General features: G+C 41.9%; 3 protein-coding genes across 5 annotated transcripts in view; 1 reads left to right on the top strand and 2 right to left on the bottom strand.

Annotated features, from left to right (window-relative positions):
* The window catches only part of PKD2L1 (polycystin 2 like 1, transient receptor potential cation channel), a 42,119-nt gene extending 27,461 nt beyond the window's left edge, over positions 1-14,658 (bottom strand). Inside the window, exons 1-3 of the mRNA XM_075841432.1 lie at positions 14,585-14,658; positions 6,222-6,335; positions 3,012-3,139 (exon numbers count right to left, since the gene is read on the bottom strand). Coding sequence (XP_075697547.1) covers positions 3,012-3,139; positions 6,222-6,335; positions 14,585-14,624 — 282 coding nt within the window. The 5' untranslated portion in view covers positions 14,625-14,658. The remainder of the gene's footprint in view (positions 1-3,011; positions 3,140-6,221; positions 6,336-14,584) is intronic.
* Positions 14,659-49,538: 34,880 nt separating this feature from the next.
* ATOH7 (atonal bHLH transcription factor 7) lies at positions 49,539-80,518 on the top strand. Of its 3 annotated transcripts, none has more exons than XM_075842693.1 (3): positions 49,539-49,616; positions 54,934-55,046; positions 79,632-80,518. In XM_075842693.1, the coding sequence occupies exons 2-3, from the start codon at positions 54,995-54,997 to the stop codon at positions 80,063-80,065; spliced, it is 486 nt and encodes a 161-aa protein (XP_075698808.1). In that variant the 5' UTR covers positions 49,539-49,616; positions 54,934-54,994; the 3' UTR covers positions 80,066-80,518. The 3 variants fall into 3 exon arrangements, with proteins under 3 accessions (XP_075698808.1, XP_075698807.1, XP_075698809.1); XM_075842692.1 differs by lacking the exon at positions 49,539-49,616 and adding an exon at positions 53,884-54,142; XM_075842694.1 differs by lacking the exon at positions 49,539-49,616 and adding an exon at positions 53,884-54,142 and having other exon boundaries at positions 79,606-80,518.
* A 2,094-nt stretch (positions 80,519-82,612) lies between these two features.
* Positions 82,613-142,986, bottom strand: MYPN (myopalladin). Its single transcript, XM_075842691.1, has 19 exons — positions 142,046-142,986; positions 126,687-126,862; positions 126,161-126,212; positions 122,130-122,238; positions 120,966-121,031; positions 120,674-120,815; positions 118,949-118,972; positions 116,849-116,965; positions 115,424-115,775; positions 109,808-110,317; positions 103,628-103,772; positions 102,933-103,154; positions 102,344-102,493; positions 93,218-93,300; positions 89,411-89,537; positions 88,524-88,731; positions 88,198-88,363; positions 85,224-85,357; positions 82,613-83,255 (listed from the first exon to the last, which is right to left on the bottom strand). Exons 1-19 carry the CDS (start codon positions 142,984-142,986, stop codon positions 83,089-83,091), a joined length of 3,891 nt encoding a protein of 1,296 aa, XP_075698806.1. The 3' UTR covers positions 82,613-83,088.
* Between the last annotated feature and the right edge of the window lie 1,193 nt (positions 142,987-144,179).

Genomic DNA, 144,179 nt, shown 5'->3' with positions numbered 1-144,179 from the left:
GCTTTGCGTTGTGGAGGATGGCTGGATCCAGTCCTGTTGGGCTTTGCACTCCTATACGTGTTCTTCTGGTACTGTGAACTTTTGTTTTGTAAGTGGACAATCTGTCTGAACCTTTTGCCTGACATCATAATCATTCCTAGGATTGCAGGGTGTGAACAGTGATCTCAAAGACAACTCCATTGTGGAGTGTAGTTCTACGGCAGTGCTTGTATAACCATAGAGTAGACCAATGGTGGGAAACTGGGGGCTGGGGCTGCATGCGGCCCTCAGGTGCTCACCCTGTTGACTTTGGCTCTCTTCTTCGATCCTTGTACCGGGCAGTGTGCACAGTACATAGCTCCATTCATGCTTTTGGCAGTTTGCATACACTACTCTTTGCTTTGTGCCATTAATGTTTGATCTGTTGGAGTGCAACTGCAGAGACACTCAATGACTCCTAAAATAGGGGTCCTGTGCCCCTTACAAATGCATGGCCCCACTCCATTATACAAGATATTTAAACACCTGAGCTCGTTCACTGCTTTTTCACTATATCCCAGAGGTTGTAGTATAGAGCACTGCCGTACCTATTATGCGATTTTAGAAACTTGCATAAAGCCTTGCAAATATTTCTGGTTTTTATGTGTATATATACAGTGAAGGAAATAAGTATTTGATCCCTTGCTGATTTTGTAAGTTTGCCCACTGTCAAAGACATGAACAGTCTAGAATTTTTAGGCTAGGTTAATTTTACCAGTGAGAGATAGATTATATAAAAAAAAAAAAAAGAAAATCACATTGTCAAAATTATATATATTTATTTGCATTGTGCACAGAGAAATAAGTATTTGATCCCCTACCAACCATTAAGAGTTCAGCCTCCTCCAGACCAGTTACACGCTCCAAATCAACTTGGTGCCTGCATTAAAGACAGCTGTCTTACATGGTCACCTGTATAAAAGACTCCTGTCCACAGACTCAATTAATCAGTCTGACTCTAACCTCTACAACATGGGCAAGACCAAAGAGCTTTCTAAGGATGTCAGGGACAAGATCATAGACCTGCACAAGGCTGGAATGGGCTACAAAACCATAAGTAAGACGCTGGGTGAGAAGGAGACAACTGTTGGTGCAATAGTAAGAAAATGGAAGACATACAAAATGACTGTCAATCGACATCGATCTGGGGCTCCATGAAAAATCTCACCTCGTGGGGTATCCTTGATACTGAGGAAGGTGAGAGCTCAGCCGAAAACTACACGGGAGGAACTTGTTAATGATCTCAAGGCAGCTGGGACCACAGTCACCAAGAAAACCATTGGTAACACATTACGCCGTAATGGATTAAAATCCTGCAGTGCCCGCAAGGTCCCCCTACTCAAGAAGGCACATGTACAGGCCCGTCTGAAGTTTGCAAATGAACATCTGGATGATTCTGAGAGTGATTGGGAGAAGGTGCTGTGGTCAGATGAGACTAAAATTGAGCTCTTTGGCATTAACTCAACTCGCCGTGTTTGGAGGAAGAGAAATGCTGCCTATGACCCAAAGAACACCGTCCCCACTGTCAAGCATGGAGGTGGAAACATTGTTTTGGGGGTGTTTCTCTGCTAAGGGCACAGGACTACTTCACCGCATCAATGGGAGAATGGATGGAGCCATGTACCGTCAAATCCTGAGTGACAACCTCCTTCCCTCCACCAGGACATTAAAAATGGCTCGTGGCTGGGTCTTCCAGCACGACAATGACCCGAAACATACAACCAAGGCAACAAAGGAGTAGCTCAAAAAGAAGCACATTAAGGTCATGGAGCGGCCTAGCCAGTCTCCAGACCTTAATCCCATCGAAAACTTATGGAGGGAGCTGAAGATCCGAGTTGCCAAGCGACAGCCTCGAAATCTTAATGATTTACAGATGATCTGCAAAGAGGAGTGGGCCAAAATTCCATCTAACATGTGTGCAAACCTCATCATCAACTACAAAAAACGTCTGACTGCTGTGCTTGCCAACAAGGGTTTTGCCACCAAGTATTAAGTCTTGTTTGCCAAAGGGATCAAATACTTATTTCTCTGTGCACAATGCAAATACATATATATAATTTTGACAATGTGATTTTCAGTTTTTTTTTAAATATAATCTATCTCTCACTGGTAAAATTAACCTAGCCTACAAATTCTAGACTGTTCATGTCTTTGACAGTGGGCAAACTTACAAAATCAGCAAGGGATCAAATACTTATTTCCTTCACTGTATATATTTATATTTTCCCATAAGAACCCTTTGATTTCATATGGCTATCCTATATGACATTTCTAATATATAAATACTCTATAGAAAGTAGTTATTTTTCCAAGTCTATAGGAAACATTAGGAATTCCCTTTTTATCTATGTTGACTATACCTAAGGTGACCACATACATAATGGTATGAACATTCAGCATTGTGTGTATATTACTAACACAATAGTTTCCTAGTTTCCAACCTATGGAAATTTGTTTTATCATAACAGGTAGAGGACTGAAATCTATAATTTTCCTGCTTGTTACTGAATAAACATTATCAGAATAGTTACTTAGTTATTGTACAGTAAAATACATTCCTCAATGCACATAATCGATATTTACAATGGCAATCCTTCCGATTGTTACAGATATCTTGCAATGTGTGCCCCTTTAACAACCAGCCTCCTGAAATTACCAGAAAGCAGGTCGGATTGGGGTGAAATTGACGTGTGTGTATGGCCAGCTTTATTTTATGTACAGTATTTGAGCCCTTAGAACAAATTATACGTTTAAAAAGCTCTTATAATTATTTATTTTTCCCCAAAAATGGTGGACTTATTTAGATTATAGTTCACATTTTCCAAGAAAAAGTTAGACCAGAGTGTGGCATGATTAAGTCCGTGCATGTGACCATAGGAGATTTTGCGCAGGAACTTCAAGTATGCGGAGAAATAAGTGTGCTATCCCCATATGTATAACTCTGGTAGCAAATGCTGAAAATATATGGGCAACGTAGAAATACTTGTACTCACCGACCAAAAATCAGTCATGCTGCCAATACTCTGAAATGTAACTCCATTATCGGATGCCGTGCTCAGGAAAAGTTTAGACATGACATTGGTGTAATAATAGGTGCTAGAGCTGGTCATCCCATATGTCACTAAAAAGACAATATATTTTGAAGATTATCGCACTGTCTAATATAAACACAAGAGATGATAGGACTCCAAGTCATATAATATAACTGATTGCTGCTAATTCATTTGAATGAATAACTTCCATAATACCCTCCGTTTGGTACTTATACTTAGACAACTGTCTATGATGGGCTACCAAACCTTTCCACCAATAATGTAATACAGGGTAGAAGCCTCTGTGATATGCAAAATATTTAAGCTTTTCTAATTGCTGGGTAATATATTAAAACAACATAACGAGAAAAACAATGTAAATACAAATAAGCCTAAAATAATCCCAAGTGTCATTCACTCCCCCTCTTATTTACTTCCTATCTGTTTCAAGGAAAGCTCGGAGGCGTGCAACATGGCCACCATTAGGCTGGATTCACACACAATGTTTTGGTCAGATTTTTGTGGTGGTTTTTTCCAGCATTTCATTTTGGGCAAAAATGCAACGGCCAGATGATTGCTGTGACTGAATAGAAAAACTGCAGTATTTGGTCATCAGGTGCCAGACAGCAGAACATCCAAGATTCTTTGGAGACTTTTTATACTCTTATATGTGGTTGCCCAGTATTTAGTAAAAAAATTATAGCATGGCTTCACTTGAGTTTTATGACAACCATAAAGCTACATAAAATTATATTTATTATCTTCATTATTTATGAAATAGCTATTCTATTTTGTTCTGAAAGTGTCCTCCTCTAATTAAAATCAAGAAATGGTAATGTCTTATAAATATGTATATAAGTACATGAAAATAAATAATCAAATAATAGCAACTCAACAATACAGAGGAAAAGAAACAGGTGCGAGGTTTATACCACACAGCTATGTTTAGAATGAAATGTTTGTATAGAATACAGCAGACAGAGTACAATGACAGAGTAAACCCAGTTATGTAATTGTACCCCCAGCCGTCACTGGTTACTAAACCACGACAGCAGATTATCTCCGCAGGATGAAACACAGAGAGACTAGAGAACATGATTGAGATATGTCAATTGAAGCTTCACTTCTTGAGGCACTAACATATAACATATTATATAATAACTGCAATAGCAATTCCTAAACCCCTAATATGTTCTTATTTTAAATATCCTCAATGCTGTGAAAGCATTGTGATATAAACCTGAAGAGCTTTTCATATTCCCTTCATGCCTAGCAAAAGATGCAGGAGTCTACTCATTAGACTGCAGGCTGCTGTACAAAGCAGTCTGCAGTCTGCTGCTGGGTCTGATGGGCAGCTGAAAAGAGAAAAGGGTACTTGTAAGTAATGGCATATGGTTAGGATATTCCATCACTATCTGCTTATTTGAGTCTGACCACTGAGACTCCACTGATACCCAGCACAAAGTCATAGCGCTATGAAGTCACAGTGCGAGAAGCGTAGAGAAAAATCTGAAGTGTATCAATCCCCTTAATTCTAGGAAGCTGTGGAGGTCCCAGCAATTCGATATTGATGGTATATCCTAGCAATGTCACCACTTGATATGGGGTTAAAACAAGAAAACCATGTCTTTCCACGAGAGCCCTACTTTTTTCTTGCCATAACCACTGTAATAAAATAAAGAAAAGTACAACCTTTAAAGGGGTTGTCCGAGATTTTTTTTTTAAGTACAGTTAGAAATACATTACACATATTAAAAATTGCATAATATACTTACCTGTGCAATCTTGCTTCTGTTCTCCGCTCTGGCTGCTTCTTCCTTCAGGTCACTTGAGCGCTGACGTCACCTTTTCTGCCGCCTCCACTGTCGTGTCGTATCCCGATCACATGGTCTCGCACCAGAGAGACCTCGGATGGTATACGACACGTCACTTGTCACGTGGTGTAGATCGGCTTCTTCTGCTTCACATGCAGTAACGCGCATGCGCTGTCACTGCTGTTCTCGCAGTCCCTGCTGTTCTCGAGATAACAGCAGGGGCCGCGCATGCGCGTTACAACAGAACAAGCCGATACACACCACGTCACAAGTGACGTGTCGTGTACCCGGCAAGAATTCAAGATCAACAATGCGGCAGAGCCGGAGCAGAGAGAGACGTCAACAATCAAGTTCCCGACGACAGGATCTGGAAACTGGGCCACTTTCGAAAACGTAAGTATATTACAAATGTATTTATTTTTTTAACTTAAATGATTTAATGGTGTTATTAAAAATATTATGTTATCTCGGACAACCCCTTTAAGGTCACGTACGCCTTTTGTAAGCAATTTTCTTTATTAAATGAATGTATTTAATGTTTTTAAGCAACTTTCAAAATCACTTTTATCAAATATATATATTTTTTTTACTTTTTAAGATACAGCTTCTATGTATTATGTATAAAGATAAGCTGTATCGTTCTGTCTCAGCATGTATCTGTATAGTTCTATACACTATACCAGATATGCTGTACGGAAAATCTGCACCGTTTACAGTAGTAGTAAAGTAGATCAGATTTAACAAATCTAAACTGCACGCTGCAGAAAAAACCTGCAGAGAATACATGTGGATATTTACCTGCTGTACAGAATTTCAGCCTGCAGCATGTCAATGTATGTTGCAAATACGCCACATGTGGCCTTACCCTAACAGAAACTGCAACTGCAGCAAAAAACATATATTAACTTGTGCATGCACCTTTATTGAAACCATAAGCATTTATTATTCTCAAAGACTGTTTCCATAAACCAGTGTCCTCAGGTGTTATCCATAGATCACAATTATTATAAAAAAAAAAAAGATATTAAAAGTCAATACATATTGAAGATGTTCCTCTACTGTATATTATGACTATTATAAGGCCGGGGCCTCCCTTCCCTTTCTCAAAAAAACAGTTCTGTAGCAGTTAGCATGCCCTAGAACATTTACTATACTGCATTGATTTGTATGGACAACATCCTTAAAATCACTTTTACTCGTACGGAATTATCTTTGGCTGACACCATAAAAACACAACAATGGCCAAAATGATGAAAACAAAAATGTGTGAGCAAAGACCCTATAGTCAGGATTTATCATGAGCCGCCTTGCAGCTAAATAAAAAAACATCCACATTCGTGTGAATTACCAAACTTACAGAGACACATGTCCACCAAGAAGATAATGTAGACCAGTAATTCCCTCAGTGTGGTTTTTACGAACAGCTCTCGGTTTTCTGCTGTGTCTTCAGTTAAGGTTGTTCCCCAAAGCCCTGTCGACAAGCAGAGAATTAATAAAAATAAAAGAATTCCATTAATTTTCTTGTTATAAATTTTATAAAGATTTTACAAATTATGAGTGTTTTCTTTTGGGAGGGTATGTTGAGCTTATTAAAACAATATATTATTATAAGGGTACATTCACAGTTCATGCAATAAAATGTATATGTTTTATAGTAATGGTGTGGTATTGACTCTTTTTGTAGGTCATCATTATTATTATTTGAATGAGCCATCACCGGTGATTTAGCATCGGGCTTACATATGTCCTTCCCCCCATATATGATTCATGATACATGACACATTGACTAGATTATGACCTAGAGGGGGTTTGTGTTTGTCCTCCATATTGGTTTAGTGTATTTATCTAGGGGTGTAGTGAGTATTTTTACCCCATACTTTTTTGCTGAATTTAATGCAAATAGTAGTAAAAATTATTAAATTTTTTTGACAAATGTGTCATCTTAAAGACAGGATTTCTTGTAAAAATGAAAATGAAGAAATGCACCCCACAATGTATCACTCTGTTTCTTCTTTGTCCAGAAATATTCGCATTGTGGTCCTAATGCACTCCCTGGCTACACAGCGGGGCTCAAGAGGAGAGGAGCACTCAGTGGCTTTCAGGACACTAATTTGAACTCATAAGAAACATGTCCTGAACATTGCATTTGCCTGTACTTATGACTATGTCGTGCTAACAAAGCAGATGACCAACAAATGTGTCCGTCTGTAGCCGTTAAGAACAGCGACCCACTCTGGTTTATAGTTAGAGTGGGAAAATTTACATTGAAGTGAAGGGCATTTCCTTTTGAAAAATGGAGGAAAAAAAAGGATTGAGCATGTTCAAAAGATAGAACAGCTAAAGAGCTATTTTATGAAACATTTTTTTTAAAGGGACTGATTGTACAACGTCTCTTTAGCCCAATCCATCCCTATATAAGGGACGGACGTGGTCAGTGACCCTGGCACACCATAACAGATCCCTGCCCAGCAAAGTAGCAACCGAAATGTGCGCTAAACAATCACCTGCAGAATATATAAAGGGGCAGTGTCCAATACCGTATATATAGATTCAGTAAAGGATCACTAATCCCCAAAATATTGTCAGCTTTACTAAGGGTATTACTGGGTAAAGCGGGTTTCACAAAAAAACTGCACAAAAGCATAAGAAAGCCCATACTGCATTGATCAGGAACAGCTCATGCACTAGACACCCTCCAAATCTAAAGAATTATAGCCATAGCTCTTAATAGCACTAAGAATGAAAATAGCTGCTTTATATGGCATGACATAGTCCTAATAAGAGACAAAAATGCTACATTTTAGAAGATAAAATACATTAAGGGAAAATACAAAATGATGCAATCAATTATAAAAAAAAATGCAGTTTGTGATGCAAAATTAAGGCAGAACACACAACAGGGTTTAGAAGGGTAGGAGTTTCATTTTGCAGAGGCCCTAAGTTGTCAGAGAAACTTAAACTCCCAAGAAGTGACACTACTTTGGAAACTACACCCTCAAGGTATTCATCTAGAGCAGGGGTCTCAAACTCGGCCGGGTAAGTGGGCCGCATATGGAAAAAATGGGAAGTTGACGGGTCGCATTACTTTCAAATTTGATACAATACAAAATTATTGTTAATCAATTAGTTATTTGAACTACAATAACACTATATTACTATAATAATAATAATACTACATTACTATAATAATAGCGTTAGGTTTAAAATTTGAGCTATTTCTCCACGTGCTTATTTCAACAATCCAGCATTTTAGTTTAAGTGTCGCCAAATGCAGTCCGGTGGCTCAGTTAGCACACATGTCAAGATTGGGCAGCCCCTTTTTAGATAGTGCCGCAGTGCCCTCTGTGGATGCTGCCGCAGTGCCCTCTGTGGATGCTGCCGCAGTGCCCTCTGTGGATAATGCAACACACCCCTAGATAAGGCCACAGTGCCCTCTGTAGATAAGGCCACAGTGCCCTCTGTAGAGAAGGCCACAGTGCCCTCTGTAGATAAGGCCACAGTGCCCTCTGTAGCTAAGGCCACAGTGCTCTCTGTAGCTAAGGCCACAGTGCCCTCTGTAGCTAAGGCCACAGTGCCCTCTGTAGCTAAGGCCACAGTGCCCTCTGTAGATAAGGCCACAGTGCCCTCTGTAGCTAAGGCCACAGTGCCCTCTGTAGCTAAGGCCACAGTGCCCTCTGTAGCTAAGGCCACAGTGCCCTCTGTAGCTAAGGCCACAGTGCCCTCTGTAGCTAAGGCCACAGTGCCCTCTGTAGCTAAGGCCACAGTGCCCTCTGTAGCTAAGGCCACAGTGCCCTCTGTAGCTAAGGCCACAGTGCCCTCTGTAGCTAAGGCCACAGTGCCCTCTGTAGCTAAGGCCACAGTGCCCTCTGTAGCTAAGGCCACAGTGCCCTCTGTAGCTAAGGCCACAGTGCCCTCTGTAGCTAAGGCCACAGTGCCCTCTGTAGCTAAGGCCACAGTGCCCTCTGTAGCTAAGGCCACAGTGCCCTCTGTAGCTAAGGCCACAGTGCCCTCTGTAGCTAAGGCCACAGTGCCCTCTGTAGCTAAGGCCACAGTGCCCTCTGTAGCTAAGGCCACAGTGCCCTCTGTAGCTAAGGCCACAGTGCCCTCTGTAGCTAAGGCCACAGTGCCCTCTGTAGCTAAGGCCACAGTGCCCTCTTCAGATACTTTCACACACCCACTTGTAGATAACGCCACAGTGCCCTCTGTAGAGGATGCCACAGTGCCCTCTGTAGAGGCTGCCACAGTGCCCTCTGTAGAGGCTGCCAAAGTGCCCTCTGTAGAGGCTGCCACAGTGCCCTCTGTAGAGGCTGCCCCAGTGCCCTCTGTAGAGGCTGCCCCAGTGATGTCAGGGGCTTGCCCAGAGCTGGAGTCCCAGGCAGAGCGCTAGTAGGCTCTTCCTGGGACTCCAGCTGTGCTCCTGACATCACTGGGACTCCTGCTCTGGGGAAGCCCCTGACATCATTGTCGATGTATGGACAGCGATGTCAGAGGCTTCCACAGAGACCCGGAGCAGAGCCGATAATAGCGCTCTGCCCGGGACTCCGCTCTGGGGAAGACCCTGACACACTGTCCATATATGGGCAGATATGTCAGGGAATTCCGCAGGGTCCCGGAGCAGAGCCTATACTAGCGCTCTGCCTGGGACTCCGCTATGGGGAAGACCCTGACACACTGTCCATATATGGGCAGATATGTCAGGGAATTCCGCAGGGTCCCGGAGCAGAGCCTGTACTAGCGCTCTGCCCGGGACTCCGGCTCTGGGGAAGCCCCAGACATCGCTGGTCTCATGTGGACAGCGATGTCAGGGAATTCCACAGAGTCCAGGAGCAGAGCCGACACCAGCGCTCTCCTCGGGACTCCGGCTCTGGGGAAGCCCAAGACATCGCTGTTCATATGTGGACAGCGATGTCAGGGAATTCCACAGAGTCCAGGAGCAGAGCCGACACCAGCGCTCTCCTCGGGACTCCGGCTCTGGGGAAGCCCAAGACATCGCTGTTCATATGTGGACAGCGATGTCAGGGAATTCCACAGAGAGTCCAGGAGCAGAGCCGACACCAGCGCTCTGCTCGGGACTCCGGCTCTGGGGAAGCCCCAGACATCGCTGTTCATATGTGGACAGCGATGTCAGGGAATTCCACAGAGTCCAGGAGCAGAGCCGACACCAGCGCTCTGCTCCGCTCTGGGCAAGACCCTGACACACTGTCCATATATGGGCAGCGATGTCAGGGAATTCCACAGAGTCCCGGAGCAGAGCCGACACCAGCGCTCTGCTCGGGACTCCAGCTCTGGGGAAGCCCCAGACATCGCTGTTCATATGTGGACAGCGATGTCAGGGAATTCCACAGAGTCCAGGAGCAGGGCCGACACCAGCGCTCTGCTCCGCTCTGGGCAAGACCCTGACACACTGTCCATATATGGGCAGCGATGTCAGGGAATTCCACAGAGTCCCGGAGCAGAGCCGACACCAGCGCTCTGCTCGGGACTCCGGCTCTGGGGAAGCCCCAGACGTCGCTGTTCATATGTGGACAGCGATGTCAGGGAATTCCACAGAGTCCCGGAGCAGAGCCGACACCAGTGCTCTGCTCGGGACTACTGCTCTGGGGAAGCCCCAGACATCGCTGTTCATATGTGGACAGCGATGTCAGGGAATTCCACAGAGTCCAGGAACAGAGCTGACACCAGCGCTCTGCTCCGCTCTGGGCAAGACCCTGACACACTGTCCATATATGGGCAGCGATGTCAGGGAATTCCACAGAGTCCCGGAGCAGAGCCGACACCAGCGCTCTGCTCGGGACTCCGGCTCTGGGGAAGCCCCAGACATCGCTGTTCATATGTGGACAGCGATGTCAGGGAATTCCAGAGTCTCGGAGCAGAGCCGATACTAGCCGCTCTGTGTCCCGCGGGCTGCAGATGACAGCCCCAGGGGCCGCGTGCTTGAGACCCCTGATCTAGAGGTATAGTGATAATTTTTAGTTTTGTTTAAGTGTTTTTACAGATAATCCCCCTTTGTGTGACCAATTGTAAAGCTGTTCATCATAGGGACAATATTGTATAGAGTTGTACAACACCATTTGAATCAGATGTACAACTATTTATTTGTACCATGTATGGGACTTTCTCATCGCATCATATGGCTTTATCATCTGATCCAATACATCGACCTCCCCATATGTTTATTGTATGCCTGGATACATACAGGCTTTGGTGTTTCTTCTGCTCTGCCACGCACAGGTACAAGAGTGTTCTCTTCATCGTGGATAGTTGTAAGCATAAGGATGTCTTTTTTGTCCTTCTACTTTAGGACCAGCACCCCGTCATTACACATCGCCCTGCTCTCACCTCGCTTACATTTTTGGGTTATGAGTGTCATTGGAAGGCCTCGCTGGTTCTCACGGACTGTTCCTCAGGCCACTATATGCTTTTGGGCAAAGACTTTTAAAAAGCGGGACACTTGTGTAAAAGTAATCTAGGTACAAGTCGTAGCCCTTTTCAAGGAGGGGGTGCATGAGGTCCCCCACAATTTTTCCACTTGCACCTAGATAGGTGGGGGGGGGGACGTGTAGGGGATTTCTTTTTGTGTCCTTGCCCTCATATATTCTGAAGGTATGTGTGTACCCGGATTCTGATTAACACAGTTTATACTTTTTAATGCCATATCTAACCCTTTTATTTGGAAGGCACTGCCTAAATTTTAATCTTCCCTTAAAGTGAACATGGGACTCATCGACTGAGATGTGCTTCTGAGGGAGGTATAATTCTTTAAAAAATTTTGTAATGTGGGCAATGACTGCTCGAGTTTTAAAGAGGCGATCAGCGTGTGGGTCTTCCCTGGGTGGGCACTGGGTATTGTCATTATAGTGTAAAAATGTAAGAATGGCCTCAAACCTTCCTCTGGGCATTGTATTGCAATATATTGGTGTATGATGTAACACATCTGTTCACCAATATAATCGTATTTTTGGCTTCTTTGTCAGGCCCATATTCATAAGCGACCCCCAGAATTTTAACATTTGGGTTGCATCAGTGGGATGCCACCTGTTTTGACTGGAAAAAAAGGATTGCGGGTTTGCAATAATAAATTGTTGTGCGTAGAGATTAGTCTGCACAATCACTGAATTAATAAAATCATCAGTTATATAATGTTTGAAAAATTAAAACTCATTTAGCCCTGTTGTATCCACTGTGATTCCTGAGGAACCAATAAATTCAGGAACTTGAAGGTTAAAATTACATGGGGGTGCCCAATCCTCTTCACTTGTGCCAGGCAAAGCTTGATGGCTGCTCATGGGTTTCCCCATCGTCACTGGAGGAAGTTGAAAGGCGAAATACGGATCCCCCCTCACTGGCAGAATCGGTATCCAAATAGAGCATTTGAAATGCCTCTTCTGTGGTATACAGTCGCTTTGCCATAATGATTTTTATAATATATTAACTGGTTCCCGACCGCTGGCTGTGTTTTTACGGCCAGCGGTCAGGGTCCTTAAAACCCGAGCCATAGACTTTTTACGGCTCGGGTTTTAACTTGCTGCCCGCGCGATCGGGCAGCTTAATGTCGGGTCTCCGGCTGTCAGTGACTGCCGGGGACCCTGAGGAGAGGATAGGAGCAGCTTTCGCTGCTTCTGTCTTCTCCGATATATTTTTACACAGCGCTCAATGAACGCTGTGTATAGGAATAGAGACAGCAGCAGCGGCGCTGTCTCTATTCCTCCCGGTGTTCATGTGACTGGTCACATGATCGCCGGGTGCCGTTACTGACAGACTGCTGCTGGGTCTTACTAGACCCAGCACAGCCCTATTAGTGACAATCGTCACTATGAGAGGGCTGATTTCCCCTGTAACTGGGGCTGCTGTGCAGCCCCAGTTACAGTGGAAAAACATGGTGTAAAAGAAAGAAAAAAAAAAATATAACGTTCCCCAAAGGTCTTTTTTGACCTTTGAGGGACAGACCATAGTAATAAAAAAAAATAGTAAAGTGCAAAAAAAAATGTAATAATAAATACACATAAAATACCCACCCCAAAAAAAAACGTTGCCCCGCCCGCCAATCATTATTGTAACGCTAGCGCTGACCCAATTACCCTAATATAGACATGTAATATATTAAAATTTACGGTAGACAATGACAATCACAAATAAAAGGTCTATTTTAGGGTAAAACTATGTTATTACCAAAAAAAAATAGCTGAAACGTAAAAAAGCTTATGTTTTTACTATTATTTTCAAACTTTATGAATAAAAATTCTAAAATAGCAAAAAAGGTGTGTATAAAAACGATAAAAAAAAAGAAACCTGCATTGTCTACAGAAAAAACGTCGCAAAAATCACGTCGTTAGCCCAACAAATAAAAAAGTTATAGCCATTTAACTAACACGTGCTAAAAATGGCTAAACGGTGTCCGGTCCTGAAGGTGCAAAATAGCCCGGTCCTGAACTGGTTAACTTGAAATCTAATACAGTAAGCTGTTCTCTAATAGTGATCTAAATGAACGTACCTATCTAAACGAATATCTAATCTGTTACAGTAAACTGTACTGTTACAGTTATATAATGAACAAAATATATTTTTTAAATGTTTATTTTTTTTTTTAAATGTCCTTAACAAACGTACAACTATACCTAACAGACAATGGCAGGTGATGGTGATTCACAGTACAGGGCACGTCATTCTGGGAATTTCACTCTGGGCACTTTACTGGGTGGAGCAGGGAAGAGGCACTTGTCTGTAACACTTGCAAGGAATTTATATAATTTATTTTCTTCTTTCTGTTTCTCACACATGTCTGATCTCCTCACTCTCTCTCACAAAAGGAGATCAGATGCTGTGAGCAAAAGTTGATGCCCAGAAACTGGCATCAATAAGCTGTGATTGGTCAGTCACCACAGACTGATCAATCCTAGTGATCAACAACTGGGGACTGCTGTGATTGGTCCCCCACAACATACGAGTGACAATCAGCTGTCTTTGACAGCAGTTGTCACATTTTGATGTCCTCCCCTGGCTCTTTCTGCCAGGTAACCATTAGACTCTGCTGTGATTGGTCAGCCACTACTAACTGACCAATCCCAGTGATTGCAAAAGAGAGACAACTCTCACTGGTTCCCCACATCTTGCCAGTGACAATCTGCTTTCTTGGACAGCAGTTGTGACGTTTAAATTCCCTAGCCCGGCTCTTTCTGGCGGGTTACTATACTAAAACACTGTGATTGTTCAATCACTACTGACTGACCAATCACAGCGATCGCGGGCAGCGCCACGCTCTGGTCCCCTGCCACATCAGAGTGACTATCGGCTGTCTGTGACAGCCGACATCACTCTTCTGTCACCATGTCTTTTTAAGCCATGACGTAACTGTATCTCATGGTGCCTTAATGCATGGCAAACCATAACGTACAGTTGTGTCAAGGTGCGTTAAGGGGTTAAACTTAACCGGCTGGATCTCCAGGTTGCAGTCCTCAATTACCGGTTGGCAGCGATGACGGAACTGGAGAGTCGTCAGATGGCGCTTTCTGAAGATCAATTGGGTGCGACACGATGTGTGCAGGATTTTCAGGGCAGATGCTTTAAAAGAGCAGTACAATGCATCAGCCCTACTTTTTTTCTCCGCTAATCTGCACGTGAAGACGAATCATGCAGAACAGAGACCAGCGAGTTTGTCAAGGATTTAGTTACTGGGTAACTTGAAGGTACTCCAGGTTTTTAGGTCTGTATAAGATATTTTACCCCTTCCAGAAGATGTCGTCATTCCTCCAGACTTCACCATCAGCAGTTCACTGTCTCCAATGGAAGAACTCTGTTCTGCTGAAGAGAACTCTTTTAGAAAAGAAGGCACATGGGTGGAGTCTCCCATTTTTTCAAAGAAGACTCCGCCTACAGCCACTGAAGAAGCATCAACTTTAACAAAGAAAGGCCTGAGAATGTCCGGGTGAGAGAGGACTTGGAGCAGACGCAAAGCAAACTTTGAGTTGATCAAAGGCGCTAGCTGACGCTCCAGACCGTGTGACATTTTGCCCATTTACGTAGAGAAATGCAAGAGTTGACGTCCGCATATCTTCAAGCCTTCTTTATTAAATACCCCATACAACACAAATGCAACGTTTCAGGATAAAACATAAGCCTTTTTCAAGCCCCTTTACGTGTCAGAGCGGTGTAAGGATTACCAGAGCAGAGAAGTTGTGATTGAACTGCTGGCAGTAGTTAGCAAATTACAGAAAATGCGGCAGTGCTTTCAAACCTGTAGGATGAGGCCAGTGAAGGATGTCAGACACCTTATCTGAATCCATCTTTAAACCTTGAGCAGAAATGATGTACTCAAGAAAGCGAAGCCCAGCTCTTTCAAAATAGAATTTTTCAAGCTTTGTATAAAGCAAATTCTAAAGGTGGTGCTGTAAGATGGGAAAAAAAGATATTTGGAGAAGACGAGGATATCATCCAGGTACACCAAGATGCTGTGATTGAAAAGGTCATGGAAAACCTCATTGACGGAATGTTGGAAGACAGCTGGAGCATTCGAAATTCCAAAGGGTATTAAAGTCTATCACTGATGTTGAAGGCCTTCTAATCGTTCCCTTCCTTGATGAGTACCAAGTTAAAGCTCCACGAAAATACAACTTTGTAAAAATGATTTCTCACCTTAACTGGTCAAACAGTCTGGAGGGAGAGGATAACCATGTGATCTTGTTTAGCCCTCTATAGTCTATGCAAAAAAGACCCATCATTTTTTATAACAAAGAAACAGTCTGCTCCGGCTGGGGTCTAAGATTTACAAACAAATAGCCCCTCTGTAGATTTTCCTGAATATACAGTGGTGGACATGGCCTCTGTCTCTAGTAATGAGAATGGATTAAATAGACCCTGTGGAGTTTCGTGTTCTGGCAGACGATTGATTGCACAGTCGCACATGTGCGATGATCTAGGATAGTCTGTGCTATCTGTTGAGAAAACACATTGGCAAAATTAAGAGTACTGTGAAGAAAGTCCAAGTTGAGCCCCTAGCGGCATAAGTGACAGTGGTACAGGAGGAGAAACAAATTGAAGGCATATCTGGAAACAGAAGGCTCCCCAGCAATTATATTGTCCAGTATTCTAATGGGAATTAGGATTAGGTAAACAGAGCCAACACAAGTCCTACAAGACTGGATGGGTGGCATCGATATAACAGGCCAACCTGCAACTGAAAAGGTGAGGTGCAATACTGTACCAGACCTCCTTGAATGGGGGAGCTGTTCACATACATTAGACAAAGTGGTCGATCCAGAGGTAACAGGGAGAGCTGTAACTTTTGGGTCAAAATCCTTTCCTGTGAGGACAGAATGGTGTGGCCCTTTTTGCATAGGTTCATCAGTAGCAGGCGTCATTGTGGATGCAGAAGGCATTGGATTATTAACTACAGGAGCCAGTGCTCTGCAAATTCAGTATCAGTTAAGAGAAAGATCTATCTCCAATTTTCCTCTCATTGGGATTTTCAAATCCCAAGGACCTAGGGGCCTGATCTCAGAAATGTATTCCTTCCTTATCCAGGCCAGACTGGGGGCGGCACCCCTCGTAGTAGAAACGAGGTGGAAAGGGTTGATACCTGATATTGAAACTTGGAGTGATATGCTGAATTCTCACACATTGCTGTCTCCGGCAGCCAATAATAGGATGACACAATTATTTATAATTCACCAGAGTTATTGCACTCCAGTTCGACTTAAAAAAATGAATAGGTGTCCGACTATGAATGTCATAGAACCCCTAGAACAGATTTTTGGCCTATGATTTGGGCATGTCCGTAGATATATTGATTTTGGGAAAAAGTAATAGCACTGGTCTCTGGTGTCTTGAAGCTCCGATACCTATTACACCCTTGTTGTGCCTCTTTGGTGTTGATGCAGAAGATCTATAGTCACATCATAACAGGGTATTCTTGAGGGAGGTACTATACTTGGCCCATAAGGCCATCGCGATTAAATGGATGGGCCCGGGACCACTTACAATCTCACAATAGAGAGCATTGGTAAACTCTACCTTACCTTATGTAAAAATAGTATCTAAAAAGAGAGGATGTGAAGTGAAATTCTCTAAAGTATGGGGCTCCTGGTGTGAATCATCAGACACCTTGTTTCCTACACGAAGGTTCATTGACCTTAGAAATGCGATGCTAGTGCAAGATGTTGCATAAATATAATTGAGTTCCTAAGAATGTGTACTATTCTACGTATATTATATAGTATGCTACTTTATTACTGCCTGTGTCTATCTCCAGAATCGGTTGCATGTTTTTGCTTCCCTATTTCCCATACCTATCTATGTTTCCAAAGATGTCTATTTGGATTCCCCGTGACATTTGTAATGTATGTTTTATATATGAACTTGTGCACTTGTATTTCATCTGTGCATGGAGTTATTTTTCAATAAAACGAGTTTTAAAAAAAAAGACAGGAGCCCGACGTGGAAGTCGATGGGAACACTACTTCTCCTGAGGCCTCTCCTTGAATTGGATATCCACCCAAGGGGTTTGGAGTGATGATGTCTTCCAGGTAAGAGGGAATAACTTGCCTAGCCATAAAGCAGCCACCAAAGCTTTACTGTTCCAGGTTAAGGCTTTTTATTTAGGATATCACAGTAGAAGTGATGGATGCATGTGCAGGTTCCTCAAAGACAGTACAGAAGGTCACCAATAAAAGTTGTAGTGAGGAGATGGGATGTTCATCACGTTCCTAGAGGGGTGACAGAGCAGAGAAATAATACAGGCAAATTTTGCCCAGTTGGGGGGAATTTGTGCAGCACTGGCGCAGTTACTTGAGCAATGTCGGTTGGCCCTGTCTGCATCTGGCTGACCATAGGACAATTGCAGGTCCTCTCGACCAACTTCTATGACTATTCTGGCCAACCAATAGGAACCTGCCATTCCTAAGATGGGTGACCCTGTTATACCACATTGTGGTCCACCCTTTCTGGCCTCCTGAGATTATCTCCATGTGGCTAGAGTGTAGCAATCTGTACTTTACACAACTTACCCTTTAATAAACATGGTGGGAGGTATAACGCGCAGTGACTAAAGTCAGGTAAAAGAACTCTCCTGGCCGCAACTTGCGCTTTTTTCTTCCTTTAACCCCTCGCTTACTGCAATCCTATCTCTCAAATATTCCCACCATTCCGTCCCCACCATTGTTCAACCCGAACCCCCTCCAGGCATCCTGGAGCAGCTTGCCATGTGGTCAGTGTATTTTTACTTGGTCTTCTGGTCACCACATTATCACATACTGCTCTGTCCTGACTCCCTTAATTCTCCCTAAGGGTACCCTCAAATCCCCTTATCGCCCATTGTACTCACTTTCATTCTCAAGCATGTACACATGCTAAGGGCAGTAGCATACCGGTATGTTTTTGGAATGTATGAGGAAACACGTGAATACAAGCAGAACATGCAATCTCCATATGTATTTTGTCCTGGGCAGGTTTGTAGCAGCAAAGCTATACTTTTCTACAGGATTTACTAGGAACTATATTAATGGAGAAATCAATTGCTTCTTGTGATCAGTTCTTCTATTCTGCCTTCCGATTTATTATGGAAGTCAGTGAGTTTGATTAAACAATGAAAACCGAGATTAGAGGTCGTTCTGCCCTTCACCCAGTCTCTTCTCTCCCATCATCCTCCCTTTTATAGATATTTCTTAATCTATTAACATCCAGAAGATAGTACTTAGTTTTCTTATCCGGCATCTCATTAAAGGGAAAGAGGATATAAGGGATAACAAGACACTTCTAAACCTCTTATGGATGGCCGCTGTGTAACTTTTTATCTTTATGTAAATCAGTAAATGTCTGATATATTGAGTTTCTTTTCCTTTACACAGATAGGGCGGAGAAATGTCGTATGATTGGTGTCTTTAGCAGTTATGAAACATTATAATTCACTTGGACAGATCATGTAATTAAGATATTGTGATCCTATAAACAGACGTCTCCCTTTTTGTTAAAGACGTGATTTAAAATATCCATGCTTATATTTGCTTATGAGGATTTGCCACATGACTAGAAAGTATGAGTGGAGTCTGACAGGCGGGCAGCTTGGATGTCCTGGGTCCCAGTTACAAGAGCTAAAACTGGGTACTATACCTAGACCCCAGTGACTTTGTTACACAGAGTGATTGCTTAGTCTAGCATGATTACATTATTTTACACTCCGATGTCATAATTCCGCTTTCTTATGTAGCAAAGTCATCTCTGGGTTTTCAAGGTATTGTGGTTGCAACCTTTATAGTTACTCTTTATCCTAAGCACATATCCCTAATCTAAAAGTGCCCATACACATCGGGCCGAACCCGCCGATTTCGGTGGGATCGCTCAACTACCTAATGTATGATTTTAACATGCCTATAGGAGTTGAATCCCCAGCCAGAACGTTGCCGACACTCTGGCTGGGGACTACTCTTCTAGAGCCCATGATGTTACTGTCAATATATGGATAGTGACATCAGGGGCTTCTCCAGCAGCGGAACCTGCTGTCACTGTCCATATATGGATAGTAACATAAGGGGCTCCTCCAGGAGCGGAATCCCCGTGCAGATTGTTGCCAATGCTCTGGCTGGGGATTCCGGTCCCGCAGGAGAACCTGATGTCACTGTCCATATATGGACAGGGACGTCAGGGGCTCCCTCTAGGAGCAGAATCTCCGGCCAGAGCGTTCAGAACACTCTGGGGGGATTCTGCTCCTAGACGGGCTCCATCTAGGAGCGGAATCCCTGGCAAGAGTGTCGGCAATGCTCTGGCCAGGGATTCCGCTCCTGGACGAAACATGACGGCAGCTGACGCCGGCCATAGAAGGAAACCATAAAAATGTAGAGATAGTGCTGGCTAAATAGACGTTATTAGACTTGGAACAGTGTGTGGGAGTTCTTTTATATGCAGCACTGTGTACACTATCATTGGAGAATAATCCACCTCACGGTCACTGGGTCTACCAGCATTCGTCTACCGTGCTAAAATAAAGCAGTAACAACATATCCCACATTATTACTACATTGAAATAAACCAAACAGTAGTTGACATAAAAACAGACCCACCCTAGACTACTCTTTTAAATACTGTCAAGAAATAGTACTCAGATGTTAAAGAGAATCTTCAGGACCCACTTACCAAGTCTCCTTCCCCTCAGTCTATTACATAATAATCATTTTTATTTTTTTTAGTAAGCTGTCATTTATAATTATTCATCTTTTTTTTTTTTTTATATAGAAGTCAACTCTCCATGCATTGACTTCTTGGTGAGCCTGTGATAGACTTGTGTTTATACACAGCAGCCAATCTGAGGAGGGAGAGCAGCAGCGGCGTGCGCCAACGATTTGAGAGGAGGTGGATTTCCGACTACTTGAGACTCCCTGTAGTCATTGTGCTAACCTGCAGTCACAGATCCCAGCTCTGTCCTAAAGGAACTAAGTTTAAAGAGCAGCCAAGCAGTGAAGAAAATAAAAGCAGGTATCACCTATAGATACTAATTTACATATACTTTATTTACGCTTACGACTAGACATCTGCTTTAAGCTGTCAAATGTATGTCAAAAGGATACTTTTGCGGCTTTGCCATACATTTGGCCAGCAGAAACCTATGTATACATGACAGGATATGTTTAAATAATTTTAATCCTAAGAAAGCAATAATTTTTTTTACCTATTGACAAGATCTGGACAGAGCTTTTACATCTTCCTGTGAGACTGAAGCAAACACATCATTACATTTACCATGTTCCTTTGACTTTACTGCAATGTACCTTTTTATGACTTCCTCTCTACGCGGCTTTCACAAGGATTTTCTCAATTATAATTTACATACATGTTTCCTGAACTGGTAAATGATCTCTCTGGAACAAGCAAATGCAGATTATTGGAGTGCGCATACTAAAGGACTCATGATTTGTAATTTATTTTATATAGAGGTTTGTTTCCCAAGAGCTGATCTCAGGGATTACACCTCTAGGCACTTACTGTATGTTTCTGTTTACATTGAGCTTGTCCATACATTCCTCATCCATTAAATACCACTTGATCAAACTCAACTTCTTCCATTAAATATCTACAACTTGAGTGGATGATTAGATTGCAAAAAAGCAATTCTTGAGACTATTGTCTTTAACCACTTCCCGACCACAGATTTGCAATTTCATTTTTTCCTCCCCACCTTGCAAAAGCCATAACTTTTTGAGGGCTTGATTTTTGCAGGATCAGATGTAGTTTTTCATGGCACTATTTATAGTTCCGTATAATGTACTAGGAAATGAGATCAACTTCTTTGGGGGGTGGAAAATGAAAAGAAAATCAGTGATTCCGCCATTGATTTTTTGCGTGTTGTTTTTACGGCATTCACCCTGCAATTAAAATGACTAAATAAAAAGTTTTTGGTGTCGCCAAATTCTGAGAGCCATAACTTTTTTTACTTTTCCGTCGATTGAGCAGCATATTTTTTGTGGGACCAACAGTAGTCTTTAATGGTACCATTTTAGGCTGCACACAAGTTTTCGATCACTTTTTACTCCCTTTTTTGTAGGAGATGAGGTGACCAAAAAACAGCGATTCTGGCGGGTTTTATTTTTTATGGCGTTCACCGTGCGCGTTAAATAATGTTATACTGTAATAGTTCTGACTTTTACGGATGCTGCGATACCAATTATGTTTATTTTATTTTTTTTTCAATGGTTTAGGGGAAAATGGGAAAAGGGGTTTTGTTTTGACTTTTAATATTTTTTTTCTTTTACATTAAAAAAAACTTTATTTAAAGGCTATGTAAATCTTTGAAAGGGATTTTTAAATAAAAAGGTCAATCAGTGTGTTTGTTGCAACTTTATAATTAGTTTTTATTAATTATTTATACTTTTTGAGATACAGCTGCTTTGTATCCTGTTTACAGAACAGCTATATCTTACGCTGAATCCTGTACCCATCAGGTCTACAGGACTGACGTGTTCAGTGTCAGCAGGTCCTGCCTGTCTCTGACACGCAGGATTGAGTTGTTATCCATCACATCTAAGTTCATAACTTAGATGTTATAGATAATAGGTGGATCCTGTGTGTCAGAGACACACAGGACCCGCTGACACTGAACCTGTCAGTGCCGCTGACCTGACGGATTTAGGTCTCAGCGCGCGATACAGTTGCTCTATAAACAGGATACAAAGCAGCTGTATTTCAAAAAGTTACAATTATTTTTAATAAAAGGTATTTAGAAAGTTGACGCTAGGAGTCCCTGCCTCTCCGTGGAACTACTGGAACTACTGTCCCGTACTGAAAACATGATTACAATACGGGACAGTTGTATCGCAGCAAGGCAGGGACTCCTAGCGTCGTACATAACTATGATGCTAGGAGCCCGGCTCCCTGCAGTGTGTTCGGTCCGGGACTTGCGGCCAAAATACGTTCCGTCCTTTACGGACCGAACATGCACGTGTGAATCCAGCCTTACAGAATTTAACTCGCACCAGTAAAAAAAAAAGAAAATTAAAAATGCAAGAATTACGGTCACCTCATCTCCCACAAAAAATTGAATAAAAAGTAAGTCTTATGTACTCCAAAATGGTACCACTAGAAACTTCAGCCCCGCAAAAAATAAGCCCTCAATAGGCCAAGAAATAAAAAAGTTATGACTCTGGCGACACCATACAAATTCTGTTTTTAATTAGTTTTTTCCTTGTAAAAGTAATAAAACATAAAAAACGTATAAAAAATTGGTATCGCCATAATCGTATTTACCCACAGAATAAAGTTAACATGCCGTTTTTACCACACAGTGAATGCCGAAAAACGAAACACAAAAAACAATGGAGGAATCACTATTTTTTTTTCTGGTTTCCCAGTACGTTATATGGCACAATAAACGAGGGCTTGTTTTGGGCAGGACGAGTTGTAGCTTTTTACAGCACCATATGGCTATATTGACGAAAAAAATAAAAAAATGATGGCCTTTGGAAGGTGAGGAGGATCAAGCAAAAAGGAAAATCCGTAAAATGGCTGCGGAGGGAAGGGGTTAAAAGTCAAGTAAAAGTGACCTTGGGCATTACAGTAACAGTAGAAAAAAGTACAGCTATGACTATTTAGTTATATATTAAGCAATGAAATATGAAAACCATTAACTTCTTTAGTTACAGGTGCCGACTCATCCACTACTTTGTTTTTCCTTTTCATAATAGCCTTCTAATGTGAATATGTGGTGCCATACTGCTGCACCGGGGAACATTTACTTGTTTACGCTCTTTTAAGGACAAACTCTTCCCTGTTTCTGTAACTAAAGCTTTTATTATAGGATTAAATCATTTTAATATTCGTTTGAGTGAGAAGCTCAGGACCATTAGGCTGTGTTCACACGGAGTATTTTGCAGGCGGAATTTCTGCCTCAAAATTCTGTTTGGAAGTTTGAGGCAGATTTACTCTCCCTGCACGCCGATTTTCGCTGCGTTTTTCGCCCGCGGCCATTGAGCGCCGCGGGCATAAAGCGCCGCAAAATACGCTTTCTCTGCCTCCCATTAAAGTCAATGGGAGGTCAGAGGCGGAAACGCCCGAAGATAGGGCATGTAGCTTCTTTCTCCCGCAAGGCGGTTTTACCGCTCGCGGGAGAAAACCGCCCCCGCCTCCCATTGAATTTTTGTAGTGGGAAAGTATTACAAGATTAGCCAACTTTACAAAGAAAATATGGCTCTTACAGGGTTGGCTCATGAAAAAGGGGATGATCTATATAGAATAATTATTCATAATCTGAATTATGCCTTCTAATTATGGGAAGGGCCAGGTTCTTTAAAGAGAACTACCATATGTGTAGCCTACACATCGCATTCCTGTAAATATTTCTGTAACTTTGCGTAAAACCCTAATACTGTGAGAAAACGTATTCTACTTCTTGAACTCACACAGGGCTTTGACGCGCTTTCAGTGGTGGTTTTTTCGTGGGTTTATTTTGCAAACTATTTTTTCTTTTGATCCGGAAATATGCAGTCAGGTATTAGTTTAAAGTCCATAGTAAAATATGAGAATGCCTATATACATAGTGTTTTTTGTGGCATCTATAGGTCAGTTGCGTTTTTAGCAAAATGCAGCACGCTTTAGGTATAGCGATTTTGTTCTACCATTTTTCTCCATCTGTTTCTTAAATAAAACGCCAGGAAAAACATATGTACAAAATAACACAAAATAAAAAACACCATTAAAAAAAGCTTGGCATGCATGACGATTTTTGTGTTTTTGTGCAGAAATTGTGTGTGTGAAGGAGGCCTTAAAAATGTATTTAATCCACTTTTGTACTTACTATTTTACTATTCTTTAGTCACTACAATCATTAATATCATTGATTATATATACGAAATTATTTCCAATTTGTAATTTTAAAATCATTCAGATCTTAACCCGCTTATAGTTTTAGGGTAGGAACACACTAGGCGGTAACTGCGGATTTTCCGCAATGGATTTCGTTGTGGAAAATTTGCAGCGTAATACAGTAGCAGCAGAGTGGGTGAGATTTGAACAAATATCCACCAAAACAAACGTTCATAAATTGACCTGCAGTGCGGTTTTTGTAGCCGCAGCATGTCAATTTATGCTGGAGAATCACTGCTTTTCTGTTGCGGGTTTCACCCATTGAATTCGACTTTTGCAGCGGAAACGCTGCGATTCCACTGCAAAAATCGCAAATGAAAACAAAACAAAAAAAAAGGTATTTTTTAATTTGAAATTAATAAAAAGCTCATACTTACCCCCCTGCCGCAGGCCCAGCGATGTGATTCTCTCTTCTGAGCGCAGCCCGGCCTCCTGGGATGATGTTTCTTCCCATGTGGCTGCTGCAGCGGTCACGCGGACAAGAGCGTCATCCCAGGAGGCGGGGCTATGCTCCGAAGAGAGGGACGTGTCGCCATGATTAATGGCCGGGTAAGTATAAACTGTTTTGTTTTTTTATTACTGCAGGATTTCCGCAGAGAACAAGCCGCCCAAAACACTGCACCACAATTTGGCTACCTAGATGGATACGCTGTGTACAGTAGTTTTACGCAGGTTATCCGACTTGTGTGTTCCTACCCTCAAGGTAAATGCTCTGATATTGCCTGATTGAGGCCTAATCTTATTATCTATGGTCAGTTTAACATTCTCCCAGTCATATTCCTGGAATATCTTACATAAATGTGCCAAAATAAGACAAAATATTTCCCAACGTTTAGGCCAGGATCACACACACAGTTTTGGTGCCCTTTTTTTGAGCTGTCGAAGAAACCCCTTCCAGGTAGCACCTTTTGGGATGGGTGCTCTAATGGGCTCCCTCTGCTTTGTCAGGTGGTATTCAAATATGGTAATTGAAGTATCAACAGTGCACCGGGAGATCAATAAAGACAATAGCAATCTGTCGTCTCAATCAATATTCTCATTTATTATCAAGATACATAGGTTAATATACCCTCAGGGCGTCCCCTCTGACCAGGGTGTTACCTCTCATGGAACAACCAATCATAACATTTTACACGTAGACTGAAAATACGTCATAGGGTACCTTCCCACTGAGGTCACGTGATCTTTCTAACATCTGCAAATCCTGGCCTACAAACAATAAAAAATGTAGGAGGTCTCCACAAGGCCATACGATGATTTCACATATGTGTATGAAATACTGAGATAAAGAATTAATTGGAAATATAATGATTATTTTAGGTCTAGGCGTTTTGCCAGACTCCTATCTACCAGTATTGAAGGCCATGAAGAAGAACACAAAGTAATAACTTATTCCCTTGTGATTCAAGCAGTAACAGAAAGAGATCATAACTGAATGGAGAATACATATCTTCATAATCCGGCATCCTGCTTGATAATTCATAGTGTAATTTAATACAGAGAACATAAGCAATTTGACCATCCATCACAAACCCCCCTTTTTCTCATATTAAAATACAGAGATTAAGAATTATCTGATTATAAACTTCAAACAAAATAGTGAATAGGGCCACTACCAATAATATAATGCGATCACCGAGTTCAGGTTTGGGTAAAGGGTCCCGTCAGTGCGTTGACAAGTCCCGTAGTTGCTTGTCTGCACGGCTGCTTGGATTTGTTGGACTCTACCTTTGTCAATATTTTTTATGGTGATAACAATAACAACATGCCCTGTATAAAAGTCCTAACATGTATATAAGATATAAATGGCAAAGCTTTAATAAATGAACACACACTTAGTGTTACATGGTGGGGTGTTCACCCATTCACCAGGTTCTGGCCTTGTGCATAAAATCCCTGTGACATAGGGTATTGTTGATTTAAAGGTTTCGGCTTATGATAGACAATTTTCTTAGCCTTCTTACATAGCATAGGTATCAGACATGCTACTAATTTAACAAAAACGTATATAATCAATATTATGAGTAATATATGTAAAGCGCCTTGCATGAGTCCTGCAGCCCATCCTCCAATGCCTTTGAACCATGAGGCCGGGTTCAGCCATGACAACCAGTCTGGCCAATCTAGGTTCCAATCCTCTTCAGAATTGGCTTTCCTAAATTCCTCCTTTAATTGCTTTGCTTGTTCAATATCATGTTTAATCTGTACTGTCCCTTGGGGATCTATATAATGACAGCATGCAGGACCCACTATCTGGCACATACCCCCTTGACTTGCAGTTAAGTAATCTAGTACAAGTGTATGTTGGTTAGTAACAGTAATAAGCTGTCGGGTAAGTACTGAAGATACATTTAAAGCATCAAATATTAATTCGGTAATATTGTCAAACAACTCTGCTAGTTTTTCTATGTTATGTGCATTTCTAATTGGTCCTCCAAAGATGGATAGAGCATATCCTAACTTGGTGTGCCAAGGTAAGTGTACCAATGGGTGGGCTTTTTGCTTTCCCTCCCTTTTGTACAGCATATGTTTTGGTACTTTATCATAAGGAAGTGCATCCTTGTCCCATGTCCAGGTAGCAGACTGTAACCTAGCTAGGGTACAGGTACCTGTGGTAGTCTGCGGGATCCATTTATATGCATTGTGTCCGCACACTATATATATATCATGGGGAAGGTCAAACCATTGCATACTTCCTAGGGTTAACATGTGAGCAAAATGAACTAGGGGAAAAGACTGTTGTAATACACACCAAGGACAATTTGTTCCCAAAGACCCATGGTATACTCCTGTGCATCCACAATACATGGTTTCATTCCCTTGTAAGTCTGTTTCTTGCATATACCCTGGATAACGTTTACAATCAGTCTTACTTCCTGAAGGGAAGAAATGGCCGTATTCCCAACTACCATTATGTATGTACCGTTCTACCAGACTTGGTTTAAATACATCTGAGGTCTGTTGGGTTTTATTGAAGCTTATCTTTATACCTTTTATGGGGATCTCACCTAGTGTCAGTGTTTTAGTGACATTTTTAGAGACCCATTTTCCATTTGTGTGAGAATCAGTGCCTTACCAGGTATCAGGGTTAGATTTACCTGCCACCAGGGATCCTCCATCCATCCTGCTATGGGTAAGGGCACACTGGTATTAGACCATGTATACCTTTTTGTGTTATCCTTTACCTTTGAGGGATCCCAACATGTAGTGTTAAGAAGTTCTTTCTCACTAAGGGGCACAGCCATGTATGGCATGGATTTTGAGCTTATGGGACTGTGTGTACATATCCAACAATCAGATAAGTTTGTTAATGCTGTTATAATTTGATGATGTTTTATGAATTTATTGTCCACTTCCTCCTTGAGAACTTGAGTCATCGTCCCCACGAGGGGCAACATCAACACCAACCCTGCCAAGGGCAACATCATCGATCGAGGCGACGTCATCTGGGCTGATAACCTTTTTGCAATGGCTTGCATGTATCCAATTGGCTCGTCCTTGGAGCTTCACTGATGTGGCGGTGACCAGCTGTACTTCTACTGGTTGGCTGTACCTTGGCTCCAGACTGCTCCTGTTGTGTATCTTTGTTACCACCCAGTCTCCAGGTTGTAGTGAGTGGGTACCTGAAAGAAAGTTTGGATCTGGAATAGAAGAAAGGATTAGTTTGTGTGTCCTCTCCAGTTGTTTGTGTAGGGCAGCCAAGTACGTGGTCATATTGTCATAATGCTTTTGTAACTGCTGAGGAAAATACAGTCCTGTCTTTGGCATATTTCCAAACAATATTTCATAGGGAGAAAGTTTATCCTTCCCTCTTGGTGTGGTTCTTACAGAGTATAAAGCCAGGGGTAGACATTGTGTCCACGGTAAAGAAGTTTCATTCATGGCCTTCTGGATTTTTAATTTCAAAGTTCCATTTAGTCTTTCTACCTTACCACTGCTTTGTGGGTGATAGGGAGTGTGAAATGCTTGTTCTATCCCAAGGCTTTTTAATATGTTCCTCAATAGTTCTTGGGTAAAGTGAGTACCTCTGTCACTTGTCTCTGGTACTCCATAGCGGCACACTACCTCCGCTATCAGTTTCTTTGCTGTGGTATCTGCATTTGCTTTAGCCACTGGAAAAGCTTCTGGCCATCCTGAAAATAAATCTGTGCAAACAAGTACATATTGATAAATTCCCACCTTAGGTAGTTGTATGTAGTCCACCTGTAATCGCTGAAAGGGGTAGTAGGACTTAGGAGTGTGTTTAGCTGGTGTTTTGGTGGTTTTACCAGGGTTGTGTTGTGCACATGTCATGCAGCCCTCTGTATATTTGGCTGCTGCATTTTGAAAACCAGGAGCATGCCATGTCTGTAACACTAGCTGGCTCATAGCTCCCTTTGAACAGTGTGTTTTCCCATGGGCTAGGGCACACATCATTGGATACAGTGCTCTTGGTAGGCAAACCTTAGAATTAAGATGCCTCAACTGTCCTAGACCTATTGCTGCACCTCTCTCCTCCCATTCTGCTTGCTCTTGAGGGGGTGCTTGGTCCTGGAAAGCACGCAACAGGGTCTCTGTGATGGGTTGTAAAACAGGCTTCACAATCATCAGAGGGAGAGCAGCAGCGTCCTTTGCCGCTGCATCCGCAGCCTCATTCCCTTTTGATAGGAGATCACTGTTATTAGTGTGTGCCTGTACTTTGACTATAGCTGCTTGGTCTGGCATGTGCAGTGATTCTAAAAGTTCTTCTACTGCTTTTGCATTCTTTATAGGTTTACCTGCCGAGGTCAAGAACCCTCTGGCTCTCCATATTGTCCCAAAGTCATGTGCAACTCCAAAGGCATATCTGGAGTCAGTGTATATGTTGACACGCTGTCCCTTACCCAATTTACACGCCTCAGCGAGTGCTTTTAGTTCTGCCTCCTGAGCTGAGCTGCTGGAGGGTAGGGACTGTTGTATGACGGCCTTACCATTGTGGACCACTGCATACCCGGTGAGGAAATGTCCTTTGTCTTCGCTCCAATATCGAGATCCATCTACAAAATACTCAGCATCAGGGTTAATCAGAGCAACATCAAATATACTGTTTATGCCGTTTGATTCCATATCCACTAGGCTTTGACAGTCATGTTCATGTTCAAAATTAAATAGTTCATCATCAGTGGATAGTTGAAAAATAAGGGGGTGTCCATGTCCCTGTCCCCCCACTCCTCCCTCCTTTTGTTCAGAATCTAGGGGCAGGAGTGTAGCTGGATTCAGAACAACACAACGTTTGATAGTCACATTAGGGGACAGAAGGGTAAGTTCAATTTTAGTAAGTCTTGCAACTGATAAGTGTTTTGTCTTGACTGTGTTCATCATTTCTTGCACTGCGTGTGGGACTTGCACAATAATGTCATGTTGGAGTACAATGTCTGTTGCTTTATCAACTAAAGCTGCTGCTGCTGAGACAGCGCGTATGCAGGTCGGGGATCCTAGTACAATGGGATCCAGAGCAAGGGAGTAATAGGCAAGTGGTCGCATCTTGCCTCCATGATCTTGGGCTAATACTCCAGAGGCATGGCCTGCCTGTTCATGGCAGAACAGAGTAAATGGCTTATTGTAGTCAGGAAGTCCCAGTGCTGGCCTTGTAGTCAGTGACAGTTTCAGGGAGTGAAAATTGTCAATTGCCTCAGGTGACAGTACAAATGGGTCAGAGGTGAGACAGTCATATAATGGTTGCATCATAGCAGAGGCATCCCTGATCCAGGCTCTGCAGTACCCTATTAAACCCAGGAAAGTCCTCAATTGTTTAGGGTTTCTAGGGACTGGGTGTTTCTGTATGATTTCCAGCCTGTCAGGGGTTAAGTGTTTCATACCTTGGGAAATACAGTGGCCAAGGAAAACAACTGTTTTGGCACATAATTGCAGCTTGTGCTTGCTCGCTTTACAGCCAACTTCTTCTAGGAACATTAATAGTGATTTAGAATCTGTTTCACTGTTCTCCAGACTCTCACTACAAAGTAACAAATCATCTACATATTGTAGTAGAACTGAGGACTGATTGGGGGGCTGCCAGGTGTCCAGAATATCTTTCATGGTACGTGAGAAGATATCAGGGGAGTTTGCGGCACCCTGTGGCAGCACTACCCAAGCATACTGTCTTCCCCTATGTGTAAATGCAAAATACTGCTGGCACTCTTTATCCAGCGGGATGGAGAAGAAAGCATTGGCTAAGTCTATAACGGTGAAATAGACTGCAGTGCCGGGGACCTGGTTGAGCAATGTATGTGGGTTAGGCACTTGTGGTGTATTAATTATTGTCACAGCATTCACAGCCCGTAGGTCATGTACCATCCGGTACTGTACAGGTTGACCGGGCAGTGTCTTTTTCTTTACTGGGTAAAGAGGAGTGTTGAAAGGCGAGATTATGGGCACTATAAGATTGTTTTCCAGTAAGGAGTTAATATCCTTTTCTATAGCAGCGTCTTGCTGTGGACTCAGAGGATATTGCTTTATACATACAGGACGGTTCTGCATGTCTGGTTTTAAATTTACTTGTACAGGCGGCACATTTAAAACTCCTACATCCATCTTATCTTGTGCCCATAGTTTTTCTGGGATGTCTGCCAACCAAAGGGGAGGGGTACTGGGGGCTTTTTCAGTGTCCGGCATACTTGCCATACTAAGGAGTTTGCATAGCAGGGACTCTGGAATGGCAGAGGTTAATGTAGGTGTGCCAGAAGAAAAGTCCAATGCTGCTCCCAGGGCACTGAGTACATCTGTCCCCAATAAATTGTAGGGAGTGTGTGGTGACACTAACACACGGGAGACAATTGATTGTGTGTCATGTATATTCAGTCGCATTGGTTTTGTTAACTGTAACTGAAATGATGTTCCCTCCACCCCTTCACAATCTATATAGTCTGGTGATAACAACTCTGCCGGTACATATTTGGTTTGTAATACAGTTCTGGCTGCCCCTGTGTCTACTAGAAAAGAGGTATTTTCCCCTGTGGGTAAAGTAACAGGCACCATCAATGATGGACCTGTCGGGGGGAGCACTGGGCAGAGGGAGACATCAGGGTTGCCAGTTTCCTATGCAGCAATCAAAGAATTGGGAGGCTCAACTGGACGGGAGGGACATCGGGCTGAATAATGACCCTTCTTATCACAGTTCCAGCATGTAATCTGGCTAAGATCCCTTCTCTGGGTTCTCAAAGTGTCTTTTTGTTCCCTGCCTCTTCCTCCATAGCCCCCCTTTTGTTGCATCGGGGCGAGACGAGTTCTTTTAGGAGCTAAATCTAACTCTGCACCTTTTGCAATGCTCACTAAATCATTAAACTGGCATGTACGCCAGTCGGGGCGGGATCTTTTAACAGCTTCTTGTACTGCCGGCTTAAGACCGGACATAAAAGTTATTTTTAGTAGGCGCAAGTCTTTTGCATCACCTTCTTCATACCCGTGATCTAATCACTGCTGCTGTAAAGTTGTGGCATAATCAGGGACTGACTGTTTAACATCTTGGGAAAATGACATAAAACTATCAGTTCGATCCTGTTGAGTAGCATCTACCCAGGGCTGCATAGCGTTCAGGTATTCTAGTCCTGATTGCTCATTGGTTTTATTTGCTGGTACGGGATTTGTAATAGCAGCTTGAATTTGATTTTTGAGCACTTCCCCTCCCTTTGTTTCTACCAGGCTCTCCATATCTGACCATGTAGCACGGTAAGCTAGATGTACTGCTCGCAGCTTTCTATGGAAAGCGCTTGGTGTTTTACGTGGGTCTGGGAGTGTGTTACATACAGCTAGTAAATCAGCCGGGCTCCAGGGGCGATACACAGTGGCTTCATGTGACTGGATTTCCCCTACTGCCCCAGGTACTGGTTGCCCGTCTACATCTACTGGTTTTGGTCCCCTGTGTGTATGGATACTTGATACTAACGGAAACAATCTAGTGGGGCGCTGCGTACCACAACTGACACAATATCCTGCAGTGAGGGGGTTCTGCTGCCCACAGTGTGGACATGTCCAGCAGCTGCCTTTCTTGCTATTTTCAGGATAAGGAGATGGCGCAGTTGTTGCTGTGGTCCCGGGTTTCGGCACCATAACTGTCGAAGAAACCCCTTCCAGGTAGCACCTTTTGGGATGGGTGCTCTAATGGGCTCCCTCTGCTTTGTCAGGTGGTATTCAAATATGGTAATTGAAGTATCAACAGTGCACCGGGAGATCAATAAAGACAATAGCAATCTGTCGTCTCAATCAATATTCTCATTTATTATCAAGATACATAGGTTAATATACCCTCAGGGCGTCCCCTCTGACCAGGGTGTTACCTCTCATGGAACAACCAATCATAACATTTTACACGTAGACTGAAAATACGTCATAGGGTACCTTCCCACTGAGGTCACGTGATCTTTCTAACATCTGCAAATCCTGGCCTACAAACAATAAAAAATGTAGGAGGTCTCCACAAGGCCATACGATGATTTCACATATGTGTATGAAATACTGAGATAAAGAATTAATTGGAAATATAATGATTATTTTAGGTCTAGGCGTTTTGCCAGACTCCTATCTACCAGTATTGAAGGCCATGAAGAAGAACACAAAGTAATAACTTATTCCCTTGTGATTCAAGCAGTAACAGAAAGAGATCATAACTGAATGGAGAATACATATCTTCATAATCCGGCATCCTGCTTGATAATTCATAGTGTAATTTAATACAGAGAACATAAGCAATTTGACCATCCATCACAGAGCCAAAGCCAGAAGTGGATACAAAAGGAAGGAAAGGTATAAAGAAAAGACTGAAGCATTTATTTTCTGTTGTGTCCACTCATGTGTTTGGCTAAAAAACGGCAGCAAAACTGTTTGTTTGTGATCCTGGCTTAAAGGGGTTGTCTACTTTGGACAATCCCTTTTCGTTAGAAAGATCCCTGTAAATTATGCTGATCAGCAGGGGTGGATTGGGAGCTCTAAAGTGGCCTTGATATTGTAGGGAGGTCAAAATTGGGGCAGGCGGGGCCAACACAAGTAGGCAGGCAAAAAAAATCATTAGCCGTAGTCACATTGGTGGTAGGTTGAGCCAATGCAAAAATGCAAGTCGAGGCATTTACAGTAGGGCGGGGCTAACACACAATTAAAGAGGCTCTGTCACCAGATTTTGCAACCCCTATCTCCTATTGCAGCAGATCGGCGCTGCAATGGAGATAAGAGTAACGTTTTTTTTTTTTAAAAACGAGCATTTTTGGCCAAGTTATGGCCATTTTTATGTAAATGAGGCTTTGTAAAGTACAACTGGGCGTGTTTACAGTAAAAGTACAACTGGGCGTGTATTATGTGTGTTACATCTGGGCGTGTTTACTTCTTTTACTAGCTGGGCGTTCTGACGAGAAGTATCATCCACTTCTCTTCAGAACGCCCAGCTTCTGGCAGTGCACAGACACAGCGTGTTCTCGAGAGATCACGCTGTGACGTCACTCACTTCCTGCCCCAGGTCCTGCATCGTGTCGGCCACATCGGCACCAGAGGCTACAGTTGATTCTGCAGCAGCATCAGCGTTTGCAGGTAAGTAGCTACATCGACTTACCTGCAAACGCCGATTCTGCTGCAGAATCTACTGTAGCCTCTGGTGCCGATGTGTCCTCGCTCGTCCGACACGATGCAGGACCTGGGGCAGGAAGTGAGTGACGACACAGCGTGATCTCTCGAGAACACGCTGTGTCTCTGCACTGCCAGAAGCTGGGCGTTAACGAACAGAAGTGGATGATGCTGATTCTTCAGCATCATACACTCCCATTCCCAACGCCCAGCTAGTAAAAGAATTAAAAACGCCCCGATGTACGCACACAATACACGCCCAGTTGGACTTTTACTTTAAACACGCCCAGTTGGACTTTAGCAAGCCTCATTTGCATAAATACAAAAATGGTCATAACTTGGCCAAAAATGCTCGTTTTTTAAAAATAAAAACGTTACTCTTCTCTACATTGCAGCGCCTATCTGCTGCAATAGCAGATAGGGGTTGCAAAATCTGGTGACAGAGCCTCTTTAAGTGAGGCATTGTACTGGTAGACAGGGCAATTACTACAAAAACAGTAGGTGGAGCAAACAGCCAAATCGCTGACCTCAGCAGTCCCGTGCCGTACTTTAGGCTGGGTTCTCACACTGCGTTTTTTGTGCGTTAATTTGCAGCGACTACTGTGAAATTACGGCAAAACACAGCGTTTTTTGCTAAATCACTAAAAAGAAACGGTAGGATTTAGCACTATATTGCGCTAATCCCACGGGTCGGATACACTGTGTAAAAACTGCGGTGTATTTGACCTGGAACAAATGGAAGTTTTGCTGCGGAATGCAGCGCTGGAGTAAAAATAAAAATGTCCATACTTACCCCCTCCCACTTTTCTAGGCGTATTCCGACCTTCCAAGATGACGTTGCAGGCCATGTGACGCTGCAGCCTGTGTTTGGCTGCAGTGGTCACATGGAATGAAACCTCATCCCAGTAGGCCGGACTGCAGGAAGAAGGAGAGCGTTCTGGGTAAGTATGATTTATTTATTTTTTCCGGAGTTGCATTTTTTTTGCGGCGGAATCGCTGCAATTCTGCTGCAAAAGGCGCAACACATGGCTTTCTGTTGCACATTTCGCATCCCCATTGAATTCAATGGGGAAAACCCACAACAGAAAATCAACGAAAGCGCAGCATAAATTGAAATGGTGCGGATTTAAATTCTGCACCACAGGTCAATTTATTAACGTTAACGCTGCGTGTTTTTTTTCTGCATCATGGTCATGAGATTTTCTAAATCTCATCCACTTTGCTGCTACTGTAAATGCTGCGGAATTTCTGCACGGAATTCTGTTACGGAAATTCTGCAGTGTTTACGCTACTTGGGAACCCGGCCTGAGGCTATGTTTATGTAATGACAGGGATATGGAAAACAGACAAGTGAGCCCTAATCTACCCGCCACTCAGTCCCTGCCTACTTGCAACGACCCGCCCTAGGCGACTGGGTACAACTGGGCGACGGTCCCTACACTCAGTAAGTGCACGACAGACAACCAGACAAGGAAACACAGAACAAAGGGGAACGGGGCAGTTGCCCACGGCAACACCGTGAGCAACAAGAGTAGTAAACGAGCCGGAGAGTACGAGGTGCCAAACGCAGAGCCGGAGAGTAGTGAACAAGCCGAGTCAAACCAGGAGTGTACGAGGTACCAAACGCAGAGCAGAAGAGTAGTCAGTAAGCCAGGGTCAATACGAAGCAGGGACAAGTAGTTCAAGAAGCTGCAGCAGGGCCAGGAAACCAACAGAGAAGAATCACAAGCAAGGAGGAACAGGAAAGGCAGGTATAAATAGACAGAGGGCGGGAGCTAGCTACACCTGGCCAGGCTGTGATAGGCTCTCCCACTCCTAAGCCTGCCATCCTGAGTGGTGGAAGATGGAGTCAGTCTCACAGACATAGAAGCAGGTGCAGACTGATTACCTATGGGCGTGGATACAGAAGCTGTGCCTGGCAGATCCTTAACAGTTTAGCTAGGTTTTCCCGGCGCAGACACATTTTGACCGCGATGTGTGAACCCAGAGTTATAGAACAGGGGACAGGAGCGACGCATATTGATGAGGCTGGGTTCACATGCAGCGGTCAAAATATGATTTTTACTAAACCATTTTGCCTTGGTTTTCCGAAAGAGCGGTTTTGCCACGATTTTTGGAAAATCTAGGCAAAATGGTGTGGTAGAAAAAGCATTTTGATCGCTACATGTAAAACCAGCTCAGAAAAGAGGGCTTATTTTTTCGTGGGCGAGCTGCCGTTTTTATTGGTATTGTTTTGGGGTAGATAAGACTTTTTAATCAATCTTTATTCCATTTTTTGGTGGGAGATGATGTGACCAAAGAACAGTGATTCTGCCGTTTTACATGTTTGTCTTTACTGCGTACACAATGCAGGTTGAATAATGTTAAATTGTAATAGTTTGGACTTTCATAGACGCATCGATACCAATTCTGTTTTATTTTTTTATTTTTTAGAATGCTTTAGGGAGAAAATGGTAAAAGTTGTTGTTTTTTTACGTTTTAATATTTTTTTGTACATGAAAAACCTTTTTTACTTTTTTTTTTTTAATTAGTCCCCCTAGGGGACTTGTACCATCATTTAATCAGTTGCACGTTCTACTGCAGTACTAATGTATTGCAGTATATCATGGTTTTTACAGGCTCCTATTAAGCCCTGCCTTCAGCAGGGCTTACTAGGAGCACAAAGATGGCAGACTTGGAAGCCTTCATTAGGTGGCTGCCATGACAACCATCGGCACCCCTTGTTTGTGTCGCTGTGCGTTAGTGGGGCCCGCCCCCCTCTTTCTAAAGGCTTAGATGACGCGGTCGCTATTCACCGTGGCATCTAAGGGGTTAAATGAGCAGGATCCAACTTGTTGCAGTGAAGTGTCAGCTGTACATACAGCTGACACTAGCTACGTATGGAGTGGGCCCAGCCCGTGAGCCCGCTCCATACTTCCCCTTGCTAGGTACGATGAAAGTATATGTCAAATGTTGGCAAAGGGTTCATATTTGATAACTATTACCGATCAGTCAAATTGTAGCAAAGTACTTGCTCAGACCTGGAATGAATAGAAAGAACATAAAATATGGTTTTATACTAATATAGCTTTATTTGCTAATAACCTGCTTAAAACCGTTTGCAACCAGAATCTTAATTTCCGTAACTTATTTTGCAGAAACGTGCAACCTAGAAATGATGCAGCACCTTACCAGTCCTAATTTGCAAAGCTAAGCCCTTTATATTGATGACATTCCGCACAAATATTGAGTAAAACAGGACATCTCCGACGCATAGTACCTCTTTCAACATAATAGCCCCGGACTATTTTAGGATCTAAAACGAACAGTCGTATAATATAGGTAATATTTATAGTAAATATTTACCAAGTTGAATATAAGGTTCTGGTAGTAATCAGAAGTAAAAATACCCAGTAAAGTTGTGATTGTGGGACTTGCGTACCCAGATCATCTTAGCATGCTTCAAGTTGAATAGATCAATGAATCTGTCCCTTCTTTTTAATAAATAGGTAATAACTGAATATATCCGTATTAAAAAAACATTTTAAAATAAAGCATGAGAACTTCGGTGAACATTCAGAGTAGATTATTACAAATATTCATCTTCAATTGTATCATCTGGGAAGCTAGAATAACCCTTTTGTAGAACACAACACCCAAAAGAGAACCTTGCCCAAAAATGTATATTTTACATCAGGCACTCCGTGCACCAGTAATAATTCAGAAAAGATAAAGTGGATACATTTTTAGAAATAAATATTATTTGGAGATTATTTAAAGATATAAGCAGAACACACACATGTAGCATTCAACTGAACCAGAAGTGCTGACTCATATACAGAACACATGGCAAAACACAAAAGTATCTGCAGGGCTGTGATTAATTCTTAATTCTACAGACTATAGGCCTACCGGGGGCACACATTGTATCATAGGTGGTATTCAATGTCAATAAAATAATAGTATGATCTCACGGGTGTAAAAATAACTGTCGAATAATACATCAAAGTTTTCGTTCAACTCTTTCTATTTCACAATTATTGTATTAACTCCATTATATAGCTGTAACTATCAGGTAGATCGGGACAACATTAGGAATTTCACTGTTCTTTTTCCATTATTCCCTAAAATTTCAGGAAAAATATCCATTGTTTTAAAAACCATAATGTCAGTGCTAATTATTATGAATTCTCATTATATAATTCCGCTTTATAAATCAAATGTCGGTCAAGCTCTGTGTATTTTTATAAAGCAGACAATATAATATAATATAAAACAGAATTTTTGACATTTGCTCAGCAATGATTGTTCTTTCTGTATATTCCATATGACTTACTCATATAATAAATTTGAGTAATTAGCAGATGAACACTGATTAAAAATTATGAATTATCAAAAGAATTCACAAATAATAACATATGAAACAGTTTTGATTCACTTTACATAATTTGTGTAAATCTTAATCTACCTACCTCTAATGCCATGGGCAATGTGGGCACAGCATTGCGAGCACAGGTTACCCTTCTTATGATCCTTTTCTTCCTGGTAAGGTGGTGGGTCTCCCAAGTTGTCCATACTGTCATATGGGTTTTCCAAAACAGTTTTGGGGTTATATATGGCTTTGATCTTTGGAGATGGAGAACCATCATAGGCTGGGTTATCCCAAGCCTTTTTCCCTAAATTATCCATTTCTTGTTCTTCATGAGCTCTGAACTGATTTTCTGTGCGGCTTCTGAGCTTGGCAGGGTTCATGTTTCTTTTTATGTTGCTGGCTCTTGTACTCGGGTCAGCTCTGATATAGATTAGACTCCGCTCCGACACCAGACTCTAACAGATCTGGGAGTGCACAGGTCTTTTTATAGTGTCATTCATACTGGCTATTGTCTGTAGGACAGAACAAGCAATTCTAAAAAACAGATTGTCTCAGATGATAGTACAGGGACAGCAGTTTAATATTTATATTCTTCATGCAACCAGTAGGAATGCATCTAACATACCTTCCTAAGACAGGTGTATAACTGTGTGATTTCGACTGTAAATAGATTTCCTGTCTAAAGTAAGTAACCTAACCTAGTAAACTAAGTAAGCCCAATTTTGCCTCTGCCGAGTGACATTACATAAAATTCATGTTATTTGCTGCTGTACACTTCTGTCTACAAGAAAGGTCACTGATTTATTTTTCTCATATTTTGAGTTTTGAAGACTTGACATATCTTCAAAAGCAGGAAGCGCTAAAATAACTTATAAAAAAAGTCTCAAAATTTTATATGTATGGTATGAGCAGTTGCAACAAATACTAAATTATGATATTGTCAATCGTTAAACTTGATACACAAGCCTAAAAAAAAATAAATCATAAATAAACACGTCTACATGGCTTACACTTGTCTTACAAATAATGCTATAACCGGAGTCAAAATAATATTTTAAAAAATTTGAATAAAAAAATACATAATGACTGCTAAGTAGGTTTGAAGACCTAGACCTACAGTAGATTAGAAGATACTAGGTGTTGTAGTTCAGAGTCTAGTGCATGGTTTACATACCCTGCACTACTTTATAGCCAAAGACGCTCACTGCCTATAGGAGTATCCACCAGTATTAGTACTAGCATCTCTATGGAAGTCAAGAAGCTTTTGAAATCATCCCCAGATTGCAGTAGGACAAAAGTATCTGACTGTAAAAATGTATATACAAATAAATACTGGAAAGTGCCTTCATTTCCCCCCCCCCCCTCTTTGTTTAAATTTATATGTAATAATTTGTCAAATACAACAAATACCCCCCTCCCACCACCCCTCAAAAAAAAATCTAAAAAAAGAAATGTATCATTTACTAAGAGAGATCCCAACATTTCCAAATGTTCTGCCACTGGGTTGATCTATTTACCCTTTAGTAATGAAAGAGTTATTTTGTACCGTAAAGAGGCTCTGTCACCAGATTATTGGTGCCCTATCTCCTACATAATCTGATTGGCGCTGTAATGTAGATAACAGCAGTGGTTTTTATTTTGAAAAATTATCATTTTTGAGCAAGTTATGAGCTAGTTTAGATTTATGCTGATGAGTTTCTCAATGGACAACTGGGCGTGTTTTTACTTTTTACCAACTGGGCGTTGTACAGAGAAGTGTATGACGCTGACCAATCAGTGACTAATCAGTGTCATACACTTCTTAAAAGAAAAAAAAAAAAATGACAACATTTGAAAACAGAACACAATATTTCGACAGAATTCGATCTGATCAAATACATGACACATTCCCTTTAAAAGGACTCTGGTTTAACCACATAGTCATATTGCTCTATGTATTTTATAAATAAATATTACTTATTCCCCATGATCACTCTGCTTACCTGTCAACAGCAGAATTCCAGCTTCTCTTTACTGCATCATGTAGTCTTTCCGCACTCCCCCAAGGCCACCATCAGGGCAGTACAGCTGGTACTGCAGTCAGGGGCCCGGTCACCATGCTGGAAAAAGGGGCCCGCCCACTTCTTGGTAACTTTAAACATTTCTTTTAGGGTCCCAGCGTTAGTTAGGTTCATGCACACGGCCGTGCCCGTAATCACAGACCATGATTGCTGCCACGGACGGCCATGGACAGCCACCCACATTTTCGGTTCGTGCTCCCATACAAAGTCCAGGTTATCAACCTGGTCACTAACTGCTCCAGTAAAATCAGTTACTGCGTATAGCGTACAAACATTAGCGCTACACTTTCTGTTGCCCACCCCCGGTAATTGAGGGGGGCCTAATCTCTTTGGGTGTATGGTGTCTAGAAATTCCTTATGGCGGCCCTGCACTCCCCACAACATGGTTTTAGCTAAAAGTTTGTGTCTTCTGAGGCACAGGGAGTATAAATAATCAAAGCGTCTATGCGATTTCTTTTTATACAGGCAAAAATAAAAAATAAATACTATATATTTTTCTGGAGGCATCAATTTGCCCCCCCCCCCCCTCCTCCTTGCCTATCCAGTGCTTTGAGCTTGCGAACAACAGATTTAAATTGGCTAATGCTGCTCCATCTCTAGCTGTGAGAATCTGCCCTTCATTGCCCTGCCTGCAAAGCACCCCTTTAAACCTTTCAGGTGACTTTTCAGAATGAGCTATGATATATGTGTACATGTGGAATAACTCTATTTCTGGCCATTATATGAATTGTAGCCTGCATTTTTTTTGCAGTTTTCCCCTCTGCAGGCTCTATCTCTAATTCTCAGTTTTCCTTGTGCTAGTGGGTGGGGCCTAAAGGTTATCATGTCTTCTATACCCTGCACACAGAGAAGAGTTGAATCCTGCTCTCCCATCTCTATCCTATGCAGTATATAGAAGCTGCAGCAGCATGAAGGACATTATACAGCAATTATAACAAGTGCAGCTGTGAATCCAGCACTAGGATGAGATATAACACTTAATGGAAAGCTGTAACAGCGTCTCTGTGTGTCTCTATGCCTGTCTCTCACTTTGCTCCTGCTCCACCCTCCCTCCTTAAAGACTTCTATGGGCAGCTGTAACCTGATCCCTCAGTGAGCTGATTGTCTTGTATTGAGGAGATGGAAAAAGCAATACATTCAGAGTTAGTGAATAGTTAGGATAGGGGAAGAGAGAGACATTTTCGCTAATAAGATATATTACAACGTTTGTTATATTCGCTTGTATTATTTACTTATGCAAAGTTTGTTAAAATGTTAGTGACCATTTAACTAAACCTAGCCCCTTCGGTATTCTCTCCATGATCAGCTAAAGCAGCTAAGTGAAGAACTCTCTGCTAGAATTAGAAGCTTACAGAGTAAAAAAAAATGTGCTTCTTTTTCTCATATATTGCCAGGTGCAGTGTCCCCTCCTTGGAACCTGGTTAGAAAGGCAACAGCAAGAGCGCTGACTTTTTACAGTAGGAAGAGCATAGACAGAAGGGGAAATATTTTCATGGGGAATAACCCGTGGTTGGGAATTTACTGATTTGACTCTAACATTGGGCATTCATTCCTTTGCTGATGATTGAAAAAGATTCTTGTTTACATGCAACAGTCAACACAATAGAGTCTGTCTGTCTACAATAAAAGAGGAAAACTGGCACATTATTTGAAGCTTTGGTTGTGTGTAGTGATAGCACTGAGCAGCCCCTCCCCTCAAAACTAGTGGGAGTGGATGTTACTATTTAATGCACCTGAGCCCTCTCCCTCTGAAGCATTTTTGACTTGTTTGCGTCCTGTTGGGAACTGTGGTCTACCAACCCATTTAGTAAGTATGGCCTTTTTCTGTGTTTTTATAATGGCAGTAATTATCGTCAATTGAAAATGAGATATGACATCCAATGAGAAGTGTTTGTTTTCCCTGTATATTTCTCTATATAGTTTGCTAATAGATAGTAAAGTATATTTAGACTTGAACCAAAGTGTCCTAAGGTCACATTGCAGAGTATGTGTATAGTGCTACAGCCATTGGATGATGAGGTCATGTGACAGCTAGCAGGTCTGGCCTGGTACAACATTTTAGTAACAATAAATTTGTAAGGAATATCTTTTCTTTGAATTGGCACATTTAAATATCTAAAACCAAACAAATGATCGGGATCAGTTTTTCCAACATACAGTAAAGCAACCACAAACTAAAAGCATGTCATTTCTAGAAATACAAGACATTAGTCTGCATGGCTATAGTGTTGTGTTTCTAATGCCGCTTAATGTTATTTTATAAATAAGGTTGGAATCATTGAGGCTTCTTCTTAATGACCTTGAGTTTGTCTCGAGAGTATTTCAAATACTTAAGCAAATAAACAACCTCATCTCTTCCCTGAAACCAATTGCTCCAGTGACAGCAGGGCTACATATATTTCATTTGAGGTTTTCCTGTTATTGCTTTTCTGCTGAGTTCCTCTTGAATCCTGCGATTAATTTTATATCCTTTGTCAAGAACATTAGGGCTATAAAAAGCTGTATTTCTATTTTATGTTGTTTCTACTCAAGCTCATGATAAAAACTAGAAATTTGTTAATCGAGCACATGTAATCCAATGAATGAATGAATGAATGTTGTGTTTACTTTTTATATAACCAGTTGACACTTAATTTGACCTGGGTGAAATAATTCTAAAATAGAGAATAGAGTATGGACGCAGATGAAGGATTTTTTGTGCGTGTAAGGCCCCATTCACACGAACGTATTTTTTTCCTGCCGTAAATACTGGCGTAAATACGGGTCCTTTGTCACATGTATTTGACACGTATTCCAACAGTATTTACGGACCCGTGCCCGTAAACACGGGTCCGTTGTCACCAGTATTCCACCCGTATTTACGGACCCGTTTTCTCTGCACTAATCGGCAGCCCTTCCCTCTATCAGTGCTGGATAGAGAGAAGGGGCAGCCCTTTCGGGCAGAGTTTCCGCAGCGATTGAAAGTAAAAGAACATACATACCCTGGCTGTTATCTTGGTGACGCGTCCCTCTTTTGACATAGAGTCCGACCTCCCTGGGTGACGCTGCAGTGCATGTGACCATTGCAGCCTGTGATTGGCTGCAGCGTTCACATGGGATGAAACGTCATCCCGGGACGCCGGACTGGAAGAAGAAGCAGGGAGTTCTGGGTAGGTTAACTTTTAATACTATTAACTCCAGTGGTAGTCACTGTCCCGGGTGCTGAAAGAGTTACTGCTGATCAGTTAACTCTTTCAGCACCCTGGACAGTGACTATCCCCTGACGTCGCCTAGCAACGCTCCCGTCATCCTGGGAGGTCGGACTGGATGTCAACAGAGGGACGCGTCACCAAGACCGGGGCACATATGAACTTCTTTTACTTACAATCGCTGCGTTCCGCTGTGGAAACTCTGCCCGAAATCGCTGCCCCTTCTCTCTATCCAGCACTGATAGGGAGAAGGGGCTGCCGATTAGTGCAGTGCAATTTTGCAGAGAAAGCGGGTCCGTAAATACGGGTGGAACACTGGTGACAACGGGCCCGTATTTACGGGCACGGGTCCGTAAAGACTGGTGGAATATGGGTCGAATACGTGAGACAAAGTACCCATATTTACGCCAGTATTTACGGGAGGAAAAAAATAAGTTCGTGTGCCTGAGGCCTTAGAATGTGGGGTTGAATTTCAAACTCTTAAGGCCCTCTTACGCGGATAAGCGGATCGGCGCTCGTTTGCTCCTGTCACACGGAGCTAAGGATGGGGATGAGCGGTTGTCACTCCGATCGTTAGACCCCATACATTATTATCATGTCGGCAGCGCGTCTCCCTGTTTACACAGGGAGATGTGCTGCTGCTGACAACAATAATCTTTTACTTTTTTCAAAAAATACGACCAGCAGATGATCGTGCGTTTGCTCTTTTATCTGCTGATCGTTCCCCTGTTTACGGCAATTATCAGCAATCGTCCAGTGTAAAACCCCCTTTAAACAGTACTGAAAGAGGTTTTCCAGTCTTAAGAAATCGATAACCTATCCTCAGGATAGGCCATCCATATCTCATCGATCGAAATCCGACTTTCAGCACTCCTGCCGATCGGTTGTTTTGATGGTGCCCCTTTAAAACAGCTGATCGGCGGAGGTGCTGGGAGTCGGACTCTGACTCACGGTCATAGATTTCTTAGGACTGGAAAACTCCTCTAAGTACGTATATTGTATACTTTTTATATATGCCAGAGCATGGTTCCTTTATGCACTGTGCCTTTAAGTGCTGTGATTATGTGCTGTTTTTTGACCGTTTTTTATTGGTGTCTTGCGGTGTAGTGTCTGATACTTCTCATTTGTATAACGGTTTAGTTCATGCCTGTATGTCCAGTGGTTCCTTGCCTCCAGTGCATGGTATACAATTCAAAAGTGGACAACATAGTTTTAATTGTTTTCTGTAGCATAACTACAGCATTTTAGAGGAACTGCATCATGCCCATAGTCCTACATGGTGGTGGTGATGTAGTGGGAATGCTTTGTTGCCTCTGGGTCTGAGCAACTTGCAACTGTCCATAAGCTAAAGTGCAAATTCTGTTAGGCAGCAAGACAATGGTACAAACAAAAAAAGGCATATATCTGGTTGGCTATGGCAAGACAAAAATAAAGTTTATTTAATACTTTCATCCATTTGTGTATATAGCTCCTATGCAGACCTACTCTTTGTTTAAATGTTTATAAACTACAAACAAACCATGTGTTTAGTGTGACCCAGCAGTCATATTACTCCACTCCACTCCATTTGTACCCTGCTATTCCATGGAGACACATAGATCTGCATATGAGCTGTATACACAAATCTGCATATAGTCTTAATTAAAACTATTATACTGAAGAGTTGCTGCATTTTATTATTTTACATACATTAAAATATTTCAATGGTTATTTCAAATGTAAAAAAAAAATTAGCCCATTTTTATTAATATTTTTAGCCCATTTTTAGTATTAAGAATATATTTACATAATGTACTGGCATACATATATGCAAGTACATTCACCTGTGTACTTATTTGTAAGTATTACTTTAGAAAAAATGTATAAGTAGTGATTATTAAGTATGCCCTGTAATGTTCCTTCAATGGACCCTGGGCTGTCTACCCACATGGGTATGGGCAGAGCCGCACCGTCCATGACATTACATGAGCCGCCACCCCCTCTTGCACTAATTGTATCTGCGTCTATAGGACGCAGATACAATTACATGCACAAGCCCTGAATGGCCGGGCACATTCCTTGCCCGACCATTCAGCGCCTTACAATGACACTGATTGGCAGGGCAGAATGACTTGCCCCGCCAATTGGCGCCTTTCAATGACCCTAGCGCTTCCGTTGTTGAAAGGCGCTGATTGGCGGGGCAAGTCATTGTGCCCTGTCAATCAGCGCCTTTCAATGAAGCTAGTGGCGCAATAAAGTCTTTGCGACGATTTTCTTGTTGAAAGGCGCTGATTGACAAGGCAAGTCATTTTGCCCTGCCAACCAGCACCTTTCAACGACGCTAGCGGTACGATGATGTCATCGCGCTGTTTCTGTTGTTGAAAGGTGCTGTTTGGCGGGGTGTCATTCTGCCCTGCCAATCAGCGTCTTCAACTACGCTTACGCCCTTCAGCCCCAGCAGACCTGCTCAGAAGAGAGCAGGCCTGCATTGACACAGGACGGCGTGGTGACGGGATCAAGGTATGTAAAGTTGTTTTGTTTTTTTTACTTAAAATTGTGAGTGGCATTATCTACGGGGGGAGCTATATGTGGGACACAATCTACAGGGTAGTGTATGTGGGACACTATCTACAGGATGGCTTAATGTAGGGCTCTATCTACACGGGGGCTATATGTGGGGCACAATATACATGGGGCGCTATATGTGGAGCACTATCTACAGGTGGGGCTACATGTAGAGCACTGTCTACAGGGGAGCTATATGTAGAGTGCTATCTACAGGGGGGCTATATGTAGAGCGCTATCTACATGGGGCTGTATGTAGAGTGCTATCTACAGGGGGCCATATGTGTGGCACTAGCTACAGGGGGCTATATGTGGGGCACTATCTACAAGGGGATCTATGGGGGCACTATATACAGGGGGCTCTATGGGGGACACATTCTACAGGGGGCTCTATGGGGGCACTCTCTACAGGGAGCACTGTGTGGGGGGGACACATTGTATGGTGCTATTATAATTAGAGGTGCAGTGTATGGCGCTATTATATTTAGGGGCGTAGTGTGTGGCACCCTGAGAATTTTATCTTCGTTTATCTGAGCGGCAAACTGCAGAAATGGGCTGTGGCCAGGAGAAGTCATCATAGAGGTTGGGACCGGATGGAGAAGAAAAGAGAAAAAGAACAACTAGTATCTGAAAAGACGTCACCAGTGAATCACTTAATGTAAATGTTTATTCTGCCTCTAGTCAGTACTGTAGTCACTGTATGATCTGCAGCGAGATGATCGGTGGTATGATTTTGTTTTGTGAAACAGCATCTCCCAGCATGTCCTTACCATTATTCGGCTCATGTTGGGAGCTATAGTTTTATGCCGTACAAACCTATACGGCAGGAGTTGCACTAAATAGAGCTGTATTTGTGCTGGTGTTGTATTTATGTGCTGAGCTTGGTTTTGGTGTTGTATATGTGTACTGAGCTTAGTTTGAGAGCTGCATATATGTACTGTGCTTGGTTCTGGGGCTGTATTTATGTACTGAGCTTTGTTCTGGTGTTGTATATATGTACTGAGCTTGCTTCTGGTGCTGTATTTATGTACTGAGCTTAGTTCTGGGGCTGTATATATGTACTGAGCTTGGTTCTGGGTCTGTATATTTGTACTGAGCTTGGTTCTAGGGCTGCATATATTGACCTTCTCTTAAGGTAAAAGTAGATGTTAAAGCTACTTTTACCTTAAGAGAAGGTAAATATATACAGTGAAAACGAAACCCAAAAAAACATGGAGGAATCAGTTTTTTTCCAATTCACCCATTATATGGTACTTTAAATGGTGCCAATAAAAACTACAACTCCTCCCGCAAAAAAATAATCCTCCACACAACACTTTATTGACGTAAAAATAAAAAAATAACGTTTTTCTGCTTTCTCTATTTTCTATGGCTCATTCTGCCTTTACAGTAGATTTAAAAACGTGCCAGATCTGTGGCCGTCTAAAGAGTTCTGGGGGGGGGGGGGGGTGGCAGACTTGAAAAAGTGCCCAGGGCCTATGGTACCCTTAATCCGCCCCTGGTAGCCACACACACAGATTATGGCTAATCTGCATGTAGAAACAAGGCTGTTTAATTGAAAAACCACAGTGGAAATCTGAGAGTCAGCTATTACTTCAAAATTTCAACTGTGTAACATTTGTGGTCTGGGTACATTAGCCCACATTTACTAATTCTGTCTAAAACACAGCGTAAACTTAGACCAGTCTGTCACAAAATGCACCAAATTTATCACACTGTATGATCATTTTGGCACATCTTGCATGACCTATTAGACACTCTTCTCTTCCTTGTACCACTTTTGATTTGGCTAATTTTGCGCCAGTTTTTTTGGTGCACATTGGTGAATCTTAAGACACACCCCTTATTGTTTAAGCCACTCCCCCTTTTCAGGACTCTTTTGAAAATGTTTACAGCAAATATCAAAACTGCACCAAAATTTGGCACGTTTTCCACACTTTCTAAACCCAGACACAGTACTAAATTTGCCCCATTGTATAATGACTACACTATTTAAAGCCCATTTGTTTGAACCTCTAGCTGCCAGTTGCAGTGATGTATGTCCTGTGCTTAGTCTTCTGCCTAGATTTGCCTATTCTCGCTACTATTTTTGCCAAATCAATAAATACTGGCTACCTGTATGTAGCCCCTTGGTAGCTGGACTGTATTTATCTACATTTATTGAATACAGCAAATTTCTGACTTTGTATAAATTTGTGCTCCCCTGTACTGTATTTGGCTTCTAATTCCCCGTTCTTGACCGCAGCTGGCCTTGTGACCATTATTCAGCTTTCCGAGTTGAAGAACTTAGAAGTGATCGATAACAGCTGGATGCTGCGAGTCAGAGACATGCAGGACCCGCGGTCACCGAAGCACTCAGTCCCCCTGACATGACGGAAAGTCCCCCAAAATGCTCCATGAGAAGCAAGGGACTTCCAGGGTCTGTGTCCGGCTTGTGTGTCCAGCAGCTTCATAGAAATGAATGGAGAGTCGGTCGCGCTTGTGTGCATGTGTGACTGCGCTCCATTCACTTCTATGGCGCTTCTGGATACAGACCCCTGGAAGTCCCATGCTTCTCCTTATTGCTGGGGGTCCCAGCGGTCGGACCCCCAGCGATCACACATGTATCTCCTATCCTGTGGATAGGAGATAAATGTGTTTGGTGGGACAACCCTTTTAAGAGAGGAGAGGACACAGTGCCAGCTCCTCTATGTCACCTGATTGATGATGCGCCGACACCAACAACAGGAGAAGGGAAGGCAGAAGTCACGTGGGGCTGTGTCGGCGCATCATCATGTAGAAGGAAACTACAGAGCTCCCTACATCACGTGATTGTTCTTTCGGGTGGCGTTTCTACAAAGAATTTAAAATTAAAGTATGTTGGTAAGTCACTTGGATTCCTATTCTAGGACTAATAGTGGGCAGTTTTAGGTCTCCGGATAACTCCTTTAACTACTGGTCAACTAACGGGAATTTAAGTCCTGGCTAATAGAGCCTCAGGACCCTAAACACAGGCATGGGGAAAGGGATCGCTATTGGTGAAACGTGTGGTCCTCTATAGTTCTTTCTCTGGGCATCGCAGAACCAGGTTCGTTACAACTTGTCTTAAAATCCAGCTTCCGTGTGGACATTACGTTCCATTACAATGTATTTTGAAAATATGGCCAGAAACACAATCTCTGCAGCTGAAGGTGATTTCTGGAAAACCACAATGTTCTATTTCTTCATCAGTAACATACAAAAGGTCTTGTCACAGTCGATGTAATATAACCTGATCTCATATATAACGTTTGCTGTTTGTTATTTTTTGGCTAATTCGTTTTTTTCTGTGTAAAAGTCACAGGTCGTTATGTATAAATGTTATCGGCCCTATGAATCCATTGCCTGGTACAATTCATTTACAGGCTGCAGTCCCATTTATACCTCCTTTATCAAACACCATACGCACATAATGCGTGTATACAACGTGTATCTCAAACAACACGTGAGGGGCATGGTCTGAAAACAAAACCGCCATTCATTGTCTTGTTCTAAAGCTTTTCTTTGTGGGATTGTTATCATTCAGAAGCAGGAGTTCTCTAAAAGCCATCAACTGTACGTGGTGAATAATGCTCTTCTTTATCTGGCATACAACAGCACTGAGTACACCAAAATAATGCATCGGCTTAAGTCACATTTACATATTGGGACAGAAGATGGAAAACAAGAAGCAAAGTAACATCCAGGTGACCGTAAACCTCTTACTATGGAATTCTGTCATAAATGAAACTCAATGAAATATTTCTCTACAATTTTGTACACTACATTTTTTTTTCTACAGCATCCACCGTGCAGATTAAATAACGTTATATTATAATAGTTCAGACTTTTACGGCCACAGCAATACCAATTATATTTTTTTTATTTTATTTTTTACATTACTTTAGGGAAAAATATATATATTTTTTTTCTTTCATTTTTTATGTATATTAAAAAAACTTTACTTACCTTTTTTTAGTCCCCCCTCGGAGACTTAAACAAGCGATTATTTATCACTGGTACAACACACTGCAATACCTATGTACTGCAGCGTATTGTAATTTTTACCAGTTTTTATTAAGTCCTGCCTCCATCAGGCCTAATAGGAGCGTAAAGATTGTAGACCTGGGGGCCTTTATTAGGCCCCTAAGACTGCCATGACAACACTCGGCACTCCGCAATTACGCTGCAAAGGGAAAAGATTGGGGTGACGGAGAGGACCCCCTATTTTGAACAGCGTAGATGCCGCGGCCACTATTGACCGTGGCATCTCATTGATTAAACGATCAGTCTTGGAGTTATCAAAGTTGCAGGGAAGTGTCGAATTACGCCTGAAAAAAAACGCCCCTAATAAGCCTGCAAACATCTGCCCATTACTTGCAATGGGTTTTACGGTGTTCTGTACCCACGAGGTGTAATTTTACACGTCGCTGTCAAAATACGGCGTTTAAAAAGACACCCGTGAAAAAGAAGTGCATGTCACTTCTTGGGATGTTTTTGGAGCCGTTTTTCATTGACTCCATTGAAAAACAGCTCCAATGACATCCGTAAAATACGCCATGAAAAACGCGAGTTGCTATAAAAACGTCTGAAAATCAGGAGCTGTTTTCGCCTGAAAACAGCTACGTATTTCAGACGTAATTGGTCACTACGTGTGAACATACCCTTAGGGCAGGGGTCTCAAGCACACGGCCCGCGGGCCGCATGCGGCCCCTGGGGCTGTCATCTACGGCCCGCGGGACACAGAGCCGCTAGTATCGGCTCTGCTCCGAGACTCTGGAATTCCCTGACATCGCTGTCCACATATGAACAGCGATGTCTGGGGCTTCCCCAGAGCCGGAGTCCCGGGCAGAGCGCTAGTACAGGCTCTGCTCCGGGACTCTGTGGAATTCCCTGACATCGCTGCCCATATATGGACAGTGTGTCAAGGTCTTGCCCAGAGCGGAGCAGAGCGCTGGAGTCGGCTCTGATCCTGGACTCTGTGGAATAGTGGAATTCCCTGACATCGCTGTCCACATATGAACAGCGATGTCTGGGGCTTCCCCAGAGCCGGGGTCCCGAGCAGAGCGCTGGTGTCGGCTCTGCTCCGGGACTCTGTGGAATTCCCTGACATCGCTGTCCACATATGAACAGCGATGTCTGGGGCTTCCCCAGAGCCGGAGTCCCGAGCAGAGCGCTGGTGTCGGCTCTGCTCCGGGACTCTGTGGAATTCCCGGACATCGCTGTCCACATATGAACAGCGATGTCTGGGGCTTCCCCAGAGCCGGAGTCCCAGTGATGTCAGGAGCACAGCTGGAGTTCCAGGAAAAGCCTACTAGCGCTCTGCCTGGGACTCCAGCTCTGGGCAAGCCGCTGACATCACTGGGGCAGCCTCTACAGAGGGCACTGGGGCAGCCTCTACAGAGGGCACTGGGGCAGCCTCTACAGAGGGCACTGGGGCATTATCTACAAGTGGGTGTGTGACAGTATCTGAAGAGGACACTGGCATTATCTAGGGGTGTGTTGCATTATCTACAGAGGGCACTGTGGCCTTATCTACAGAGGGCACTGTGGCCTTATCTACAGAGGGCACTGTGGCCTTATCTACAGAGGGCACTGTGGCCTTATCTACAGAGGGCACTGTGGCCTTATCTAGGGGTGTGTTGCATTATCCACAGAGGGCACTGCGGCAGCATCCACAGAGGGCACTGCGGCAGCATCTACAGAGGGCACTGCGGCACTATCTAAAAAGGGGCTGCCCAATTTTGACATGTGTGCTAACTGAGCCGCCGGACTGCACTTGGCGACTGGAAAGCTGGATTTTTTAAATAAGCACGTGGAGAAATATCTCAAATTTTAAACCTAGCGCTATTATTATAGTAATGTAGTATTATTATTCTAGTAATATAGTGTTATAGTAGTTCAAATAACTAATTGATTAACAATAATTTTGTATTGTATCAAATTTGAAAGTAATGCGGCCCGTCAACTTCCCATTTTTTCTATATGCGGCCCACTTACCCGGCCGAGTTTGAGACCCCTGCCTTAGGGTATGTTCACACGGCCTATTTACGGATGTAATTCGGGCATTTTACGCCTGGAGTTACGTCCGAAATTACGGCTTGAAAGCGTTGACATCTACCCATTGAAAGCAATGGGCTGACGTTTGTCTGTTCACACGAGGCGTATATTTACGCGTCGCTATCAAAAGACGGCGCGTAAATAGACGCCCGCGCCAAAGAAGTGTCATGTCACTTCTTCAGACGTAAATGGAGCCATTTTCCATTGACTCCATGGAAAACCAGCTCCAGTTACGTCCGTAAAGGACGCGGCGTTCAAGCGCCTGCACATGCCGTTACGGCTGAAATGACGGGGCTGTTTTCTCCTGAAAACAGCCCCGTAATTTCAGCCATTACGGACGCTGCCGTGTGAACATACCCTTATAGTGAATTGGAGGAAGCAGCCAATCACTCATTTAGACCCTTTGAGAACCAGGTCAATTTTGGCCTTGATGACCTGAACAGTTTTTTGATTTTGCCTATTTGCATTAAGGCGGTCATACCTTTTCTTTGTTTGACGTAGCTGGATAAGGTCTTGTTTTTTTTGGCGGAATGAGCTGTACTTTATTTATGTGTTGTTTTTTTGGTACATATGCATTATTGTTTAATTTCTATTAACTTTTATTTGGGGAAAACTGCAAAAGAAAAGCAATTCTGCCAGTTTTTTTTGTTGTTTTTTTTAACCACTGATCATCATAAATGACGTTATGCGATTTATTATGCAGTTTTTTATGATTGTCGGGATACCAAATATGTGTGTCTTATTTTATGTCTTGTGACTTATATTTAATAAGTTGTTTTTTTATTTAATTTTTTTAACTATAATGTACTGGAAAATATTGATATGTCAGTACATTATCTTGTGGACCAAAGGATGCCCTAACAGGGAATATGGGCACACAGCCCTGGGGTCCTTCAAAGAACCTTGGGCTGTCTGCCTATGCAAGGTATGGGCCCCTATTGCATCACAGGTGTTCCCTGTGACTCGAGCAAAGAAGGTTTCTTCTCAGTCTCTCCCTTCGTATGCTGCAATCAGCATCAAAAGTATAAAACAGCGAGATCATAGGTTTCTCTGATCTCCGCCGTAAGAGCGGGGCTGCGACTGTGTACTATAGCCGTTGCTCTGCTCCTGATAAGGGGAGCATACTCGTCATGTATCATCAAGAGTATTCTACAACTTCTTTGTCAGCTATGGCTTCTATGCACTTTGTTCTTATGATCGGTAAAGGGTCCCAGAGGACAGAACCCCACCAATCAGGCATTTGTAGTTGATATTCTATTAAAGTTTCATGGGAGATCCTATATTGATCCCTGGATTCCTTAGTGTTATCTATTTAGGTCAATTTCCTTCACTTTTATTTCAGGTCTACGTATATTAAAGAGCAGGTACACTGATATGACAATATATCCGCATTCATGTAGAAATGTACTCTTTCAGGGGGGACTAAGAATTTTTTTTTATGATCTTGAAGTTTGGCACCATGCTGCTTTGCAGTGTGCACATGTGTTCTTTGCGTAGGCTAGGTGAACTATGGCCTGCTATATCAACACATTTTTGCCTCAATGCAGTAATTTGTCATTTGTACTGCCTATCTATTACCCTTTTTCCTATGGTGCAGTTTTTTTTGTTCTTGTTTTTTCTGTTTTGTTTCTATGTGGAAAGATCCTTGAAACATCCACACATAAGATATAGGGGTAGGTTCATAAATCCTGGGCCCACAGTCATATAACTATGAAAGTACCAATTATCATCCAGCGGAAAAAAGTCTTCAGAATAAGCCAAAACCAAGTAAAATTTGACTTGAGAGGTTGGTATGTTATTTGGGATTTAAAAGATCCTTGAAACCCCCACTGAACAATTCAGGAGACAACGTTAAAGTGTACCTATTGTGTCAGGTGAAACTTCGGAATAAGCCATCGTGTGTGTTCATGAGGAATAACACTTTTTCTGGCCATTATATGACTTATAGCCTGCATTTATCACCAGTTTTCCCCTCTACAGGTGCCATCTCTAATCGTCCTTTTTCCCTGAGCTGAGCTCCAGAGTCGGCAGTCTAACTGCTATGATGTCTTCCATACACAGCACACAGAGAAGAGAGGAGATCCTGCTCCCCTCTTTCTCTGTAGCACAACCTCAGAAGCAGCAGCAGCATGGAGGATATTATACAGCAGTACTGAGTAAATCCAACACTGGGGTGAGACCGTAGAAGCAGCGGCATTTTTGTGTGTCTGTGTCTCTCACTCTGCAGCTGCTCCCTTTCTATACAGCTGCTCCCTCCTCATTCCCTCTCCATAGACATCTATGGGCAGCAGCTGTATCCTGATCCCTCAGTAAATGTATCATCTGTCTTTATTTCTTGCTCACTGAAGTCAGATTTTACCGGTATATTCAGAGTGAGTGATGATTGCAGGGGGAAGGGGAGAGGAGTCTGTAATATATGCTACAGAAAAATTGCTTTCTTCACTAATCAAAGTTGCTGTATAAATCCCTAAGCAGTTAACTTCTGCTAGTGGCAGCTGCAGGAACTCGTAATTTTGTCATGTAACTCTACGGCTGTGTCAAGGGAAGCAGTAGATTTGGCGCTTCGAATCATAAAACCAGAGATCCACCGCTATAAAGTATTCTAGAACTATTTAGATTAAATAAAAGGTACACTTTCCAGCCCGAGACCACCACATTCATCCATTTTACCATTCTAAGCAATATACTGTACAATTTATAATATTAAGTGTTAACCACTGAATCACTCTGGATCTCAAGGGATATTAGATAACCCATAACCATAAGACCATATTATCGAGGGAATGGTTCCTTTCTTCTTCGTGGGCACCAATGCACTTGGAAACCTCCCTTTAAATGGAGAACTCGAAAGGAAGCTTATTCTGCCATTGGGAACTGCAAACACTGGTGTTATTATTTGACTGTGAGTGAAAGGTTGGATGCTCATTTTTAATAAACGTTTCCTCTGCCTACATCTCCCTACAGGAGCGACATTCCTGTATACAGAGCACTTAGATAATGGAAGCACTTCTCTAAAGGTCAACAAATGGACCATAGAATGATCATGGAAGCAGCCACACAACAAGGAAATCTTGCAGGTAAGTACTGTATTGTGGTTTGAATTGCCATTAGAGAGAGAATTTAACAAACTTTGATTAAAAGTAGTGTTTCCCTTAATCTCTCCACATACAGTGTAGGGACCTTGTGTATCCACATTATGTAACTTGACCATTTTATTGGACATTGCAGTTCTAGTCTACCAGGCACAGACAAATTACATGAGCTCAGCTGGGATATGATGTGGAAAATATGGTTGTACTTAACAGAGTACTTAATTAAGCCATGATTTATTAATGACAAATTAGTTAGACCTTATTTTGCAGTTCTAATAAGCTTGATGAGTAATTTTATTAATCACCGTTGTGCTAATTGCAGACATGTACAGAAGAAACACTAATTATACAGGCAAGCATATGCTAAATAAACCGAGCTGCTGAAATATGCAAAATATCTGGGCTATTTTTCAAAGTCTTAGTTTAAAAACTTTAACTTTTTTTTATTATCTGACCCCCTTTCAACTAAAATGCAGCATACTTTTCACATTACTGATTCAATTAATTAAAAATACAATATAATTTATGTATATATATATCTAAGAACATCCCTATTGTAAGTAGATTCAGCAGTAATGCATATTTATTTATATATAGTGTTTTAGGGGGCATTGGTGTTCGCAGAGTGCTGTCACCTGTGTGTGTGTGTGTGTGTGTGTGTGTGTATATGTATGTATACATGTATACATGTGTGTGTGTATATATATATGTATATATAGTTAAACCATGGTTACGTCTAGATCATGCCATCTGGGACAGATATATTTGTTTGTAAGATCCATTATTCACACTGTATTATGAAAACAAGACTGAATCCTGGTCAGGGGAATAAGGGGAAGTGACTCAAAGTGGACATGTCAAGCAATGTCACTAACCCTTGCTTCCAGGTGCAGCTGCCGCAAATGTATGAGGGCTGCTGGTCCTGGGTACTTAATTTATACACTTGGTACCAAATCTGTGATGTCATTGCCCACCCTGCCATCACAGGGTGGGCACTGACATCACCCATTCTCCAGCCTTAAATCCGTTACAGGCAATTTCACTCGGATTGACAAGTATGAGGTAATCACATCTATGATGTCATCATTCTGATTTCATCACCCATGTCATTATATGCACTGGTGCTGTAAAGAGGAACCATAACCCCTTGTTCCCTGATAAGTCTCTCCGCTAAGAAGCATTAAAGGGAATGCACCACGTCTCTGACACGGGTCACCTCCGCTCCAGGTGCAGCTCTCACTTTTTAGGGCCTGTACCCCTTGTGATGTCACTACCTGCCAAGTCCCGACTTGTGACATCACCGCCCATTCTGAGGACATATCATGCAATGTCACTGACCATGACAATAATGGCTTCAAAACACTTAGGACGTCACCAAATGTACTGATCTCCTACAGAGGGCCCGCCAACCTATGTCTCTTGTCCCTTGTTAAGGGAGCCTGTAGAAGTAGTGACTGTCACTCGGCCTGATGAAGACGCATGTCCTGCGTTGAAACGCGTATCCCCACTATTGTATTAAAACCGTTAACTATATTATCTTTGGATTACTTACTGGTTTGAGCAGCGCCAATTAGGGACACCACACACACACACACACACACACACACACACACACACACACACACACACACACACACACACACACTTACACACTTTTTCTACTCTACATACCCTTTTTACCTTGTAGCATTGTATATATTATGTTGCCAGTGTAAATCGGACCCTGGCTGCAGCTTCTACACGTGGAATTGTTGACATCCATTACCAGTGTTGTGCCTGTGCCTGCACAACTTCACAAGGTGAGCACATTGCTCCTTTTCCTTCTTTTTATATATTATCCACCCTCTGGTAATCTGCACCATGTGGCGCCGTGTTTTTTTGTTTCTCTTTGTTTTACTTGGCCTACAGAGGATGGTGTGGACCCACTGTATTGCCAATCGATTTGGCGTGGGGTGAAATGGCTAGCAGTCTCTAAGGGATTACTAGATGTTCACCCTTTGACCTCCGTATGGAGATGTGGACTTGGCTGCTAGTACTAGAAGCAGCAGTATCAGAAGTGCCTGAAGGAGAGCGGCGGTAGGGAAGAACCGCCAACAGCGTGGGGTGGAGGAGAGACGCAGCACCAGCCAGGAGCCAGAAGACGCCTTGGACTGGTAAGTACACGGCGGCAGGAGCAGGCAGTGGCAATTACAGTGCCCACTCTTTTTAGGCTTCTGAGGAAACCGTAGGTAAAATGTTGTGATGTTCTCCTCAGGTTCCCAGGACCTCTCCTCAGGACCAAAGTTCTTCCAATCAATAAGGAAGAAGAGTTATCATCTGGACCTCTTGGCATCATGGACATCAAGGCTATTTAGTACAAGTGGTTTGAGAAACGACCGATTATAGAGGAATTGGGAATTTGTAGACATTGAGGGGAGACAAAGCTTGTACAAAGCAGGGTTAATTTGCTTCAAGATGACATAGGGACCCAAAAATCGAGGCTATAATTTGAAACAAGGAGTCTTAAGACTAATATTTTTAGAGGACTTTGTCTCCAGAATAAAACTGAAGAGGAATCCTTTTCCTCCTGTCTGCATTCTTCTTGAAGCAAGAGACAACTTTATTGAAAGATTCCAGCTGCGTAGGAAGTTTGCATGCAAGATATTGGCTACCAGAACCTCAGAGAGGGTAGGAAATGGTAGAGGAACTCTTGGATGCTGTCGGTAAACCTGAAAGAAAGGAGAAGACTGAGTGAATTCACCAATATGGTTATTATAGGCAAATTCCGCCCAACGAAGGAGACCAGCCTAGTCATGTTGAAGAGGAGTCACAAAGATTCTGAGCAGGTTCTCCATAAGGCTCTGTTCTCACCAGCATCGGAGGGTCCGGCAGGGTTTACTGTAGACAATAGCGCAGCATGCTGCGCTATTGTGTCTGGTAAAATCACGCACACCCCGTCAATGGGTTCCGGCGGGTTCCGTTTTGCAACGGCACCGTTGGTTCCGTTATTTCCTTGTTCTGCTCCTCTGACGGAGCAGATCAGCGGAACACACCAACGCAAGTGTGAACCCAGCCTAACTTGGTTTATACATTCCACTTGACTATTAGATTGGTGGTAGGCAGATAAATAAAAAGTATAAGTTAACCTCAAGTAACTTGCAGAAAGCTCTCCAGAACCTAGAAGTGAATTGTACACCTCAGTCAGACACACTATGCTTAGGGAGTCCATGCAGGCAAAATATGTGTTCAATGAATAGAGCAGCCAGACAAGTAGAAGTAGGAGTATCCTGGTTATCGATGAGGTGTTGTGTATTTGGACGATAATCTTGTTTTCTCCCCAAATATCAACAAACTGTAAGGCCTTATTCACACGAACGTGTGCATTTTGCACGCGCAAAAAACGCAGTATTTTTTGCACGTTGCAGTTCCGTGTGTCATAAGTGTTTGCTGCGTGGCTGCGTGATTTTCACGCATATGCCATCCTTATGACATGCGGTTTTGAGGTTTAGAAAAAGAAATGAAGAAAGTGGTTTTATTTTTCCCTTCATTTCTTGATCTACTGTTGCGCGAGTCACGCGCGACACACGGAAGTGCTTCCGTGTGCTGCGTGTGATTTTCATGCACCCATTGACTTCAATGGGTGCGTGATGCGCGAAAACGCCCAAGTATAGGACGTCTTGAGTTTTACGCAGCGGACATACGCTGCGTGAAAATCACGGAATGTCTGAACGGCCCCATTGGCTAACATAGGTCAGTGCGACGCGCGTGATTTTCATGCACGTATCACGGACGTTAAACACGTTCATGTGAATAAGGCCTCATTTACACGAGCGTATTATACGCGCGTGCGACGCGCGTGCTTTTCACGCGTGTCGTACGCACCTATAATAGTCTATGGGGCTGTTTAGACGATGCGTGAATTTTGCGCTGCGTGAGTGCGTTGCGTAAGGGTATGTTCACACGTAGTCAACAAAAACGTCTGAAAATCCAGAGCTGTTTTCAAGGGAAAACAGACCCTGCTTTTCAGACGTTTTTTTACCAACTCGCATTTTTCGCGGCGTTTTCACGCCGTTTTCGCGGCGTTTTTTACGTCCGTTTTTGGAGCTGTTTTCATTGGAGTCTATGAGAAAACAGCTCCAAAAACGTCCAAAGAAGTGTCCTGCACTTCTTTTGACGAGGCTGTATTTTTACGCGTCGTCGTTTGACAGCTGTCAAACGACGACGCGTAAATAACAGGTCGTCTGCACAGTACGTCGGCAAACCCATTCAAATGAATGGGCAGATGTTTGCCGACGTATTGGAGCCCTATTTTCAGACGTAAAACGAGGCATAATACGCCTCGTATACGTCTGAAATTTGGCCGTGTGAACATACCCTAAAACTCACGACATGTTCTATATTCTTGCGTTTTTCACGCAACACGCACCCATTGACTTCAATGGGTGCGTGAAAACAACGCATGCCACACTGACGGTCCTGCGTTGCATGCGCGAAAATAACGCAAGAGCTGTCAAACTCCTGAATGTAAACAGAAAAGCACCACGTGCTTTTCTGGTTACAAACATCCAAACGGAGTGTCAAATTCGAGATGAGCGCACCGAACTTCACCGGGTTCGGCCAAACTCGTTTTGACCGAAACCGGTAAAAAATGTTCGGGTACGCGACGTCAGGAGACAGTCACTGTCCACGGTGCTGAAAGCGTTAAACTGGTTCAGCACCATGGACAGTGACTTCCGCTCCGAAAATCCATGAACCTATAAAAAAAAAAAAAAGTTCTGACTTACCGATAACTCCGGTCCGACCTCCCGGGATGACAGTTAAGTCCAAGTGACAGCTGCAGCCAATCACAGGCCAAGCACAGGCTGCAGCCAATCATAGGCTGCAGCGGTCTCATGGACTGCGGCGTCATCCTGGGAGGTGGGGCCGGATGACAAGAGTGGGACGCGTCACCAAGGCAACGGCCGGGAGCCCGGACTGGGGGAAGCAGGAAGTTCTTGGTAAGTATGAAAGTCTTTTTTTATTCACAGGTTGGTGTATATTGTGTTCGGCATTCACTGTCGAGGGTGCTGAAAGAGTTACTACCGATCAGTTAGCTCTTTCAGCACCTTGGACAGTGACGGGCGTCGACTAGCCTCATCTCTATGATGGCGGCTGCGCGAAAATCACGCAGCCGCGCATCATACACGGATGACACACGGAGCTGCCAAGTGCCTTTTGCGTGCGCAAAACGCAGCGTTTTTTGCGCGCGCAAAACGCACACGCTCGTGTAAATGAGGCCTAAGGCCTAAAGGAGATCTCTGAAAATGTCAATAACAAATTCTTGGAAAACAGCTGACCAAAGGCATGACCAAATACTCTAGTATTAAATGTGGTTTTCCACTCATTTCCTTTACTGATCCAATCTAAATTGTATGCACCATGGAAATCCAGCTTGGGGAAAATCTTTGCTCAATGGAGGCGGTCAAAAATCTCAGAAATTAATGACAGAAGACATTTATTGTTTATCGATATCTCATTGAGCCTATATAATCTATACAGGGCCGTAAAGTATAGTCCTTTTTCTCAACGAAGAAGCAGCTAGCTCCAACAGGGAATGATGATTTGTGAATAAACCCCCTATCTAGTTTTTTTTTATATATAGAGACATAACTTCAGTCTCTGGAATGGACAGTTGACATACCCTACCCAAAAGTAGAGTGGAATTGGGAATTAAATCATATAGTGCAGTCATGGGATCTGTGGGGAGGAGGAATCTCTGCTTGACGTTTACAGAAGACATAAGAGAAATCAGTATAACCAGTACAGCGAGATCACGCTGTAAATGACAGCAAGCGTGATCTCGAGTAAGTGACACACATTAACGTTACCGAAGCGTCGGGAGTGTTTATTAGACATCGCGTCCTGGCTGGAAGCGATATCTATTTACTCTCAAGACACTTCAGTAACGTTAATGTGGGTGTAAGTGACAGCACACGCTGTGCTGAGTACATGAATGGAGAGAAGTGTATGATGCTGATTGGTCGCTGATTGGTCAGCGTCATAAACTTCTCTCCACAACGCCCACTTGGTCAAAAGTAAAAACACACCCAGTTGGGCATTAAGAAAGTCATTAGCATAAAGCTAAAATAGGTCATAACTTGGTAAAAATTGATTGTTTTTCTAAATAAAAAGCACTGCTGTCTCCTAAATTACAGCGCCTATCACATTATGTAGGAGATAGGGCACTTATAATGTGGTTACAGAGCCTCTTTAACACCTTTGCACACCATGACACAATAGCACATCCTAGTGTGTGTGTTGGGGGGTGATGTATGTAGCGGACTCACACGCTGTGCCTGTTCCATACCCTGCGGGTGTCAGCTGTGTATTACAGCTGACACCCGGGACTAACATCTAGGAACAGCGATGTTCCTGGCCATTTAACCCCTTAAATGCTGCAGCATCTGAGGCATTAAAAAGAGGGGGCGGCCCCCTCCGACAGCTAGTCACCCTCCCCACACGATCGCGGGGCGCGGATGGTTGCCTGGCAGCCAAGGGGTCTAATGAAGGCCCCCTAGGTCTGCCTCTATAAAGCCCTGCGTGGGCGGATGTATGGCACAATACAGGGGGGCAATATCTACAAGGGTGGCAGTGTGTGGCACCCAGGGGAAAGGGGGGGCCCAGTCAAAAGTTTGCTATGGGGCCTAGTCTTTCCTAGCTACGCCCCTGGTCCCACACTGTGTCCCCTTATTAAATGATGCCCTACACTGGGCCCTCTGATTAAAAAATTGTCTTACACAGTCCTCCCTGAATAAAATATGCCACCCAGTAAGGAATGCTCACCTGCCGACGCTCCCACGCAGTCACCAAACTGCTGCCTCTTTTGGCCAGGCTCCTGTGGAATGACACAGATGGCGTGATAACGTCTTTGCGTCTTAAGTATCTAGATACAAATGACTTGGTGTACAAACATTTGTGTATGCACCAATACAAACATAAATCTTATTGTCTATTAAAGTAATAACCGCTATATATTAAACATGTAGCATGGCTAGTGTACTTCTAATGTAATAATGGATTGGCTGCTGGTTTTTCTACTATATTGAATGTCTGGCTATACCTGTTCCATTGGTCGTAACACTTAACGAACCTTTGTTGTTATTATAACGTTATTATATTGTTTGATTTATTTTAGTCTAGTTTAATCAGGTCTAGGTTAGGGTCACATCACATTTGGGTATTATGTTTGGTGAAACTGTTTGAAATGTTCTGCCGAATGTTTGCCCCAGACGTATACAACTGTATTACTATAGAATACATTGAAATAAAAAAACACTTGGCATATGTTTTGCTAATGAAGGTTTATGGGTACGTTAGACATATTTCCTAGCATATATGCAGAGTGTAATGCCCAAATGTAATGGGAACCTAGCCTATCTGATAATAACTATCCTCTTTTTTTTAGGTCAAATTCCATTACTGTGTATTATAGGTCCAAATTAATATGAAAAAAACTGTTTTGTTCTACATGGATTGTCTGAATGGTCTGATTATATTAACACTACCAAAAGTTCTGCAGTGTATAATCTTTTTTTATTCCACTTGTATTTTATATAATTTCCATGTTTATCACTTCTTGCCATTTCATTCTTCATTGTGATTTAATTCTGAAGATCCTCATTGCCTTCATGTTAGACGAGATATTTTAAATAATTTATAACCACCCAATTAAATAGATTAATTAATAGAAAGTGACTGCTTAAGTCCATTAATGGATTAAGTCTATTTCTTACTATAGTGTAGAGTCACGCATTTGCCATAACGCAGCGAGCACAAGCCACTACCAAAGTAGGGCAGCGTTAGCAAAGCAGACAGCATATGGCAGGCAGGTCACTGGGAGATCAATGAGTCAGTGATGTGTAGAAACCTTTGCATCCTTACCCTGCTGCTCCTAATTCATGTGTTCTTTGCTGGGATGCTGCCCCATCAGTCCTTATTGCAGACATTCTCTTATATAGAACACTTACAAATATGATATTGAGCCACAATGATCATTAAGAGAGAAAAAAATCCTATTAAAGATATGATTGTTTACACTTCATTCCCATTTCCTTTTCCAGTTAATCAAATGAAAACCCAACAAACCTATTATAAGTCAGAAGGATCCACCAGAATCTGTTACAAAACAGATCATAACAAATCCATCATGACTTCTGTAAAAACGGAAGCCAAGAGTGAAGAGAGCTCTGTCCTAGTGTTAACTGCAAGTCATATATGCTTTTGATTCTGGTGCCAGGTTCTAGTAATACCATGAAACCCTTGTGCCAGTACTGCACAATAGTATCTACATATGCCAATAGCTGCGGAGCCACATGCAGGGCTCCCGAGCTACTGGTTGGGGAACACTGATCTAGATTATTCTTCCTACGTATGTTACATTAATAAACATATTGTCTGTAATATTTTAGTAGGTTGTTTGACAACCCATGAAATTTACCTTTTGTATATGTTTCTCTATATATAAGTGATAGGAGTTACACTACAAGCTCCAATCAGACAAGTATAGGCACTTAATAAATGATTGTAATAAAGTGTGGAAGCTTGGCTTTTCTTTACTCGGGGCAAAGATTGTTTGCTGCCCTAGCCCTGTATCTAAATACCCTGGTTATTGCCCTCCCTCCCAGCCCCTATTAACCAGGGCAGGGGCATAACTAGGAAAGACTGGGCCCCATAGCAAATTTTTGACTGGGGGCCCCCCCTCCCCTGGGTGTCACACAACCCCTCTTGTAGATAGTGCCTTTTTTACAGCCCCCCCTGTAGATAACGCCATACAGCCCCCTGTAGATACCATACAGCCCCCCTGTAGATAGCGCCATACATCCCCCCTGTAGATAACGCCATACAGCCACCCTGTAGATAACGCCATACAGCCCCCCCTGTAGATAACGCCATACAGCCCCCCCTGTAGATAACGCCATACAGCTCCCCCTGTAGATAGCGCCATACAGCCCCTCCTGTAGATAATGCCATACAGTCCCCCCTGTAGATATCTACAAAGGGGGCTGTATGGCGTTATCTACAGGGGGGACTGTATGGCATTATCTACAGGGGGGACTGTATGGCGTTATCTACAGGGGGGTCTGTATGGCGTTATCTACAGGGGGATCTATGGTGTTATCTACAAGGGGGGTCTGTATGGCGTTATCTACAGGGGGGTCTGTATGGCGTTATCTACAGGGGGGACTGTATGGCGTTAACTACAGGGGGGCTGTATAGCGTTACCTACAGGGGGGGCTGTATGGAGTTATCTACAGGGGGGGCTGTATGGAGTTATCTACAGGGGGGACTGTATGGCGTTAACTACAGGGGGGCTGTATAGCGTTACCTACAGGGGGGGCTGTATGGAGTTATCTACAGGGGGGGCTGTATGGAGTTATCTACAGGGGGTGTCTGTATGGCGTTATCTACAGGGGGGACTGTATGGCGTTAACTACAGGGGGGCTGTATAGCGTTACCTACAGGGGGGGCTGTATGGAGTTATCTACAGGGGGGGCTGTATGGAGTTATCTACAGGGGGGCTGTATGGCGTTATCTACAGAGGGGGCTGTATGACGCTAACGCCATACAGCCACCACTGTAGAGAACGCCATACAGCCCCCCTCCTGTAGGGAACGCCATACAGCCCCCCCTGTAGGGAACGCCATACAGCCCCCCCTGTAGGGAACGCCATACAGCCCCCCCTGTAGGGAACGCCATACAGCCCCCCCTTGTAGGGAACGCCATACAGCCCCCCCTTGTAGGGAACGCCATACAGCCCCCCCTTGTAGGGAACGCCATACAGCCCCCCCCGTAGGGAACACAATACAGCCCCCCCCGTAGGGAACGCCATACAGCGTCCCCAACCCCCCAAAAAAATGTGACCTACAGTGTGTCCTACAAAAGACATGTATCCCCTATCCATAGGATAGGGGATACATGTGTGATCGCTGACAGCGATCGGGAGAACGGGGGACCGAAAGTCCCCCGAAGTTCTAAATGACTAAACTCTGACTTCCGGCGTCTGCGCAGCTCAATAAAAATGAAAGGAGCGCTGGTCACGCAAGCGCAACCGGCGCTCCATTCATTTCTACGGAGCTGCCGACACAGACCCCGGAAGTCCGAGGTTTGTGATGGAGAACTTCAGGGGACTTTCAGTCCCCCGTTCTCCCTATCAATGCCAGCGATCACACATGTATCCCCCGTCCTGTGGATAGGGTATACATGTCTTTTGTTTAATGGCAGAGCGGGGAGATACCTCCCTGCTCTGCCATAGTGTTCAGTGGCGTCGCGCTGTAGCAGCCATAGCGGCTTCTAGCGGAGCCTCCTGCCACGGTGGGGGCCCGTGCCGGCAGGCGACACGGGCCCCCTCGTGCCGCGGGCCCCGTAGCAGCTGCTGCAGCGGTAGTTACGCCACTGAACTAGGGTATTTACCTCAACGGTCCCCCCCCTAAGCTATGCCTCTGTTCTATTAAAATGCATACTACAGATTCACAGGTCATATTTTGTTTCGTTTCATATAAAGATATGACACCTCAGTTTTAATTAACACTGAACACCACAATACTAGGATAATAATATTATTATAATAATAATACAAAGAGACATTATCAAAGATACACATCTGTCACCGGTTTTGGCACCTCCTCCACCATTCAGTGCAAAAGAAAATGTGAAATTGGGGAATTGATGGAGATCCACTGTAAGCAGATTCGAAGGTTCATGTTCAATTTGCACAACATTTTGTTAACATAACGAAGATGGGTTATATCATATCAAGCCCAGGGAGAGCCCACAGTTATGATAGATAGTCATAAGAGAGACCAAGAGGAGTTTGCCACCAAGTGAAAATCCTTGTAGGAGATTGTTCTATAAAGAGATCGGACAAAATAAGACTGTTTTAGTAAAGCACAATGGTGATCATTTTATAAAGGCTGTAAAAGTGTTGCAGTGTGCACAAAAACTTCTGAAAACGGTTTCTGCTTGGATTTGAACTTGCACCCACGGGTCCCCATTCAGGATATTTCTCTGATGCTATGAGCTTAAGTGTTGTTACTCTCTGTCTTTTGTGCTTTTCTCTGCCTCTGTGTTATGGCCCCTATATGTATGGCAGCTAACCGTAATAGAGACTATTAGAGCATTGTTTTAGCCAAGCCTTGTGTTAAAATAATCCTTGCATCCAGCCCCTGATCCTGAATAAGTTTCTGACTTCCGAGTTTCTGTCTCATGCTGTTCCTAAAATTCTGCTCCTATATCCTGTGTCCACTCTAGTAACATCACAATCATTTATCCTGAAGTTCTTGAGCTCTTGTATCCTACATCCTTGTTTCTAAAATCTTGGTACTGTATCTTGTTTCCTGTGGCCTGTTCCAGTGTGTCTTCTAAGTTACCTATTTTTTTTTTGTGATGCTGGCTTGTTCTTGTTCATGTCAAATCCTTGCTACTTTAATGCCTCAATTTTGTAGACCCAAACTGACTGTAAATATTCAATATTGCTATTGATTACTAACCATAACCGCTAATGGTTCACAAATTAAGACAGCAGTCAGGGCCAGAATAAGACTAAAAAGCAGCTCTGGCACGCAAACCCTACCAGCCCACATACAATAAGCTCCCCCCACCAAAAAAAATATCTGTAAAAGAAAAGTAAGCAATGCAAAAAAACAGACCGCTCAGGGTGCCGTTACTACAGGTTTAAGAACAATAAAACAAATAGTAAACACTATGTTAAAAAAAAAAAAAATTAGCACTCATTAATTATTCAGACCCCAGATCAGAGCCCAAAATTCATTCAGAGCCCAAAACTCATTCAAACCCCTAACCAGACCTCTAACGTAATCAGACCCAAGACCAGGCCGAAAGAAAGAAAAAAAAATGGACACGGGCAAATCCAGGATTGATATGGGAACGAGGGGGGGTGAAAGAAGGGCAGCGCACAATTTCACACACAAAATTTTACTTTATTAGGTCATGACCCTTGCCACTCCCTTAAAAATAAAAGTGGAACATAGAAAAACCTTATCACACAAAGTCAAAAATGTGCGTGCACTTGCTATTTCAGTCTGGGACAAGTGTACACTACCATTTTACAAGCACTAAAATAACCAATAATACCGCCATACAGTGACCATATAGTGGTCAGTTAACAGGTCTTCAGAGGTGATCTGCAGAGCATTGTCACGCTGTAAACCATACAAGATAATATAGCATTGATCAGACATAGGTCCTTTTTGCTATCTATTTTGCTTGTGACTGTCACCTCTCCTGACATGTCTGTTTTTGTAAATACTTGTATTACGCATGAATTAACAATTTTGGAGCATCTTTTCTAAGAGCTCTGTGTTGTACCGTTCCTCTGTTATTCCCCCTGAAAATGTATGAATAAATTAACAACTGGTTTTTACCATTCTCCTTGTAAAAGAGGTATATCTCTACATAGTCAAACAGTGTCCAATCAACGGTAACCGTATCAGACTGTGTGGAGACACATCCTATTGACAAGGGGAATGGTAATATCCTGTTGTCATGAGGCTACAGCTTAGACTTTTTGTAGTACTACTGATTGATTTTAACTATCGAGTGACAGCTGCAGTCCACAAAATTGCATGTAACTCAATGTTTGGCTTTGTACTGCAGCTGTAGCTACATAGTTAAAATCAATCAAATATGTTGCGTCACAAAAAGTCTCCATGTGGGCCAGGCCTTATTCATAAATTTCAAGGCGGAATGGCACAAGACAGAGTACTAAGAAAATATGCTCCAGAATTGTTATTTTATATGGATTACAAGGATTTACTATAACATACATGTCTGGAGAGGTGACAGGTCCTCTTTAAATCCAGGGACTCACCGGTGACATCCTTTCTGATCGTAGACATTCTTTCCTTTTCTTCTCTGTCCTGCCAAGATTGCTATGATGACTTCTCCTGACTACTGCAGGGTTTGTTGCTGAGACATCTTTAGACCCTCCCTTCTGCACTTATTTACAGCCTCTATAGCAACATAAATTAAATCAGGCCCAGAAGAGCAAAAACAACTTTAATTAATAGGTATTCTCATCTTATAAAGTGATGGAATATTGCTAGGATAAGCCATGACTCAGGATAAGTGGGTGTCTGACCTCTGGTACCCCCAGCGATTCTGAGAATGAAGGGGCCGTCCTGGCAATCTGCTGTGCAAGGAACTGCTTCACAGCCCCATTTAAGCGCATGGGGCCGGTTGCAATTCTCTGCATAGCAAGGTGGCCTGGTGCATCACTATTCAGGGAAAACTTAAAGGGGGAAGGAGCACTAATTCGGTGCTGCGGCACCTTCATTCTCATGATTTGTGTGGGTCCCGGAAGTCTGGTTATCCTAGCAATATGTCATCACTTTATAAGATGGGAATAACCCTTTTAATGCAAACCCCCAGACTAGTCCCCAAAATTAATTCAGAACCCAGATCCCTAAATTACTTTACACCCTCGACCAAACCCATAAATGAATTCAGATTTTAAGACCAGATGGCGTCAGGACTACGGGAGCTGAAGAGCAGCCCAAGAGTGAGGAGGGTAAGTATTGTCATTCTCCAATAGATAATGGGGGATTAAGAAAAAAATAATTCGGTCCAGTTGTTTAGGAAGGGGGCTACCATTGCTGCTTTCCAAAACTGGACCTAGAAGATGATCCACTTACCAGCCCAGATGAGCTTCACACCAGGAATCTGCCCTGATGGACTGATTACCAGTCCAAGCCTGACAGCATGTTGCTTGTGAAAAAGAAACTACATTTTCACTTGTGTTCACTTGAGTTCTTACTCTCACAACTAGGTGGTCTTTTGCAATGCCTCCATCAAAAACCTCAGGAGACTTTAAAGCACATATTTCCCTTTGAATGTTTTACAGTATACACATAGAATTATTGCTAATACATTACAATTATTCAGGCATCATAAAAGAAATCTCCCCAAATTCCTATAACGAAGTACATGGCATTTTCATTGCCAGACCTTTTGATTAGAAGGTCAAAGTGTCAGGATCGCAGTCCCCAACCATCTGCCCGCTGCGGGGCCCATCGGCTCGTCTTAAAGCTAGCCCGTTGCTTTGGAGACCCCACAGTTGCCTTCATATTGTGTGTGGCTCAGTGATCAAGGCCCAGCCATGATGAATGACTTCATCATTTGAAGAGCTAAAAGGGGAGCTGTTCCCAGAGTTTCATAGTCGTTTCTCAGCCCTAGTGGTGTTTCCTGTCATTTTACACTGTCCCTGTATTTCTCTGTGTTTTCTGACCCATATGCTTTTAACCATGATACGGATTATACCTGCCATCTGAAGCCTGACCATCTATTGGTACAATGCTGGGGACGGCGACCTGGGAATCTTACCGACAAAGTCCATATCTTCTTGCAGGGGTTAAGAGTAAAGAACGGGGGTTTCTTTAGATTGTGCACCTCAATTAGCCTACGCCAATCTCAATAACAGTCTCCGTCATTTATCATCCTTGCCAAACCTTTCCCTTCGCTGGAGCAAAATTCCTTGTCTGACGAGTTTGCATAGTGTCAATCTGGTCTGTTCCCACCCTACTCTACATCACATCTTCTGTGACGTCACCAAATGTCGACTATACTAGCTGGGGCTCGGCCTCAAGGTACGCTCTTGGGCTTTCAGTCAAATACGAAGCATTACACAAAGAGGTTGATGGAAGATGGAGGTAACAGTCTTTCCTAGAACAGAGACTATAGGCTTGCCAAAGGGACAGACGCACCGTACCCTGTTTCTAAGGGAGTACACAGTGCCACATGAAGGCCACCATGTGGAGACACATGGATTGCCTACGGGTTCATAATATGGCAACCTAGGGACTCAGTCTGCCACCGTACAGGCTCAATGTGCGTGAGGCCTAAGGTCACTTTCAGACAACGTAATCCTGGAGCATTTTACAGTATATATTAGAGTTACAATACCTGGACCTCCCACAGTTTTACTAAACCAGACTAACATTACCTTAAGATCCTATGGGTGTTGTAGCCATAATACACATGCTAAATTTCACTCGTATTACAACCATCTGCTAGTGTCAGTTTAAATAAATAATGATGCACAGTTGTACAAAAGTGGAAGCTCTTGTGAAAATCCTGAGGAACATACTCACAGAGAGAGATACTAAAAGATCTCTTGAACAAAGGGATCTGTTCATAGAAGTGCTTTCTATCTTTAAGTCAAAGCTTAAATCTTGGTACTTTATCTACTATAGTATATTTAACTTTGAACTGACAGGTTAGATGTATTTAATTATTTATAAATCCCACATTTACTTTTAGATTTTGTAGTGCATGTACCCTTGTGGTTCAATAATCAATATATGACCATACTTTCCTAATCTATACAATTCATCTAGTTGCTTTACAATTGGAGACCATCAATTGTATCTGTCATGTGCCATTTTCTAAATTGTTTGATGTAAGAGACTATTACTAAATTCTACAAAATCATACCCATCTTATACATATGGATGAGGTTTTCAAAAACTCCACCATCAAATAGCAGGGAAAAACCCCCCAAAAAAACACTATTTTTTAGGGTTTCTGAAAATTCACAGCCGTTGCAAGTAGGTATCAACTGTATACTGATAGAGCGCACATCAACCGTACATGTACGGCGGATGTCGCCAGGGGCAGATTATAATGAGGGCAATCTGGGCAAGTGCCCGAGGCTGGAAGGGGGCCCAGTTCGCCCCGGTTCTCCCGTACCGGCTGTTAAAATTACAGCCCGTTCAGAGAACCGGGGTGAAGCGGATACAATTGCTTACTTTAGAGCTGGCGAGAAAGGGAACTATCCATTCCCTTCCTACCATTCGGCGCCTTACTAATGACACAGTTGGCGCGATGAGGTCATCACGCTGACTGCGGTGCTACGCGGGATGACACTGTCTGGTCTCTGAACAGTCCTGCGTCGCTGAAGGATGGCACAGGTACGGGGACAGGTGAGTGTTTTTTTTTTTTCTGGGCAGCGTTGGGGGCAATATCTACAGGGGGCATTATCTAGAGAGGGCATTGTAACTGGCGCTATCTACAGGGGCATTATCTACAGGGGGCATTGTGACTGGCGCTATCTACCGGGGGCATTGTTAGTGTGTGGTGTTTGTTTGACACAATTTAATTCATGGGCACAGTGTATAATACTATTATATTCAGGGGCACAGTGTATAGTACTATTATATTTAGAAGCATAGAGTGTGGCATCATGAGAATTTTATCTTCGTTTATACAGATGTAGCCGTCTTTAGGCTACATCCACACAAAAGTAGCCCACCTCGGACGTGAAAAACTGCTGTTTTCCAAGTCCAAGTTGGACCAGTGCGGGATGCGTTGGCATGGACCCCCCCACAGACTACAGTCTATGGAGGGATGCGTGACACACCGTAAAATAGGACATGTCCTATTTTTCAACGGAGCGTTCACACGCTCCGCTGAAACAACGGTATAGTGAATGGCCCCATTGAAATACATGGGTTCGTGTGACGGCCGTTGTTTTAACGGCCGTCACACGGACGAGATTCACGCTCGTGTGAATGAGCCCTTACCTTGACTGTTAACTAATTAAATAAACAATGGCTAGATCTCTTATCTTGACTTTTTCAATGACTTTTGTTGTGTGATATCACGCTGCAGCAAGTTATCAGAATCAAGTTAAAGATGGCTACATCCGTAAATGCGGAAATGTTTGAAAAGTGAGGAGATTAAGACATCTCCACTGCAAACTGCAGAAATGTGCCGTGGCTGGGATGTCATCATAGAGGTCTGGATCGGATGAAGAAGAAAAGAGAAAAAGAATCTGAGATGTCACCTGTGAGTCGCACAATGTAAATGTTTATTCTCCCTGTGACTGATCAGTACTGTAGTCACTGTATGATCTGCAGTGAGTTGACGGATGGTAGCATTCTTTTTTTGTTAAACAGCAACTCCCAGTATATCCTAACCATTGTTCAGGTAGTACTGGGAGCTGCCATTTTATGTCGTACAAATTTATACGCAGGGGTTAAACGGAATTTGTGAATGATCTCTGTACTGAACTGTATTTGTTGTGGTGCTGTATATATGTACTGATCTTTGTTTTGGTGCTGTATTTATGTACTGAGCTTGGTTCTTGTGCTGTATTTATGTACTGAGCTTGGTTCTTGTGCTGTATTTATGTACTGTGCTTGGTTCTTGTGCTGTATTTATGTACTGAGCTTGGTTCTTGTGCTGTATTTATGTACTGAGCTTGGTTCTGGTGCTGTACTTATGTACTTAGCTTTGTTCTGGCACTGCATTTATGTATTGAGCTTGGTTATGCAGCTGTATATATTTAATGAGCTTGGTTCTGGAGTTATATGTACTGAGCTTGGTTCTGGTGCTATATATATATATATATATATATATATATATATAGATGTACTGAGCTTTGTTCTTGTGCTGTATTTATGTACTAAGCTTGGTTCTTGTGCTGTATTTATGTACTGAGCTTGGTTCTGGTGCTGTATTTATGTACTTAGCTTTGTTCTGGCACTGCATTTATGTATTGAGCTTGGTTATGCAGCTGTATATATTTAATGAGCTTGGCTCTGGAGTTATATGTACTGAGCTTGGTTCTGGTGCTATATATATATATATATATATATATATGTACTGAGCTTGGTTCTTGTGCTGTATTTATGTACTGAGCTTGGTTCTAGCACTACATATGTACTGAGCTTGGTTCTGGGTCTGTATATTTTTACTGAGCTTTGTTCTGGTGCTGTATTTATGTACTGAGCTTGTGTGTGTGTGTGTGTGTGTGTGTGTGTGTGTGTGTGTATATCACACACACACGGAGCTTGTTTCTGGTGCTGTATTTATGTATTGAGCTTGGTTATGCTGCTGTATATATTTAATGAGCTTCGTTCTGGCACTGTATTTATGTACTGAGCTTGGTTCTGGAGATATATATATGTACTGAGCTTTGTTTTGGTGCTGTATATATGTACTAAGCGTGGTTCTGGAGTTATATATATGTACTGAGCTTGGTTCTGGCACTGTATTTATGTGCTGAGCTTGGTTATGCTGCTGTATATATTTAATGAGCTTGGTTCTAGAGTTATATATATATGTACTGAGCTTGCTTCTGGTGCTGTATATATGTGCGGACCTTGGTTCTGGGGCTGTATATAGGTATCGAGCTTGGTTCTGGTGTTGTATATATGTACCGAGCTTGCTTCTGGTGCTGTATTTATGTACGGAGCTTTGTTCTGGGGCTGTATATATGTACTGAGCTTGTTTCTGGCGCTGTATATATGTGCTGAGCTTGGTTCTGGGGCTGTATATTGGAACCGAGCTTGCTTCTTGTGCTGTATTTATGTACTGAGTGGTTCTGGGGCTGTATATTTTTACTGAGCTTGGTTCTGGGGCTGTATATATTTACCTTCTCTTGGTAAAAGTAGATGTTAAATCTACTTTTACCTCAAGATAAGGTAAATATATACAGTGAAAACTAAACCCAAAAAACCATGGAGGAATCTGTTTTTTCCAATTCACCCATTATATGGTACTTTAAATGGTGCCAATAAAAACTACAACTCCCGCAAAAAAATAAACCTCCACAGACCACTCCATTGATGTAAAAATAAAAAAGCTATAAATCTCTTAACCACTTTAGTGTCTTAAAGTATGTGCCGGATCTGTGGCCGCCTAAACAGAAATCTGCAAATATATACAGTACAGCGTCTTCAGAGTTCTTGGGGGGGGGGGGGGAGTTCTTGTTTAAGTGCCTGGGCCCATGGTACCCTTAATCCGCCCCTGGATTTCGCTAAGGGGTTAAATAAAGTATCAGGCTAGATTCACACGACCATGTTCGGTCCGTAAAGGACGGAACGTATTTCGGCCGCAAGTCCCGGACCGAACACACTGAAGGGAGCCGGGCTCCTAGCATCATAGCTATGTACGACGCTAGGAGTCCCTGCCTCGCTGCGGGACAACTGTCTCATACTGTAATCATGTTTTCAGTACGGGACAGTAGTTCCAGGGAGAGGCAGAGACTCCTAGCGTCTTAGCATCTGAATAAGGACCTCAGCTGAACATCTGTCTTTTTCATGTCAATTATTTCTCAAATGCATCTATTGTTGAGGGATTATCAAGCTTCATTTCACATGTTACATCTTCTCCAAGGGCTAATGAGTCAGGGAGTCAAACCAGCACAGAGTCCAGATAAGATCGAACAGCTTCTCACTGTAAATATGCTATATAGCTACATAATAATGATTCCCAAAGACTACTGTACACTACATTCAATTTCATATGGAGGCATACAGAGGTTTTTTTTAATCTGTTATATGGTAATTCAAGAAGCATTTACACAGAATCTAACTGCAGTGTTCTCAGAATATTTGTGTAAGACACAGAGGCGCTATACTGCAGTACATGAAGTGCCTATGGCTTTGTAGTAGATTTTCGTAGGGACTCTGTGTACTGCTGTACAGGCTAAGCCACTCTCACATCACGTATGTGAGATCTGATCTGCAGTACATAATTTTAGATCAAAAGGGAAATGGATTGCAGCAGAAGGGAGAGGTGAAGCATTTCCTAAGAAAATATTTGAAAACGTTTCCCCATTCCCTTGTGCAATATTCATTCCATTCATGGCCAGCCTTGGATACGTTCGACCAGTGCAGTTGCGCAGGGCGCCAGCCGCCACACTACAAGAGGGGCGCCAGCGGGTGTGTGTATCCCCACGCCGTTGCAACTACCAGCGGGGATACACACACTAACTGCAGTCGCCTTTCCACCCTGGTGCTTCTTAACTTAGTGGCCGTCGCTACCACTGTAGCTGCCATAGCGGCTGCTAGCGGTGACACCGGGCATGCGGGCGGTGGCGCCGCTAGCAGCCGCTGCGGCTGCTATAGCGGTAGCGACTGCACTATAGCAGAGCAGGGAGGTATCTACTAGCACCGCTGTAGCTCCCTGAAGGAGCGGAATCCCCATGTGGCCGGGGATTCCGCTCCCGGAGCGCTGCTTGATGTCTCTGTCCATATATGGACAGTGACATCAGGGGAAACTCCAGAAGCGGAATCCCCGGTCACAGCGTTGCAGACGCTATGACCGGGCATTGCACTCCAGGAGAAGCCAATGACGTCATGGACACAGACGACAGGAGCTTCTCCTGGAGTGGAATCGACTGTCACAGCGTCAGCAATGCTGTGGACGGGGATTCAGCTTCAGGAGTTTCCCCTGATGTCACTGTCCATATATGGACAAAGACATCAAGCAGCGCTCCAGGAGCGGAATCCCCGGCCACATGGGGATTCCGCTCCTTCAAGGAGCTACAGTTGCGCTATCTATACTGGAAGGAGTTGGGGGGGGGGGGGGGTTTATCTACAAGGGGGCTGTGGGCTGTGTGGCACTACCTACAAAAAAGGACAACTGTGCAGGAGCACACCAAATACCCAGCTTTCCCAGCTGTCAAATAAATGTGTGGAAATAAACTAAGATATAACTTTTATTTAATCTAGCTAAAAGGATGAATCCTTTAGCTAAACTAAATAAAAGTTATATCTTAGTTTATTTCCACACATTTATTTGATAGCTGGGAAAGCTGGGTATTTTGTGTGCTCCTGCACAGTTGTCCTTTTTTGAATGTCTATTGCCCGCCAGCAATCATGGTCAATTCGTAGTCCTTGCACTACAAGGCGGCTGTGGGCAGTGTGGCACTACCAACCAGGGGGCAGTGTGGCACTACCAACCAGGGGGCAGTGTAGCACTACCAACCAGGGGGCAGTGTGGCACTACCAACCAGGGGGCTGTGGGGCACTACCAACCAGGGGGCTGTGGGGCACTACCAACCAGGGGGCTGTGTGGCACTATCAACCAGGGGTCTGTGGGCTGTGTGGCACTATCAACCAGGGGGCTGTGAGCTGTGTGGCACTACCAACCAGGGTGCAGTGTGGCACTACCAACCAGGGGGCTGTGGGGCACTACCAACCAGGGGGCAGTGGGGCACTACCAACCAGGGGGCTGTGGGGCACTACCAACCAGGGGGCTGTGTGGCACTATCAACCAGGGGGCTGTGGGCTGTGTGGCACTATCAACAAGGGGGCTGTGGGCTGTGGCACTACCAACCAGGGGGCTTTTGGGCACTACCAACCAGGGGGCTGTGGGCTGTGTGGCACTACCTACCAGGGGGCTGTGGGCTGTGTGGCACTACCAACCAGGGGGCTGTGTTCTGTGCGGCACTCCCTACCAGGGGGCTGTGTGGCACTCCCTACCAGGGGGCTGTGCGGCACTCCCTACCAGGGGGCTGTGCGGCACTCCATAGCTGTATTTATGTATTGAGCTTGTTTCTGGTGCTGTATTTACATATTGAGCTTGGTTCTGGCACTGTATGTACTGAGCTTGGTTTTTGTTCTGTATTTATGTACTGAGCTTGGTTCTGGAGTTATATATATGTACTAAGCTTTGTTCTGGTGCTGTATATATGTGCTGAGCTTGGTTCTGGCACTACATATGTACGGAGCTTGGTTCTGGCACTACATATGTACTGAGCTTGGTTCTGGTGTTGTTTGTGTGTGTGTGAGTGTGTGTATATATATATATATATATATACACACACACATATATATATGCTGCTGTATATATTTAATGAGCTTGGTTCTGGAGATATATATATGTACTGAGCTTTGTTCTGGTGCTGTATATATGTACTAATCGTGGTTCTGGAGTTATATATATGTACTGAGCTTGGTTCTGGCACTGTATTTATGTGCTGAGCTTGGTTATGCTGCTGTATATATTTAATGAGCTTGGTTCTAGAGTTATATATATGTACTGAGCTTGCATCTGGTACTGTATATATGTACTGAGCTTGCTTCTGGTGCTGTATTTATGTACAGAGCTTGGTTCTGGGGCTGTATATATGTACTGAGCTTGCTTCTGGTGCTGTATATATGTGCTGAGCTTGGTTCTGGGGCTGTATATAGGAACCGAGCTTGCTTCTTGTGCTGTATTTATGTACTGAGTGGTTCTGGGGCTGTATATTTTCTACTGAACTTGGTTCTGGGTCTGTATATTTTTACTGAGCTTGGTTCTGGGGCTGTATATATTTACCTTCTCTTGGTAAAAGTAGATGTTAAATCTACTTTTACCTCAAGATAAGGTAAATATATACAGTGAAAACTAAACCCAAAAAACCATGGAGGAATCTGTTTTTTACAATTCACCCATTATATGGTACTTTAAATGGTGCCAATAAAAACTACAACTCCCGCAAAAAAATAAACCTCCACAGACCACTCCATTGATGTAAAAATAAAAAAGCTAAATAATCTCGTTTACCTCTGTAATCTCACGAGATTTCGTTTCCCTTGCTAGAAATCTCAAAGAAAAGAGTCAGAAGTGTCAGGATTCTGAATACACATGACGTCCAGGCTGGATGATCATGTGTATTCATTATCAGGACACTTGATTAACGTTAATCTCTGTTTATGTGGCTGCACATCACTCCTGTGTAAATGAATGTAGAGGAGTGTATGATGCTGACTGGTCACTGATTGGGCGTGTTTACGTGTATGACGCTGACCAGTTAAAAACACAATACACGCCCAGTTGGACATAACAAAAAAAAAATAATTGCCCAGTTGTCCATTTCAAACCTCATTTGCATATATATAAAATAGCTCATAACTTGGCCAAAAATGAACGTTTTAAAAAAAAAACAAAAAAAACGTTACCGTTATCTACATTGCAGCGCCGATCACATGCAATAGGAGATAGGGATTTGAGAATCTGGTGACAGAGCCTCTTTAATGTCCAAAAAGACGACAGAAACAGCCGAGCGCTACCCGCTGGATAGGTGATAAATGTTAATTGTGGGAAAACCCCTTTAATTCCAAGGGGCAAAGTTGTCCGACTTAGAGACCACTATAACAGCTTGACATAGTAATAAAGCTAATTTATAGATTATATACCTATCAAACTTTATAGCCCTTTTCACTTTATTCTGGAGCACTGGGCAAGGCGGAAGTTTATGGGGTTGTCAGAGTTTAAGAAATTAAAAATCGTTCCATGTTAATTTACAACAACTAGCTTTATGATTCTGAATGTTCATAATAATTTCCCAGTTTAAATGATCAACTGTAGAAGTAATGTTCAATGTTGGTGAAAATTGATTGTCCATACATAAAATGTATTAGCATACTGGGTAAGAAAAGAAAATAGATTTAGGCCAGAATCACAAACTTCTGATGCAGTTTTTGGAACAGTGGACACAAAAGAAAGGAGATGCATCAGTCTTTTCTTTATATCTTTGCTTCCTTTTGTATCCACTTCTCGCTTTGGCTCAAAAAAATGAACCTAAAACTTCATAAAAATCTGTGTGCGCGATCCTGTTCTTAGAATTTTAAAAATACTTTTTTCTCTTACAGTTTCAATAATCGGCAAATCATAATTATTTTTGATTCTCTTGGCAAACCTTCATAATCACTTGAAATTGCCCCTTTCGAGGATTCAGTAAATCTATTCCAGTCTATAACAATTTTTGACAAATATTTCTAAACTTCAAGCTGTAAAATAATTCTATTGATAGTGTTTGCACATAGAACAGCATATGATCTGGATTGCTACTTGTAGCGTATAGGGCCTCAGCATCTGATTAATGACCTCAATTGAACATCTGTCTGGTTGGAGTCAATTATTTCTCAAGTGCATCTATTGTTGTGGGATTATGAAGCCTCATTTCACATGTTACATCTTCTCTGAGGGCTAATGATCTGTTTACTACACTCCAATGTTTGGGAGTCAGGCCAGCGACAATAGTCCTGATGTCTCAACTAAGACTGGAATGATTACAAGACCTAATAACTATTCACTGTAAATATGTATATTCCATGTCATATATCTCAGATTGAAAGCTCCACAACTAGCATGTACATCTATTTACATACAAAGTGACACAACCACACAGACTTTTATCATCTCTATGCTTTGACCTACCTTGTCCATTATCTAGTAAATGCTAGAATCACATGACCTGTACATTGTAATCTCTAGTATAGAACAATAGAAGCAGAGGGCCTGCACAGAGTGTTGTGCTTCATGGCTAAATTATTAGCTATTAATGAATATTCACTGACTGTGTTGTGCTAGTAGCATCAGTACAGATGGCCAAGTCCTGCCTGGGCAGCATCACGTAAACGTTCCAGAAGATACATGCTGTACACTAGCAGATTTGATATATTTCCCAGAATCCTAGCATATAGTTCCCAGGGTGGTAATGAGCTGGTATGGGAGCTTAGGGACGCCTGCCCACCTGCCACCATCTGTTTAGCCCCCTACATACACTATATAAGTGCTGGACTTTTGTAGACAGAATGTTAAAATTATTAATGAAGGTATCTGGTCCACTGTGAGTTTACTAAGCAGTGGCTGATGTCTTATCAGTGAAAAGGATCTAGAAAATTCACATTTATAGGCTAGACTTGTGAACCAAGGAGTCTCGTACAGAAATATCTGAGGATCTTCATGATGTTTTAAGGCTTTTCTAGCTGTGCTGTTTATCTCTAAACTCCAGTTAAGGACTTCTCTGTTTGGTTGAAGAGATGAAGTCTGCTTCAACGACTGATGGAGATTCCACTGATGACTGCCAGGTACAATGTAAGGGTACCCCAAGATGCCCACTCAGGAGTATGCCAGCCAGAGTGGAAGGGTTAACAAAGAGGAGAGTGGCTGCTAATGCCAGGGAGAGGAGGAGGATGCAAGGACTGAACACAGCTTTTGATAGCCTAAGGAAAGTGGTGCCACAATGGGGAGAGGACAAGAAGCTCTCCAAGTATGAGACTCTACAGATGGCCCTCAGTTACATCATGGCTCTGAACAGGATCCTTTCAGAGGCAGAGAGATACAGAGACGAGGAGGACTGGTCTACAATTCATCACTATGAACAATTTCACCAAGAACACTATCAGAACTACCTGGAACTTGGGTCTCCAGATGCATGTGATCACTTCCTAACAGAATCATTTTCCCACTAAACCAAAGGCTTGACAATTCTTTACAAACAAAACAATTGAACTTCGCAGGATGAAAATGCAAGTATACAGTGATACATGTGATGAAAACATTGTTTTAGAGGCAAGGAACCGGTACTATAGGAAACTTTCAGCATCGTTTGTGTCTTCATGAAAAGATTTTCTTTCCCCTAATAAACTTGTCTTAGAGATAAGTTGGAAATACTTATGTAATTGACTTAAAATGTAATGTAAAATAGTTTTACTGTAAAGCTTGTAACTTATATTGCGACTTGTATTTTTACATAAATTTTTCTAAAATTGCACTTTTACGCAGTAGGACTGTAGAACTTTCTAGGCTATGACTGCAATAATAGTAAGTTACAATGTAACAGCTGTTAAGGAATATTTGTCACAATACTAGGTTATTTTACACCAACTGACATTCTAAATGATACCTGTTTTTTTTTGTTTTTTTTGTGCACAAATAAAGATTTGGTTACACATTTCTTTATACTTTGCTTGCTTTTTTATGTAAAGAAAATGATAACTAAACTAGGGTGTAATGTTATTTGTTATTCACTAGTGTACATTATAATAGTTTTATACTTTAGTAGCCTGCTAAATGTGCTCTGACTTGCTATTTTAATGGCAATAATTCCAGACACTAAAATCAAGTTTTGTCAATAGATATGTATTTTCTTTCACAGACCTTCTAGGTCACAGAGCGCCGGAATGCTGTGGTACAGTATGTGCCATCAATTATTAGGGTCCTAACCATAATGAAGTTGGTCAACAGTACTTTGCTTTTCCTGACATCTCCGCAGAGTTAGGCCTTATGCGTACAGCGGTATTATAAAACGGAGCTATAATAGGGCTTTTATTTTAGTGCATGGGTCTTTACTGTACCTACATATGTTTCTGATTTCATACAGAGACATACAGACTAATCCAACAGAAAAATAATTGTGGCATGTTTCAGCGGATGCTTGTAGGGGAGAATAGCCCCTACATATGGCACCAGATTTAGCCTGTACAACAGCACACGGAAGCTGTATTGCTCTGTACTAGAGAGCCTTCATCGAACACACACAGTGCCACCTGATCGAACACACGCAGAGTTCTGCGGCTTCGTAACCACCATATGGTTCTTAGTACAGCATAACATTGTGTTACAGTTATTCTCCCCTAATACGGCATCTGATGGAACATGGTGTCATTTTCTCTGTTGTATTCACACAGAATTAGACAGAAATTTATTTATTTTTCTCTGTATGAAATTAGGGTATACAGAGGTATACAACGCTGACGTCTATGGGTGCCACATTTCCATACAAGCTGCTTGTACAGAGCCATTAGATGGTAATGTGCATGATACTTAAATCCTGGAGAGAAATTGTTTTGTGATTCAGGGTAAATTAAAGCAATTTTGATAAATTTAGTTCTGAGCATTTCGTTTGCATAAAGAAACATATTTAAGGTGTAAAGCTTTTAAATGAGGGGGAAAAAATAAAAAAAACTGTAGATTGGGGTTAAAATAATGTTGTTAGAGGACCACAGCGTAGCAAGTTACATAGACTAATGGGCTCAAGTGGCATTCCCTCCCCTCCGCTACTGTAGACTACTTGACAACAGCTCGTGTGCCATCCTTAGGGTATGTTCACACGGCAGCCTCCGTTACGGCTGAAATTACGGAGCGGTTTTCAGGAGAAAACCGCTCCGGAATTTCAGATGTAATGGCATGTGCAGGCGCTTTTCGCTGCGTCAATTACGGAGGTAATTGGAGCCGTTTTTCCATGCAGTCAAGGGAAAACGGCTCCAATTAGGTCTCACGAAGTGACAGGTACTTCTTTGACGCGGGCGTCTTTTTTACGCGCCGTCTTTTGACAGCGGGGCGTAAAAAAAAAATGACCGTCGGCACAGAACATCGTAAAACTCATTCAAATGAATGGCCAGATGTTTGCTGCCGCTTTGGAGCCGTATTTTCGGACGTAATTCGGGGCTAAAACGCCCGAATTACGTCAGTAAATAGGGTGTGTGAACCCAGCCTTACTCTTCGCTCTGCATGTTTCATTGTAGCTCAGAGACCGAAATAAAACACATCTCAGGTTTTGGGGGCAGGGGGATCATATGTGATTATTATGTGGTTACTAGTTAGTGGTGTAAAAAAAATACATGTCAAAGTATTTTACAAGAAGCAGTGCAGATTTCTATTGAAACAGATTTAGGAACATTGTCTTAACTGTTTCTTTAAATTAAAAACTTACCAAAACCCAGAACTGACATTGTTTTTGCTGCAGTTTTCTTTGTCGCTACGGGGCAGTTCTCAACAGCAGCACTATCTATCACCCAGGCTCCTGAAAGTGTGAACCCTGCCTTAAAGTGGAGAGAGTTTTACTTTACGTGATAAACAAAAACAGGGATTTCCCTGCAACTTTCAATAGTAATAGTAACAAAAATATTAACGCAGAATAAGTACGGTCGTTGCATAGAAACCAGATCATCATGAAATGAGTCTAAAAATATGCACTATGTTGCCACTTTATTCCAGAATAATCTTTGTTTCCTCTTAATATAGACAAGCATTGAAGGATTTAAATACTGGGAGATGGCACAAATAACTTAAAGCATCTACAGTGTCAGTCTCACTACATAACAGTGAATCCGGTAAATACAAATGATAAACGGTTTAATATTAATAGAACATCTATTGATCTTTATACTGTCTAAGAACATAAATAATTAAATAGGGTCCTACAGATCAAACAGCTCACACTGTCAGTGACACATCTACCCAGATCTGTGTGTATTACTGATGCGCACAAGTTATACAAATGACAAATATGCTTTTACCCCTTTTCACGATTCGGCTGGGCAATGGTGCCTACCTGGCCCACTTATCAATAAAAAGTTTAAATACTTTCCACATTGGTATTATTTGACATGGGCAGAAAACGTAATAGGTTATTTAAAAAAATGAAAAATTATTTGTAAACTTTCCGGCATTAATTTCTTCACAGTTTTATTTTTACTGTAGCTAGTTGAATTCACAGCTCCTCACTCTCTACCACATCACGGACTCGTGACAAAAAACTCAGTGGCGTTTCTGGGTAAGAGTTGAGAATATCCATGCTTGGAGCAGAGAATGTTGAGTAGCGATAAGAAGCAGGACGAATCTTTTTAATTGGCTGAGGAATTTGTTGGTGCCACTGAGCTATAAAAGATAAGAAAATGTAACCATATGAGTTTGATATATTATAAATGTCAACATATTGACTGAATGCACTGATGTCGACACTACGTGTGTTAATTTACGGACACAACTACATGGATGGAAAATTCAAAAAGTTAAGAGGTATCTACAGTATTGCAAACACACAAAGAATGGCGTATCCTGCAGAACATGTGTGTATTTGTCCTGCAGCTCTCACCGGTGTATCCTGCAGTGTATATGTACATCAGGATGCCTAGCAGTAGCAACTATTTCATGTGGAGTGGATGATGTTGTGCAGTTTTGCTGCTGTAGCCCATTCACTTCAAGTATTAAAAGGGTTCTCAGTAAAGACTTTCATGGCATTTTGTTTGAATTTTTATGGCATATCCTATTTGTGGAGGTCTGACCTTTGTGAAACCCGTTGTTAATGGTTGACCATGCGGCCACAGAAAAAGGGGAACGGTGTTGTCAGGGGATGAAGTGGCATTGCGCTATCCTAGCAACACTGCCACTTCATTCTAGTGAACGCCGGGAGTCAAAGAACTGTAACCTAGTGATATGCCATCAATGTCTTTACTGAGAAACCCCTGTAAGGTATTATATGTATGCATAGACGTGTTGTAATGTATGACTATTCAGAACACACTGGATATTTTCAGGGTTTTTTTCCCATTACTCTCTGCATGTACAGATAGCAGGAGATCAACAGTTCCTGACCATGTATGCATGCCTTTACTGATTCAATGGCTGCCACATGATTAGATACTCAGATAACAGGTGCATTGTACATAAGTGGCAGTGGGTGTACACCATTCACAGTAAAGTAATATCTGTATATTACATTTGCACTGACCTGTTATACCTTAAATTAGTGTGGCGAGAGCAGAGTACACCATTTATTGCAGTCTATTTGGTTAGATGTAAACTACACCTGTGCATTATTTAACAAACCTAAAGCATCTTAAAACTTTTAGGATATAAAGAGGTTGACAAGGATTGTACAAACATAGTTGTTTTCTTTTGAAATCAGCACCACACCTGTCCACCGGTTGTGTGTGGTAGTACAGCTCAGTCCCATTCACTTTAAAGGATAACTAAACCTTTAAAAGATTTTTTTGACATGTCATAGTCTAGTGACATGTCAGAAGTTTTGATCGATCTGGGTCCGAGCACGGAGACCCCCACCTATCGCTAAAAGGAAGCAGAAGCGCTTGGGTGAGCGCTGTGATGCTTAGGGTACGTTCACAAGGCTTATTTTCAGAGTTTTTTTGGGCCATAAATGCCCTGAAAAACGGCTGAAAAAAACCAAAGCTGAACGCCTCCAAACAATTGCCTATTAATTTCAATGGGCAAAACGGCGTTTCGTTAAGTTTTTTTTACGAGACCATTTGTTAAAACGGCGCATAAAAAAAAGCCCCGTAAAAACAAGTGCATGTCACTTCTTGAGCTTATTTTGGAGCCGTTCGAAAAACAGCACCAAAAACGTCCCTAAAAAAAGCTTGATGCTTTAAAAACGGTTGAAAATCAGAGGCTGTTTTCCCTTTTAAACAGCTCCGTAATTTATAGCTGTTTTGCGTGTGAACATACCCTTAGTTTCTGATCGGCTTTCCTCGGAAAGCTGAGCAAATGTTGTATGGGCTCGTAGACTTTCTATCCGAGAAAAGCCAATCAGAAACTAAGTGACACAGCACTCACCCGAGCGCTTCTGCAGCTTCGTTTTAGCAATCGGTGGGGGTCTCAGTGTTTGGAGCCCCCACAAATCAAAACTTCAGACATGTCACTATGACACGTCAAAAGTTTTTAAAAGTTTAGTTACCCTTGAATGGAGCTGAGCTGCAATACCAGACCTAACCCATGGACAGTGATGTTTTTGGAAGACAACAGTCATGTTTTTCTGAACCTGGAAAAACCCTGCTTTGTTGTCTTTCTGTTATTGAAGTTCAGTGTGTTGCCTGCACATAAACCTACCATATATGTCGAGTCTAGCTGTACATGATACAATTCCAGCCTCATTCTTTGCGGACAATGTATACCATCCGGCATCTTCTTTCTTGGCTGGCTGGATTAGGAGACATACATATCCAGTGGTATCCTGATGTATACTGAAAAATGTAAACAAAGCATTCAAACTATGATTAAAAAAAAATATACAAATATAGGTAATTGTGACTATACTAAAAATCCTGCCACAGACTAAAAAGATTGCACATATTTCAAATTTCACTTTGTTAGGAGGTGCTGACCAACTCTGTCTTTTGATTGATACTTTTGGGGGTGGTGACTGCTTTCATCAGGGTCGTGCACTCCTCCCATCTGTCCAAGGCTGTTTTTAATTAATATAGTATAAAGCTGGTTCATATCTATCTTCAATACATTTTGTAGGCCTAGGCCCAAGAGAGAGAGGTAAGTCTCCTGCAGTACAAGTATAATGTTTAGTATATGGACACATGTAGATGATTTTTTTTTTCAACTGTACGAAATAGCATAGTAGACTGCGGTAGTCCATAAAGAGGCATCCACTAAAATAGTATACCACACGGTATGCCTTTTTTTTTTTTCTATAGGCGGCGTATGCCACTGTATCTCTATACAGTGGCATAAGTCAGAGATATATCAGGAAATCTTCCCGACGTAGTTAGATCCAGAATTATTTGGACAGTGACACAATCTTCATGATTTGGGCTCTGCTGCCACCACATTGGATTTGAAATGAAACAACTGAGATGCAATTGAAGTGTAGACTTTCAGGTTTAATTCAAGGGGTTGAACAAAAATATCCTGTGAAACGTGTAGGAATTGCAACCATTTTTCTACACATCCTCCTCATTTCAGGGGCTCAAAAGTAATTGGACAAAATTAACATTACCGTAAATAAAATGTTTGAGAATCCTTTGCAGGCAATGACTGTCTGAAGTCTGGAACCCATGGACATCACCATACGCTGGGTTTACTCCTTTGTGATGCTTTGCCCGGTCTTTACTGTAGCTGTCTTCAGTTGTTGCTTGTTTGTGGGTCTTTCTGCCTTAAGTTTTGTGTTAAGCAAATGAAATGCAGCTCGATCGGGTTGAGATCTGGTCATTGACTTGGCCATTGCAGAATATTCCACTTCTTTGCCTTAAAAAAACTCCTGGGTTGCTTTCGCAGTATGTTTTGGGTCATTGTCCATCTGTACTGTGAAGCGACGTCCAATCAACCTTGCTGCATTCTGTTTAATCTGAGCAGAAAGTAAATCCCTGAACACTTCAGAATTCATCCGGCTGCTTCTGTCTTCAGTCACATCATCAATAAATACTAATGACCCAGTGCCTTTGGCAGCCATGCATGCCCATGCCATCACACAACATCCTCTGTAAAACATGGTGGAGGCAGTGTGCTTTGGATCATGAGCCATTCCAAGCCTTCTCAATACTTTCTTCCTCCCATCATTCTGGTACAGGTTAATTTTAGTTTCATGCTGTTCCAGAACTGGGCAGCTTCTTTAGATGTTTGGCAAAGTCGAATCTGGGCTTTATATTTTTGAGGCTGATTAATGGTTTGCACCTTGTGGTGACCCCTCTGTATTTGCTCTCATGAAGTCTTCTCTTTATGGTAGACTTAGATACTGATACACCTACTTCTAGGAGAGTGTTCTCCACTTGGGTAGATGTTGTGAAGGGCTTTTTCTTCACCATGGAAAGGATTCTGTGATCATCCACCACTGTTGTCTTCCGTGGATGTCCAGGCCTTTTGGAGTTCACGAGATCACCAGTGCGCTCTGTTTTTTTTTAAGAATGTACCAAACTGTTGATTTAGCCATTCCTAACATTTGTTCTATCTCTCTGATGGATTTCTCCAGACTAATGATGGTCTGTTTCACTTGCAGTGAGAGCTCATTTGACCTCAGGTTGTGGGTTCACAGCAACAGCTTCCAAATGCAAATTCCACACCTGGAATCAACTCCAGACCTTTTACCTGCTTAATTGATGATGGATTAACGAGTGAATAGCCCACGCATTCCATTAAATAGCTTTTGAGGTAATTGTTCAATTACCTTTGGTCCCTTCAAAAAGAGGCAACTACATATTAAAGAGCTGTAATTCCTAAACCCTTCCTCAAATTAGGATGTGAATAACCTCAAATTAAAGCTGAGAGTCTGCACTTTAAGCTCATATCGATTATATAACTGTATATTCAATAGGTTTTGGTAAACCGCTAAAATGACAAATCTTGTCACTGTCCAAATAATTCTGGACCTAACTGTATATAGCTCAGACATACACTGCGACAAACCAAACATAAAAATCAAACAGCAGTTAGCTAATCATTCATACATCAGATGATGCACACAATTCCCCCAAAAACATGAAAGATGGCATTGATCATTAGTCTTACAATGGGGCCATGCATGTACGAACTTTTCAAGCATTGACTTGTGGATGTAAGAAAATAAAACATGCGCATACAAACGATCATATGTGATCAGCTAACAATACCATACACTTTCCATGGCAGAAAATAAATCCAATTTGACTAGCCAACTTTTCAGCAGATAACCTGCAGGTGTTTATGTAATATACCCACATGTCTATCAGCAAAACTGTTAATATTTTGACAATTTTTATCTAATTTGTATGGGCAGCTTTTTCTATTCCCAGCTACTTCATTGTCTTACAAATGGTTATCATTACCTTAAAATGCAGGCAGCAAACAACCTCTAACCTCTCTTCACATCTCCAGCAGCCGAACCCCTGCAGTATGTATCGATTGAGGCCGTTTTTGATCTGCAATGCTGAATACAGGCCGACTAATATAGGTCATAGATGCATTCTCTATTTTATGAGAACTGTCCCCACTGCAGCACAAGGCAATGTTTGTTAGTACATGGCATCATCATCAGCAGCACAGTTAGTACAACACTTCAGAATACAGCACACCACGACTGGCAGCAGAGATGGCACGGCACCTTATTCTTGGCTTGTGGGGTGGAATGGATTCATTGTCTTTCTTCCAGTAAAAAACTGGAGGAGGCATCCCAACAACTCGACTTTCCAACCTGACTGGGTGACCCTCTGGTACACCACAGTTCTGCAACTTCTCCAAAAATATTGGTGGCTTCTTCACTTCCTTTGCTAAAGAAGTTTAAAAAAATTAAAAATCAATATCTGGTAGATAGACAAGAATAATTAATTGTACAGTATTTCCAGAAATGTCATTTGTTCTGAATCGGTGTCTGTGAATTGATCATAAATATCCACGTTTATTTAACATAAAACATAACTAGAAACCTACCCATCACTGTCAGCTCCAGGCTAAATGAATTTTGTCCTGTTTTATTCGTAGCAATACAAGTGTAAGTCCCGGCATCAGCTCGCGAAAGGGGATCCATAAGAAGTGAATGGACTCCATTCTCTCTGACCAGCATTTTGTGGGTGGCATCTGTTTTAACGGGTATTCCATTGAGAAGCCACATGATGTCTGGTGTTGGTAGACCACTGACCTGTTTGTACATGTCATAAGGAAATATAAGAATTAAAAATTCTCAGTTCCTAACGCCCTTAAATCCCATTATTGTTTTATAGGATCAGACTGCAATTCACATACAGAAATAGCACAGCCCGGGTTGTCATTTCAGTTCTTTGTGCTACATTTTTTTTTTACGCATCTCAATAATGCAGAGTTAATATAGCTCATCTGCAGTTCTTTCTAAAACTACTATCTACAGAAAATACTACAACTAAATACGATATCAATTATATGAACGGTTAAGTCCCATGATCCACAAATTAATTTACTGTTATAATTTGAGCCATTTTGGAAAGCAGGGTTTTAAATGAATGGGTTTCTTGTGTTATTTATGCATGCTTTTATATATATAGTAATACAACAAATTACGTTTTCCTAAAAAGTATGTAGACTTTTGCAGCCAATTCTTTTTGCTTTGACACAACTTTGCAAGTAGCCTAGAGGAAATAATTCTAAGCTCCTATGCAGACTTGCCCCCCATGGTTAGTCTGAAAACACACCCTGTGAGTAGTTTGATCCTGCAGTAATCTGTTACTCACTACTGTCTGTATGTTAGCACAAAAAGGAGACAGAGGAAGCGGAGTAACACATGACTGCAGGATCAGACTACACATTAGATACAGTGATATTTTATCTACTTTCTTATATCGTACCTTACAGTCCAGCCTGCACAAGCGCCCTTCATGTGCCACCATGTCTCCAGGAGCTTGGAGGAAGTATGGCCGGAAGAATCTGTCTTGTACTGATTCACTCTCCACTTCTGGCACACGAGGTCTTGTTCTGGAAAATACAAATTATTTTAGCACCAAGAAAATTAATTAAAGAAATGTTGGTCTTTCTCTTAAAGAAGACTTGTCACCTCTCCTGACATGTTTGTTCTAGTAAATAATTGTGTTCCCTAGGAAAAAACTATTCTGGAGCATTTTTGTTAGACTATGTTGTGCTGTTCCTCTGTCATTCCCGGTCACAATTTATGAATAATCGACAACTGGGTGGTACCAGTTCGGGGAGTATCCCAATACAGACTGACAATGTCCAGGCAGTGCTGACAGAGTGAGACTGTGTAGGGACACACCCTTATGACAAGGGGAATAGGAACACCCAGTTGTCAATTTATTGATAAATTTCTAGGAGTAATAACAGAGGATTGACAAGTTCTAGGAAAAGATGCAGTGTTTTAAGAAAAGATGCTCTAGAGCAGGGGTCTCAAGCACGCGGCCCCTGGGGCTGTCATCTGCGGCCCGCGGGACACAGAGCCGCTAGTATCGGCTCTGCTCCGAGACTCTGGAATTCCCTGACATCGCTGTCCACATATGAACAGCGATGTCTGGGGCTTCCCCAGAGCCGGAGTCCCGGGCAGAGCGCTAGTACAGGCTCTGCTCTGGGACTCTGTGGAATTCCCTGACATCGCTGCCGATATATGGACAGTGTGTCAGGGTCTTCCCCAGAAGTCCCGGGCAGAGCACTAGTATCGCCTCTGCTCCGGGACTCTGTCCATATATGGGCAGCGATGTCAGGGAATTCCACAGAGTCCCGGAGCAGAGGCGATACTAGCGCTCTGCCCGGGACTCCGCTCTGGGGAAGACCCTGACACACTGTCCATATATGGGCAGCGATGTCAGGGAATTCCACAGTGTGTCAGGGTCTTCCCCAGAGCGGAGTCCCGGACAGAGCGCTAGTACAGGCTCTGCTCCGGGACTCTGTGGAATTCCCTGACATCGCTGCCCATATATGGACAGTGTGTCAGGGTCTTCCCCAGAGCGGAGTCCCGGGCAGAGCGCTAGTATCGGCTCTGCTCCGGGACTCTGTGGAATTCCCTTACATCGCTGTCCATGTTTGGACACACGATGTCTGGGGCTTCCCCAGAGCCGGAGTCCCGTGCAGAGCGCTAGTATAGGCTCTGCTCTGGGGAAGCCTCTGGCATCGCTGTCCATACATCGACAATGATGTCAGGGGCTTCCCCAGAGCAGGAGTCCCAGTGATGTCAGGAGCACAGCTGGAGTCCCAGGAAGAGCCTACTAGCGCTCTGACCGGGACTCCAGCTCTGGGGTTGCCCCTGACATCTCTGTCCATATATGGACAGTGATGTCAGGAGCAGAGTTGGAATTCCTGGCTGCACTCACAACTCTACTATTATATCATGTACTTTACTCCAGTCACATCCAGAACTGCAGTCACCACTCTACTGTAACATGTTATACTCCAGTCACATCCAGAGCTGCACTCACAACTCTACTGTAACATCATGTACTATACTCCAGAGACATCCACAGCTACACTCACAACTCTACTGCAAGATCAGTAGATGCAGATGCAAACATCTTGTCTTATACTCCAAACAAATCCAGAGCTCCAGTCACAACTCTACTATTATATAATGTGCTATACTCCAGTCACATCCAGAGCTGCAGTCACAACTGTACTGTAACATCAGGTCCCATACTCCAAACAAATCCAGAGCTGCAGTCACAAATCTACTGTAGTTCGAGTGCTAGAAGCGGTTCTACTCTGGGACTCCAGCTCTTGGCAAGACCCTGACATCACTGTGGTAGCATCTGCGGAGGGCACTGTGGCCTTATCTAGGGGTGTGTTGCATCATCTACAGAGGGCACTGCGGCAGCATCCACAGAGGGCACTGCGGCAGCATCCACAGAGGGCACTGCGGCAGCATCCACAGAGGGCACTGCGGCAGCATCCACAGAGGGCACTGCGGCAGCATCCACAGAGGGCACAGCGGCAGCATCCGAGGGCACAGCGGCAGCATCCACCGAGGGCACAGCGGCAGCATCCACCGAGGGCACAGCGGCAGCATCCACCGAGGGCACTGCGGCAGCATCCACCGAGGGCACTGCGGCAGCATCCACCGAGGGCACTGCGGCACTATCTAAAAAGGGGCTGCCCAATCTTGACACGTGTGTTTGCCAAACGCTGCTAACTGAGCCGCCGGACTGCATTTAGCGACACTTAAAGGGAATGTGTTGCCAGCAAAACATGGTTTTTTTTTTTTAATTAAACATTTAGTGTGTAGGTGATTAAACATTGTTCAAATTTTTTTTATTTATTTCACGAGTCAGGAAATATTATAAATTAGATTCTAATTTATAATTTTTTCCAGTGCTGGTCACTAGATGGAGCTATTCCCAAAATTGCAGCATTGCATGTGGTAAAGCAACCACATTGCTTTTTGCTGCATAATTTGGGAAAAAAGCACTCGCTCTAGTGAGCTTTGAGAATCCCCCCCTCCTTTATCCTGGCTAGTGCCGGGATAAACGAGGGGATTGAACGGTCTAACCTCCTACACTGTGTGTCGCCATTTTTTGAGCTAACACACAGTGTAGTAAGTTTACATACAGTAGTAAACACACACAAACACGAACATACATAGAAATCTCTTACCTGCTCCTGCCGCCGCGGCTCCCTCCGGCCTCCGCTCCGTCTGCTGCCGCTGGTCCAAGTGCACAAGTCCGGAAGCCGCGACCGGAAGTAGTAATCTTACTGTCCGGCCACGACTTCCGGTCCACAGGAAAATGGCGCCGGACGGCGCGCATTTCAAATTGGACTGTGTGGGAGCGGCGCATGCGCCGTTCCCACACAGACGGCGTACACAGAACTGGATGGGACGGGCCCCGTTCGCAGTCCCTATGGGACTGTGGCTGCCGTATTCCATGTCTGTATGTGTCGTTAATCGACACATACAGAAATGGAAAAAAAAATGGCAGCCCCCATAGGGAAGAAAAAGTTAAAAAATAGAAAAAAGTAACACACAAACACACAAATAAATAAAAACGTTTTTAATAAAACACTAACATAAAACTGACATGAAAATTTTTTTTGTGGTGACACTGTTCCTTTAAACTGGAAAACTGGATTGTTGAAATAAGCGCGTGGAGAAATATCTCAAATTTTAAACCTAGCGGTATTATTATAGTAATGTAGTATTATTATTATAGTAATATAGTGTTATTGTAGTTCAAATAACTGATTAATAATAATATTGTATTGTATCAAATTTGAAAGTAATGCGGCCCGTCAACGTCCCATTTTTTCTATATGCGGCCCACTTACCCGGCCGAGTTTGAGACCCCTGCTCTGGAGTTTTTTTTTTTCATGGGAAGTGCAAGTAATTACTAAAACAGGCATGTCAGGAGAGGTGACAGGTTCTCTAATAAAAAAAAGAGTAAGGAAGGCACAATTCTTACACACAGATGAAGAAGAATGTGATACATTATCACACCATTTATGGACTGGTCAGATACTAGTAGAAAGGCCAAGCAATAATTGGGTATTAGATGTAAAAGGATTGTCTGTCTAATTAAATTATATATTTCAGTTTAGCTGATAGTAGAGGGTAATGGTGTGGGGGTCTCTAATGGTAGGTATCACCCCCATCAGGTGTTTGTGTCAGGAAATCAGGAGATTATTTATTCTAACAAAGACAAACGCCAAAAAAGAGAAATTACCTATGAGAGAGCACTGTGGGAATAGAGCGCGGACGCAGCGGTGCTGACTGCACAAGTAAATGACCAGAACAGCTGATTCTTCCCTGTAAAACAAAGCTGCATTACAAAGCTGCATATTATATGTACATTACAGATTCATCATATTATTTCTTCTCATTTTTGGTAGAGGCAGAGTAATCAATATCTGCTTGTCGTATGTCGGTATGTTATACAGTTGTATATATAAACAACGCTATTAAAGTAATTTATTTGTATACCTTATGTCCAAATTTCAGTTTCTAAATATTATGCAATGTTAAATACTTTTGTGTCAAAAAACACAAAAGTATTGTAGGTATGATACCTTTGTTGGCTAACGAGAAAAAATATATATGCAAGCTTTCAGAGCACACAGGCTCCTTCAGGCAAGTTTACAAATGAATGACTTGGAAAAAACACAACATTTTAGGCTTCGTTCACATCTGCGTCAGGGCTCCGTTCCGACGTTCCGTCTGAGCTAACGGAGCCCCGACTGACACAAACGGAAACCATAAGTTTCCGTTTCCATCACCATTGATTTCAATGGTGACGTATCCGGTGCCAATGGTTTCCATTTGTCTCAGTTGTGTAAGGGTTCCGTAGTTTTGACTGAATGAATAGCGTAGTAGACTACGCTATTGATTACGCCAAAATGACGGAACCCTTGCACAACGGAGACAAACGGAAACCATTTGCACCGGATCAGTCACCATTAAAATCAATGGTCATGGAAACGGAAACTTATGGTTTCCGTTTGTGTCAGTCAGGGCTCAGACGGAACGGAGTCCTGACGGAGATGTAAACGAAGCCTAAAATGTTACACAAAGACCATTTGTACATGAGATGATACATCATTAAGATAAGCCGGGGCAATAAAACTGAGGTTATAGGGGTGATGATTTAGGATTAAGGGATCTGGAGTCAATCTGTTGGGGAATGTGACGTGCTTCCATGTAGTGGCTCATAAATTCAGGTGTTCGATTGAGGCCTTGTGTCAATGACTGGAATTTTATCATCAGTTTGAGTTCCCTAATTTTTCTCTCTCTGTCGTTCTTAAAATGACCCTTCAGTATTAGGACCTTTAAATCTGCCAAACTGTGGTCTGGTCCAGAGAGGTGTTTTCCCACGGGTGTATCCACCTCCTGTTTTATTGTATGTCTGTGAAGATTCATCCTGTTGTAGTTTTTGTTTTGTTTCTCCAATGTAGATTCCTTTACTGATGCACCTTGTACACAGGATCATGTACACTACATTGGAGGATGTACAGGAGAATGTGCCAGTGATTTTATTATGTCGGCAGCGCATCTCCCTGTTTTTACACAGGGAGAAGTGATGCCGACACCGATAATATTTAACTTTTTTTAAATTATACGACCAGCAGTTGATCGAATGTTTGCTCCTTTATCTGCTATACGCTGCCCTTTTTACACAGGGCAATTATCGGCAACTAGCGTTATATTAGCGCTCGTCTACCCGATAATCGTCCTTTGTAAAACCCCCTTAACATCTTAAATGTTGTGGTTTTTCCAAGTCATTCATTTGCAAAACTTGCCTAACGAAGGAGCCTGTGTGCTCTGAAAGCTTGCATATAGATTTTTTCTTGTTAGCCAATAAAGGTATCATACCTACAATACTTTTGTCTTTTTTGACACAAAAGTATTTAACATTGCATAATATTTTTAGAAACTGAAATTTGGACATAAGGTATACAAATAAAATTAGTCTAATAGCGAAGTATTTAACATTGCATATTGTTTCTGGCTAACACGGTACTACACTATTTTTTTTACTGCAGTTCCTAAATAGCAAAGTAAATCTGTAAAATTCACAACCTGTTAAATTACTGAAATGATTATATAATTATTTAGTATAAATTGGCAGATAATCATTTATGTTTGTTATTTGTCTATTGATATTAAATTGTAACTAATATAAATGAAGATGTTATTTATTCAAAAAGGTATTCAATAAAGTTAAAGGCCATGTGCACTTTTACACCCATAAAAATGGAGCAACTTTGCAACTAGTCTGAAGTAAAAATGTCCTACCATTTTCTGTTTACAGCTCCTATACAGGCATATGTGTCTTCATTTTTACAGACTACAAACAAACCCTGTGTAGGCTGCAGTCATCTTTTAACATGGTCATATACATTAGATTAAAGGGGTTATCCAGGGATTTTATCCATTGGCTTTAATGGGTCCCGTCAGGGTGTCCATGGTTTTACCAGAAACAATAGTGCAGCATGCTGTGCTATTGTTTCCGGTAATCTCTGCCAGATCTGCAACACAGGCCCCTAACGGAGCCTCCAATGCAGATGTGAACGAGGTCTAACGCCATTCCTACCAACCTTCCCGGATTCCGGGGCGATGTCCCGTTGTCAACTGTATCTGCATCGCCAGGACGCAGATACAATTGAACCTGGGAACAGTCAGCTCCTTGCTACAGCATTAGTACAGAGCAGAGGAAGCTCCTCCGCTTGTCAGGACTCCCCGGGCACATCGCTATTTTAAGCACTTAAGTGGGGAAGCCCTTGATGTAACTGTCCATATATGGTGTCACAAACTGTGGACCCACTGGGCTGTACCGCCGTAGCGAGATAGCAGCTGGCCAACAGAGTACCAAGTCAATATATAAATAGTCCAAGCACAAAAGTACCTGTAGTAGTTCAGACAATAGCAACGGCTAGGCAAAGATGGAACCTTGACAGCAGACACCAGACGTGATGTAACACAGCAGGCGGAACCGGTGGCACAACACGACTCAAACAGGTTTAAGGCACAGGAACAAATAGCACGGGATACAGGGTACAGGTAGCAGGGACTGGGAACAACAGGAACAGGATAACACTAAGGGACCATTTGCAAGACTAACATAGGAAAACACAACAACGCTCAGGCAATGAGCAAAGCTGCAGGGCCTTTCTTATAGTCCAGGTTGATAATGGGCTAATTAATGATAATTCCCATGTGCGCGCACTGGCCCTTTAAGGCCGGGCACAAGCATGCACGTGCACCCTCCGAAACACAGCGGACTGGAGCGGAAGTGAACACTGGCATCTCCTGGGGAGATGCGGGCCAGCGCTCACAGATCCATGGCTGTGGCCGACGGGGGTGAGTAAACCAGATGGTCTGCGGCCATGGACGCTACAGTATCCCCCCTCTTACGCCCCTATTCTTGGGGCCAGAGTCAGAGAGGAACTTCTTAATGAGGGCAGGGGCATTGAGGTTCTCTTCTGGCTCCCAGGACCTCTCCTCTGGACCAAACCCCTTCCAATCCACCAAGTAAAAAGTTCCGCCTCCTAGTTTTTTTTACGTCCAGGGAGCAACTGCAGAACTAGGCGTTTATGTGTAGTGGTTGAGGACCACAGGCTTCAGGGGGGACACGTGAAAGGAGTTGGGGATCCTGAGGGTAGGAGGCAGCCGAAGCTTGTAGGAGACCGGATTGATTTGCTGTAGGATCTCAAAGGGTCCGAGGAACCTGGTAGCAAACGTGTACGAATGTACCTTTAGACGGATATTCCTTGAGAACAGCCAGACTTTAGTACCCGGAAGATACGAGGAGGATCTCTTCTTCAAGTATCCGCCTTTCGCTTCATGCGGTCGACCGCCAGCAGAATGTAGGACCTGGTTTGCGGCCAGATCTGTAGAAAGTCCCTGAATGCAGAGTCAGCTGCGGGCACCTGAGACATGGCTGAACCAGGAAGAGGAATTTGTGGATGTTGGCCGCAGAAAACGAAGAACAGTGTAGAAGCAGTGGACTCACTTGTGTGGTTGTTGTATGAGAACTTGGCCCAAGGAAGAAGCTGTACCCAGTCATAATGCTGCATGGAGATGAAGAGTCGTAGATAATTCTCCATTATCTGGTTAATCCTCTCGACTTGACCATTGGACTGGGGATGGTAGGCTGAGGAAAAGTCCAACTTCACATCCAGGAGTTTACAGAGGGCTCTCGAGAATTTCGAGGTAAACTGAACCCCCCGATCAGACACGATATGAAGAGGCAAGCCATGCAAGCGGAAGATGTGTTGGATGAAGAGGTTAGCCAGGCAAGAAGCAGTTGGGAGGCCGGTCAGCAGAACAAAATGAGCCATTTTTGAGAACCAGTCCACCACCACCCAGACCGTATTGCATCCAGCAGAGGAAGCAAGGTCTGGGACAAAGTCCATTGCTATATGCTGCCAGTGAGCATTGTGCACAAGCATAGGTTGGAGCAGACCAGCAGGCTTGGAGTGAGCAACATTGTTGGCAGCGCACACAGTGCAGGACGAGACAAAGTCCACAATATCTTTGGGCAGCTTGGGCCACCATAAATGACGGGCAATCGGATCTCGGGTTTTCAGAGCACCAGCGTGCCCAGCCAGTTTTAGCTGTGCCCCCAGAGAAGGATTCTCCTCCTGGCTGCCAGGCGCACAAAAGTCCTCCCAGGAGGGATGTCTCTAACTTGCAGAGGATTAACAGAAATAATACAGGACGTATAAATGATACTTTGCGGAGACTCCACGGTGTCCTCTGTTTCGAACGACTTGGACAAGGCATCGGCCCTCACATTTTTGTCAGCAGGATGGTAGTGGAGCACGAACTGGAACCGGGCAAAGAACAGCGACCACCTGGCTTGACGGGGGTTCAGCCGTTGGGCCGGCTGGAGGTAGGTGAGGTTCTTGTGGTCGGTATATATCAGGATGGGTGAGCTTTGCCCTCTAGTAGATGTCTCCACTCCTCCAGAGTCAATTTGATGGCCAGTAACTCCCGGTCCCCAATAGAGTAATTGTGCTCTGCATGAGGAAAAAGTCTAGAATAATAGCCACATACCACTGCCTTCACTTTGCAACCTCTCTGGAACAGAAGTGCACCTGTGCACAACATTTTTACCTTCCCTTTTCCCGTCCCTTGGTTGAACTTGATGGACATGTGTCTTTTTTCATCCGTACTAACTATGTAACCAACAGAGGAAGCATCCACTTCCAACGAAAACCGTCGAGATACATCAGGATGATGGAGGGTTGAGGTTGACATGAAGGCACTCTTAAGACTTTTAAATACAGATTCTGCCTCTGGAGTCCACACCTTGGTTTTCATATCTTTTTTTGGTGAGAGTAGAGATGGGAGTGGTCAGTGAAGAGTCGTTTGGGATAAACGGCCGACGAGGAGGATTTTTGTATGAAACCCCTCTCCAAATTCTCCTTGATATAGGCCGACATAGACGGAGTCTCTGGCAAGGAGAGTGGGTACCAATCCACGAGGAGGGGACGCATTAGGAGCCAGTTCAATAGGGCAGTCATAAGCCCGGTGTGGGGGCAGCGTCTCAGCCTCCTTTGTGCTGAAGACATCTGCAAACAGAGTCATGAGGAGGTAACCCTGCCAACGACTGAGGCAGAGGAGGCTGGGCTAGATGGATCTGCAACAGACAGCGATTGAGGTACTTGGAACCCCATTGGAGAACCTCTCCAGAATCCCAGGACTGGGGCATGTAGTCGAAGCCAAGGCAGGCCCAGCAGCACAGGGTTGACGGCTTTGGGCAGGACAAGAAATGAATGGCTCCAACTTGGAGCTCTGAATAAAGGGCTCCAACTTGGAGCTTCAGTGGTTTGGTCTCAGATACAATAGGATCGGGCAGAGGCAGGTACTCCTGTGTAATGGAGTTCACCGCCAGGAGAAGTTGGTCTTGTCTTGCCCGAAGGTCTCGTAGGTCTGCCTGTATGGCTTGTGGCGTCGTCATGGTCTTGGGTTCACCAGCCGGGTCCATTGCCTGAGCGTAGTGTCACGAACTGTGGGTATGTGGACCCACTGGGCCGTACCGCCGTAGCAGGATAGCAGCTGGCCAACAGAGTACCAAGTCAATATATAAACAGTCCAAGCACAAGGGTACCTGTAGTAGTTCAGACAGTAGCAACGGATAGGCACAGCAGACACCAGACAATGGTGTAACACAACAGATGGAACTGGTGGCACAACACGACTCCAACAGGTTTAAGGCACAGGAACAAATAGCACGGGAACAGGATAACACTAAGGGACCATTTGCAAGACTAACATAGAAAAACACAACAACAACAACACTCAGGCAATGGGCAAAGGGGCAGGGCCCTTCTTATAGTCCAGGGTGATAATGGTTTAATTAATGATAATTCCCATGTGTCACGCTGGCCCTTTAAGGTCGGCCATGAGCATGTGCGCGCACCCTATGGGACACAGCGGACCAGAGAGGAAGTGAGCGCTGGCGTCTCCTGGGGAGATGTGGGCCCAGCGCTCACAGATCCATGGCTGTGGCCACCGGGGATGAGTAAACCCGACGGTCCGTGACCATGGACGCTACATATGTACAGCGATGTCAGTGGCTCCTGTTGGAGCGGAATCCCCTGCCAGAGCGTTGCCGACACTCTGGACAGGGATTGCGCTCCTAAAGGAAACCCCTAAGGTCACTGTCCATATATGGACAGTGACGTCAAGAGCTACTCCTGGAGCGCAATCCCATGCCAGAGTGTTGCCGTCGCTCTGGCCAGGCTTTCTGCTCCAAGAGGGAACGCCTGACGTCACTGTCCAAATATGGTGCGGTTATTTCTTTCCTGACTTTGACATATATCTCAAATTTGGGTGTCGTCAGTGGCTCCTCCAAGAGCCAAATCCCCTGCATGAGCGTTGCCGACGTTCTGGCCGGTGCTTCCGCTCCTAGAGTGAACCCCAGACGTCACTGTCCATAGATGGAAAGTGACATCAGGGGCTCCTCCTGGAGCGAAATCCCCGGCCATAGTGTGCTCTGGCTGGGGATTCCGCTCCTAGAGGGAGTCTAAATGGCACTATCTACAGGGAGGGTGGTGCTATCTTCAAGGCGGGTATGGCACTATCTACATGGGCACTGTTGCACTATATTGGGGCACTATCTACAGGGGACACTGTGGCACTATCTACATGGGCACTGTGTGTGGCACTACATGGGCACTGGCACTAGGGGCAGCTGTGGGGGCATTTTACTGTATGGGTCAGCTATGGGGGCATTATACTGTATGGGGCAGCTATGGGGGCATTATACTGTATGGGGCAGCTATGGGGGCATTATACTATATGGGGGGGAAGATATAGGTGCATTATAATGTATGGTGGCAGCTAAGGAGGCATTATACTGTATGGGGGCAGCTATGGCGCATTATACTGTATAGGGCATCTATGGGGGGCATTATACTATATGGGGGAAGATATAGGGGCATTAAGATGTATGGGGCAGCCGTGGGGGCATTATACTGTATGGAGCAGCTGTGGAGGCATTATACTGTATGGGGGAAGCTATGGGCCATTATACTGTATGGGGCAGCTATGGGGCATTCTACTGTATAAGGGAAGCTATGTGGGGCAGATATGGGGCATTATACTGTATGGCGGCATATGTGTGGGCATTATACTGTATGGGTGCATCTTTGGGGGCATTATACTGTATGGCGGCAGCTAGAGGGCATTATACTGTGTGGGGGCAGCTGTTTGCCATTATGCAATTGGAGGCATGGCTTAAAAAGAAACACATTGCTACTTCGGTTGTCCCTCTTTGCAATACTTGAAAGTTGGGAGGTATGCCTAACTCTACATTGCCTGGATTCAGTGTACTCCCCATATAATGAATCACGTATAATTTTATTTGAGTGGAAACTTTGAAATCTTTATTCTTCCCTGAACTAATTAAACCTTTTTACCCCCTAATTTGTAATTATGCGGATCTGTAAAATGTCAAGCCTTATCTTATTGAGCCACAAAGACATAAATTCTCCCATACGTTACTTGTATTACGCTAATAAAAAGTATTAGATAATAAATATCCTGTTAACCTATATTTGCATCCTTTCGATTTTTTTTATTAATGGACTTTTGCTGATATCCCTGCATACTAGCCATGAGTACCATGCATGATATATACAAATATTGTAAACTGCATATGATTATCCCTAATTGAATTTAGAAATACTGGCCAGTATGATGCTTGTATTGTGTGTACTAGGTATGGATTTGTAAGGGAGATGGAGATGTACAATGTGTTCAATATGGGGATTTTTCCATCATTTCTATATATTTTTTTACATTTTGTAATACATTTCAGTTTTTACTTATAGTATACTTTTGGTCTGAGTGATTATTATAAACTCAAGAGATTGTCCTGTGTGTTTTTCTAGATAGGAAAGCGCCATTTATTAATCAATGTGTGTAATATGGACAGGTAGTGTAATGGTTTCACTATACAGTAGTTTGTTTCTGTTTTTTTGATCTACTAAAATTGCATGTGACAACAGTACCACCTAGTGGCCATATTAAGACAGTTTATAACAAAATTATAAATATGTGTCACTCAAGGGTGTACATGTCAAAGAGGCAGTCTATGCAGCTGTTATAGGGTCCTTAGAGAGAGGGGTACAGCCCTGGTTTGTCCCATCCCCTTTGCTACTAGGTAGTAAGACATGTACATGACTTCCCTCAGCCCAAAATTTTATGTAAAGGACATGGAAGAGGAAACAAGGAAAGCATCAACAGGCCCTTCTGCCCAGGGTGGTACCATAATTTGATGTGGGGAGATTTTAAATTCTTGCTATGGGGTCTCCTCCCTTCCATGTAATGCCTAAATAAATAAAAAAAAAAAAAAAGATTTTTGATTCTGCGACACTTGAGGAGGAATAGCGCGTAGGCACTGTATAATGAACTTTTGCTATCAAAAGTTTTTTTTACAGGGCCTGTGCACTATTCCTCCTTGAGAACTGGCTTCATAAAAAAAAAGTATGTATTTTTTTTGGTTACTATTAGTCTTCGTTGAGCATCTACCCTTGATGTCGGCGGAAAAAAAGAGTTGAGGAACTACATTAACTTTATACCATAGTGTTGCATCTATCACAGCCCAGCTTATTCAGATGAGCCTCGCTCTACAGGGGAGCCAGGTCAGTGCGAAATCTGCTTTGAAAATAAAGTCCTAGAGAGCAGCGTTATCTTCACTCCCCCTTTTCTTTTTTTCTCCGGTTTTAACGGTACTGTGTACGCCACTTATGTCACTTCTTTGGTCTTTTCATTAATACAGTGAAATCTTACAATTGTCAGGCACAGGTCTAGATATTTCAGACCGTGCAACTAGAATGGTTACCTGTGGATTTGCAGCCATAATTGTATAGTTTCCATCATCATCATTGGTGGCAGATTCGATATGCAACAAGCACGTTCCATCTGCTTCTCTCTTCATTTTACAATGCTCATTCTTCTTTGAAATCTGCTTTCCATCTTTAAACCAATAGACCTAAAACATATAGCATGTGAGCCAAAATCAGTCCCCAGATATTCATAAAGTGCAGTGTTATCGAATGGATGGAAAGGGTTATTGTATATCTGTAAATATACACGTTACTAGTTCATATCCAAATTGAATGAAATCTGTCATACAGGCATATCAGAAATTATTATTATTGGGGGTTCAGGCGTTGAGTCCCGATTGGGCACTAGAACAAGGACTGTTGCATTTCTCTTAGGGCAATGCCCATTACGTCCAGGGGTTTGTTGGGCCAAAACCTAAGCAAATCAATTTACCACAAAGTGTGATGCCAGTCTTTCTTAGGAGTATTTGATTCTAAAAGCATCTTGGTAACATTCCCTATTCCCCATGAATAAAATAGCTGCCTGTCGTGTTTATTACGGATGGGAACATATTTAATGTTGCTTCATGCAGCGAAATCACAAACCTTAGGTATAGGTATTCCAACAACTTTACACGTAAACGTGACAGATGTTCCTTCTACGACACGGAAATGTTTGAGTCTACGATCAAATATTGGTGCAATGCACTTTCCCGTGGGGATCTCATCATGTTGGATTTCATCATCAGATTCATCAACTGGGGTACGCTCCAAGCGAAACTCTATCTCATTCATCAACCTCTGTTCAAAGTTGGATATCTTGTATTCCTGAAAATATTACAATATTAATCAATACTACTAATTATTGTTTTGCAGTCAACACAATGTCCTACATTTATTAATAATGGTACATTTTGCACCAATGAAAGGGTAGTTGGATAAAACGAGTGAGAGAAATCTGGTTTATTTAGAATTGTTTGACTGAACTTATTTTTGCATCTGCTATAAGCAGAAGTACATTTGCACCACTATCTTGTGCCTTTTTTCACCTCTAAAAAGTATATTTATAGCTTGACCACGCCCACTTTCCTCATCTGTTTTGGAGTGAGATGAGAAATGTCGCAAATTTTAGTGCAAATTTGGCACAATTTTTGATAAGAATAATAAATGGTTACCAATGACGTAAAAATCTAGCAAGAGTAACGTTGATAAAAACACACATATTAAATCTCAACAGGGATCAGGAGCTTGTGAAAGCTAAATATAAAAAAAAAAGTATATTTACTATATCTAGCACATACCTGCTGCCATGCTACAGGTAAGTCTTCTCTCATTGACAGCTTCTTTTCTAATTCCCGCACAACTTGATCCTTGCTTTCTTGTATTTGATCCTGTGAACTAAACCGCACTGACTTTAAATATTTCTTTGGTGTTCCTGTAAAAGGTCTGGAAGAGAGACGATATAGATTGCAGTGGGTATCTGTGTAACCAGTGAATGAATGTATAAAAAAAAGCATTGTTGGATCAGGTTATATCAGGGCGTACGGACATTTATTTTATCCGGCACCGTCTCATTAGATATTTGGGGGTTGTAATCCATAATCTGGTGGATTAGTATAGTATTTATTTAATGTCATTTGGGGAAAGAAACAGAATCATTCCTTTTTAGATCTATAGACCAGATATAGAATATGCTTTACTTAATCTTTTAGAGAAGTTAGTGAAGTTCTTAACCACACCACTATTGCACCGGGCCATGTCCATACAGGGCAGTTTTGTGCATTTTTGAGGATTTATTTTTTTTGTTCGCAAAGGCCTGAAATGGATCTTAAAGACAATCTGTCAGGACTCCTATGCTATCTTTTTTGAGGGCAGCATCGGATAAGGGGAATATAATGAGCTCGGGGATATTTAGTTTTTTTGTGATTTTATTCAGTATTTTCATGTAAAAAGCTTTTTATACGCTGCCAAGACTCATAGAAAAAGCCTGTGAGTCCTATCCCCCTGCCCAAACACAGTGATTGACAGCTTTTCCTCTATAAGTTTGTATGCAGGAGGGGCTGTCAGAGGAAAAGCTCTCAATCACTGTGTGTGGGCGGGGGGAGCAGGACCCAAAGGCTCTCTCTGAGTCTTGGCAAATGAAATTAAAATACTGATTTAAATCACAGAAAACTATATCTCCTCGAGGTCATGAACTACCCATCAGCTAGGGTAGTGTAGAAGACCTGACAGATTCGCTTTAAAGAGAGGGAAAATTATAAAAGGAAAGACTTATTACTTCATCTTTTCCAATCCTAGTAAAAACTTTAAAAAAAAACAAATAATTACATTGTGTTAACCTTTTTAAAAAATATTAAGGCAGTCTCGCCATTGGACCAAATTAGATTTACAGAAATCATAACATTGGCAGGGTAATAGAAATGTCCTCGCTTAACTTACCCCAGCTTATCTAATCTATAAACTAAACCTTTAGTTTTAATAGGAACGTACCTGCACAAATCATGGTATTCCCATACCTAAAATGATGGTCTCATAAAAACAACCCATTTTTTTTTTTTTTTAAAGAAGTCATCCGGGTTATTGAACCAGTGTCACTTGAATAGGACAGTGGTGCAATACCTACAAATCAAATGGTGCACGCAAGTACGAACGAGGAGGAGAACCATGTAAACAATGAAGAGTGTCGCGGCCCCTTCAAACAGATGATCGGTGGGGGTGCTGACAGTCGGACCCCCACCGATTTAATATTGATGGCCTATGCTAAGGATAAACTAGAAACAGATAAAACAGACACGGCGCCAGATTGTGCAAATAAAACGATAAAAACCAAGGGGCAAAGGGATGGAAATTTGCTCACCTAGGGTCGTGGACACCGGTTAGGATGTCGTAAACGTATGAGAGCTGCTGCCAGGTCCGTGCACAAACAAAGCAAGTTTGTTGTCAAGAGATAATGTAAATCCAACAGAGAAAAAGGGGACCAAACGGCGCTGCTCAGGAAGGATGTCAGATGAGAGGAGATTGTAAATAAATAATAAATTTATTAGGAGTAAGGTAGGCTACGCGTTTCGACGCCGGACCGGCGTCTTCATCAGGCCAATGCATACAGTGCGATATTTGCTTCTTTATATACATGGAGGAATTGACAAAAGGTTGGCTAAGAAATTAGTGAAAAAAACCGCCAACATAGGCGGGTCAGAGGTCACACACAGCGTTTGCCTGATGTTTACAAACATATTCTAAAATTTACATAAAAACATACAAATGTAATGACATAAATGTATTAAAAGATGTCTCTAAGGAGAAAAACACAAAATGAACCTTGTATGGAACGTGGGCATTTCTAAGGAGAATATGTATCTAAAGGACGGCCGGTGACACGCAGAGTTTGAACCGCACAACAGTTCAACATGTAGGAAATGAGCCGCACGATGGAACGCAACGAGCAGGGTCGATTTGTGAATGAATGGACTATAGAACACACCAGACCGCAAACAGTAGGTCACGTGGGGCATGGAAGGGGACCGCAAAACATCTGGGACATTCGCCGCAATATTGGGCCGCAAGACTGCAAAGGCGATTGGACCGGAGCAGAGTACGTAATTAAAAAGTTTTTTCAAGTTGCTTAAAAGTAATGTCAGAAATGTGTATTTCGGACCGTAATAATATAAACTTAATGTGTTTGTTTGATGGGTGTGTAAATAGAAACATAAAAACCGTGATGATGAGATTATATATATATATATATATATATATATATATATATATATAAAATTATATATATATAGTGCGCGGAAGGTACTGTGATGAATGGGAAAAAAACCTGAGGGTGTAAACATACTACCATTGGATAGCCAAAAACTTTTGGAAGCATGACAGGGACATGAAGCATTTTAATCTAAGGACGTTTCTATGAGGTCATTCAGGCCATTTGGGTGCAGGGTCTCCAATTTGAAGATCCAAAAATTCTCTCTCTGTTTGAGTTTTACAAACCTATTGGGGGTATCCGCTGGGATCTGTTCGATCGGGGTAACAACTAAATCATCAAAACTACAGTTATGTTTGAGGGCACAATGACGTGACACACTCTGTTTTAAAAAACCTTGCTTGACATTGGATCTATGTTTATTAATTCGGTTTCTTAACGTTTGGGTGGTACGACCTACGTATTGCAGGTTACATATACACTGCAGGAGGTACACAACATAAGTGCTGCCACAATCTAAATGACTTTTGATAGGATAGTATATATTGGTTTTTAAGGAGTAAAATTGTATAGATTTCTTTGCGATATTTTTACAGCACAAGCACCTAGCATGATTACATGAGAACAATTTTTTCTTATCCTCCGATATTGTCCAAACGGGACATTTTTCAGCCATGGTGTGTGGTGTGCACTTTTAAAATCCAAATAACTATTTACATCCACACTTTTAAAATGGGTGCTAGTAGAAAAATGGTTCCCATTATTTTTAATGGTTATGTCTAAAAAATCAATGGTGGTAGCTGAATAAGTATGTGTAAAAGTGAGGCCAAATGTATTTTTGTTTAAAAGATCAATAAAAGCATTGGCAGCAGATATGTCCCCTCTCCAGATAAAAAACAGATCATCGATATAACGTTTATAGTAAATAATATGGTTTGTGAATATATGTTCGTTCAGGATAAAAGATTCCTCAAAAGACCCCATATAGAGGTTTGCATATGATGGTGCAAAGCGGGTCCCCATCGCGCAACCCTTAATCTGTTTATAAAAGACGTCCTCAAAAGTAAAAACATTATGTGTTAAAATAAAATCGATACAGTCGATAATAAAAGTGCACACCACACACCATGGCTGAAAAATGTCCCGTTTGGACAATATCGGAGGATAAGAAAAAATTGTTCTGATGATGTTAGTTTTGATAAAGAATGCAAGATTCTCAATAAGAGGTTCGTAGAAAAAGGCTTCCCTAGGAGCCTAATCAAGGGTGCAGAGATAAGAGCAAGAGGCATGACCCAATCTGAATGTATTAAAAAATCAATACCGGCCAATACTGATGTTGTTGAAAAAACTATAAAAAATAAATATAATAAACAGAATGTAAATTTCATCACCTCATTTAACAAAAGTAGCAAGAATATTATGTCCATTTTTAGAAGACATTGGCACGTTTTAACCAACGACCCTTTTTTAAAAACACTACTCCCTGCGAAACCTTTAATCACCTTTAGAAGAGCGAAAACTTTGAAGAATTTATTAGCCCCCAGCAGGCTACATAGTAACAAAAAGAAGGCTGTGAATCTTTCAACGCAAAATGGCTCTTTTTCATGTAATCATGCTAGGTGCTTGTGCTGTAAAAATATCGCAAAGAAATCTATACAATTTTACTCCTTAAAAACCAATATATACTATCCTATCAAAAGTCATTTAGATTGTGGCAGCACTTATGTTGTGTACCTCCTGCAGTGTACATGTAACCTGCAATACGTAGGTCGTACCACCCAAACGTTAAGAAACCGAATTAATAAACATAGATCCAATGTCAAGCAAGGTTTTTTAAAACAGAGTGTGTCACGTCATTGTGCCCTCAAACATAACTGTAGTTTTGATGATTTAGTTGTTACCCCGATCGAACAGATCCCAGCGGATAGGTTTGTAAAACTCAAACAGAGAGAGAATTTTTGGATCTTCAAATTGGAGACCCTGCACCCAAATGGCCTGAATGACCTCATAGAAACGTCCTTAGATTAAAATGCTTCATGTCCCTGTCATGCTTCCAAAAGTTTTTGGCTATCCAATGGTAGTATGTTTACACCCTCAGGTTTTTTTCCCATTCATCACAGTACCTTCCGCGCACTATATATATATAATTTTATATATATATATATATATATATATATATATATAATCTCATCATCACGGTTTTTATGTTTCTATTTACACACCCATCAAACAAACACATTAAGTTTATATTATTACGGTCCGAAATACACATTTCTGACATTACTTTTAAGCAACTTGAAAAAACTTTTTAATTACGTACTCTGCTCCGGTCCAATCGCCTTTGCAGTCTTGCGGCCCAATATTGCGGCGAATGTCCCAGATGTTTTGCGGTCCCCTTCCATGCCCCACGTGACCTACTGTTTGCGGTCTGGTGTGTTCTATAGTCCATTCATTCACAAATCGACCCTGCTCGTTGCGTTCCATCGTGCGGCTCATTTCCTACATGTTGAACTGTTGTGCGGTTCAAACTCTGCGTGTCACCGGCCGTCCTTTAGATACATATTCTCCTTAGAAATGCCCACGTTCCATACAAGGTTCATTTTGTGTTTTTCTCCTTAGAGACATCTTTTAATACATTTATGTCATTACATTTGTATGTTTTTATGTAAATTTTAGAATATGTTTGTAAACATCAGGCAAACGCTGTGTGTGACCTCTGACCCGCCTATGTTGGCGGTTTTTTTCACTAATTTCTTAGCCAACCTTTTGTCAATTCCTCCATGTATATAAAGAAGCAAATATCGCACTGTATGCATTGGCCTGATGAAGACGCCGGTCCGGCGTCGAAACGCGTAGCCTACCTTACTCCTAATAAATTTATTATTTATTTACAATCTCCTCTCATCTGACATCCTTCCTGAGCAGCGCCGTTTGGTCCCCTTTTTCTCTGTTGGATTTACATTATGCTAAGGATAGGCCACCAATTTTAATAACCCAGATAACCCCTTTAACCCAGAGTCATATGTACCAATAAATGGTACTAATAAAAACCACAGCTCGTGCCGCAAAAAATAAGCCCTCACATCACTCATTCGACAAAAAAGTAAAAAAAAGTTATGGCTTTCAGAATATGGAAAAAAATAAAAAAAAATTTATAACATAGTTTTTTCTTTGTAAAAGGAGTAAAACATTAAAAAACCTATATAATTTGGTATCGCCAATCATATTGGCCAGCAGAATAAAGTTAAGTTGTCGTTTTTACCGCACAGTGAAGTCGTAAAAACGAAGCTCAAAAGAAAATTCCACCCCACATTGAATTTTTTTTCCAATTTCCCAGTATATTGTATAGTACTTTAAATGGTACCAATAGAAGCTACAAGTCCTCCCGCAAAAACAAGCCTTTACACCACTCCATTGACAGAAAAAAATGGTTTGTACTTTAAGGGGTTAACTAGACTAATAAATGTATACACTGGTGCATAACAACAATAAGAAACTACGTTTTTCTATGTTAGTGGTCAACCTGTATCTTGGGGTTGATGGGTCTATAAATGTATAGATTTAGATCTAGACAATGTCTCTGAGGGACTTAAACAAGGACAGAACACAAGCAGGAGATGATGTCGTCATGAGAACCTACTGATCGGGCAGCCTCAGGCTCCGGACCTGTAACTTCTATTGACATAAGACACATTGAACACACCTCATGTTAATGGAACAAGTTAAATCTAACATGGGAAATACTCTACATAGTGACAAAATGTAAACAGTTACTTACGAGGAGCCACTCTTTGGAAGACCCATTGAATTTGTTACTGTAGGGGTAGATGATAGTGAAGGAAGAACAGAACTAAGAAATGCAACAGGATTCTGAATCCGTGGTGGAGAAATAGGGGATGATGGTACAGTTTGTGCTTGGAATTGGTTCCATCCAGGTTGTATAGGAGGTACCGAAGGTAATATGAATTCATTGACATTGTATAGAGGTTGTACAGTGGGGGCTGAAGGAAATGAAACAGAGGAAGAATTGGAAGTACTCTGTGTGCCTACTGCCCATGGTCTTGTCTGAGAAACAGTGTTAAGTGTCGAAACTGGATATGTATTTCCTGAATCAGAACTGGTCAGAAACTGTTGCGGCCGAGACAACATATAGGGTTCGGCAGTAGTAGATGAATCTTGTATGGCTAGGTTTGACAGGACATCTCTTCCCATGACATTAGGAGTTGATGGTTGAACTTGCTGCTCACTCATTACTTGATAATGAAGCTGTTGTAGTTTCAAAGCATCTCTGCAAAATACACGAGTGATTCATGAAATATTGTTGCAAACACATTATTGTGTACATATTCAGTGATTAGAACTATATATATATATATATATATATATATATATATATATATATATATATATATATATATATATATATATATATATGTGATCTAGAAATAGGACCAGTTAAACATGTCATGGCTACTTGTGCTACGGAGCATACAGAGGATGAAGTGACAACCAATCAATGCAAGAAACATGCTGAGAAGAAGTACCCAATTTCTTGACAGGTCATATAAATTATTTGTATTCAGGAGATACTTATAATGTACTCACCTTTCCGCGATCCACTGCCATCTGTACGTTCCTCCAGCCGCCGTCACAATGAGTCTTGCGGTGGGACTCTCAGGGATGCCAGCGGAACACATGCAGAGCACACTGTGACCCATTCAATCAAAGAGTGACGCACCATATTTAAAACGTCGACCCACTGGCATCAGTACCAGTATTATGTATTTATCTCTGAGTTAGGCTAGTTGTTTTCTTGGTTTTACTATTTTTATTTTGAACCTCTGATGGCTTGTTTGACTTGTCTTCACTTCTTCCTGTAGCACATACTCAGCTTTGCTAGGCCACTGTTACCAAATCCTTGGCTCATTTAAGTACTTTCCTGTTTTCCCAACACCAAACACCAGGGGAACAGTGGGGATTCCCTCATATACATTGGATGTTATGCGATAATGTTGGTAATTATCTAATATTTATATCCAGTTAAGTTATCCACACATTATAGGATATTGCTACTGGGGAGGGGGCTCCCACCTACACTGTCCCAGCATTGGTTTTAATATTGGGCACAGGTATAGCTAAATCAATAAATAAGGAATTGCAAATTGGTATAATTTTTACTGAGTATGTAAAATAAAATACCTTCAGAAAGAAAAAACTTGAGGTTGAAGTAACAGCAAAGTGCAGAGTTTAAATGAAGCAAACTTTGCATAAATTAATAGTATAAGCAAATAAGATAAATTCCAAAGTTTCTTATATCATAGAAAAATGGCCCTTACGCCACTTATGAGGCTCCTTTCCCACCATCCCTCCTAAAGACTGGTTTACACAGGCCAATGAGCATTTGAGCGTTTGTGTGAACACTTGTTCCCGATCATTGCCCTGTGTAATCGGCCAACAAATGAGGAAAAGCTTGTTCGTCGGCTGATCGCATTTGTTTTGCATCCCAACAAATCATCGCCGTTGGCAGCACATCTCCCTGTGTAAGCTACTGACCATGAGTAAACTGTATGGGGACCGGACGACTGTATTGACAATTTTTCGTACCCATGCAATTTACATCGGTCCATATAAAGGGACTTTAATTAAGCGCCTGTTATCGACCTGTTATTATCGGCGATTGGTGCTTGTTATGGGCCAAAATCTGCCCGTATAAACCAGCCTTAACTGCTCACTCACTGAATTTACTGCTAAATACGTCACCTCAAGACGAGACGGACTATCAGCTCACTAAGGGAGGAGGTTACAGCTGCCCATAGAAGTCTATGGAGAGGGAGGAGGGAGAAGAAGCAGGAAGAGAGAGAAAGAGAGAGACACACACACACACACACACACACACAGACACTGCTGCAGCTTCTGCTAAGTGTTTTATCTCACCCTAGTGCTGAATTCACAGCTACACTGCTCATTACTGCTATATAATCTCCTTCATGCTGCTGCTGCTGCTACAAAGAGCTTGGGGAGCAGAATGTTCTCCTCCCTATGTGTGCAGTGTATAAAAAACATGATTGTAGTTAGGCTCCACCAACTAGCTCAGGGAAAACTGAGAATTGGATATAGAGCCTGCAGAGGGAAAAACTGCTAAAATAAATGCAGGATACAAGTCATATAATGGTCAGAAATAGTGTTATTACTCAAGTACAGACATATGGCAGCTTATTCTGGAAAGCCACCTGAAAAGGTTAGGTACACTTTAAAAGAAAGAATGGAAAGATAGCTCTTTCTAAACTATAAATGGTTCTAATTGTTTGGAGAAATTAAAAAAAAAAAAGGTGTCAGAATACTTCACTTTTCCATCGTCGCATTCCAAGTGCTATAACTTTTTTATTTTTGCGTCGACATGGCTGTATAAGCAGTGCTGCACCCACCATGAGGCAAGGTGAGCTGACAGCCTCAGGCGGCGCAGCTGAGCCGAAAGTGGGGGGTGGCATTTTGAGCCAGGGACGGACTGGACCGGGGGGAGGGGGCTTATTTTACTTAGCAGACGTGCCACATGATGGGCACGTCTGTAAGAACACTCCTCCTCCTCCTCCTCTCTGACGTTGTACGCAGCACGTGCCGCCAGAGAGGAGCAGGTCTGCAGGAGGAGCGCTCTCTCCTCAAGCAAGATGACAAGTGACGAGACGCATGAGGTGAGCGGTGGACTGCTGTGAATACAAACTACCTCCTCTCTCTCTACCTTTCGTCTGAAGCAGTCGGAACAGAGAAGAGGGGCAGGGGAGAGTTCACAGCCTCAGCGTCTGCAGAGAGGAAGCTCCGTTTCTAGTCCTCCCCTGTGTCACTCTTCTGTGTCTCTTGTATCCCCTCGCTTCCCTCTCCTGCGTCCCCTTGCTTCCCTCTCCTGTGTCCCCTTGCTTCCCTCTCCTGTGTCCCCTTGCTTCCCTCTCCTCTGCCCCCCTCCTCTCGTGTGCTGGGTCCCCCTATTCTTCTAACAGACCAGCTACTTCTGCAGCCTGTTATATCTGCTGTCCTGGGATGGGACATGTTGTAAAGCCCCTGCTGCTTCAAGAGACTACATGAGAAATCCTACATAGAAGGTAAGTGTGTGTATGAGTGCGTAAATGTGTGTGTGTGTGTGTGTGTGTGTGTGTGTGTGTGGATATATATGATTCTCATCTATATATGAGACTGTCTGCATTAGAGATCCTACATAGAAGGTAAGTGTGTGTATGAGTGTGTAAATGTTTGTGTGTGTGTGTGGATATATATGATTCTCGTCTATATATGAGACTGTCTGCATTAGATATCCTACATAGAAGGGAAGTGTGTAAATGTGTGTGTGTGTGTGTGTGTGTGTGTGTGGATATATATGATTCTCATCTATATATGAGACTGTCTGCATTAGAGATCCTACATAGAAGGTAAGTGTGTGTATGAGTGTGTAAATGTGTGTGTGTGTGTGTGTGTGTGTGTGTATATATATATATATATGATTCTCGTCTATATATGAGACTGTCTGCATTAGATATCCTACATAGAAGGGAAGTGTGTGTATGACTGTGTAAATGTGTGTTTTATTTATATATATATATATATATATATATATGTATATTTATATATATATTTATGTGTGTATATATATATGTATATATAATCTGTGTATGTGGATATATATGATCCTCGTGTGCATATGATACTGTAAGGACATTCATACATTGTAGTTTTGCAGCAATAATTTAGAAACAGTTTTTGCTGTGCTTTTGTGTAAATAGTGGGAAAACTGATGTGTAGCGTATATAGTGTATATACTGGTATTGTGTGTGTAGACTGTGTAGCAGTATTGTGCGTAGTGTATGTTGCAATATTATAGGCAGTGGCGTAGCTATAGGGGTCGCAGCGGTCATAATTGCGACCGGCCCCGAAGCCAGGGGGCCCGCTGCCCCCCGCACCACATCAATAAAAAGTTACTATAGTAACTCGGGCCGCGGGCACCTGTTACTATAGTACTTGACAGTACTTACCTTCCTGGTTCCGGAATCACAGTGGAGATCCTGACGTCACAGCGCTGTGCGCAGCGCACAACATTGTGATCCTGGATAGAGTCAAGACAGAGCTTCCGCCGCGGCTGAAGAGGAGGGTAAGATTAATATCCCTGTCTGCTGAAGCTGATTGGTGGGGTCCGACTCCCGGGAGCCGGCCAATCAGCTGTTTTGAAGGGGCCGCAGCACTCGTGCGACAGCTGCTTCCCCTTCATTCCGGTCACTGGTTTACACTGTGAATCCGTGTCGGCAATTCAGTGTGAGCGAGTAAGGGAAATGAAGGGGAAGCAGCTCTCGTACGAGTGCTGCGGCCCCTTCAAAACAGCTGATTGGCGGGTCCCGGGAGACTGACCCCAACACATCAGCTATTGATGGCCTATCCTGAGGATAGGCCATCAATGTTTAGGGACTGGACAAGTCCTTTAAGCCTACGATGTAGCAGCCTTAGAGCGGCCATGAGACAGGATCACAGATTGTGTGATGCTGTCTGCTGGGCCCTGTATCTAAGCCAATCACATGGTAGGCTTAGATACATGGCCCATGTGTGATCCTGTCTGATGGGCCCTGTATTACTGTATAAGATTACTGTCAGCTGGACCCTGTATCTAAGCCTACCTTGTGGTAGGCTTGGATACAGGGTCCCACAGATCGTATCACACATGGGCCCTGTATCTAAGCCTAACACATGTGTTACTAATCGTTTTTTGTGTGTTTTCTTACAGGTTCGGTCGTTGGACAACGTCGGATTCCAGGACTACTTCAATGATGACTTTTTTTATTATCAATAAAACGGTTAATGAGGGTTGTGTGGTTTATTTTTATTTCAATAAAATATTTTTTCTGTCTTTGTGTTTTTTTTAAAACTATTACTACCGCCTTAGTAATGGCCGCCGGCTGATTGACAGCGTCCATTGCCAAGGCATGATCTAGCAGGCATTCACTACAGGCAGACCTGGGGGCCTTTATTAGGCCCCCGGCTGCCATCGCAGACACAGACACTCGGCGATCTTATCGCTGGGTGTCAGTGGGATGAGAGGGAGCTCCCTCCCTCTCTCCAAAACCACTCAGATGCGGTGCACGCTATTGTGCACCGCATCTGAGGGGTTAAACGGGTGAGATCGATACTAATATCGATCTCACCCGGCAGAGCGGGGACGGCTCCCTGCTCTGTTTACTTTATCCTGATGCAGCGCCGTAAAAAGGCATATGCATCAGAATAAAGCCCATTAGTGGCCACCGTTAAAAGGCGTATTGGCGGTCACTAACGGGCCAAGTTATATGGAAGTCTATTCCATGACATGCAAAAATATATCATAAACAAAATATACAGTAGAGAATACAATAGATAACCAACTTACAGTTTTGGCTTTGCAAATACCGGTGGAGGCTCTTTCATAGATAATATGGAGTATGATTGACCATTTAACATATCCTGGTTATTTAAACCATAGTTCCTTCCCACCAGGGCACAGTCTTCAGATGACGTTTCGCTTCCTTTGTCATCATCAGGCAAATTGAAATGAACTCTAAGACCAATTTTCGAGCTTGGTCTAGGCTCATTGTGGTTTACTAGAACCCCCTCCAGTTTAGGCTTTGGAGGTGGTTCCATTAAATCTGGCGGTGGTGTAGAAGGCAAAGGTTCCCATTTAAAGGCATCTATGTTGATTGTGCTTATGGTTAGGGGAGGTTTAATAGGACTTTCATTGGAATCTGGAAAAAAAAATAATGAAAGCTCTTGTTTTATCACATAAGTAACAAAGCTTATATGGTCTGATTATCCAATAGTGGGGACAATTTGTAACTATTGCTATCAGAAGGATGTTGTTGGTGTCCTTTAACCATTTTCTTTTCCAGTTGTATCATTCATAAATTCAGCTTGAAGGGTTAGGATATACTATCAATTTATGATTGGTGGGGGTTCGTCCTCTGGGACACCCACTGAACCTGAAAACGAAGGGGCTGCAGCATTGATCTAGTGCTGCGTCCATTTCCCTGTTTTTCCCTGCACAGCGGCACCCTGCCTGTCCGCTGTGCAGAAAACAGCAGCACGGACCCAAATGATTGGGGCAGGCTGCAATTCCTTGCACAGCCGGTTTTCCGGGAGTGGCGCTGTGCAAGGAAAAAAGGGATGCAGCGCTAAATTATTTTCAGGATTGGTGGGTGTCCCAGAGGTCAGACCCCCATTAAATCATAATGTGATGGCATATCCTAACAATGTACCATCAATTTATAAGATTGGAATAACCCTTTATTTAACAGCGTTATACGCTGGTATACTTTCCTTTATACTGTGTGTTCAAATAATTATTTTAACAAATCCTTATACTGTACAACGCTGACTTGCTGTTCTACGGTACAGTCATTATACAAGGGAAATAAAGTGTAGCTACTTAATTTTAAAGCCTCATGCACCCAACCATGCCTTAGCAGCCGGAATTTATTAGCATTTTTGCAGATAAATTGCGGACCCATTCATTTCTAGGGCCCCGTGCACATGACCGTGGTTTACACAGATCCACATGGGGGCAGCAAATCCAGACTTCAAAAAACTTAGGACGAGTCATTTTACGGTCCGGTACTGATGAATTGTTGTGGATCCGTCAGTCCTGACACATGGATGCACAACAAAGTTTTTTTGCGATGGGCCACAAATGAACCGCAAAACCAATGTGGTCCTGTGCATCAGGCTTTAGTATGGGCTATATTTTTCTACAAGTTTTAGGATCATATGGTCTTGACTGAACGGAGTATGTCTAATAGAATCTAACTATAGTGTCACTTACCTTTCACAGTCAAATAGGCAATGCTAGAAGTGGTGCCATACTTGTTGCTTGCTGTACATGTAAACATGCCAGAATCTTCAGAGAATACTTCTGCAATAACTAAAGTGCATATCTCTTCTGTTGAATGAAACAGAAATAACCTTTTTAACCAGAAGTACCCACATTTATTTAAAGGGGTGTTCAATTGTTTGTAAATAAAGCTTAAAGTGCACCTATTATCTCATTTTTGTACATTTATTTTTTAATATATCTTTATAGGAGTCATATCGCCTTTTTTCCTGTTCTAAGGCCCTGCTCACACTGGGTTTTTTGCATGCAGAAAAAAATCTGCAGATTTTGACTTGCCAGTGTTATTTGATGCTTTTTTTTCCTGCTTTTTTTGTTGCCACCTCTGGGAAGCCCACCGATCAAGAGAATAGGGGTCCCGAATCTCCTTATGAAAGGAGCGGTAGGACATCATGTGCCCTGCCACTCCATTCATTCTCTATGGAACTCCATACCATGCACGGCTATCTCCAGCTGTCCCATAGAAAATGAATGGCGTGGCAGGGCGCATGCGTGACCTCCCGCTCCCTTCATAAGGGGGCTCAGGATCCCCCATTCTCTTGATCAATGGGGGTCCCAACAGTGGGACCCCCAGCGATTAAACACTTATCACCTATTCTGTAGATATATATATTAAAAAACAGAGGTCCAACCTGTATGTAGACATATACAATTAATCATCACAGAAAATGATAGGCATACTTTTATCACTGAATTATGAAAAGTCCCACTACTTTCTAATTTACTTTCTTTTTAATTCATCACCATTTTCAAGAAAACGGCTTGCAGTCATTAAATGGGAATATTCTTATTTATACCTGGAACCTGAAAACCTGTACGGACTTAATAATGATCACAGCTGCAAGCGTCTACAATATATCCAGTCTAGGGAAACCTTTCATAGTCTGCTACAGTGTATTAGTGCAGGTAAATTGTATCTGTCTAGAGTTGAGGCTGTTTAAAGGGGTTATCTCAGAAAAGTGCCTATGTGTGTCTAAATGTTTACCATATGATTCCACTATAACTCATAAGTAGTTATTTTTCATTTTCATTATCTTGCCCAACTCTGTGCAGCACGGTTATTAATTTGGCTAGGATTACTAAGGTAAAAAAAGACTACAGTTCCCATTATTCCTCTCCCCCCGCACAGACATTGCCTTTATTTACAGCTGCCTCATGTACTCTCCATTACAAGGTGTAAGGTAGTGCTAATTATTCACTGTGGGGAGAGAGCAGGGAGCAGTGGAGATAAAATTAATGTGATATGTGAAGTCCAGTACTACAGGGAGAGGGAGAGGGGAGATAACCACGTGTTCAGAGTACATGAAGTCGCACAAGCAGGGGATAAACATCAGGAGCATGGTCATGTGAGACGGTTTTACAGGGACATTTCAACTCAGGGACAGCACATTAGTAATTGATTAATCTTACTGCGGTTACAAGCAGAGATCTTAAAAGATCATGAAAGGGTGCTTTAAAACACTAACTTTTATCATAGAGGGAAATGGACAGTGATCATCTCTCCTACTGCAATGTTAGAGGGGAAAATAAGCATCACACAGTAGCCACTAAGTTCAATGTGTTGTCCAGAGGGAGAACCTTTCTTTACAGCGGCTCGCCGCTCTGGCTAATTGAGCGGGATCTTTTATTACATATATATTACACATATATATATATATATATATATATATATATATATATATATATATATATATGTCTTAACAGGGCACATGCAAAGGAGTTGTCTAAACCAGAGCAATGACGTAATACTGTGACAATAACAGCAATTACAAGCAATGACTGTTTTCATTGCTGGCACGAAAATACAATATATTACACAATGTAGAATTTTTCGAGATCTAAGGCTACAGATGCAGTACTGGGGTGATGATTAAGCCACCTGCAAGCAATCTGGTTATCTTGGGTCATATGTCCAGATAAATGAAACTGTGATATTTATCACAGGAAATGTATACATTTTATCCATTAGAAAAATAACTGAATAAGGTGATTTGGTATTGGAACAAACACAATTATTCATAGTTAAATTCTTACCAAGTTCGGCCATAGATCGAGGTTCTAGAGGGAAATAAAATCAAGAATTTAATCCTTTCAGTTTTGTAATCTTTTTCCACTTTTGTTTAAGGCCCCATGCACACGAACGTGCTTTCGTGGCCGCAATTCCCCCTAAAATCCACGGGAGAATTGCAGCCCCATTCATTTCTATGGGCCCATGCACACGTCCCTGGTTTCCACGGTCCGTGCATGGCCCAGGAGGTCTTATTACGGCCGTGCTCTGCGGTCCAGACTCATAGAAATAATGTACGCGGCCATGTGCACGCCCTGCGATTTGCAGACGGCCTGCGGGTGACACTCCGCTGCCGTCCGACCCGAAAATCACGGCCGTGCACCAAGCAGCATTGACTCAACTACCTATATAAGATTATGAAACGCAATGTTTTTGTATCATCTGATTTTTAAGATTCGGTAGCTGTGATAGTGGAATACCATGGAAGCTTCTATATGATACTACTTTTATGTGCTTTGGAATATGTCTATTTACACGTTTGACTTATTTTAATGGGGGCCCTCATTTCAGAGATATAATGATCTGCCTGCATTAGTGTCATTCTATGCAGTATTTGCAGCAGAAAAAATCATGTCATGCGTCTCCTAACAATTATAGTAAATATATTCTTCTGGACTGAGAGCATATTTCATGTGCATGGAGCAGGGCTATCGTGTGGAGTGTGACGCAATGTGATTCTGCCTGCTATAAGCTCTGTATTGAAAAGCACTGATATAGAGGTGGATCACCCTTCCAGATCTATAAAACATGGGCATACAACTCAGGTAATACTCATGGTTTGCAGGTAATTTCTTTGAGGCATACCTCATGTTTTAATTTAAAAAAAAAACGGTGGGACTTATTACATTGGTCATTTTTTCAATATGGTTAAACCAGTGGACTGTTCTTCTATGATAATAAATTGCAGCTGGTCGATGCATGCTGTGCATGAATGGTCAGTCTTCTCAAACCAGCTTGCTCTCTCTCTCTAAAGGCTGGGTTCACACGAGCATGTTACGTCCGTAATGGACGGACGTATTTCGGCCGGAAGTCCCGGACCGAACTCAGTGCAGGGAGCCGGGCTCCTAGCATCGTAGTTATGTACGATGCTAGGAGTCCCTGCCTCTCTGCAGGACAACTGCCCCGTACTGTAATCATGTTTTCAGTACGGGACAGTAGTTCCACGGAGAGGCAGGGACTCCTAGCATCGTACATAACTATGATGCTAGGAGCCCGGCTCCCTGCACTGAGTTCAGTCCGGGACTTCCGGCCGAAATACGTCCGTCCATTACGGACGTTAATGTGCTCGTGTGAACCCAGCCTAAGACTTGTATATTCAGTACACACAGCAAGACAGTCCACACTGGATACTGGGGATCTTAGAAACAGAGTAATCGACCCTGTGTAGATTTATTTTATTTTATTTTTCTTATTGAAACTTGAGGTACACCTCTAATATCCTATACAAACTTGCCAAAATTCCCAATTTTTACAGTACTGTCCTGCAAACCGGACCACAAAAGGAGTAGGACTTGACCTCATTTGCATTATAATGGCCATTCGTGGTCACTCTGGAGGCGTTCTTGGGTGGAAGCAGGCAGGGCTTAAAATATCGCAGGTTTTTAGATTCAAATGTTGGTAAGAATGTAGATATCACATTTACACGTTGGGACATTGAACAGAATAAAATAAAATATAAATAGTAAAATTACTTTTCTGTAAAATCCGAAAATCAGGTGAATCTTCAATCAATGTTCCTTCTCTGTACCATTCAACCTTTGGAGAAGGAGATCCTTTGACTCGGCTTTCAAAAACAACCAGTTGACCCTCGGAAGACGTTATGTCTTGCAATGTCTAGAAAATAAGACGAGAGGCAAACAGAATAACAGAGGTTATTTAGGTTTGTATACTATATATATATATATATATATATATACACACACACACACACACACACACACACACACACACTAGCCTAAACTATAGAGAATGTAGATTTTTAACCTTAGTAAAAACTGGAGCAGCCATTAATGGTCTTCCGTCCAGCCCTTGTAGGTATGTAGTCGAAGTCTGTAAAAAAAATGATGGATGAGTTATCGAAATTCTACTTAAAATAGCCACTATTTCTGAAAAAAGGTCAGCAGTTAAAATTTATTTTTTTAGGTCTGAAAATATTACTAAGCATTTTAGTAGCTAATAATATCTTTGGATAAGACAAACCTGATACATTTGTTTGATTCATGTTAGGGTATGTGCACACGACAACGCCAATTACGTCTGAAATTACAGAGCTATTTTCAGGAGAAAATAGCTCCTGAATTTCAGACGTAATGGCATGTACTTGCATTTTTCACGGCGTCTTTTACGGACATAATTGGAGCGGTTCTTCATTGGAGTCCATGAAAAACGGCTCCAATTACGTCCCAAGAAGTGTCCTGCACTTCTTTGACGCGGCCGTAATTTTACACGGCGTATTTTGACAGTGACGCATAAAATGACAGCTCGTCTGCACAGAACATCGTAAGACCAATTGCAAGCAATGGGCAGATGTTTGCCGACGTATTGGAGCCGTCTTTTCAGGCGTAAAACGCCTCCATTACGCCTGAAAGTTGGTCGTGTGCACATACCCTCACTATGAACAATAAATACACTAGGTTCTGACTACTTAAAGGGGTAGTGTGGTTTAGAAAACCTTTTTGATTTAATAGAGGGGGTGATCATATTCAGGACCCGCATCTATTACCCTGAATAAAAAGGGGCTATAGAGAACATTGTTTACTCTAAAGGACCCAGAAAGTTCATGCATTACTGGCACAGGCCATTGATTTCAATGGGAACTGAGCGATGCTTCATTTACCCTGTGGTGTTGTTGCAGGGAAATGCAACACTTGCTACCAGGTTCCCCACAGATTACAGCTCTGGGGGAGTCCTGGGGGTCCAAGCAGTGGCCACACTGTGATCAACTTATCATTAGAGGACCCTTATAACAAAAAGATAAATTGTCCAAAGCAGACATTCCCGTTACAGCTAAAGTAATAAAATCAGGATGAGTAAGTGAAACAGTCATCTAGTTCAGGGAATTTTTATACCACACAAGTAAAATTTGTTCATTTTCGTTTTTGAGAATTGGAAAAACGCATAAAGCATTTAAAAATTATATTTTTTCACCTGTTGGGTTACTGTTGGTTGCGCGTGCTCTTCAACAGTGATTGGAACATTAACTTCTTGAGGGGCTGCAGGTTCAGACGATTCTTCTTCCAAAGTTTCACTTTGTGACCTTCACAACAATACAGCAATGACAATGATAAAGTTTATATAACAAGCAAATGGAGTAACGATCAGATAAATAGTTCAGTTCACAATGACAATAGAAATAAATACACTTTCTATAACAGAAATGATCATGTTGATATAAGGTTGTAAAGAAAATAAATAGCACAGTCCTGTATTGTTATATATTATAATACATGCATTCTCTGCAGCGGACACTTTTCTCTGCAGCAGTTTTCTCAACAATTGGGCTATTTCATTATTTTTCATTTTACTTAGGCCTCGTTCACATCTGCGTCCATGGTGATGCAAACGGAAACCTATTGTTTCCGTTCATGGATTTCCCTGACGGAAAGCTCCAACGGAACCCATGAACGGAGCCCAGATGCAGATGTGAACGAAGCCTTACACACAAGACACTTGTAAATGTATAAGTACAGATTAAAATGCATTATTTAACACCATTTTACCATTATAGCTACATAGAATCAATCTACATAAACAATTGAGTAACTTTGTAAATACATTGCATTACTTATCTAGTACTGATCCTGAGTTACATACTGTATTACAGTCCAGCGCAGCATTCACATTCATACTGATTTCAGGGCCGATATCTCCCAGCATTCCTTGCTGGCCCAGCGTTGGCACAGAGTTTTACTAGTGCATTGTATTATAGGAGTTGAGGTCTTCACAGTAGGGACTGTACAGTAACCGGATATAGGAAGATCTAACTCTAAAACGGCATTATATGAGTTGAAGACAAGCTTGTCGACTACTGTGCCTATAGCTCTGGGCTATAATACAGACTGTAACTCCTGATCACTACATGATAAGTATATCAAGGTATTTACAAAGTATCACATTTTTATACAGATTACACAGTGGATATAAAAAGTCTACAAAATGCCAGGTTTGTAAAAAAATCAGTCCAAGATGAATCATTTCAGAACTTTTTCCACCTTTAATGTGGCCCATAATCTGCACAATTCCATTGAAAAACAAACTGAAATAATTTAGTGGGGAAAAATAAAAAGAGCAAAAGTACAATAATCTGCTTGCATAAGTGTGAACACCCTCTTCGAATTGGGGATGTGGTTTTGTCCAGAATTAGCCAATCACATTTAAACTCATGTTAAATAGTAGTCTGTACACAGCTACCATTATTTAAAGTGATTCTGAGTAACCCCATATAAAGTTCAGCTGTTCTATTAGGATTTTCCTGACATTTTTTTTGTTGCATGTGACAGCAAAAGCCATGGTCCGTAAAGAGATTACAACACATCAAAGGGATCTGATTGTTGAAAGGCATCAGTCAGGAGAAGGGTACCAAAGAATTTCCGAGGCATTAGATATACCATGGAACACAGTGAAGACGGTCATCAAGAAGTGAATTACATTTGGCACAACAGTGACATTACCAAGAACTGGACGTCTCTCAAAACTTGATGAAAAGAAAAGACTAAAATTGTCCAGGAGGCTACCAGGAGGCCTACAGCAACATTAAAGGAGCTGCAGGACTTTATGGCAGGTACTGGTTGTGTAGAGCATGTGACAAAAATCTCCTATATTCTTCATATATCTGGGCTGTGGGGTAAGGTGGCAAGACGGAAGCCTTTTCTAACAAACAAAAACATCCAAGCCCGGCTATGTTTTGCAAAGACCTACATCAAGTCTGCCAAAAGCATGTGGGAAAACGTGTTATGGTCTGATGAGACCAAGGTTGAACTTTTTGGCCATAATTCAAAAAGGTATGTTTGGTGCAAAGCCAACACTGCACATCACCAAAAGAACAGCATACCCACAGTGAAGCATGGTGGAGGCAGCATTATGCTTTGGGGCTGTTTTTCTGCAGCTGGAACTGGGGCTTTAGTCAAGGTGAAGGGAATTATGAAAAGTTCCAAATATTAGGCAATATCTGCATAAAACCTGCAGGCCTCTGCTAAAAAACTGAAGAGAAGGAAGAATTTCACCTTTCAGCACGACAACGACCCAAAGCGTACCTCCAAATCAACAAAAGAATGGCTTCACCAGAAGAAAATCAAAGTTTTGGAATGGCACAGCCAGAGCCCAGACCTGAATCCCATTGAAAATATGTGGGGTGACCTGAAGAGGACTGTACACACAAAATGCCCTCTCAATCTGACAGATTTGGAGCGATTTTGCAAGGAAGAGTGGGCAACAATTGTCAAGTCTAGATGTGTCATGCTGATTGACTTCTACCCAAAAAGCCAGAATGCCGTCATAAAGTCAAAGGGTAATTCAACAAAGTATTAGTTTAAGGGTGTGCATATTTATGCAACCACATTATTTTTGTTCTTTATTTTTCCACCCTAAAAGATTTGTTTGTTTTTCAATACAATTGTACAGATTATAGGGGACATCAAAGGTGGAAAAAGTTCTGAAATGATTCATCTTGGACTGATCCACTGTACCTATATTCAAATGGTAAAATGGTGTTTAAAAGGTAAACAAGCATTTTTAATGAATTTTACACAAAAAAAATAAATTGTGCAGATTAATAGAGTTACTGTAGTGATCAAGCATGTTCTCATCCATACAGATGAGACATAAATAAACTGTGCTCCTCTGGCCTCCTTTCTTATTTAAAGTTGTAAAACAGCTCTAAATAAGCAGCTCACTTTCAAGCATGAATTTACATCTAGAGGAAATCTACATATATAAAATTGAGTACCATTTTAACTACTTTTCTTTACTTATCTTGCACTACAGTATTTTTTAGTTCTTATTCAGGGCTCCATTCACAATTCTAAAGGCTTTGAACTCAAATTTTCCAAAAAACTCAATGTATTGTACAAATCATGTTCTATTGATTTGCAATCTGGAAAGTGTATGTATAAAATACAGGAATCTGATATAGAAAAAAAAATAAACCTCTCAACAGGTCCAGCATCAGAACCAGGTATACCGTGGCAGATGCCAGAGTCTATTAGGCCATCTAGGTAAACATGATTTATACTGTAGGACTGTAATTCTACCACTGTACTCGGCTATCTCCGGTGCTACCATAGAGAATGAGTGGAGTGGCAGAGCACATGAGCGACCTGCCACTCTGTTCAAACGAGGACCACCGTTCTCGTAAACGATGGGGGTCCCAACTGTCGGACTCCCACCGATCAGCAAGTTACCCCTTACCCTACAGATAGGGGGTAACTTCTTGTTACTGGAATTCCTCCGTTAATATCTAAATAGACCTAAAATTCTGTGCTGATTATATTCTTAATATATATCTTTATAGCGGTTCAAGATTTTTTTTATGATACAGAGCTCCAAATTCTGTGTATAGATATTTTCTTACTTGCAGTGACCACTAGAGATAGCTTAGAAGCTTATGGCATATTGTTTATATATTTCCATCAATAATAAAACAGTATGCAGTAAGCCCCACCTAGTGGTGGCTTCAGGCAGCTAGGATTTTTCAGCTCAGAATGTTAGCCCAATAAACCACATGATAATATAAAGCGGAGACTTTAAATTTTAAAGTCAGTATAAATTCAAAAAATCTTAACAAGTTCTAATTTGTTTATCTGTCTATCCATCCATTTAAACTTTTGCTGCACTTGCTAGATATCAAAAACTTTTGAAATCATAGTATTGCAAACAGATGATCCTTTAAAAAGGTGAATGTTATTACAAACAGTTTCCCCATTGCAATTATTTATTAGGTCGTTCTTAGGATTTCTATGGCGCTCTGATGGTATGACTCTATATTCTGTATATTTATATGTGCCACCAGAACTTCCAGACCTTATCAGCCGAGACTAGAAGAGGGCTTCCGGTCCCAAGGATTTTTTCTTAATTATGCAGTTTGGAGGAAGGCTGGGAAGCTGCCTGCATCAACTAAAAACCGTTATAAAATAAAATAAAAATACTATATTACAAAGAGACTCTGAACAACACATACGTACTGATCCATGTCAGTCTTGCTGGTTTCACCTTCAGACTCAGATGAAGATGCACCTGACCAGAAAAAAGAAAGTGACTATAGCACATTTTAGAACATAAATCTTGAAGTGTCTTGGTCATGATGAACTATTGTTATTATGTTCAGAGTCGGTGCTCTGTCTATCCATTAACCTCATGTGTATTATGCTAAAATGCTCGGTTATTTCAATATTGGGGGCTATGTACTTATTTAGGTCTCATTGGACAATTACTTTGGTACTAGTGAGACTTACTCTTGACTTAAACAGAGAAGAACTTACCCATTGTCCAGTCATTGCATGGAAGGTGACAAGTAATATCATCGAGAAAACGGCATCACTGCTTATGCTTCCTGCCAACCTTGCCTATTTTTGCTCACCGGAGTCATATGTGCTGTATTCAACCATTGTCTATATTTAACCTATTCTGAGAATGGTCTATAGACTTATAACAGTATGTGGCTCTATGTGTGGAACAACGTGCTCAGATAATATCTGCACAATGCATTACCTTCTACATATATCTCTGCAGATGTAGAGTCTGTTCCATAAATATTGGATGCAAAACAAGAGTAACGTCCTGTGTCTTCCTCAAAAGCCTCCGTAATAATTAAAGTGTTCAAGTCTTCCGTTCTCTGAATTTGGATATATGGAGAATTTTCAAGTTCTTTTCCTTCACAGTACCACCTGTAACATGAAAACAAGCAATGCAGTATTACATGTTCTTTCTGCATACAGTGGTGACGGTAACAAAACAAGAAATTAAGATGTTTGACAAAATGCTATTTTTCTTCTTCTTGTAGCAGTGGCAATGAATTGAGATGATGCCATATCTTTTTTTTTTTTAACTCAGATCAGTACAAATAAGCACTTGGGGACCTAAGGGGTATGCATAAAAGTATTCATATATTTACTTCCCAGTGCTTATATAGAACCAACATATTCAGCAACGCTGTGCACAGATTGTAGTCCGTCCCTGTCCTCCATGTCATTTACCTATATCAGACACTCACATTAGTAATCCAAATACCCTACCAGTATGTTTTTGGGTTACATAGTTACATAGTTACATAGTTAGTACGGCTGAAAAAAGACACATGTCCATCAAGTCCAACCAAGGGAAGGGAAAAGGGAAGGAAAAATGTCTACACATAGGAGCTAATATTTTTTTGTTCTAGGAAATTATCTAACCCTTTTTTAAAGCCATCTACTGTCCCTGCTGTGACCAGCTCCTGCGGTAGGCTATTCCATAGATTCACAGTTCTCACAGTAAAGAAGGCTTGTCGCCTCTGCAGCTTGAACCTTTTTTTCTCCAGACGGAGGGAGTGCCCCCTTGTTTTTTGAGGGGGTTTTACAAGGAACAGGATATCACCATATTTTTTGTATGTGCCATTAATATATTTATATAAGTTAATCATGTCCCCCCTTAGTCGTCTTTTTTCAAGGCTAAATAGGTTTAATTCTTTCAATCTTTCCTCATAACTTAAATTCTCCATGCCCCTTATTAGCTTCGTTGCTCTTCTTTGTATTTTTTCCAACTCCAGGGCATCCTTTCTATGAACTGGAGCCCAGAACTGAACTGCATATTCTAGATGAGGCCTCACTAATGCTTTGTAAAGTGGCAATATTACATCTCTGTCCCGCGAGTCCATGCCTCTTTTAATACACGACAATATCTTGCTGGCCTTTGAAGCAGCTGATTGACACTGCATGCTGTTATTGAGTTTATGATTTACAAGAACACCCAGATCCTTCTCAACAAGTGAATCCGCCAGTGTAGCGCCCCCTAGGACATATGATGCATGCAGGTTGTTGGTACCCAGATGCATAACTTTACATTTATCTACATTAAACTTCATTTGCCAAGTGGACGCCCAAACACTTAGTTTGTTTAAATCTGCCTGCAATTCACAAACATCTTCCATAGTCTGAACTATATAACATAGCTTGGTGTCATCTGCAAAAATAGAAATAGTGCTATTAATCCCATCCTCTATATCATTAATAAATAAGTTGAATAATAGTGGTCCCAGCACTGAACCCTGGGGTACACCACTTATAACCGGTGACCATTCAGAGAAGGAATCATTGACCACAACTCTCTGGATACGGTCCTTGAGCCAATTCTCAATCCAATTACAAACTATATTTTCTAAACCTATAGTCCTTAATTTACCCATTAGGCGTCTATGGGGGACAGTGTCAAATGCCTTTGCAAAGTCCAAAAACACTATATCCACAGCGGCCCCTCTGTCTAGACTTCTGCTCACCTCTTCATAAAAACAGATTAGGTTAGTTTGACAACTTCTGTCCTTAGTAAAACCGTGCTGGCTGTCACTTATAATGCTATTTATTGTCACATAATCCTGTATATAGTCCCTCAATAGCCCCTCAAACATTTTCCCCACGATGGATGTTAAGCTTACTGGTCTATAATTACCCGGGGAAGACCTAGAGCCCTTTTTGAAAATAGGCACCACATTTGCCCTGCGCCAGTCCCTTGGCACTATACCAAACGAGAGTAGCCACCTATAACAATCCCCATTAATGATGAAAATGAAACAAGTTGTATGCCAGGTCTGACTTTGATTCCACATAAATGTTATGTGCCTAGTGGCACGGGCTCCCTCATGCTGCGGGTCCCGTAGCAGCCGCTATGGCTGCTATAGCGGTAGTTCCACCACTAATTATACAGAACTATACGGACTGTCGTACAGAGCCTGAACACATGGCTCAAATAAGAAGTTGACATGCAATTATTCTGTATTTCTGGGGGGTAGACCTTCAGGTAGAGTCATTTTTTTTTAGTGTGCCCAAGATAACTGAAAAATATCACATACTGTATTATAAACTGACTGACGAGAGTTTTCAAATATGTTAGTAAATGCTGGCAGCAACAACATTTGTGTTGATATCATTAGTATAGATTTATTTATTTTTTTCACACATCCTGGGATCATTTTTGTATGTTGGACCAGAACAACAACTTACACTTGTTATTCGAGGACTGCCCATGCTCTTCATGTGCGACTATCTAATTACAGAAGAGATTGGTTTATTTGTGGACTGTCTCCTGTTGATGCAGCAAGTCTGTCATATAGCGCATATTTAAGCACATTAATCATGACAATCACTTTCAATCGTCAATGTTTGTTTAACTGCTACTAAGACTAATGTAATCCTTGTATAGTATTAACCAGTTCAGCACTAGACACCATTTAGCCATTTACGCATTAAAGGGGTTTTCCAGGGACACAAATTTTTTCGGGGTGGGCAGCGCACGAGCACTGAGGAATATCATGAAGGTGAAGAAAACGAGGCAGGCATTGAGGCGTAAGCAAATATTGAACGTGGCGGGCATTGAGGAGGCTGTGGACCAATAGGATGCCTCAAACATCTGACAGATACCCGGATTTGAAGCATCCTATTGCTCCACAGCCTCCTCAAGGCCTGCCACGTTCATTTTTTGCTTATGCGTCAATGGCAGCACTGTTTTCTTCGCGTTCATGTTATTCCTCAGTGCCCGTGAGCTGCCCGCCCCGATTGTATCTACAGTGATGATGGGGATAACATATATTCAGGGATTATGGGGGTTAAAAAAATACAGGGATGATGGGGTTTGCATATGGTATCTACAGTGATGATGGAGATTACATATATAAAGGATGATGGGGATTACATTAGCTAGGTGAGGTGCGATCATGTGATTCTGTCACCAAACGCAGAGAAAGTTGGTGGGCGGGATAAAAAACTAAAGGGTTTAGGGAGAACTAGTGGTGAGGGCGAATAGACAAATAGAAGGGGGAGGAATAATTACGAAAGAACAGCCCTGTGTCATTACGTAAGTAAGTGAGGTATTGGCAAAGGTCTGTGTGCATACTAACGCTCGAGCACGAGCCTGTTTTGAAAGAAAAAAAAAGGACAGATAAAAAGCAGAACTTCCGGCTGGGCAGAGGTAAGGTGAATAGGAAATGTGTTCAGATGTAATACAGAATGTTTAATAGGAACTTTATTTAATATTTACATATTAGTCCAAAAATGTTGTGTCCCTGGAATACGGCTTTAAACGGCTTTAACCTTTTTTTATTTGCTCGGCTAGTGACATGATTTTTGTAATGTTTCTTTTCTTAACATTTGTATACACAATTTTTGCTTTTTCATAATTTCTTAGGCTTATAGATGCTACATGTCTATTTTAGGGTAATTAGGTCAGTGCTAGCGTTACGACAATGATTGGTGGGGGGGGGAGCATTTTTTGTTTTTTTGAGAGGACACTATACTTTTTCCACTGTAGATGGGGCTACACTGCAGCCCCAGTTACAGGGGAAATCAGCCCTGTTATAGTGACTATTGTCACTGACAGGGCTATGCTGGGCCCTGCCACTGCCTCTATTCTATACACAGCGCTCATTGAGCGCGGTGTACGTGAGAACAGAGAAGACAGAAGCGGTAAAAAAAAAAACACACTTCTATCTTCTCTCCAGAGTCCCCGGCTGTATATATACAATATGGCGCAGGCTTTAAGGACCAGGTCTGCTCGCCTAAATATGCAGTGGGTGGCAAATTACTATTACAGGAGTCCCTCCAACTGGAAAAATTCATTCTAAGCTGATATTACTATGGTAAACTTTGTGTGGCCAGTAGTTTCCCCAGGAACAACAGCAGAAGGGAAAAATGTAGTATTACCCAGCACCCATTTTAATAGGTGGCTTTCCAATCTGGTTCATAGAAAAGGCACCAAGTAGAGAACTTCCCCTCTATGATGCAGATATGTCCATTAAGCTGTATTGGAACCAATAGGAAAAAAAAAGCCTCAGAAAAAGTTGAAAAATAATTCAGATTGGGAAATTTCTCAGTTCTGCACTCTTATATACAGAACTACATGTAGCTATTGAGAGATGCTTCCCACTAGAATAAAACTTGAGACCGATTTGTATAATGAAAACTTAAACTCAGGAACAAAGTATATTAGTTGCATATATTTTCATTATACATATAACATTAGACAATATAATGTAGTGGTTTACATCGTAGTGGTTTATAATGTAGTGGTTTACAAATAGGGTCCCAACCCAATCGTAATGAACAAAATGATTCGGCACACAATGTTGTAGTTTAGAAGAAAATATTTTTTATTAGAAAATTGCCAATAACTTAGTGTGACGTTTCGGTCTTATGACCTTCATCAGGCACGGAGTCGTTCTGGTAAGGAGTTAATCCTGTAGTTGGCGCTCTGGGTATAGTTGTGGCTAGGCGCTAGTAATGGCGCATGCGCGTCGCATCGACTTATTGTCAATTTTCCAATAAAAAAGATTTTCTTCCAAACTACAACAATGTGTGCCGAATACTTTTGTTCATTAGACAATATAATATTAGACAATAATTAGTCAGTCCCCATATGTTGGTGTTCCCTACTGAAAAAATTAATATAGTTTAGTTTAGTTTAGTTTAGTTTAAATTGACACAAAGTACCGTATGAGGTCTTGTTTTATAAACGCTGCAATGCAGGGAACTTACTACAGTATATCACAATAATGTGTGTAGCATGCGTTCTCTGTGTTGCTCCTCAGCTAGAAGGCCTCTTATCTGGAGTGCTTGGATGGGTTTTTATCAACAGAACTGGTCATCTGACTTTTGGCGGCTGGAGCCTAAAAGATTCATTAGCAGGCACAGCTGTCAGAAAGAATCACAACCTCAAGTGGCCCCTTCCAAAGATATGTTAGTAGCGCATTGTAAAACTGTATAGGTCTAATGAAATGAAACACATCACTTTATGACCTTAGTGTGATACCATAAGGGTAAATTTACATGAGACATTTTTCTCTCATTATTTCGTTAGGATTTTCAAACTTGTGGCAAAAAATGTTACAGAACTGTAAAAAAGGTCTGTAAATCTATCCGTGTACGTTCGTGATCTTACCACTAAAGCAGTAACATTCCTTATTCGAGTGACTTCAGGTAGCACTCTGCTCGGGAGTTTCGGGGGACGTATCCCACTCTAGGCCTATACAGTGGGATGCATTGCAGCCTTTCGTCAGAGGTATACATCTAGAGTTTTCCTGAGGTGTACCTCCGACAGGAGGACAAAATGCAATGTAAACTAGACCTAATTTCTAACTTTTGAACTACAAATTGAAACACACACACACACACACACACACACACACACACACACACAATACTGCAGATGAACAAATTGAACTAAAAGAAAAAAATAGCTTTAAAAGGGGTTATGTGGGGACCAAAAATTATTAGCAGTATACTCACTGCAGTATGTGAGTACACTCACTAATTTACATTCTGGTCCCCCGTCACACTGATTCTGAGATTTTCATAGATTTTTATAGCGCTGCCGAGGGAGCAGAAGTCTAGTTGCACAGACTTCTTTGATGATGATGTGACTCATTATAAGCAGTAGTACATAGATTACAGAGTACAACGGGGCTGGCCACATAATGAGTCATATCACCATCAAAGCAGTCTGTGCAACTAGACATCCAGTCCCCCGCCAGTGCTATAAAAATCTAAGAATCAATGCGACGGGGGGACCGGAATGTAAATTAGTGAGTGTACTCACATACTGCAGTGAGTACACTGCTAATAATTTTTGGTCCCATATAACCACTTTTAAACTCGGTGCATGAAATGCAAATATAAACTGAGCAATTCGATTCTAAATAAAAAAATATTGGAAACAGTAATCGCACCCTCTGAATATCCATCTCGCACCTCCTGTGGTGCGGGCGCACCAGGTTGGGAACCCCTGGGTTAGAAGCTATATGGGCAGTTTGGTCTATAAATATAAATGAATGTGCTATTGCTCTTTTATTTATCATATTCGCTTTTGTTCTTTTGATCTTTTTTTCTTAAAAATAGGCAGAGATCAGGATGGAAGGCTAGGGGAATAGCAGGGCATATGCTTTGGGTGGTTGGTGCCAGAGGGGGTGCCAACAAGCCACTTTATCTTGGCCAGGATATTTAGATACAGGAATGGGACAGTAAACCAACTCTTTAGTCCAAATGAAGAAAAGCCTAGCTATGGCACATAGCCTTATACTTCCTATATTAATTATACATGAAAAGCAAACAAATCCAGTGGATTATCCTATTATACAATATTTAATATTGAAAATCCAACTCAACAGTCACTAAGCCAATGAAACTAGTGCTAAGTTCAGAAGTTTCCTATGAGCTGTTTTCATCAAATTATATTCTATGCTATATATAAAGCCACACAACAAAAACTAGATAAGCATCTTGTTTTAGAGAGGCCTACAAATCATATCGGCATAAGTACTTGTATGAAGAGTACGAACAGAAAAGGTTTGTAGTTGTGCAATGGTGCTGGTTCTTAGATCTAGGATCCAATAGGAGGTGCAAATAAACAGTTCTCAATTATAGTCAGATATAATGATGATACAGGGTTAGGTGCACAAGTAGTGAGATCCACAATAGTCAGACATAATTTAGGGTACGGTAGACAAGTAGAGATAGATCAGCCAGGGTCAAACGTTATGCAGAATTGGGTAGACAAATATAGAGATCAGCCATGGTCAGACATAATGCAGGGTTTGGTACACATGAAGAGTAATAGTAGATCAGCACAGGAAAGCTGGATGTCTGACAAAGCAGAATAATTAAGCACTGGAAGTACTAGACTGTGGGTTAATATTTGGCAGCAATTACAGTGATTGGCCACAAGGCACGTGCAATCTATTAAATAATTGCTAGGTCAAGAAAATACACGGCTTGACAAAGCTAGAACAAGCAAGGACTCTTCATAGAATAGTGGTAAAGGCTGCAAAGTATGACTGGTAAGTTCAGAGTTCAAGTTCAGTTCCTGACAAGTTGTTTTGTTACCATTAAAAACCACGTTGGCTGCATTCAGTATTCGATATTTGCTTCAACTGCTAATAAATCGAGACACCCAACTGACTTCAGTGTTAAGAAGACTATTCATCTACAAGGAATTTTGACTATCCTTAGAAACCCTAGCATAGAGGTATAACCAACAAGTTACATGTTTTAGGTTGTGCATTTACTTTACCTAATTTTAATAAAAAGAGTTGTCAAGTTAAAGCCTGTTAGGTAACAAAACCACATGTGACCTTTGTTATAGACACAATGGGGGAGACTCATCACAACTGGTGCAGTGGAAAAGTGGAGTATTTGCCCATTGCAGCCAAATAGATTCTACCACTCATTTTTCAAACAACCTTTGAAAAATGAAAGCAGAAATATGATCATTGTGGCCACTGGCCACTACTCCAGTTTTCCTTTGTATCTATGTGGGTACAACTCAGTAAATAGGTGCAAGGAACATGTTTGCAGTAATTTTCCTTTGTGAAGCCCCCTTCTGCTCCACTTGATGACCTCCTGTCTACATCTCGCAATTAAATGACATCAATTTTAGTCTCAGTGACCATAGTAGTCTTCTTCTCACACTTGAAACAACAAAAACGGGCGGGCACACTTAGCATGTGAGGAGTGCAAAGCCTTTGCCCTATATAGTAATATAGCAAGATGAACAAGAAAGGAGGACAAAATAAACTTGCATGAACATCCAGCCAATAGAGAAAATATACTGTACCAATTTTATTAATTACCAGAAAACAATTTAAAACACTGTATACACATGTACAAACAGGAATCCATGAGGTGTATATAAGGGCCTGTTCACATCAGCATTGCCCTTCCGTTCAGGGGTCCGTTGGAGGTTTTCGTCAGGTTAACCCCTCAACGGCAAGGCAAACGGAAACCTTAGCTTCCATTTGCCTCACCATTGATCTCAATGGTGACTAAAACTTTGCTAATGGTTTCAGTTTGTCACAACGGGTTCCGTTGTTTTTTGACGGAATCAATAGCGCAGTCGACTGTGACCGCACCTCAGATATCTAATTTAAGCCCCATCATCCCTAAATATATGCACCCCATCATAACTAGATATAAAATGGTGCTGCTATTGAAGTACAAGCAAAGAATGAACGGAGCGGACATTGAGGAGACTGTGGACCAATAGGATGCCTCAAACTCGGGGCTTCTGACGTATACCCGGGTTTGAGGCATCCTATTGGTCCACAGTCTCCTCAATGCCCAACCCGTTGAATTCTTTGATTACGCCCAATTTGCCTCTCAATAATAAAACTTCACAGTGCTCGTGCGCTGCCCGGACTGAAAAAAATGGTGTCCCTGGAAACCCCCTTTAACTACTGTGGTCACAGATAATTATTTAAATAGGGGCCTGGGAGAGAACAGGACAGGGAGGCTCCACCCATTAAGCTAGAAGCAGTTTTGGAAGCTTGCTCCCAGTCCTGAGATACGTTATTAGTGTTATTAGTCCTGTGGTTGATCTAGCAGTTGGAATAAAGATAAAAGGAAGCAAACATTATAATGTGCATAGAGATACAGATTTTTACACACATTCATGGGAAAGGTATGCTTTTCGTATGAAGATCATGTCTTCCTTTTTAGGTGCCGATTCATCTATGTACCTGGGAGTGCATAAGTAGTTATACAGGGGGAGATTTTTCAAACAGTCTAAAAATAATAATTTCTGAAAATGAAAGGTTAGTGTCACTGGCATTTACACAAAGCCCAAAAAAATCTAAGAGTTGGACATTTCCCGTAGATCTTTGGGTTGTTTAATGAAACTTCTAATGCAGTTCAGTTCTGGGCTCGAGTTCATAGAAAGGATGCCCTCGAGTTGGAAATAATACAAAGAAGAGCAACGAAGCTAATGGGGCATAGAGAATCTAAGTTATGAGGAAAGATTAAAAGAATTAAACCTATTTAGAATTGAAAAAAGACGACTAAGGGGGGACATGATTAATTTATATAAATATATTAAATGGCACATACAAAAAATATGGTGAAATCCTGTTCCATGTAAAACCCCCTCAAAAAACAAGGGGGCACTCCCTCCTTCTGGATAAAAAAAAAAAGTTCAATCTGCAGAGGCGACAAATAGATGGCTTTAAAAAAGGCTTAGATAATTTCCTAGAACAAAAAAATATTAGCTCCTATGTGTAGAAATTTTTCCCTTCCCTTTTCCCATCCCTTGGTTGAACTTGATGGACGTGTCTTTTTTCAACCGTACTATGTAAATGCAATGCTTAGAGCTGAAAATGTATCGGCCAAGATTAATCCATGGATTATTAGAGGTTGATCTAGATCGTCATTTACAATTTTGTGAGGCAATTTTGAATGAAGACACACAAGAAGATGACATTATTAGAAAAATAGCTTGGTCCGATGAATCCAACTTCAAACTTTCAGGTGCTGTTATTGGGCACAACAGTGTTTATTACTCAACAGAAAACCCCCATGCATCAATTGAAGAACAGTTGAATCTCCCTGGGGTTACAGTTTGGACGTCCCTTACATCTAAAGGGGTAATTGGACCTTTCTTCTACAATGCAACGGTTACCTCAGACCTGGACCTTAACATGCTCCAGAAAATGTAATACCACAATTGCAGTTGGAGCATGAAAATGAAGACTTCTATTTTCAGCAAGATGGAGCCCCTGCTCACTATGCTTTAGGGGTGCATAATTTTCTTGATGAAAAATTACCCAATAGGTGGATACGGTAGACCAGGCCCGGTTGAATGGCCACCATGATCACCAATGGACTTTTTCTTTTGGGGAGTTATCAAGGATAAAATATATTCAAGAAAACCACGAATGGTTGATAACATGATTCAGTTCATAAAAGAAGCATGCCAAGAAATTAACCCCAATTAATGCTAATAGGATCGTCCTTTCTTACAATATAAAAAAAATTATATTAAAGTGTAACTGTACTAAAAGTGGCACCAGAGCATGGTTACTTATTTTGTCTAGACATAAGTTCAAAGTGTTTCAACTTTGAGATCTGCTGCCTCCCCCTTTAGCTTAAATTTATTGCTACTAATGATTAATTTGCTAAAAGCAATAACTATTTCATTAAAGGCTATGTAAACCTTTGACTATGTAAACATTTGAAAGCCAATTTTTTTTTTGTACTAAAAAAAGGTTTATTGGTGTGTTTTGTGTAACTTTGTAAATACTTTTTATTAAAAATGTGTTTTACTTTTTTAGATACAGCTGCTTTGTATTCTCTATACAGAGCAGTGGTATCTAGCGCCATTCACTGAATCTGTCAGTCCCGCGGACCTGACGGGTTCAGTGTCTCTGACACACAGGATCCACCTGTAATTTATCCCATCTAAGTTATGAACTTAGATGTGATAGATAAAAGGTGGAACCTTCATGCCAGAGACATGTAGGACCCACCGACACTGAACACGTCAGTCCCGCAGACCTGACGGGAGCAGGATTTAGTGATAGATATAGCTGCTCTGTTTAGAGAATACAAAGCAGCTGTATCTCTTTTAATAAAAAGTATTTACAAAATTACACAAAACACACTGATACATGTTTTTATTTTATTTTATTTTTTTGCCTTTCGAAAGGTTTACATAGCTTTTAACAGAATTTTAGTGTTATTTTTATTGCAGCCTGTAGCTGTAGTACATCTTGCAAATTGACTAAACACAAGTATAGTGTGCTGAAAACATGACCAGGCTGCTAAATATGATCCAGCATCCTTAAGGCCTACTACTGCAGTCAGTGAATGTGTGTCCAATGTTAATCACAGTGAACTAAGGAAAAGATTGCAGGGAAGTTGCGGAGGAAACATGGGAGGGAAAATTGCTTTACATACAAAATTGATAGTAGAATAATTTAATTTATTGGATGAAACATTCTTTTTACTAGTGTCATCTTCAGAAAACAGTCTATTTTTTTCCTAAAAAAAATAGCGGAACTCCTGTCCATGGGCTGTGTCTGGTATTGCAAACCAGTAAAAAAAGAGCACCACTTGCAGCACACTCAAAAGCTTCATAGCCCCTATAGGACACAAAACAGGATGCAAAACATCCAGGAATCCCTCTTGGAACGAAGAGAAGATGACCGGGTGTAAAATCATCCAAGTGACTTTTGTTGATCCAGCATAACAGACACGCAACATAAGTGTAAGTAACTGTACGTCGTCGCGGGAGGTTACTTCCCGCACGACGACGTACAGTTACTGAGTTTTTCCCGGTGCACACTGTCGGCAACAGTGTGCACCGGGAACCAGGAGGTCAGCTGTCGCCGACAGCTGACACTCCACTCTTTCCGGCCAGCGGTCCTTTGCCGTTCATGTCGGCGAATTAACCTCTTAAATTCGGCGATCGGTTGCAATCGCCGAATTTTAGGGGTTTCTAGCATATCGGCAGACCCCGGTCCGAAATCGCGGGGTTTGCCGATAGTTAGTATGGCAAACGGAAGCCAAACAATGGCTTCCGTGTCTGCCATGGAGGGTAGCCCATCAGGACCAACCTTCGGCTGGTCCCAATAGGCTTCCTGTCAGAGTGACAGGAAGTCACTGTGTCATTCCCGATGCACACCGTCCGCGACAAGGTGTGCATCGGGAACTTGGAGATCAGCTGTCCCCGACAGCTGACACTCCAGTGTTGCCCATCAGCGGCTTATCGCCGCTGATTTCGGCAATTAACCCGTTACATGCGGGGCTCAATTGCGATCTCCGCATGTAGGGGGTTTGTAGCACATCAGCAGCCCCCATGCAATCGTGGGGGCTGTTGATGCTTGTGATGGCATCCGGAGGCCAGGCAACGGCCTCCGGGTCTGCCATGTATGGAAACCTATGAGGACCAGCCTCTGGCTGACCCTGGTCGACTAACTGTCAGAGTGATTGTGACGCCACACTGATAGTTGGAATACGTTACACTACCTAGGTAGTGTAATGTATTCTAGCAGCGATCAAAGCTGCAGGTCAAAAAAATTTAATGTAAAAAGTAAAAAAAAAGTTTATAAAAATGTTTTATAAAAGTGTAAAAATAAAAGGTTTTGTTTTCCTATAATAAGTCATTTATTTTTTATAAAAAATGAAAACGTTAAAAAAAAGTGCACATATTTGGTATCACCGTGTTCATAACGACCCAAACTATGAAACTATAATGTTCATTTTTCCGCACGGTGAACGCCGCAAACAAAATAAAACGGAAAACTGTCAGCATCACTATTTTTTGGTCACCACCCCTCCCAAGATATAAAATAAAAAGTGATCAAAAAGTCGCATTTACCCCAAAATGGTACCAATAAAAACTACAACCCATCCCGCAAAAAACAAGACCTCCCACAGCTTTTTTGACGAAAAAATTAAAAAGTTACGGCTCAGAATAGCGTGTCTCAAAAAATAAATTTTATAGAAACGTAATTTTATTGTGCAAACGCAAAACTTATATTAAACTATAAACATATGGTATCGCCATAATCGTACCGACCGGCAGAATAAAGTAAAATGTAACTTATTGCGCACGGTGAACGCTGTAAGAAATAAAGAATTTAAAGCGCCAAAAATCGCTGTTTTTTGGTCACCTTCGCTCTAAAAAAAAGATCCTGTGGGGTCAAAATGCTCACTATCCCCTAGAAAAATTCCTTGAGGGGTGTAGATTCCAAAATAGGGTCACTTTTCGGGGGTTTCCACTGTTTTGGTCCCTCCGGGGCGTTGCAAACCCAACATGGCACTGAAAACCAATCCAGCAAAATCCGCGCTCCAAAATCCAAAAGGCGCTCCTTCCCTCCTGAGCCTTGGTGTGGGTCCAAACATCCGTTTATGACCACATATTGGGTATTGCCGTAATCAGGAGAAATTGCTTTACAAATGTTGGGGTGCTTTTTCTCCTTTATTCCTTGTAAAAATGAAAAAATTCTATGTTTCCACAGAAAAATAGGTGATTTTCATCTTCACAGACTAATTCCACTAAATTCTGCAAAAAAACTGTGGGGTCAAAATGCTAACTATACCCCTAGAAAAATGCCTTGAGGGGTGCGTAGTTTCCAAAATGGTGTCACTTTTTGGGGGTTTCGACTGTTTAGGTACCACAAGACCTCTTCAAACCTGACATAATATATTCCTAAAAAAAGGAGGCCCCAAAATCCACTAGGTGCTCCTTTGCTTCTGAGGCCTGTGTTTCAGTCCATTAGGACACTACGGCCACATGAGGGATATTTCTAAAATCTGCAGAATCTGGGCAATAAATATTGAGTTGCGTTTCTCTGGTAAAACCTTCTGTGTTACAGATTTTTTTATATTACAAATGAATTTCGGCAAAAAAAATGAAATTTGTAAATTTCACCTCTACATTGCCTTAATTCCTGTGAAACGCCTAAAGGGTTAAAACACTTTCTGAATGTGGTTTTGAATACCTTGAGGGGTGCAGTTTTCAAAATGGGGTGATTTATGGAGACTTTCTAATATAGAAGGCCCTCAAAGCCACTTCAGAACTGAACTGGTCCCTGAAAAAATGGCCTATTAAAATTTTCTTGAAAATATGAGAAATTGCTGCTAAAGTTAGAAGCCTTGTAACGCCCTAGAAAAATAAAAGTACGTGAAAAAAATGATGCAAACATAAAGTAAACATATGGGGATGTTAACTAGTAACTATTTTGTGTAGTATTACTATCTGTTTTACAAGCAAATACATTTAAATTTAGAAAAATTATAATTTTTGCAAATTTTTGAGTAGAACTAGGTTATTGTAAAGAGGCCTCTGCTGGTCGTCAAGTGTGATCGTTATGGTTTCCCTGTCTTTGCAAATTTCCCTCAAGAAGGTATCTGTCTCTGCTGAGCGGCCCCTATGCTCATATAACCAAGTAGTTGGAAGTTGAGAATGTATATAATTGTACCCTTACCCTCCCTGAAATGATGCACAATGTTTATCTTATTCGTAATCGAATAAAAGAAAACATTCTGACTGACACAAGATTTCACAATAAACCTTTCAGTCCAGCTTACAGTACATGTGAAATGTTGGCACTGAAGTTTCACTGCCTAACAGGTGCTGTAGATAAGAACTGTGGAGCGGTATTATTTCTCAGTCATCACAGATTTCATTGGAAGTTATTATATATCAATGGTGTTTTTGTTATCGCTAGTTCTCTGCTAGTATACGGTTATTTGGAGTGAACGGCAAAGGTTTTGTTTTTTTCATATAGCTCGTTCGCTTTCTATTTTCTCCTTACTATTTTGTCTAATCTTACCTATTAGGTGCTGCAGAAATTTCCACAGAAAACTACCAGATGAAATACCATTCTTACAGTGCAGTTTTCAGGTCATACTATATGTTTCTAAAACCCCAGCATAGTGGTGTTTTTTTAAACGGGTGTTAAATCCACATGCATACACTGGAACTTAAAATTACTTATTGATGACCAGATAGAGTTAGGCCATATGTAGCGGCCACCGGGCAGCTGAGACGCATCCAAAACAGAAACAGACATGCGATTTTACAGAAAATCGGTGGTTGTTTAAATTAAGTTAAAATCTATGTACAACAAACTTTTTTAAATAAAAATTTGTATCAGTGTGTTTGGTGCAACTTTCTAATTACTTGTTATTAAAAAAATATTTTTACTTTTTGAGATATGGCTGCTAGGTGTACTGTATACAGACAGAGCAGCTGTATCTAGCGTGGAGATACACACACACACACACACATATATATATATATATATATACACACACACACACACGTTTTCAAAAAAGGTGTACATAGCCCTTAATGCCCACACGCTTTTTTTTGCAGGGTAAACTGCTGCCGTTGGCTGCTATGTCATGATCTTTATGCAATATTAAGGTATACTACTTATACCAAGTGTCTGCTATCATTAAACACACAAAACATTACTTCTATAATTACATCATTGTTATTTGAAGAGCTCCTAATGTGTACAAATGCATCTTCTAGTGATATATAGCATCTATTACTCATTATTCTATAGTGAATATCAATTGAAGTATTACAAAAATCAACAAAGTATATACCTTACTTCAGGTGCTGGAATTCCAACCACAATGCAGTCCAATTGTACTTTACTTCCTTCAATAAGTTCCCTACTTTTTAATTTCTGAATAAAATTTGGAGGCTGTCCAATGGTCTCTTCTGAATAAAACGGGGAAGCAGTGTTGGTTTCACCTTCTAAAGCCTCTTTTTCAATTTCTGGTACTATAGCTTCCAGACTCTCTGGTTCTTCTGAGACAGTAGCATCTATTTCTGTCTCTACTGGCGGACAGAGAGCCCTCTCTCGATTTTCTGACTGAGTGGTGTAATTGGAGATGTCTTCTTCAAGAGTTCCACTTTTTAAATCACGTTTGCTTCTTCGATTTTTTAATGTCTTAGGCCTGATCCGTTTGGAACTGTTGGCTTTAAATAGTGAAGATAGCTCTTCTATGAAATCTGCTGCTTTATTTAGAAACTCTTTCTTAGACTCCGACTCACTTCCGGAAGGATTGACTCTCTGTTGCTTTTTCGTATCCTTAGTGTCGTCTGCGGAGTTCTGTGTACCTTTTATGACATGTTCTTGACGAAGGTTTGAGTGTTGTTGTTGGTCAGCAACTGGTGGGTTGTTTGGAGTGGTTACAGATGATCTTACAGAAGATTTGGCTTGTTTTCTCAGTTCTCTGGGAGGGCATTTAAGAACAGACTGCGTCTCTTTTTGTTGTCCATCCTGGTCAATTGATTGTCGTGCCAAATGTACACTTTGGTCTAATTCCTCCTGGCTCAGAAAGGCAGAAAGATCAGAAAAGTCATCTGTTCCTCCTAACTCATCAACTTTGGCAGAGCAGAGACTATGATGATATGAGTGGGAGGAGGAGATCGTAGAACTTTGTTCACTGTTCTCGTGATGTGTTTTAGATTCGGCTAAGTAGCTCTCTCTGAGAAGCTGGGAAATAGACGAAGGATCTTCTATATTATCGTCTTGCATGCTGTTGATAAAAAGAACAAGGACCAACCATGTGAATATAATGGTGGCTCATTCTTCACTTATTAATATATTGAAGTGCAAGGCATAATAATCTGATCAGTATGTGGTTTTGACATATATTATACAATAGTATTCAATTAAACAAAATAAGTTCATCATCAATATAGAAAGTCAGGTATCATAACAGATTATCAACCAATGTGCTATGGTGAGGCAGTGTTTGCCTGCATCCCTCTAATCACATCACCAATACCATTCCTGACTCAGCGTGCCACGTCCTTAAATAATCAAACATTTCGTAGCTAAGTATTCAAGATCATTCTTGAAAAACTGTGTGGTAACCAACAAACGTTATAATGTGAAGTTCTGAACAGAAAGAAGTAGAATTAAAACTCTTCTACCAATAAAAACAGACACTTAAAGCCTATCCTGTAAGCATATATGCATTATATATCTTTGGCATACAAACATGGAGCTTTTATTAATTATACAAGAAATCAGTATATATTATATTTCTTAGCAGGCAGCTATTTTTATAAAGGCAGCATAAATATAAAAATCTATATGCATGATAGATATGCGAACACCGAGCTAAGAAATATGTTTTATTCCTTGTACCAGTTGTAACTTGAAAACAGGGTGATGCCAACTGTGCAAATTCCCTTTCTCTGATATATGAAGACATCTGCCATACATTTAAGGCTGAGCTGTAAGCATGAACCTGAGATGACATATAGATGAAAGGAAGCTAGGTGGGCGATTATTTTGGCAACTTGAGTGCAGTTATGATCAGCATGTAAATGTTTTCTTTTTTTGACTAATGACAAGATGAAAGGTTTAAATGTATTCTAAAACTTACTTTGCAGTAGAGTGTTCAGTTTCACAGAGTATTCACTTCCTTTTTGTAAGAATTATAAAAAGGCAGAGAGAAATATTTACAAATGTCAATTCATTCATAAATCTATATCAAAAACCAAAAAAAAGTTCAAAAGGGAATGTGTAACTTTGTCATAGACAAAGGATTAATTATGTACCTGAATAGGTACAAGTTGCACTATGTTTTTAAGTTATTTTGCGTAGCTTCATATATTTTCAAAACCTCTCTCTATATGCCTGCTTACGGACCTGGAAGTTTAGAGCTCAGTGGGTGTGCTCTGTGAATCATACTCTATCCCTTCTTTTTATAAATGCTC

This window comes from Rhinoderma darwinii, chromosome 11, assembly GCF_050947455.1.
Source record: "Rhinoderma darwinii isolate aRhiDar2 chromosome 11, aRhiDar2.hap1, whole genome shotgun sequence".
In the NCBI taxonomy this organism is placed as follows: domain Eukaryota; kingdom Metazoa; phylum Chordata; class Amphibia; order Anura; family Rhinodermatidae; genus Rhinoderma; species Rhinoderma darwinii.
Note: the sequence above shows the minus strand (reverse complement) of the source record. Positions and strands in the feature narration are given on the sequence as shown.

Bases quoted from the DNA above. Each gene is read 5' to 3' on its own strand.
- MYPN (XM_075842691.1), bottom strand. From the start codon at position 142,986: ATGCAAGACGATAATATAGAAGATCCTTCGTCTATTTCCCAGCTTCTC. The intron at 110,318-115,423 runs GTAAGTTGGTTA...TGTATTTTGCAG, and splicing joins GTATTTGCAAAGCCAAAACT to AGATGCTTTGAAACTACAAC. The intron at 93,301-102,343 runs GTAACCATTCTA...TTTGTTTTACAG, and splicing joins TTATGGCTGCAAATCCACAG to GGAAGAATCAGCTGTTCTGG.
- ATOH7 (XM_075842693.1), top strand. From the start codon at position 54,995: ATGGACCATAGAATGATCATGGAAGCAGCCACACAACAAGGAAATCTT. The intron at 55,047-79,631 runs GTAAGTACTGTA...GTTTGGTTGAAG, and splicing joins ACAACAAGGAAATCTTGCAG to AGATGAAGTCTGCTTCAACG.